The sequence below is a fragment of the Zootoca vivipara genome, chromosome 8, assembly GCF_965207765.1.
Source record: "Zootoca vivipara chromosome 8, rZooViv2.hap1.1, whole genome shotgun sequence".
NCBI lineage: Eukaryota > Metazoa > Chordata > Lepidosauria > Squamata > Lacertidae > Zootoca > Zootoca vivipara.
The window spans coordinates 62,333,527-62,477,705 of NC_142591.1; the positions used below are offsets into that span (position 1 = coordinate 62,333,527).

At 42.5% G+C, this 144,179-nt stretch overlaps 3 protein-coding genes across 5 annotated transcripts; all 3 read left to right on the top strand.

The window, feature by feature from the left end:
- The first annotated feature begins 5,540 nt into the window (after positions 1–5,540).
- Positions 5,541–14,005, top strand: OTUD6B (OTU deubiquitinase 6B). Its single transcript, XM_035125386.3, has 7 exons — positions 5,541–5,719; positions 9,410–9,564; positions 10,301–10,393; positions 11,118–11,430; positions 12,375–12,436; positions 13,202–13,308; positions 13,687–14,005. Exons 1-7 carry the CDS (start codon positions 5,599–5,601, stop codon positions 13,769–13,771), a joined length of 936 nt encoding a protein of 311 aa, XP_034981277.1. The 5' UTR covers positions 5,541–5,598; the 3' UTR covers positions 13,772–14,005.
- Positions 14,006–14,144: 139 nt separating this feature from the next.
- LRRC69 (leucine rich repeat containing 69) lies at positions 14,145–35,420 on the top strand. 2 transcript variants are annotated; one of them, XM_088675689.1, is made up of 9 exons: positions 14,145–16,979; positions 19,480–19,606; positions 20,733–20,805; positions 22,416–22,611; positions 23,861–23,932; positions 29,446–29,547; positions 31,601–31,780; positions 33,220–33,261; positions 33,930–34,878. In XM_088675689.1, the coding sequence occupies exons 1-9, from the start codon at positions 16,683–16,685 to the stop codon at positions 33,936–33,938; spliced, it is 1,098 nt and encodes a 365-aa protein (XP_088531815.1). In that variant the 5' UTR covers positions 14,145–16,682; the 3' UTR covers positions 33,939–34,878. The 2 variants fall into 2 exon arrangements, with proteins under 2 accessions (XP_088531815.1, XP_060134174.1); XM_060278191.2 differs by having other exon boundaries at positions 33,220–35,420.
- Positions 35,421–41,925: 6,505 nt separating this feature from the next.
- On the top strand, positions 41,926–120,395 carry SLC26A7 (solute carrier family 26 member 7). 2 transcript variants are annotated; one of them, XM_088675693.1, is made up of 19 exons: positions 41,926–42,038; positions 54,410–54,644; positions 66,319–66,429; positions 70,669–70,841; positions 79,709–79,873; positions 89,354–89,506; positions 90,817–90,899; positions 92,484–92,631; positions 94,445–94,558; positions 98,905–98,982; positions 99,737–99,832; positions 103,157–103,263; positions 104,223–104,289; positions 105,246–105,386; positions 108,634–108,682; positions 112,831–112,934; positions 116,119–116,173; positions 116,271–116,374; positions 119,967–120,395. In XM_088675693.1, exons 2-19 carry the CDS (start codon positions 54,452–54,454, stop codon positions 120,000–120,002), a joined length of 1,977 nt encoding a protein of 658 aa, XP_088531819.1. In that variant the 5' UTR covers positions 41,926–42,038; positions 54,410–54,451; the 3' UTR covers positions 120,003–120,395. The 2 variants fall into 2 exon arrangements, with proteins under 2 accessions (XP_088531819.1, XP_034981154.1); XM_035125263.3 differs by lacking the exon at positions 41,926–42,038 and adding an exon at positions 42,309–42,406.
- The last annotated feature ends 23,784 nt before the right edge of the window (positions 120,396–144,179 follow it).

Sequence of the window (144,179 nt, forward strand, 5' to 3'; positions counted from 1 at the left end):
GTGACTTGGAATCCTGCTCTGTTAAATTTGGAAAGTTCTCAACTAAGGCACACGAATGCACAGAGCCATTACACAAACACATATGTTAGAGCTCGATAAGGAACTAATCAAAAGCTGTTAATTTTACTAAGCAACCATGTTAAATTCTGCTTTCTTCTCAATCCTCCGTGTTGTTGCAGTGTACAAATGAGAGAATCAGCAAGGACATGTTCTGCTGTGACAAAGGCAGCCTCTGGGTTGGCTATTTGGGGTAGGCAACATGGTGCCCTCTACTTGTTGTTGAAGTACAGATCCCATAATTCCCGGCCATTGACCGGGCTGGCTGGGAGCTGATGGGAACTGGAGTTCAAGAACATCTGGAAGGCATGTTGTTGTCTGTCCTGGATTCAGTCCCATGCCACTTACCACAGTGTTTCCATGTAACTGGCTGTGAAGTTGGTTATATGTAGCATAGGGTAGCATAGGGTCACAGGGTGGAGGTGAGAATGTGTCTGCCTCTCTGCTTGGATTTGAACTCAGATGCAGATGTGCAGGAAACTTTGGTCACAAAGTGACTGGATGTTGCAGATGGCCCTGTCTTCTTATGTCTTCTTATGAAGACATTCACGCCATGATAAATGACTCGTTGTGGCTACAGATACCCTTCAATGAAACTACAACAGGGGGAGTTCTGAAATTGCTCCCCTCTCACCTAGACAATGTTGTCGTTATGTTATAGGCCTCCGCTGGACCTTTCTGTGAGAACAAGGGAAGGGAGCAGGCTAACCTATCAGGGAAAATATTGAGAAAATTGGATGGTATTCAGCTATGTTGTACTCAGAGTAGACCTATTGAAATTAATAGACCAAACTTAGCCATGTTTATTAATTTCAGTGCATCTATTCTGAGTAAAACTGAGGCTCCATCTGCCCTATACATTTAAACAGTATCATATCACTTTAATTTTTAATTTTAATTTTAATGTATTTCATCTTGTTGTTGAGTTGTATTCAGTGTTAGCCGCTCTGAGCCCGGCCTTGGCTGGGGAGGGCAGGGTATAAATAAATTATTATTATTATTATTATTATTATTATTATTATTATTATTATTATTATTAAAACAGCCATGGCTTCCCCCAAAGCATCCTGGGAACTGTCCTTTGTTAGGGGTGCTGAGTATTCCACCCAAGGAGCTACAATTCCCAGAGTTTCCTGGGAAGAGGTACTGATTGTTCAACTACTCTGAGCACTGTAGTTCTGTGAGGGGAATAGTCACCAGTGCATCTAAATATGCTATGGAAACAGGTGGGAACCTCAAAGCTGTAAATGTCGTCCTCACCTCATTGCACCAACAGGTAATTTTAAAAAGTAATCTGGAAGCCCATAATCAAGCTGATGGCGTCTCAGACCCAGCAAACAGCAGGGTCCACAACAGGCAGACAGGAATCCAAAGGTTGCAAAGCGTTCAACATGATCAACTAGTGGGCATGACCTAGAATAGGTTGGCATCTGTTTAGCACCTGCCCTTGCAGACAAGTTGCTGATGTTAAGAAACCAAGCTTGGAGCAACAATTCAATAGAGCCAGCCCAGCCCCTATTGCTTCCTCTGGTCAACTGGGTCAGCTTGGTTGGTTGACAAGTCCGCTCATGCCTCTTGCTGCAGCGGCTTCACTGGGGGCCCCGACGTGGGAACTGGAACTGCTGTGCCCTTCCTGATAGGCGGGGGAGGCGGAGAGGCCTCCCCCTCCCCTGCCTAACAGAAACCGGCTCCTAGCCTGCACCCTGCTTTGGGAAATGGGGATGCAGGCTGGGACTGGCGCTGTGACAGGGGGCGGAGCTGACAGAGCTGAAGGTGGGCTTCCCTCGGATCCGCCCCTTGCCAAGCAGCCTGCACCTGGGGCACTACCTGTTCCTTCCCTAGCCAGCATTGACCCGGTGGTTTTGCCTACCTCATAGCAATTGTCACGATTGGTTGGGCATTGGGGCAATCATTTGTTTTGGATGGAGGGGAGGTTGTAGCCTTTGCCTGCCCCTCCAAACGCTGGGGTATCCCGTTAAAGGGATCCAGGGGGGAGTGGCCATGTCCGCCTTCCCGGGGGGGGGGGGGCAAAAGCACTCCCCCAAGCAGCTGTCCTTGCGGAGGTCACCCTATTGGATGTAAGTCTTAGGAACCCCCGCCTGGATTGACCACGCATCAGAAATATTTAGATTACCCCATGCCCATCTGTATTAAATAAAGTTGTGGCCTATTTTGATCCCAAACCAGTCTTATTGGTCTCTTATTTATATGGGTTGAGCCCGGCGTCTGGTCCCGCAAGCTGTAACGCTATCTCCAGCTATGAAACAGCACAGATCAGGCTGCAAGCTCGCTCCCACTGAAAGCTGCCCTGCTGGTGCAGGAAGTACAGTGCCTGGGTCCCTCTCCCTGAGCCCCCTGGTTCAAGACCCCTGGTGCCCAACACTTGGTTCTGTTCCTCATTGCAATACACTTCAGCATTTTTGCTGTCCTCCTGTTTACATCAGTAGCAGCAACAACAGAGCATTTGACCTATCAGCAGATTGCAAAGATGTGTAGAATTTATGCCTGAGCGTTTCTTCCAAATTAATGCAATATTTAACAATGTAAAAAGCTTTGCATTATATGGAAGATTATGGCGTTACAAAGTCGACATGCTGCTGGAACACAATGCCTTTTACTATGGCATATGAAAGTGACAGCTGTTATTATGGTGACAATGTCTTCCCTTACACAAAAAGGGTTGTTGTTGTTTAGTCGTTTAGTCGTGTCCGACTCTTCGTGACCCCATGGACCATAGCACGCCAGGGAGCCTTCTCCAATTCTTATCTTGAAACTTGAGCTCTTGAAATGCTGTTTCACTCCCATTATCTATTCCATACAGCGCCTCTGTCGTTTCTTTTATAATCCTTCTGCTATTTTTATTCATTTTATTTTTAGAACAAGGCAAGAAGTCTCAATCCCAAGGTTTAAGAGTGTTCTCATTAGAAATGTGAAGTGTGAAAAACTCTTAGCATAACCTTTTTTTTCTTTCCCCTCCAAAAAAACTTCATTAAATTTCTAATCAATACACATAATCTCACAAATTATAAAACTTACAAATTTACAAATAAAATTCGTAACCTAATTTTTTTCTACTGCCTTAGCTTTCCACATGCCAGTGTATCACAGCTACTCCTAAGCACCTCCCACAAAAAACAGGTGTCTTCAAACACAAAAGTTGATCTATTTATCCCCTCATCATGCTCAAATTTATTGCTGTTCCCTATATGATATACTAAGTTCATTTGTTTCTTGCTATTTGTGGATCCCCTCATGCCATATTCGGGTCAGCGAAATCTGGTCCATTGCAAGCAACAAGCTACAAAGCCTCAATGTTCCTCAAACTTCATGTCAGGGGAGTGGTGGAATTATAGTTATGGACAGAATGCACGGAGTTAGGGTTTCTTGTGAATGACACTCCCCCCCCCCCGAGTTCTTAGTATACATTGTTAACTGAGAGGATACATTTGATTTGAAATGTGACTACAAACAATTGCCATTGTTACAGTGTTTTAATTTGTTTTAGTTTGTAAACTCTTAATTTCTCCTAGTCCCTGATTTATGTCAGTGGATGCTGGACCATTAGGGCAAACAGGGCTTAGCACTACCAGGTGAAATCCTAACCAACTTTTTTTTTACGTTTCCCCCAAAATTTCCAAGCCACGCTCTTTGCTGTGCCACACACATCCTTCCATAAGCCATTTGAATTTACAGCAGCTCAGGGAGACATTTCTGCCAATCTCCCATTCTCCACCCAATCAGTTCTCTGCACCATTCAGCCAACCTCAGCCCAAAAGCTCCAATGGCCAGGAGGTCACATGGACTTTGGCCCCAGTGCTCTACCATGCTAGTACTATATTTCCTAATAATAATAATATAATAATAATAATTACTTTAATAATAATATAATAATTTACGCTCAGGCATAAATTCTACACATATTTGCAATCTGATAATATTTACCCTAACATGTTCTGCTTTTATTTCTCCAACTTGCCCTGTCTGCCGAGGGATGTGAGAAGCTGCATTTTTGAAACTCTGCCTTGACAGCTCATTTCCCATTGCTAAAACTTTTTGGGGGGGGCAGGCCAGAGTTTCAGAGTCCACCACAGGGATGTATGGCCCTTCCAGATGTTATTGGACTCCAGCTCGCATCAGCCCCAGCCAGCAACCTCTGGAAGGCCACAAGTGCCCCATCCTTGCCCTACCGCAAGGACCACACCTTTAAGGGCAGGGCCGGCAAACTAGGCAGCTGCCTAGGGCGCCAAAATGGAGGGGGCGCTGGTCAGCCTGCCTGCCGCCCACTGCTCCCCGGTGCTGCCTGGGGCCGCCTTCACTGTGCCTGTCACCTGTTGAGCGGCTTCAGGCCACTATCCTGAGGCGCGCACGTGCCTCTGGAGAGCAGCCTGAAGCCGCTCAACAGCTGACAGCTACAGTGGAGGCGGCCCCAGGCTCGCGCTCCCCTCTCAAAGCTCTGGAGGTGCACGGGGAGCACGAGCCTGGGGCCACCTCGTTGCGCCTCTCAGTTGTTCTTTTATTTTTTTATTTTAATTTTTGCTACTTTTCTACTTTCCCCCCTATTTTTTCTATTTTTATTTATTTATTATTAAATTTTTTTGGGGGGGCGGGGCGCCAGAAGGTGATCTCGCCTAGGGCGCAAAGAACCCTAGCATCGGCCCTGTTTAAGGGTGCTGTATCAGAAGAATGCAGAGACAAGGCCGAAATTGAAAAGAACCATCAGCGAAGGCCAAGCCAATTGGAGGTGCGATATTGCAAAGGGCCACTGGGTGGCGAGCTTCCTCAATGGAATGCATTCGCTCCCTCGGTTCTTTCCCATGTTTCTCCCTCCCTCACCATAGAGATAGGAAAAGTGTAGATACTGTATAGTTTTAGCTTCTGAGTTGACTTTGGACGACGCCTTTATCTCCCTATCTCCCACAAGGCGGAAGTGGCTGGCGCCCATAGAAAATTGCAGAGAAGTCTTGAGCTTTTGAGGTCGTGATTGGGAGCAGTCCTTCCAACCATATGAGGGGAAACTCCGATTAATAATAATAATAATAATAATAATAATAATATTGTTTTTAACCCCGCTCAGCTGACTGGATTTGCCCAGCCACTCCAGCAAAATATAAAAAATAATAAAATATCAGACCCTAAAAACTTCCCCGAACTTTAGATGTTTCCTAAATATTGTGTAATTTTTTTATTCCCCTGACACCTGATGGGAAGTAAATTCTCACTAAGATAAACAAATTAGCAAATTTGTTTCTGCTGCTGCTGCCGCCGCCGCGACCCAGTCACAGCTGTAGGCGGAAGTCCTGAGAAAGTCAGCGCAGCGATCGCTCTTCACTTTTCCTAGCTCCACAGTCACGCGGCTGCGCAGTCCTCCATCGCCAGGAGTCTATGGTCACTCGCCGGCCTCGCGGCGATGGAGCCGGGGGCGCGTGCGCCGAGTCCCTTCCTCTCCTTTCCCAACGCCTGGGGGGCGGGGCCTCGTGGCAAGCGGGGCGGGGCCAGCCGTGGCCGAGAGCCGCCCTGGCGAAGGAGTCAAGGCGGGCCGCCATGGACGGGCCCGGGGAAGGAGAAGAGCCGGCCGCTGCGGAAGGAGCGACGGAGGCGGCGGGGGGCGGCGCCCTGGAGCTGCTTGCTCGGCAGCAGCGCAAGGAGAAGCGCGAGCTACAAGGTGAGGGCGGCACGAGGGGAGGGAGCCGGCTGGGGCAGAGAGACCGAGGGAAGAGCAGGGAAGGCAGGCAGGCGCTGGTGCTGCTGAGGGAGGGAGGGAGGGAGGGAGGGAGGGAGGGAGGGAGGGACCCCAATGAAAGGCTGGGGGGGAGCCGGGTTGCTAGGGAGCCAGGAAACGAGGGTTTGTGGGTGGGCGGATTTCACTCAACGGGCTGGATATGCAGCGCCTACACTTTGGAACTCCCCGCCTATTGATACCGGGCAGGCGCCTTCTCAGTACTCTTTTCGGCGCCTGCTGAAAAATTCCTTGGAGGTTTCTAAGCAGAGGTTGGATGGCCATCTGTAATGCACGATGCAGTTGAGATGCCTGCATTGCAGGAGGTTAGACTAGATCAGGCTTCCTCAAGCTCCGCCCTCCAGCTATTTTGGGATTACAACTCCCATGATCCATAGCTAACAGGACCAGTGGTCAGGGATGATGGGAATTGTAGTCCCAAAACATCTGGAGGGCCGAGTTTGGGGGTGCCTGGACTAGATCAGTGGTTCCCAACCTTTTTTGACTATGCCCCACTGAAGCATCTCTAAAATCCTGATGACGCCCCCCCCCGTGACATATAATTCTTATTATTTTTTAAAAAAATCCTTCCAGTAGCACCTTAGAGACCAACTAAGTTTGTTATAGGTGTGAGCTTTTGTATGCATGCACACTTCTTCAGATACGAAAACTCATACCTATGACAAACTTAGTTGGTCTCTAAGGTGCTACTGGAAGGATTTTTCTACAGTATTTTGTTTTGACTGCGTCAGACCAACACGGTTACCTACCTGTAACTCTTATTATTCAAAAAGTGAACTCCTCTTCACGTGGAGGAAGCCTAAAAGGCCATTCACTGTTAATAACTCATTCTAAAATTGACCCCCTTAAAAATAAAATTGTCCCCTTGTGGGGTGTGTGGGGACTAGATCATCCCTGGGGTGCATCCAACTCTATGATTCTGTTATTTTTGTTGGGACAAGCCCACCTGGAAGTTGCATGAACCTTAATCTGCTTTCTGCTTTAAGTTTTGCACATTGCAATTTCATTGATTTGTCTCCTTGTAAACCGCTTTGTGGGTTTTTAAACATTACAATCAAGCAGTACAGTATATAAATTTTATGAAATGAATGAATAGAAGTAGGAGCCAGGCTCGTGGCACCTTCATGACCTAACAGGGTCAGTGTATCTGGCAAAGTAAATGTATGCAGCTGCCCCATATAACATGGGTTCTCTGGTTCACTCCTAGAACAAATGCACAAGGCTGGTTTTGACCCTGGGAGGGGGGAAGCTTTGGGTAAGATGCCTTCCTTGGAGCTGATGGCTCACCTAGAAGGAAAGGCAGAAGCAAGGGCTAGATCTTGCCCCACCTCCTCACTCTTGCCACTGCTCATGTGGTGAGCGCCGCCAGTCAGGAGTTGCTGAGGGCCAAGTAGGGTTGCTAGCTGACCCCCTGCAAGGATGTGGGCCTCTGCAGGTGCCCAGTGATGCTGGCTTTCTGATAATGGGGCCCTGCAAATATGACACCTTAAATATAAAACGGAAAAAAGACATGAGATGTGTTATAGCACGTGGGCTTTTGTAGGTTAGATTCTGCTTCATAGGATGAAGTGGGCTCTTGTTCATGAACTTTAATGTGCTAGAAGAGAAGTATGTTCCATCTTTTAAGGAGGCACAAGCCTCTTGCAGCACAATCCTATTCGTGTCTCCTAAGAAATAAGTCCAGTTCGGTTCAGTGGGAGTCCTCACACCTGGGGTAAGTGTTCTATAGCTATGTGATTTCTGAACCTGGTGTCGCCCTGTTTTTATTGGACTCCAACTCCCAGCCTGTATGACCAGGGGACAAGAGATTGTTGCCATCCGTCTGTCTCGAGAGACAATGGAGTGCGCCTCCAGGGGTGAAGCCAAACCGCTGTGTTACCAGCACCGAAGTGACCTCTATGGAGCGCAAGCCTGGGCAGTGTGTATGGAAAGCTGGATTTGTTATTGGGGAGTGGGACAAATTCAGCTGCTACTGAAGATGTGATATTTGCAAAATCATATTGCAAATCTTGGCATGGCAGTGGGTATGGAATCTGGAGCAAGTCCAGCTTGCAGCACAGGAGACAGGCTGACGCTGACCCTATTACTGGATCACATGCTGCCTGTTGACATTGCACCACAATCCACAAGATGGGGTGCCAGTTTCCAAAGCCCACAAACAGTTTTTTGCTGTGGAGCCTCGATTAGCATTCATGACGCATTAGCAATTCCACAGATGTGTTCAGAGCACTTTCTGCAGCGGACCTCAAAGGTGGGGGAGCTGCAGCAGTGCTGGTGTTGCTGAGGTTAATGTGAGAAGCCTAAAACCAGGCTGGAAGGAGTCCAGGCTGTGGCTTCTTATCTCATCCTGCATTGTCACAGCTCTCTTACTTAGCTTTGTGGTACCGGAAGGAGCATTGTGCATTGTAGGTTTTGTTATGTTTGCTAGGGCTAGTAGTAATCTTGAACATTCTTTGCTACAGGGATAGAGAAACTGTGGCCATCAAGGTGGAGGTGAACTGCACCTTTCCATCAGCCCCAGCCAGCCAGCATGACCAGTACTGTAGTCCAGACACACCTGGAGGGCGACAGATTCCCCATCACTGTTTTACTTCACTGGGTAGTCTGAGCACATCATCCAGATTAAACACACACACACACACACACACACACACACACACACACAGTCATACCTTGCTTGAGGAACGGAATCCGTTCCAGAAGTCCGTTCGACTTCTGAAAACGTTTGAAAACCATGGCACGGCTTTCCAGTTAGCTGCAGGAGTTTCCTGCACTCAATTGGAAGCCGTGTCGGACGTTTGGGTTCCAAAGAACATTCACAAACTGGAACACTTCCGGGTTTGCGGTGATCGGGGGCCAAAACGTTCGAGTTGCAAGGCGTTTGTCAACCAACCAAGGTACATGTTTCAGTTGTACATGTTTCAGAGCATAGAACTCAACATGTGCATTTGTGAACTTTGAGAAAATTTTTTTTTGTAAAAAAGCAACTAATAAATAATATTAAGCAAGGCCAGATTTTATTTAGTTTGTTTTTTTTTAAAAAAAAATCGGACTGTCTTTGCATAGTTCCGAACAGCTCGTTGGATTCCATTCCAGCATTCCAGAATGGTTTCACCTTTTGAATGTGTTCGAAAGACAGTGGTTTTGTTCCCTATTATGTTTAAGGTTCATGCACAATAAAAATTGTACTTAATAGTAATGTGACTGAGGCAGGTTCCCCCCCCCCCCGAAACAGATACTACTTTCTGCAATATGGGTTTACATTGCGTTCACATTAGGCAGGCATATACATTGAAAGATGTTAAGTGCATCTTTTTCTGTTCAAGTGCAAGGACTTCTAGCTGTGCAGCAGAACTTCTCTTGTGCGCCATTAAATTTGTTCTGCGGGTTCTCCCAGCTCTCTGGAGCAGATTTGGGAGGGTGTCAGGCACACACAGGGAGATAAGAGGGAGTTCTGCTGCACACATGGAACGAGTGCTTTGGATACGGCCTATTATGTCACACCTGCAGTGTAGTAATGTTAAAATTAATGATGGCCAGCTTTCCAATTATGAACAGTGACATGCATAATTGCTAGGCACTCACCAGTTGTCTCACTGATTTGTGCTTCTGCAGCCAAAATCCAAGGAATGAAAAATGCCGTTCCAAAGAATGACAAAAAGAGAAGAAAACAGCTGTCTGATGAGGTTGCCAAACTGGAGGCCGAGCTGGAACAGAAACACAAGGGGGAGCTAAAGAAGCTAGAGGAGACACTAACTGAACAGAATAAAGTACGTATTGAGGGGCACTCCATTTTCAAAGCTCTGTTGGTATAATATCCACTGAAACTGCGTCTGAACGTTGCTTATTTCTAACTTGCTAAGGAATTGGGTTTCAATGCTGTGACACCATTTTTGTTTTTTATTTTGGCCATGATAAATCTTATTTCTCCTTAAATGCACAGTGAGCGAATGATCACTAAAAACATGAGATTCTTGGAAGCTGCACTGTATAAAAGTAGATGAGTTGGGTTACTTCTGTGAATCACAATCATATGCTTGAGCTTACCAAGGGTAGCAGCAACAAACAGACAACACGGTGATGTTTGCGAAACAATGAAAAGGTAAACAACTGTGAGGTGCAAATATTAAATGTATAAACAACCTTCACATATACAAGGAGATTCAAAAATGTATACAAAATCTCATGCTCGAAGTCTTGAAAGTCCAGTATAAAGTGCAACAATCAAGTCCGATAATAAAGTGCTATTATGATCATGCGTTCTTATCTCTTCCCATACGATCTTACCTCATCCGACGGGCGGCCAGCTTCTTCCCCGTTTCACAGGAATGGTTTCCTCAGGGGACGGACTCTTTCAAAGGTTCATGTGTAAAGGCTTAACAAGACTACCGAAGCTCACAATGAGAATAGTAGTCTTGTTAACGGTAGTTACCCTGAAAATTAGAGGGTGGGAAGTTCAAGAAACTAGTCGCTGCACATTTTACATAATTCTCATTTGTCATTTAGGAAGATGCTGCAGTTATAAATATTGCAAGACTGGAGCTTGAGGACATGGAACAGATTCAGCCTCCTAGAATAACAAAAGCACAGAAGAGGCGGGTAAGGTGCTTACCAATGTGAATATTGTCTCGATTAGTCAGTGAGCAACATGCAGACCCAGGTGCAAGACCCAGCTGCTTCCGTGAGAGATCTGGTGTCCCCAGGGGTCTCTGGGACCTGGTTTCAGCCCCGTGGCCCAGACAGAAGCAGTCGCCAGCGCAGATCAGGTAGAGAGGGGTTAGAGACCCCTTCATCTCATTGCATATTATCCTGTTAAGGCTCTTCAGGTCCTTCAAGCCTCTTTCATGTATACCCACAATTGGCTACAGCTAACTGACCCCATCTTTGGAACTGGATTCCAAGAGCTGCTCATGGTGACCTTTCTGAAAGGCAAATGGTGTAACTGAAATTTCTGAATAAGTTTCAGTACTCCCCTTAACTTGTGCAACTTTATTGCTTTGCTTTTTGCACCATTCTGTTAGTAGAACTGAGCTGTGAATCACGAGCCACTGAGACCCATTTTAATAAGCATATATAGATAAATAGGAACCGCTACAGCGGGAAGGTAAACGGTGTTTCCGTGTGCTGCTCTGGTTCGCCAGAAGTGGCTTTGACCTGGAAGCTGTACTACTCCCTCGGCCAATAATGCGAGATGAGCGCTCAACCCCAGAGTCAGTCACGACTAGACCTAATGGTCAGGGGTCCCTTTACCTTTACCTTAATATTAGTTCATTATATGGACAAATGTGATGTCGCAGCGCATTTTTCTGTTTTCAAACCACAGGATAAAAAAGCAGCCATGGAAAAAGAAAGAGAAGAAAGAATCGCAGAAGCAGAGATAGAAAATTTAACAGGAGCTAGGCATCTTGAAAGTCAAAAACTTGCACATAGTTTAGCCACGAGGCAATTAGAAATTAAGCAAATCCCATCTGATGGCCACTGCATGTACAGAGCTATTGAAGATCAACTCAAGGAGCAACAAAACTCCTGGACTGTTGCAACGCTTAGAAGTCAAACGGCAGAGTACATGAAAAGTCATGTGGATGACTTCCTACCATTTCTAACTAACCCAAATACAGGAGATCTGTACAGTCATGGTAAGTAAACTGCTTCTGCCACTGTGCATATTTCTGTTGTGAGTAGTGTTACAGAGAAAATTGGTACCAAGTCTGTTTACCAGGTATCAGTGGCACAGATGTGTTAATTAAACTGTAAGGACCCCAACAGCTGCAACCCAATCTTACTTATGCTGCTCAGAAGTTAGTCTTTCTGTGTTTATTTCATGTTTCCTTTAGGTAAATATGTACTGGACAGCAAATGTGTGTGTGTGTGGAATAGACCAATTGCAATAAGATGTAAAGGCATTACTTATTATTACCTATGGCAGGAGTGGGGAACTTTTCGCCCTCCAGATATTGCTGAACTACAGCTCCCAACAGCCCCAACAAGCATCACCAATGGCCAGGGATGATGGGGGTTGAAGTTCAGCAACATCTGGAGGGCCAAAGGGTCCCACACCTGACTTGTGGCTCTAAGCACATCAGAGGGGCTGAGACTTTAAGAATATGTTAATGACTGTGGCCTAAATCCAATACAGGGTTAAGCTTGATTAAGCCCACTGAAACCAGTCGACTTAAGCATGCTTAAAACTCTGCATTAGATTAAAGCTTTGTTTGTTAAAGCTTTCCCCCACTAAACTGTCTCTCTGTAACCAAGGGAAACATCCCAAAGCAGAACCTCTGTGCAATCTAGGAGAAGCACAAACTATTACAGTAAACATGTTAATGGCAAATCTGACCATACCTTTTATAATATTTATTGACTTTGTCATTTCACAGAACACTGCTTGATCTGTTGCTCGTCTCTTTTCTTTTATCCAACGGCTACATCTTTGCCTTCAGCCCATTTCCTCTTTGCCTTGTGTATTACTATGCAAAGTTCTGTTCTTCTGCATACTTTAATTGCCAATGTAAGCTTTCCTTTTTGGGCTTGCTCTGTTTTCCAACATTCAAATTAAAAATGGTGCACTTTCCCCTTCCAGAGGAATTTGAAAAATACTGCCATGATATAGCAAACACAGCTGCCTGGGGTGGCCAGTTGGAAGTAAGTATCGTGCCCTGCTCTTTCCTAATATCTGAAATGCCAATGTTTGTTCATTTTAAGTCTTTAGAATATTCCCAAATCTTCAAGAGAGGCTGGGAAACCTGTGACCCTTCCATCGTTTCTTTCCACTCCGGTCAGTCCTAGCCAGCATGGCCAGCGGTCAGGAAAGATGGGAGTCCAGTAACAGATTTTCTCACAATAAAGAAATTGCTTCAGGTTTAGGCAATTCTTACTGCAGAGATAATCAAGAGCATTTCTGTTCTGTTTATATCAGGCACCCCCAAACTTCGGCCCTCCAGATGTTTTGGACTACAATTCCCATCAACCCTGATAGCTGGTCCTGATAGCTAGGGATCATGGGAGTTGTAGGCCAAAACATCTGGAGGGCCGCAGTTTGGGGATGCCTGGTTTATATGGTAGAAGAACAGTTCTAGTTTGAAAAAGGTTTACTGGCATCATCTGGGCCCATACATACCACATGCTATGCTGATTGTCTAACATACTGAGACTGCTGTCATGTCAATATGAATTTGTAACCTAATTTTATTAATAAAAAAGGGAAAATCATATTTGCAGTGATGACTTTTTAATAAATGTCTAAAACAATACAGGTTTTGGAGCATAATTATGTTGTTCAAAGAACTGATTAGAACACTTACTTTTAAAAAATGCTTAAATTTTGTTGTAAACCGCTTAATGCTGTGTGCTGCAAAGATAACTACAAATCTCATACATTTTTTTAAAAAATGTAATTGTGCCTTGCAGCTAAGGGCTCTATCGCACATCTTGCAAACGCCGATTGAAGTTGTACAAATGGATTCGCCACCTATAGTTGTCGGTGAGGAATACAGGAGAAAACCACTAATACTTGTGTAAGTAGATACTTTAAACACTGGGGCTCAAAGGAGTTCTGGGTTTGAAGAAGTATACAAGTGACTGAAAACATGGGTTGAATTATGTATTTAAGGGTCCCTTGGAGTAAGACCATTGAATTCAGTGTGACATATTATGGGTAAGCAGTCATAGTAGCATCAGGGGGAAGGGTCTGGAGCAGATTTCAGAGCGGGGAGCAGGGAGGGAGAGACGACAGCTGAAAATGGTTTTCTTCTCTGTTCTACTATTGGAAGGCTTACCATCAGCTGAGCAACACCACTGGAAATAAAACCATTGGATGCATCTGTGTGCATGCGTTCTATTCGTTTGGAAGACATCTTTGTAATTGCTATAACACCTGTTGTTTTTGCTTCTAGGTATATGAGACATGCGTATGGATTAGGAGAACATTATAATTCTGTAAAACCTCTAATGGACACACCTACAGAAAATGAAAGCTAGTACAGGATTCGTCAGAAGATATGATGAGTGCATCTTTGCACTTTACGCTGCTTATCTCTGGATAGGTTTTTAAATTCTGCTCGAGTTTTTTTTACAAGACCGTGAGGGTTTGGGGATATATATCAGATTTGTTGTATGAACGGTTAATTCTAATTTAAATCATGTTTTAAACAAAATATTCCCCAAGGTGTTTGTAATGTAACTAATAAATTGTGTATTACAGATTTTCCCCCACTTGCATTCAATCCTCTCCTTTAGTAGCAAAAACAATGGTTTATGTACCATGGCTATACTTCAACTATTATAAATAGCAGTCATTCAATAATTGCAACTAAAACATGATGGTAATATTTAACAATGTGCAATTGCTAAAAAACTTGGTGATACTAGGAGATGGTTGCATGATGCTTCTTTAGGTCAAATATCTTTTAACCAGGCATCCCCAAACTGTGGCCCTCCAGATGTCTTGGCCTACAACTCCCATGATCCCTAGCTAACAGGACCAGTGGTTGGGGAAGATGGGAATTGTAGTCCAAAACATTTGGAGGGCCGAAGTTTGGGGATGCCTGCTTTTATCCATTGTTGTGACTTTTAAAAAAACCTCTTGCTGAAATCTTCAGAGAACCTCCCTGCCTAGCTTAAATGGGGTTGCACATCCAAATGTAACTGCCTTAGAGACACATTCCTGGTTATAAGAAACAGCCCTATAATATTGAGTCAGGCCATTAGTCTACCTAGTTCATTTGTCTACACTGACTGGCAGTGGCCTTCCAGGTTTCAGACAGGACTCTTCCAGCCCTACCTAGGGACTGAATCTTGCACCTTTTCCCAGTCAAACCATGTGTTCTACCATCAAGCTATACCCCTTCCCTTTTACATAGACTTATTGAAGAACAAGTTTGGTTTGTTCTTTAATAGGATGGCAACTACTTTCTGCAGTCGCAGTAAAGGCAATATGGAATAAGAATGAATTTTGCTGCTGATCCTGGTTTCTGATTAAAACAGAGCCCCTACACAATCGCCTCTGGAGCGCATGGCATTCTTTCCAAACTTGGTTGTGAAGTGACCCTCCATGTTTTATTTAAAACATGCATATGACTGTCCTGATTTGCAGAGCAGCAGCAGGTCAAATGCTGCCATATTTCAAGAATAGGAAGAACCATATGCTTGCCATATAGAGATACTAATTCACACAGGCAGTACCTTCATATGAGCAATGTCAGACAGAAAGCCATCACATGCCTAAATCAGCCCTACACTTGTAAGATATACCGTAAAAGCCCAAATATTTGAAGTAGCAGCTTCAATTAAAACTGCTGCTTACAGGGAGTGCTTCAGATGCAGCTGCCAGTTATAAAACATCCCTGCAAATAATTAAACTTCTATGCAGAACAGATATGTACCGTTCAGAGAACGTTTTTCTTTTGTCTTCAGGGCTGTCACAATAGTAGTTGGAATTACGGTAAATATAGCTGTTTAAAATACTTGCAAATGAGAAGTTGGAATTTACTGTAAAGAAACATGTATCTGCTGTTGTCTTCCATTAAATCAGGCTTCCTCAACCTCGGCCCTCCAGGTGTTTTTGGCCTACAACTCCCATGATTCCTAGCTAGCAGCACCAGTGCCCAGGGATGATGGGAATTGTAGTCTCAAAACATCTGGAATGCCGAGGTTGAGGAAGCCTGGCCTAATGTTTCTCCTGTTTAAGATAAATCAGGCAAAGATCTGGAAGTTTGTGGCAAATCAGCCTCCCACACCCCACCGCTTTGCATTTGTTCCCTTGCAACTGCCTTGGCCTGTATTATTTCTGCACCATTCTTTTGGTCTTTCATAAGTTCTGTGTTATGTTTGGTCAGGAGTACTTTGGAAATAATTTTTTATAGAAAAGCAGAGTAAGAATTGATTTATACTTTCACTCCCAGTAGCAGCATTCTATTGCAAAGTGCCTATTGTTGATTGTGCAGCCAGAAAGGGTCTTCTACCCCACCAGTAACCATGGCTACTGCAGCAACAGCAAATAGAGGCTGGCAAGGGAAGAGCTCCCCCCAGAACCACACACCCCGCAATGTTAATTGCAGCAGGGGAGGGGCTCTGAAAGTTTGCTCACTGCTCTCTATAAATCACAGTAAAAGTTGCTGAGGGTGCTTTTGGAGGGAGACTCTATACATTTGTAAAACGGAATACATGCACTGTTTTTAGGGATGCACCATTTTATCAGAGTTAAAAACTTTTAATTGAAAAAAATGCCCTGATGATTCAGACAGATTAATAATTTTTTTTTAAAAAAAACTCTGTGCTTGAGTTCCTGGGACTAAAGATTTATTTAGTTTTGCTGTAAAAGAAATGCAAAATAAACTTTTGAAAAACATGGAGTTAGGAGAAATAATGATGTACGTGGAACTATTCCTGTAGTTTTGCATTAGCACGCGCAGAAGGTTCAATCCTCTGCATCTCCAGGCAGGTCTGGGAGAAAAACGTGTCTGAAACCAGGGGAAGACCCTGCCAGTCAGTGTAGACAGTACTGAGCTAGATGGATGAAATGGTCCGACTCAGTAGGCACCTGCCAATGTTCCTATGTCCCAGCCTCCCCTTCCTGGCTCCATCCCGTAGAGAAATAATTTCTACACTCCTGCATTTGTGTTTTGTTGTTATCCACCTACAAACAATGCTATTTCTTCTTGTCCAGTTCCTATTGCACCTTTTTATAAAGAGAAGCGGAAGCAGCCAAAATCACGATTAGTCGCCCTCATCTCCCCTCCCCTCGCTGCCCCTGGTTCAACTTCTTATTTGCAGGGACCGGGCAACTGCCTGCGACTTTCCTAAGCTCCCAGCACCCACCCCGGTCTCCATGCCTCTCCCTTGCGCATGCGCGGTCTCCTCGCGGCCCCTCGTAACGTAGACGCCCGTTACCATGGCCGCGAGGCCCCAGGACGACGCGCCGCTTTCGCCGTATCCATGGCGACGACGAGGCCTTGTTTACTCCCGCGGTTTCTACGGCGGAGCTGACCGAGCCGGAGGGAGAGGAAACATGGCGGCGGAGCTGCTCCGGGCTCTGCGTGGTGGGCCAGGGACTCGCTGCCTGTCGCTGAAGGCGCGGGGGCTAAGTCGCCTGCCCCGGGGGTTGGGGAAGATGAAGGGCCTGGAGAGACTGAGCTTGCGGGACAACAGCCTGCACCGGCTGCCCCAGGATATGAAGGCTTTGGGCCGGGTGAGGCGGCCCAGCAGATCCCTTGGTCGATTAAGAGGCGCGCCGAGAGGATTCTGCGCCATGGGGCTCCATCCCTTTGGCCCCTCCTCTTTGTAACCACTAGGGTTGCCACCTTTCAATCCCCCCCAGCCTTTCTCGCTGCGTTACATATTTAGCCTATGAACCTAGCATGAAAATAAAGTGGTAGGACTTTTCTTCCCCCAGCTGCTGGTAAAGAGACAGTGCAAGGTGGGGTGGGGGGCATTTGGCAGGCTGGTCAGGACCCGCTCAAAAGCCATCCCTATAGGTCTAGGTCCACAGTGGTTCCCAACCTTTTTTGGCCATGCTCCACCTAAGTATGTCTAAAATCCTGATCATCGCCCCACCCCACCCCCCACATATAATTCTTACTATTCAAAAAATGAACTCCTGTTCATGTGGAGGAAGCAGGAAAGGCTATTAACTGTTAATAACTCGTTCTTGAATTGCCCCCCTTAAAAATCAAATTGACCTCCTGTAGACGCTGTTGGGAACCACGGGTCTAGGATAAGCTGTCCAGGGCAATCACTACCTCTGTACTCAAGTGGCTTGGGATCCCCATTCTGCATTGCGCAGCAAAGTTGGGGGGGGGACACCCTCATCTGCGGCTCTTTGTAATGTCAGGACAGCTGGAATGGACGGCTGCTCAAAATCTTCATTGGGGAAAACATCATCCTAGGGTTTCCAGTTGTGTTGTGGGCTTTTAAAATAAGAGGAATGTGTGCTTCTTCTGTAAATGAGATTGGGCTTCTTCCTTCTGAAAAAATCATTTTTTTAAAAGAGCATTTGGGAACTGTAGTGCAGCTTTTTTTGAACAATTCTGCAATTTGTCTTTGCGACAAAATTTTATGCCACTATCAAGTTTTAGATTGCTAATGGAAAGATAAAGATGCTATCATCTTCATGGTCATAAATAGAGGACGCAAGCGTTCAAATATAACACTTTCAAGCTCCATTGGTTTCAGTGACAGAGATTTAAGAGCTTTTTAAAAGCTCTACTTTACCATTAGAATCAATGGGGGTTAAGGGTGCACAACGTTTAACTGGACAGTGCCCTTAGTTTCATGGTTATTTATCATATTAAATTAGAGAACTGGATCAAGTAGAAGGCTTTGACTGAACAGCTGGATTGGGGGTGGAGGGAAGGGAATAGTTCTTTACATCTCTCAATCTAAGCCTTTATTTTTTATGGGTCATAAAAGTGGTTATGGAACTTTTTATGACGGACTGAAACTTGGCAGTAGTATAATTCAACCTGGGACTAATATGCACTTTTTAAAACAACATTTTAAAAATGTTCTGGGAAAACTCAAATTACTTCAAAATACTTTCACAAAGCCCCATGACTGTGGCACGAAAATGTGTATTTTTCCACAATTGTAAAATATTTATACTTCATGCTGAAAGCAGTGTTGCTGAAAGTGCTGGCTATACCACAATACATAATTATTTTGAGTAGCACTGTGCCAGCCTCTCTTCTCGGAATGGGTGCAGTCCTATCATGCTTTCTCCTTTGGCATGATGGCATATGGTAGATTTATATGGAGAAGTATTTGGTTCTCTTTGCTTCTCCTTCCTAACTCATGTTTTGTAAGAGCAAGAGATACGTGTCTCATCATTTCAGGATGCAGTTTCTGATAGGATTCCAGGCCTACTGTTTTAAGAAGGAAAAGTTAAAATTCCTAGTGAGTGTATTCAAACCCTTGGGCACAACTAAAGCAAGTAACTTGGATGGATCAGACCTTCTAGTTCAACCAGCTCTGTATAGCCTAACTAATTAAAATCACAGCATATTACAGACAGAAAGGAGGCTTAGTGCAGAAAAATGCTTACAGAGAAAATGGCAAAACCACACTGTAGCATAAGGTACAGTACACTGCAAAAGCACAGTGTGATCTTGTGAAAAATGCCATTTTTAAAACAATATTGGATTTGGGGTATTTATTTTCCTAGTTTTCAAATAAGAAACTGATTATAATGGACTGATACTGACTGGATTCCCTCATGTACAAACATGAGCTGTGACTGTTGTCATAAAAAGAATGGAGATTTAGGATTCTAGAAGCCCAGCAATACTACAACAGGATGCTGTGTAGCATAGTAGTGTCTTAATAATGTGTGTGTTTGTGTGTGTGTGTGTGTGTGTGTGTGTGTGTGTGTGTGTGTTTTAAGGGGGTTTACATGGTGCTGAACATACCAGTATTTGGAATTAGGTAATTTTTTGTTGCATTCCAGTATTACTGGGTATGTTTTCAGCTTTAAGTTAGTATTTAATAGCATGAATTTAAGTAAATGAATGTCAGCTAGGCTCAGGTCATGCTTATGCTTAAGCATATGCTTATGCTTAAGCATATGGTTGGCTGCTGTGAGAACAGGATGCTGGACCAATTGAGCCATTGGTCTGATCCAACAGACTCTTCATATGTGCCTGATGCTTTGGTGAAAGAAATGCAAGGCTGTTTAATTAAATATTTTATTATAGTTGAAGGTACTAAATTTGGGAAATAATAATTTTGAGGAGGTTCCAGAGCTGCTGAAATACCTCAAGTCTTTGCAGACTCTTCATTTGTTTAGAAACAAGATCACCAGAATATCACCCTTAATATTTGGTAAGCTCATATCATATCCTGCTCAAAATCATTTTATTGTGCAGTGTATATAATGTGACATATAATATATTCTATTGTAGAAATTCTGCTCCATAAAAACTTACAGTTGATAAATCATGTTTCTGAATCTATGCTTGTTATCTCATAAACAAGCATCATTGTATTTAATGGGACTTACTTCCGGTTTTTACTTAAAGTGCTTTTACCCAACCCTTCAGCCAATGGAGGCTCCCAGAATGACCTACAGATATTCATAATATGACAGCCCCTCCCCTTCTCTCTCCTCTTTTCATGTTGACAATCTGAAAGACGGCACAGCAGGAAAAATCATTCAGAGGGGAAATGATTGTAGCATCAGTGAATCAAATTGAATCAATTTGCATATGAGCAAACCCTAATAGTTTTGAAGAAAATACTCTCTTTTTAGATGATGTATACACATGTTGAAGAAGATACCATCTTAGAGAAAAACATTTATTCTTTTGAGATAAGGCAAATTTCTAAGATGGTGCCAGTTTAACATGACACTTTTCAAGGAGACTACGTTGAAATGTTTTTAATAATCTTTCTTACTAAACATTGTAGCCCTAAATAGTCTCAGTTGCCCAAATGTACGATGTTTGTAATTAATATATATGTAACTGCATGGGCAATCAGTGAGATTTAGACTGCTTATGACACTGTAGCCAAGTCTACAAACCTGCTTTCTGTCCTCATTTTGTTCCCTTGCTGTCATTCTGTCCACACTGCCCTAGGAGTAACTTAATTCAGGAGAACTTTCTTGCAAGTAACTATGTATAGAACTGGACTGTTATTGTTCCTGTTCCATACTGTGGATTATCCTATCATTGATTCCCATTTTGGTTTCCCATGACTCTGCCCTGTCACCTCTCTGAGCATATACTTCCTTGATCTCCTTTGGCAGCACTTCATATTCCCCTTGAAACCGTGTACTTACTGTATCTAGTAACCAAATGGAACGATCACCCATGTTACATTGTTGATCATTAAAACAAAACAAAACACTGTACTGTAATGACAAACATGGAATGCAATGGGATTAAAATGCATATTCAGGTCTATATAGATAATATGTACTTTATCTTAAAACTGTCTTTTTTTACAGATGGATTGCAAAATTTAGTACTCCTTAATCTGAACAACAACCAGCTTAGTGATCTTCCTCCAGAGATAGAAAGGTAACTTTGATTACTAGAATTTTGAATCTGATGAAGTATCTGATGAAGTGTGCATGCACACGAAAGCTCATACCAAAATAAAAACTTAGTTGGTCTTTAAGGTGCTACTGAAGGAATTTTTTAATTTTGTTTCGACTCAGACCAACACGGCTACCTACCTGTAACTAGAATTTTGAAGTTTTACCAAAGCTGCCTATACCATTGTTTGTTAGTATGAGACATAGCATTTGCCCATGTTTATCTGGGAAGAAGGTGTGATATATTCCTTAATACTGAATGGCAAAAACAATAAAATATAGCAAGTTATACGCCTTATTTTGGTTCTACACTTCACATGTTTTGGACAATAGCAGCAGAAAAAATAAAATAACACCAGTGCTCTCCCCCAGTCATCCATTATACTTTTCTTTTGTTTGAGACTCACTAGCTGTACTAAAAATTGCTTCTATTCTGTCCATGTTAGTGTTACATCAGATAGACCCAAGTTCTCATATAGTCACATTAGGATTGCAAAAGGGCTCCTATAGAAATCTTAAGCTAGATATTTAAACATAATGTTTTGTGGTATTGTACCCTTTGTAGGGTTCAGGTTCCATTCCTGTCAGCAGCCATTCCTTTATTATTATATATTTATTTATACCCCACTTGTTTCCTTGATGGGAATCAAGGCAGCTTACAAATAAAATCAAGAATCACTAAAAATATAGAGAAAAACAACAATAATTAAAAGCAATTGAACATTTAAATAGAAATAAAACTATATACATTCCATATATAAAATTTGTTTTAAACATACAAATAATTGCAATAAAAACAGCACAGCACCAGCCCTTTCATTCAAAGCAGTCAATTCCCAAAAGTCTGTTCACCTGCTGGCAGAAGGACAACAAAGAGGGAGCCAGTTGAGCCTCTACAGCAGGGGTCAGCAACCTTTTTCAGCCGTGGGCCGTGTGGTGGGCTGGGCCATATTTTGAAAAAAATTAATGAACGAATTCCTATGCCCCACAAATAACCCAGAGATGCATTTTAAATAAAAGCACACATTCTACTCATGTAAAAACACTAGGCAGGCCCCACAAATAACCCAGATATTCATATTAAATAAAAGGACACATTCTACTCATATAAAAACATGCTGATTCCCGGACCGTCTGTGGGCCGGATTGAGAAGGCGATTGGGCCGCATCCGGCCCACGGCCTTAGGTTGCCTACAGGAAGGGAGTTCCACATTGAGAAGGCCCTTTCCCATGTCCCCATTCCTTGAGACAAAGCCAGGCCTACTTGTTCCTTTGATGATAAACAGTTACTTATTGGACTGCTACATCTTCAGTTGACTGTGCTTAGTTACAGGGTTAACTCTGACCTACGAGAAACATAACTCTGACCTATGAATTAAAAACTACCACATTAATTTTGAGTTTTAGTGTTTTTTCTATACCTTTATTGGCAGTAAGGTGATTGAGGTACATTCACTTGATAGACTAATTAACAACTTTAAATCCTCTTTTGTATTAAAATCTATCGATGCAGATGTGTAGACCAACATTCAGTAGTAAACATACAAAAGAAAAATAGAGTTGGAGGCTTGGAATTCTTTGTTCCTTTCATAGGCTTGAACATCTTGAATGCTTGAGTTTAGACAATAACCAACTGCAAAAATTACCCAAAGAATTCTGTTATCTCCGAAAGTTGTGTGAACTCCATTTGTTCAACAATTCCATCACTGCACTCCCTGAAGAGATTAAATACCTGGGAAAACTCAAGATCTTGATTTTGTCAAGAAATCAAATAGAAGAACTTCCTGATGTGAGTAGTGGTGTGCTTTGAAAACTGTGTCTTCTTGAGACCAATACAAAAGTCATATGCAGTTTGTACAGGGATTAACATTTTTTAAAATCACCTTGTGTTGTGCAGACTGCTTGATATAGGCATAGCCAGTTAGCACATCATGGTAAGCCATAGTTGATGGTTTACTGTGTGTGCACCTTAGTTGATTTGCTCTTCCCTGCTCACACTGGGAAGAAGCAAGCCACAATCCCTGATTTAGCATTACATCTGAACCAGTGATCATGCTTTATTTCTCTCTCAGCAAACAACAGTCAGTAAACCAAGAACAACCCGTGGCTATAACTACTACTGCTGCTGCTACTACTATGAGTAGAATTTACGGTAGTTAGCTACAACCTAGAATCTGTTATGCTTTGCTAAACTAAGAAGGTGGAGGGAATTCATATAAGCACATTATTGATATTCACCATATGGGAAATGCTCAGCCCTGAAAATACCCTAACATTACAATTAATCAAGAATTACCATGGGTGGAATAAAGGAAAATACCTTTTGCTTCGGATGGAACGTCGCCTTGCCTTTCTGCTTTGCTGCCCGCTATGCCCATAATTGCTTCCCAAAATACCACTGTGATACTGTGTTCCTCTTCCTTTAAATCCCTCCTTTTCTTTGAAGCCTTTAGCAAAACCACCTAGTTACCATTCACTACTGAAACTAAGGGCTTGTCCACACTTCCTCTTGTCCCGCTGATTTCCCCTGGGGAAAACTGCTCTTTAGCGCTCAGTCAGAGCAAATAGCGATTTGTGTTTTCTCTGGTTTGCTATTTTTTCCCCAATCTATTGCTAAAAAGCGGGTTTTCTCTTGGAAAGGAGCGGGTGAAAACTGCTTGGACCCATGCTTTCCAGGCATGCCATAAGCGGAAGTCTGAATAAGCTCTCTGCCTAAGTGCAAATAACCTAAATACAAATTCTTTCCCTATCTGTCTCACCTCTATCATCTATGTCGTCTTTTGTTACCTTCTGTATCAATTTTCAATTTGTAAATATACCCCCAGAGAGGTAAATATTCTAAATAATTTGTTTTAATATCAACTAAAATCTAGTCCCTCTTAGAATACATTTTCAGCTTTCCCTGTATGATTTTATTCTCCCACTTCTGACAACTGTTTTATTTTTGTCCTTTCACCTCTGATGTCCGAGTTAATATAATTTACTTTAATGTTGCTAAGGCTCCTTTGGCTTTTACTAAATTTATCGTTTTTCACTAGGGACTTTGCAAATTGAAGAGGCTTAGAGTTCTAGATGTAGCAGGAAACAATATCCAGATCTTCCCAACAGCAGTAAGTAGGACTACTAATAGATCTCTTCAGTGGAATAATCTGTACATTATGAAAATTAGTAAAATGGATTTCAGAAACATGAAGCAGGAATGCGTATTTAGTAATACGCTTGTATTAGTTATAAAAATATACCCGATTTGGATTCTTGTTTATGTGGATTCTTCCTGAACAATGCAGGGTAGTGGAGGTTCACCTCAAATTAGCAGGGCCCCCACTCAGTTTAGGGGAATTCTTCCTTCTGCCACCAACCTTTTGTGTCCTATTCCACATTGTTCAGAAGGGCCCCCAACCTACTGAAGAGGCTTTGTGGGTGACACAGATGGAGTACAGGAGGGGGCAGGGAGGAAGGGAAAAAGAAGGGACAGAAAACTTTCATGCCATGAACTTCTTTAACTTACCTTAAGATCCATACCAGCAAGAACAGTCAGAAAATACTGGGATGCAGTTGGTTAACAACCATATAATAAGGATGCTCCATAAAAAGTGAGTGAGCAAAGGATGGTAATTCTAGTAACCGGAGCAGCAGGCAGGAAAGTTTCACAATGTGAAGGGCAGTATGCCTACAGCTCTCTGGACCCCAACTCCACCCCAATACAGTCATACCTCGGTTTAAGTATGCTTCGGTTTGAGTATTTTCAGTTTAAGTACTCTGCGGACCTGTCTGGAACGGATTAATCCACTTTCCATTACTTTCAATGGGAAAGTTCGCTTCAGGTTAAGTACGCTTCAGGTTAAGTATGGACTTCCAGAACCAATTACACTCATACCTCGGGTTAAGTACGCTTCAGGTTGAGTACTCCGCGGACCCGTCTTGAACAGATTAATCCACTTTCCATTACTTTCAATGGGAAAGTTCGCTTCAGGTTAAGTACGCTTCAGTTTAAGTACTCCATGGACCGTCTGGAACGGATGAATCCACTTTCCATTACTTTCAATGGGAAAGTTCGCTTCAGGTTAAGTATGCTTCAGGTTAAGTACAGACTTCCGGAACCAATTGTGTTTGTAAACCGAGGTACCACTGCATATAGAAGTGCTTACAGAGGATGTTTGAATGCATGCTGCAATAATATCAGTGAACACCTGAGGGCAGCACTACATAATGTCACACTGCTCAACTCAAGTTTCTTACTAATACATACAGAAAAGCCAACGGGAAAAGTTCACCCGTAGAAAATAATTTGAATGTTTAGTCTTTGCATATGGTTTCACAATATTCCAGTTTATCTGACCAACAGCCTTTAACCACAAAGTGATTTCCTACTGCAGGTACATTACCTGGCAACCTTTTTTTTCTTTTTCTTTTTCGCAACTACAACTGTGATTGCTGCTGAAGTGTGGACAGCATCCCCTTGTGCTCATGTGTGTTTCATATATTTGTGTACCTGAATATATCATGGCATTGTTGCAGAAAGCACTTGTTTGATACCAGCATTAAATGTATTTGATGTGTAATGCAAAGAGCTGCCATTAGACATTAATGACTCAGCTTCCCTACCAAAAATGACCTTAATATGAGGTAGTGTGTGGTAGTTGCCTAAGGCAAGAGATAATAGGTTCCATTAATTTTTAGTAGAGTGGAAGGCATAGGTCTGGCCTATAGGGCACAATCCAGGAAAGGGCTTTCTAAGCAACATCAAGATGAGCAGGAATCTGAAATAGTACTCTGCAACATCCATTCTTTTCAGCTAGGCGTGTACAGGAGAACCTTCTGTTATTTAGTGTGAAGATGCGGGTACCATTTGTGTTTCCTGTTTCAGTCCAGGCCTGTTTCTTTACGTTAGCAATCTCTACCCTGTTGTGTGAAGCAGTGAATTTAACATAACCTGCTGTACTATACATACTATTCCCGGTGGTGCAAGTCATGTGCAATTTCAGGGGTGTTGAGGCAAAATGAGTCATTCATAATGGAACTATTAAAAACGATACTGCTAGCAAAATAGAAAATACATCTTTAACTAGCAACAAACAACACACAACTACTGAAGATGGCCAGAAGCCATCTGTATTGTAAGCATAAGAAAGCCTTATGAGTTCAGTTTCTGAAACTTGTTTGAAGAGATACCCTTCTATGAATTCAAGTAATCAACTTCAAATTCAAGGTTTAGCATTCAAATATAAAGTTTGATTAGGTATGTTTTGTTAGCAGTACTTTTCTAAAGGGTTCTTTTTGTGGTATTTGCTTTATCTATTTCTTTTGATGAGTTTATCATTCATAATGGAAGCCACTATGCTTCCACTATGCTTCCACTTCTAGTCTTCCACCTGACATCTGTGATGGACACAATAAATTCATCTCTTCCATTTGAGAGCACAGTAGAAAATACTTTACTGAGGAACTAGTGTTCTCATATGCATACATTATACTTTTACATGTGCAAAGGCCCTTTTCTAGATTATTTTGGCTGTACTTTAATTTTTTTCAGAAGGAAAATATTCAAAAAATTATGAAACTCCAAACAAGCATGTTATCAAACCAAATAGATTTTGGAACTAGAATGCCTTCTTGCACCTATCATTTTACATGTACTAGAATTATGTAAATTAAATGGAACGAAAGGTTGCAAGGATTCTGTAATGTAAACAGTGTGTATATTGGCATGAAAATATAGCTCTTTTGAACTATAAAACTCACATAATGGTGGTGGTGGGAGAATGTAAAGTTTGTCTGTGAGCCAATTTGTATTTGGGCAGATATAAAGGATTCATTTTTTAAAAAGGATATTTGCAGCCAAACAGACCTAGATTTAGAAAAGAATTGAGCATTTCTCCCAATGGAAAAAGAATTGGCACTATCCACGCACAGCTGAGCACATCTAACTTTTGAAAGGTGGTCTTGAGACTCTAATTTTACATGTGTCCATTAAGATGCAGTTAGCCCCTAAGTCAGTTTAAGAGGCAGAGTTAAGCACTTCAATACTCTACCATTTAAATAAGGGATTTGAAAGTGTTGAACATGTCAGTTTTATGGATATTTGCTCTGAAGTAACATTTTTTGAGTTCAATGCAACTTCCTTCTCCCAAGTAAGTATGCATAGAAAAATTCCTTAGAACCATCTCAATACTGTTTAATTTTGTTACTTTAAAAAATATTTAGATAGAGTTCTTATCCCACAACTGCCCAGATTATAATTATTGAAGAATTGTGCTTGTTGCAACAGTTAACTGCCATTTATGCTTTGTAAGCCTATGTGCTGAAAATGCAAACAAATACCTGGCCTTCTATATCCTGTTGAACCCTTTAAAGTATTGTTGGTATAATCGACCTAAATTTAAGCACTTTTAAATCCCACTGTTTTCAGTGTTAGCACATTAAAAAACTTTTCCATTGAAATCAATGAGCTTTAAGAGTTTTAACTTTGGCTGGATTAATAAATATCTGCTAAATTCATTGTCATGAACAGCTAGTAGTCATTTTTTATGTGGAACCTGTGCTAGCTATAGAACTCAAGAGTTCCAAACTTACTGATCTGTTCTTCACTATATTTTATGAGAATGAAATCATCTTTTGACGTTTCTTGTAAAGGAGATTTTGGATTACACCTCAGAGATTCTGTCATAGTTATAATTTGAAAAAAAAAGCTGTAAGAAAGTGATATATTTTTATGGTGATTGCTACAAACTATGTGACCCAGAATGTAATTGCCTTTTCACTCATCTTGCCCTGGAGGTATGAACTTTTTAATGTCACAAAATTTCAAGCTTTAATTGGTGGAAAGACAATAAAAGGTTTTACAGATATACCAGCTGCACAGAATCCTCTCTCTGTGTTTATACGTTTAATACAGGTGTTCTCAGTAAGTCAAGGTCTTCTAGCTTTGCTTACATTGAGTAGTTGCTTATATAATATCAGCAGAATTGTTATCTATTGATTTACCTATCTTTGTATGCTCTATCTAATAAAACATTATAGTTAGATAAGCTTAGGTTGTTTCATAAAACCACATAGTATCAAATTAAGCTAAATGCATTATTATTATTAAGCAAATTTCTATTGTGCACTTCCTCTCAAAGGAGCCCACTTAATATTTGCTTATGTAGCACATGAACTTGTGATTTAAAATATTTTTTTTTTTACTGATTTGTCAGTGGAAAGTATTCATAAACCAGAATGTATATAAGAGGAATAGTAATCATTACAGAAGGAACAAAGAATCAGTACCATTTATTTCAAGATAGTTTGTAAATTACTTAGAGAAATTTCATGAAACCATAAAGAAAAAATACATTCTTGGATGGTTTTCCAGCAAACAGCGCAGTGTGTTGGGTCCCTTTGGTAGCTCTAGAAATCAAGGGTATAATAACTCAACTTGTTACACAGTTGACAGTAGTGGGGGTGTCCTAACTATTTCTTCCTGATCCATTTGAGATGTTTTTTGTCCCTTGTCAGCTACTAGTTTTATGGCAAGCCCATTGGACATAATGGACTCCTGGAAAGTCCTGTTGCCAAAGTCACCATGCCCTGTACAGTCTCTCCTGCCTAAGGGCTGGAAAATGGGTGGTGGCGTTGTCTTGCCTGTGGTAAGGTGAGGGTCAGGCTAGGTGCAGAACAACACAATGCAAAGTAGGCTCAGGTGGGATGCAAGGTGAGGTGAGGGAAGGCTCAGTCTGAAAGCAGAGGAAGGCAAGGTGAAGTTCAGGCTGGAGGTGAATCTCAGACTGTGTTATAGGATACTGATTCAGCAACAAATCAAATGTGGTAGCAGCTACATCCCAGTTGTTAGCCCTGTCTCTGCAGCAAAGCTTTCTAAACTTTTCCTGTTGGTGACACACTTTTTAGACGTGCACCATTTCACGACACAGTAGGTCAGGTTTACTAGCAAACCAGAGGTTAAACTAACCCCTTTCCAGCCCCGGGAGGTGTGTGGGGAGCAGTCACGTGACACACCTACACACTGCAGCCAGCAGGTATCATGACACACAGTTTGGAAAGCTCTGCTGTACAGGAAGGTACTTCTTCAGTTGAAGGGTGCCACCTGCTGTAGTAATGTCCTGCTGCAATGAGCAAAGGAGCCTCTGGTCTCTCTGGGACTTCAACAATGGAGTCCTTTGAGGACAGCAGTGCTTAATTTTCAGGCTGGAGGGGCACCCGCTGCAGCCTTTGATTAGACCCCTCTGGTGCTTATTATTATTATTTTTTATAAAAAAGATGCAAGTTTAAACAATGAATTGAACATGAAATAGTTTGGCCCTAAGTCTGACTTTGTTCACAGGGACTTTCTTCGAAGTCAATATGCCTATTTTTGCAACTGCAATCAGGGCTTAATACTAAAGCAGCCAGCAGTATCAACATGCCAAGCTGGAGATCTCATGGGGTAGATGCTCCTGCCTGACCTCTCTTTAGAATAAGGGTGGCTAACCTGTGATCTGAATTTCATCTGCCAAGCTACAGGACGTTGCCTGCAACTTTTATCTGATCAGGAGATAAAACACTGCCTTCTCATTGGAAATGACATTTGGTAAACATTTCGCTGAAAGTATTGATGTTTCCTATATTTCTTCTGTTATTTAAACAGATGGAAGATCTTGAACTGGAGGAACTTTATTGTGAAAGTAATCCATTGCTTCAGAAACATCCAGTTAGTGCCATACAAGAGGAGGACATTTTGACTCTTAAGGTTACTGGAGAAAACTTTTCAAAATTATAGATAACAATGTACTAACTTAAGTCTATAGATTTCAGTGGGTCATCTCTGGGTATGACTTAGTTGAATACCACCCTATAGTTTAAAAATAACTTTTTTTCAGATTGAAGAGTAATCCAAATCCTTGTCATCCGAACCATTCTGAATAACCATTCTGTATTCCAAGAGATAGTTTTACTTACTAAAAATGATCTGGTGGAGCTGCCTGACTGGACTCCAGCACTGCCTCCTGTTGGTGATGCACTTTCTGCCTCCAGGGACTAGACTGGACAGTGAGTCCACACCCTCCAACATTTCTCCAATGAAAATAGGGACATCTTATACCTTAATAATAATTTTACTATTTATTCCCCACCCATCTGACTGGGTTGCCCCAGCCACTCTGGGCGGCTTCCAACATATATGAAAAACATAATAAAGTATTAAAACATTCAAAAACTTCCCTTTACAGAGCTGCCTTCAGATGGCTCAGGGGTCGGATAACTCCATACCTTCCAATATTCATATGGTAAAAATAGGGGCATCCTACCATACCCTACCATAACATTTATCCAATGGAAATCAGGATATTCTAAGGAAAAGTGGAACATTTCAGGATCGAATCAGAAACTGGGCTGGCTTCTGTAAATCCGGGATTGTCCATGGAAAATAGGGACACTTGGATGGTCTGTGAGCTGACTGTGCCAACTGGATCTCAAAGGATGACCAGTCTATTTGTAGGAGTGCCTGCTTACTTGCCCAATCCCATATTTTGAGATTACCACTGCACACATGACAGCCTGACCGGCTCTTCATAAAGGGGAGCTCCAGGAGTGTGGCAAGTATTGAGGCAATGTCTTAGCTTAATGCCTACTGATGTATCTTGGAGCTCTGCTGTGAACTTCTGAACTAACCTGTAGTCTGATATGTGTTTGGGCATTGTAGTGAATTTTGGAACAAAGCCTTTAACAATAACCGAGCCGAGAATTTGAGCACCACATCCACAAGTGGTCTGTGTCTGTGAAGGACTGCAAATGTACTTTATGGCTATGTATATTGTATGCCTTCAGCAAACTGTATCTCAATTGCTATACAGTAAATAAATTTGCTTTTCTCCTACAGTGAGCCATTTTATATTCCTATAGGATTCTATGGCTATTCTTTTTGGTTCTGTTTGAGTTAATGATTTTGCAATGAGTAATGGTTTTTTAAAGACCCTAACACAAATATCTAATTTTTAAAGAAAAAACAGAAATTATTTCCAAATTCTACAAAATTAACCTTCTTGGGGTAGGGCCTGCATATATCTTTTTGCAAAGAGCTCAGCGAAACATTTGTAATTACAAAATAAGCATTTATGCTGGAAAAAGCAGAATGGAGCAATCTGAGCATTTTTGGGACATCTTTCACAAAAAGGATTAGCTATTTCAGTACGTATTAATTTGAGGTTAAAATTGAATTCTCGCTCAAATTGTAAAATAACAGATTAATTTGGAAGCTTTAAAATTGATTTCATCTTGTAAATAGTTATACAAATAGCACCGAATTCTTTAACTGGCTGTCTGTGGGTGGAAAAGTCTAGCATCCTTCATGAAATGAATAAGCACTCTGTAAGGAAAAAGGAACATGTTCAGATAGGAACACAGGGAGCTACCATCTAGCTCAGTATTGTCCACACTGGCTGGCAGCAGCTCCCTCCCTCCAAGTTCCATCAACAGACACTGATTGAAAAACATCCTTCCTGGAGCTAGATTTGAGTATGGCACCTGATCTATCCTTTACAATAAATTAACAGTGCATCATGGTTACCACACATCTGGAGACAGAGAGAACAACTCTTTTACTCCTATCAGGCAGAGCCTTTTGCAAGCAGAGCTATGCAACTTGGGGTAAAAGGCTACAAGGCCCATCTGGATAAGAGATTATTAAAATATGGAGCCATATGCTCACAGAGTCTCCTGCTGTCCAGGGTTAAAAGAATTCACTTTGAGGTTCTCTTGCAAGTCTTATGAATAATATAAGCTAGTCAGTCTTTTTAATCATACAGGAACTAACAGCAAGATTTATTCTTGATCAACTGGAAAAGAAAAACTTTAATTTACACAGAGCGCTAAAGCAGAACTTAAATGCACAGAAGATGCTTGCCCATAAACAAGAATGTGCTCAGTGCAGACGTGGCTTTCTGGGTATGTGGCTAGAATGTGTACAGTTCGTGGATATAAAACAGGTAATTTTTCCTGAATCATGTATTATTTAAGGCTGGATTCATTGTATATCCAGACTTTTGCTAGGTTCTGCTGCAGCATGTTTTCCATGAGCCTTCAAAATCTATTGTTTCCTTTCTGCACATGTGCATGTCCCAGTTATAAGGAGAATACTGGTTCAGCATTTGGTTTCCATCAGTGGTCAGCCATCTCCTATCTAAACTACAGTATTTCAGCTTTCTCTGTTGTTTAATACCACTTCTGCTGTTATTTATTAATTTGCTTATCTCATCTGTAATCTCCTGTTTTCTTTTATTGCCTTCCATTTGTTTATGTAATTTGTATCCCACCCTTCCTTCAGAGACACATTTCAGCCTCACAAGCTCATGACAGTGGCCCCTGAACCTGATCTGGCAATTAGGTGAGGCCTAGGAGGTCACCTAGGCAGGGTCAGTGGCCAATTAAAATGTGCCACGCAGAACTTGAGGGTTACTTTTCTCATACAGCATCCCTCTGCTGCATCTCAAACCAAGGTTTGTCAGTCTAGGTGTTATAGCAAAGCAGCTGCAAATAATCAGTTCTTGGTTGGGTGGCTATCCAGAAACCCTGGTTTGTCGGGTACTGTTGTTTTAGATATCATAAAAACCACAGGTCTGAACCATCAGTGACTGTTAGCATGGGGTATACAACTCAGTACCTCCTCTTGTGCACATACAAGTGTCAGTAGAAAGATGTCGCCTTATATGGGAACCATAACTTGATGGTGCCCGCTGGCAGTTCTATTACCATAGTGAAAGGGTCACTAGGGAGAGGACACACAGATTATGCCCCCCCCCCAAGACTGCTAGGATTAATCTCTGGACTAAGGGAGGACATAAGTTCATGGAAGCTCAAACAGAATCTCTACATAAAATTTCTATTATATTTCATAATAGAATCAATATTTCTCCTGGGCAAGGTCTCTGAAAGGACATTGCATGATGCCCTTTCTTGAGGCTTGTGCTGAAGTGGCAAGTCTGACACTGTTTCCTAACACCTCATCAACAGGGTATAACATCTTGATTTTCAGTTTCACCGTCCTGCTCCTCCAATTACTAATTTTGAATGCCATCCAGTAAATTAGCTTTCCCTTGACTCCTGCTGGCCCATTTCCCCACCAGATTACATAGCGTTGGATTGTTCTTCGCAGATGTAAAATTCCTGCTGCCTTTCTATTTAGAGATAAATGTGCGAGAGCAACTATAGCTCTGACACAAATGTTATTAATTTTAAGCATCATTTCAGCCAGCTCTTTGTTGTTCATTTTGTCTGAGCAAATTTGAATGTAAGGGTTGACTGTGTTGTGTCAGAGAGGTTCATGGGGACCCCTCAATTTATACATTGCTACAATTTATAAAAATGAATATGCTCTGTAAAATACACTAACAGTTATGCTGTTATATTTCCCCCTTTTTTAAAAAAGCGAATGAAGACTAGCAGAAACTTGGAGCTCTTACCTGTCAAGGTACTTCTGTGCTCATACAAATGCTTTAATCACAGCGGCCACAACCTCTTTGGGATTGCTGTACCCTAGAGCAAGCAATAAACTCAGGATCTCACCCAGCTGGCAAGTTGCAACTATTGTGACACTCTTAAGAATGGAAACAGAACATAGCATCTTGTGCTATATCCATATTCAATGTGAAATACACAGTTGTGTTGGAACAATGGTGGCAGAGAAGTGATTTAGTGGTGGGCAGGAATTATTTCCTACAGCTGTACAGTTGGTGTGTTTTGGCAGCCTTGACTCTCCTTCTGAAAATGGACTCCGTTAATGGCATTGTTTAACAGTGAGGTAAAAGTTTTATAATGTAAACTCTAACTAGCCTAGGTTACTGTGGTTTCTTTTGGCTTCTCTGTTATGATCCATGCACCTTAATCTGAAATTCTGATAAGTGTTTCTCCCCCCCTGAAGATTTAGGGTCAGACCTTAAAACTGCAAAAGAACACTTTTAACGTGTGTCCAGTGATTACGTAGTGCTTGATTTCCATTATAAATCCTGTTTTCTAGAAGTTTATAACTTGGCTTTAAAATTTGGCATGCATAATTTTCAACACAGAAGAAAATGTGTTGGAGCGTTTTTAAAAAGAAAGGGAATTGGTACATATTAAGAAGGATTTCTTTGCTCATAGGAACTTTGATTATAAGAAAGCTGTGTATCCTGGCAACCTTTGGAAAAAAAGAACATTCCATGGAGAAGCAAATAGTTTGATAGGACGTTTGCATGCTTGCTTGCTTGCTTTTCCACTTTTATTTCTTTGCATGTTTTATCTTCAGTGTTTCCATTGCTATTTTACTACGGTAGAAAACTCGCCTTGTTCTCTTATAATGGCAAAGGCCCCACCTGAGAGGTGCCGGAACTGGAAAAAAGTATTTCTATGCTGCAATTCCTCCTGGTTTGCAATTTGCATTCTCATCTCATGTAATTAATTGCAGTGCTACAGAAAACAGGGCTGTTTCTTAAATTTGATACTAAATTTAAGCATGTGGATTGACTTTACTGTTTACATATAGAGATCATTCATGTTCTGATCTAAACAAAGAAAGATGTATTTAAATTTGAAATAGTAAATAGAACCATGTACTTCCCTAAATTGCAGATATTTTGTATGTGACTGCCCTCCCCCTTTTTTTTAAGAGAAAGAATTCTATGTAACACAGTGACTTGGAAATCAAGTGAAACATTGAGTTCCTAGAATGAAACCAGTGTCCACATTCAAGACAGCATTCAGCATTTCAAGTGTAAACCCCAGCACACTGCTCATTTTCAAGAAAGCTGTAAAAATGTGTTTTCTGTCTTGAAGATTGAGACATCAGAATGAAAGCTGATGTCAGCATCTAGAATACCATTCAGTTAGAGATTCATTCCCAGTGTCTGCAGTCATGGGATTGTTGTCTATCACGTGATGGTGTATGTTTTCATTTCACAGAGTGGGAAGTGACGCGACAGGGTGTTTGTGTTACTGTGTTCTGTGAAATGGGATTATTGTCCTTTGTTCTCTCTCTTGCTAGAGAGAGAGAGAGGGAGCCATGTTGCAATGCTCCGTGTGTGTTTATATGTAAATAAAGTAATTAGCCAAATGCTGAGTTGCTGAGGTCTGTTACGCGAACTGCCAACAATCTGTGGAACCCTGAGTGTGCTGATGTCTGTTGCCATCAGTCGCTGTGATGTTCAGGCAGAAGAAAGCTTTTGAAGCTCCCGAACGATCGAGCAGGAAGGAGAGAACATGCCAGTCAGGCATGTGTCTCTGCCAGGGTCCTACACGAGAGTAGAACGATCCTAACAGGCCCCAGCTTGTAAACCCCCCCCCCAAAGGTCAAGGGTGTGCAAAATAGATTAGAATCAGCAGGGCTTTTTTCAGCTGGAACTTGCCAGTTCTGGCACCTCTCAGGTGGGCAACATTGGCATTATAAGAGAACAAGGGAGATGTTCTCTTTTTCTAGAAAAATAGCACTGAAACAGATGTCTGAAGTGGAGACTCTCAAACACTGTTCTTCACTAGTGCATAATGATTTCAAAATGTAGTTGCATTTGTCAAGTGATAGTTACATAGAAACAGCACTTCTTAGGCAGTATATTTCAGCTTACAATATGGGGAAGAATAAAGACCCTGTTTAAAATATTTGTTGGTGCATGGTATTATCTGAAAACGCATCTGATACTTGCTTTTTCTGAACACAGTTGTAGTGGGCAAAAGGATTCAAAAAGGTCTATTGATTCAACTATCAAATAAATAGTACTCTTTAGTAAAAGCAATGGGACCAAAAAGGCATTTGACATTTTATTCAAGTGGAAAAACTCTTCAGATTTATCCTAAGGATGAATGAATGGTTGAAATCAGTAGCGCTTTACTTGCAATACAGTTATCTCATTGATTGCCGCAGCACTTGAGTTCAGGTATCTGATTCAGAGTTAATTAGCTTGAAAAGGTACCTGAAGGAACCCCAGCCCTAGAAGCAAGTGTCTACATTTTGCAACTTACCACAATATTTTGTTCCACCAAGAAGATGCAAATACTTTTCGGGCTTATGCTTGCTGAGATACCATGAAGGCTCATGACATCCCTTTCAGTGCTTGTGTTTTTTTAATCCACCCTTTTGCAACAGACCAGAAACAACTTGAGAAGAACTTTCACATTTGTTTACATTTACTTGAGTTTTCAGTGGCTCTCTTACTTAATCATTCTTATCGGAAACTAAATCAGTGTAGCATAAAATGCAACAAATATATTATTCAAGCATTTATAAAGAAAATACTATTATGAGATATCACTAGAAAATGACTCCTTTCTTGTCCAGGCTTAATTCTTTCGTGGGTCAATTTTATTTTTATGAAAAATTAAATATTTGGCAGCTTGACTCTGTGTATTCAAAGTTACAGAACATACTAAATTGCTTTCATTCCTAATGCAATGCTGGAAACTACAACTGCAGTGGCAGTGAGAGTGCTGTTTTCAAAGCACTGAACAAGTGTTGTTGAAGTTAAGCTGCCTTCCCCCTAAAGGACTGGAAGACTTGGAAGAAATAATTCACAAGCAGCTGTCATTGGTATGGCCTAGTATAATTATCTGAGATATAACACAATAATTTTGTATTTGCTTAAGATATGGTAGAATCCTCTATGCAAAAGTTGTGTTTGGCCATAGTATAAAGATTATAAGATACACACGAACTGCTTTCAATGGTTTGCCATAAAGAACTTCCTCAGATAACTGTGTTAATAGGAAAGATCTGCAGACATTATTTGGACTACATAAACTATTTTGCAGCACAATCCTAAATTTCCCTACTCAGAACTAAGTTTCCGTGAATTCAGTGGCACTTACAGATAAGTAAGAATAGGACTGCAGCTCTACTGACATAAATGTTCATCTTTTGGACCTCCCAGCGTGGGCTTCTCTCTGACCTTTTACTTGTTGAGCATGAAGGATGAAGACAGTTTCTGAGCATATCTGAATCCATTTAGAAGCTTCTGTACAAGCAGACTTGTGACAAGCAAACTTCCTGATTACACAGAGGCTTCTTATGTGTGTTCAGTCAAATGCATGAGAATCTGAGGGTCCTGCACATGCATCCATTAAACAAAATAGGCACATGTTTAAGGCATAAAGAGAAGGGGGACACCACAGAAATTTTCAGTTGTTGGATTCACCATGGGCCATATGGTGCAGCTGAACAAAAATAACCATTATTTATACAAATATACAAAAATAAACATTATTTTCCATCTTAATGCAGGTTTTGTTTCATTTCGAAAAATAAAGTTTCATTTTATGGTTTATTATTGTTTATATTCCAAATTAGATATATATGGGGGTGCCAAAATCTTCTAGGTGTTTAGGGCCTCTAAAGGTCTTAATCCAGCCCTGATGCCCCCTACAAATATTTAACTTTTGCATGTTCAGGCAAATGCCTGAGGGGGGGCTCTTGTAGTAAAATATCAACATAAATGAGATCCCCAAAGGCTGTGGTTGTAAGTTCCACATTGACCATTCCACGTTGTGGCTGCTGCATAAAGAGTAAGGTGTTTTCTTTAGACATTTGCAATACTAATTGTAGAACTATTCTCTGATTAGCCACCAGTTCACCCTTCAAGAGATTTGTCTGTCTCGGTCAGTATCACTGAGGTCTCATCCACTTCCATTTGCCCCATCACTTTCTCCTGGGTAAACCTGTGGTTTAGTGCTGAATTGGAAGAAACGGCAATTGGATTTTCAGCGGATTGCAGTGGGTTCTGATTTAGTGCTAAATAGTGGGTTTTCCAGGGTGAAGTCAAAGGCAAAACCTCTTGGACAAGCGCAAGACAAACACAACAAATCCACACAAATCCACAAGACAAATCCACACAACGGGGTGAGCTCCCCCCCCCCATTGCCCTGTCCCAGCTCCTGCCTACCTAGCAGTTTGAAAGCACGCCAGTGCAAGTAGATAAAGTAAATATGCATTTGACTGTGTATTTATGCGTGTTGTGGCCAGGATCCAAAGAGCCACTTAAGACACACTCATGAGCTTAGGTGTACTTAGAAGGAATTCCTCCCTCTCCCTCACTGTTTTCCTTTGAAAACACATTCAGATGTGGCTTGTCATGGATACATAGCAGGATGGTGTCCGAGAAAATGACTCCTCCACCAGGTATTGAACAGGTCTTGCATACCAGCTTTATATTTGGAGCTTTAGTAATCAAAACATGCTTTGTAATACTGTTACCTTCGGTTCTTGCCTTTTTTGACTTGCTATTCCCACATATAGCCGGGCTTTTGCAACTTTCTAACTCCAGAGATCATTTCCCACATTGTTGTGCTTGCCAAAGCAATGTGCCCTGAGCATATGGCATAGAAATCCAATGTGCTGCAAAGAATTCTGGGATATGGCTTCAGATGCAATCTCAGTTCCCACAGATTGTTTGCCAAGTCTTATGAACTGGACATGCAAGCTTGGTTGGACCATACTTGTGCTATCTACTTCATTTTTTACTACAAGCCCACTGCCCACCAACCAAGCCAGGTGGCTTGGGAGCAGAGCCAAATTCAAAATGGTGCCAGACTATCTTCATCTGCATGTACAAATGTGTATCTACAATGTAATGGATCAGTAATTCTGATAGCTTTGTTGCGGGAGGGGCATTTTGTTGTTGCTGTTAAACGGAGCCAGAAAGCCTTGCCAATACACTGTAAACCACCAAGGGATCTTCTATCTATAGGTATGCATGCATTTTTATCTGTAGTTAGATTAAATTGTGTTTATTGCTGTATAGGGGGCTGGACATTTAACTGGATTTATTTATTTAATGATAATTGATTCATGTATGGTGGCTGGATAGAATGTTGATTTTTTATTTTGGTCAATTGTGTTACTTAAAATCTTAGAATATATGTTTTTGAGTTGATAGGCATTTGTAATATTTTACTTCCTGTTGTTTGGCTGTTTTCTGTTAATTGTCCTTGGTATTTTTGTAGCCGATTTTAAGTGTAATGTTTGTTTGGATGCTAAAGAGGATCTTCCAGTTGTTAATTTTGTTTATTGAAGGTAGAAATTCTCTGGCATTTTTTTGTAGTTATTTCAGACAGTTCTAACATACTTTGTAAACCACTTAGAGTTTTGTTTAAATATAAGTGGCATATAAATTGTCCAAAGAAAGAAAGAAACTAAATAAATAGATCTCCATGTATGTTCTGCCCAACCCTGGCCTAGAATACCGCACAGTTTTTCAACTGATTATCAATGGTTGTTAAGCTGGTATTGCCTAAATTGTAAAATTTGTATTGCTTTGGCTGTTTTATGTTGAATTGCTGTTTGATATGGGCCAATGGCCGAAATAAATTTACTTACTTACACAGTTATTCTGTCATACTACTATTAAACTGGACTGTCTTCTATAGAGAATTGTTGCCTATGGAGGGACCACTGATTAATTGCAAGCACACATTTTGCAAGCACATGATGCCCTGACATCTAATAGTTAAAAGGGCAGAGAACAGATCTTCCTGATACCCCAAAGAGCTTCCTCCAGTCAAAGTTAATGGCCTAAACAGCCTTGGTCCAGTATACCTGAAGGAGCGTGTCCACCCCCATCGTTCTGCCTGGACACTGAGGTCCAGTACCGAGGGCCTTCTGGCGGTTCCCTCGTTGCGAGAAGCCAAGTTGCAGGGAACCAGACAGAGGGCCTTCTCGGTGGCGGCGCCCACCCTGTGGAACGCCATCCCATCAGATGTCAAAGAAAAAAACAGCTACCAGATTTTTAGAAGACATCTGAAGGCAGCCCTGTTTAGGGAGGCTTTTAATGTTTAATAGATTATTTTATTTCATTTTTCTGTTGTAAGCCGCCCAGAGTGGCTGGGGAAACCCAGCCAGATGGGCGGGGTATAAATAATAAATTATTATTATAATTATAATTAAGTTGGCAATAATTTGCTAGGCAAACAAATGGTGTTACACAGCTTCTCATGTACAACAAAAAAAATAGGTTGTTACTAAGATGTTATATCTCTTATCTCCCTACTGATTGATATGACTAATCTTCTAGAACTTGTTAGAAAGATTGTCTAACCAGAATTTTAAGAAAATGGATTGCCTTGTATTTTTATTTTGATAGGATAATTCGCCATCAAAACTGTCACATAACAGAGAGCAACACATGCCTATGTCTGCAGTAAATGGTGTCAAAGCTAGATTTGCTGCTCAGAGATGGGCTGTGACTTGTTGGAAGAAGAAGCTCCACTCACACCTGTTTTTAGGTACAGTATTGATAAATGAACTGTCAGCAAATTATTCCTGTTAATCAATTCCAGTAGTCAGCAAACTTTTTCAGCAGGGGGCCGGTCCACTGTCTGTCAGACCTTGTGGAGGGCCGGACTATATTTTGGAGAAAAAAAATGAACGAATTCCTATGCCCCACAAATAACCCAGAGATGCATTTTAAATAAAAGCACACATTCTACTCACGTAAAAACACACTGATTCCCAGACCGTCAGCGGGCCGGATTTAGAAGGTGATTGGGCCGTATCCAGCCACCAGGTCTGGTGTTTGCCTGCCCATGATCTATTCTGTAGGATGGCTGTTTGGTGCCTCTCACGCAGGATGTGTGGAGTGTGGACGTGGAAGCAGAGACAAGAGACTAAGTAGCTCAGGAGGCTTTACACAGGGAGATCCAGACCAAAGCATGAATGATTAAATGTTTGACTGTTTTCAAAAAGTAGTGTTAGTAAAGAAATTATTTTGTTGTAGTAAAGCAAGTAACAATGTTTTGCTATGTTTACTAAGTAGTGGCTACTTTATAGTACTGTGTTAAGAGACTAAAAAGCTTTCTTAGTTCATGGCTCCTTTATGATAGTATGCCAGCAGGGTTGATGTAAAGGGTAAAACTAATTTATCAGTAGTATATTACATATTGCTGGATTTTACAATAGTTAAACACACATATACACACACCATAAAAACACTGATAAAGCAAGTTAGTACCTAACATTATTGCCTTAAAAAGTATGAACTAGAATTTATTTAAGTAAACCCAAATTTATTTATTCAAAGCAGATTTTGATCATGTCTGGAATTCAAAAAGTTGACTTTGGATCCTGGAAATGTGTGGAATTTTGGATTTATATGACCTTTTAAGTTTTGTCCCCTGGTTCTTACCGGTATGTGCTTCTTCTGATCAGCAAAAGTGGAGGCAAGTGAAGTAAGGAGGCCCTGGTATAAAAGAAAAATAAAGTGAAATCAACAGGTAGAGGTAGAAGACAGAGAAGCTGATCTGTGGGTCTGGGCACAGTACCTTCCTATTACCGTGTTTCTCTGAAAATAAGACACCGTCTTATGTTTATTTTTCCTCAAAAAACACTCTATTCCTTATTTTCAGGGGATGTCTCATTTTTTTTCCTCCTGCCACAGCCAGGATTGCTGCTGCGCCTATCACTATGTCTTATTTTCGGGGTATGGCTTATATTCCTTGAATGCTTAAAAATCCTCCTATGGCTTATTTTATGACTACGTCTTAAAATAGGAGAAACAGGGTAGCATTGCAAACCAGAGTTTCTGAGAGGTACAGGTTGACGGATCCAGGGACATTTGTTAAAAACAATCATGACTGTGAGAACCAAGTGGCAATGAAGAAAATGTGTAAGATGCAGTGGTAATGGGGCCATAAATTTCCTCGTCTCCTAGAGACATGAAACTCACAATCTTAGAGTTATCTGCACATGTATTTATTTATTTAGGCAATTTATATACCGCTTCATAGATCAAGGGAATCTCTTAAGTGGTTTACAAAATTTGTAAAAATGACCACAAGTAAATGAAAAATACAATACAAAACTCACATTTTAAAGATGCACAGAAGAGTTAGATAAGATCCTTTAAGCGTCAGTATAAACTAAAACAATTAACATATGCGGACCATCGTGATCCTGACAGCCCAAAATACAGCAAAGACAATGAAATTTTGTCACTTGATTTGCATTAATCTGAAAAGGTTGATCTAGCCACATTTTTTGTTCTGCCTTTCTTTCAAATAGTTCACGGTGACGTAAGCAGTACTTTCCTCTTTAGAACAATCCTGGAAGGTTGGTTAGGCAGAGAGAAAGTGACTGGCTGAAATATATCCAAGTGACTCAGGCCTCTGGCCTACAGAAAGCACAGGAGAACTTGATGTGATACGCTGGGAATAAGGAACAGTGTCTAAAACGAATGTGTCATTTATGTCTAATTAATATATGCATGCAGGCCCTGCTGCCATGCATTTCCGCCGGTAAGCGCAAATCAGACAGCCAAAAGCATAAGGCACTCATAAAGAAGGAAACAACCCCAGAGTATGGCCTGGAGGCAAATGAGGCCGGCAGCTTGCGGAAGCTAATAATGGTCTGGGTGTGCCTGGATGTGCGATTGCCTGGAAGCCACATGTATGCTATCTTGGGTCCCATGACCAAAGAACGGAGGGATACGAGTGCAAAAAAAGAAGATAAAATAAGTTTTCTTAGGGAAACAATTGTCGGGCTTTAGTTAAGCTCAGGCAAAGGTCACAGTTCTGGTGGCCCAGTTCTGATGCAGGGAGACTGAGGCCCGAATAGCAAGAAGCAGGCTGCAAAGTTTAAAATGGGCCCATGTCTGCGATCAAGGGTAAGTAGACAAGCACCTGGGAAGGTTGGAGCGAGCTGGTTGCCAAGGTGAGCAACTAGCATCATCCCCTGTTGTCCTGTTACTCCTACTGAGGCAACAATTTAGATTTTATAGGGCCTGGTGGGTTCTGATTGGCTTCTGTGGGTCAGCTGAGAGTATCCTGCCAACTAGAGGAGCCTGGAAGGCAGCCTTGGTCCACAGAGTTTAGTTGTCTGGCTTGCTGAAGATTCAGGATGCTGTTCGTGGAGGAAGGTAAGATGGCGGAAGACTGTCTGCTACAGGCCTTGGTGCGAGAGAGACAGACACTCGCATGCCTTGCATCATCAACCAAGCATCCTATTTTTAAAAATGAACAAGGCCTTTGTTTTCAGTTTTTCAAAACAAGGGAATGAGAGAGAGGGGAGGCCTTTGCTACCAATTTATACTGGGCCTAGCGTAATGATGTTTGGACTCTGCTTCTTCCACAGCCGCCACCTTGAGGTGCTACTTTTCTCCTTGTAGGGAGTTTGCACTCAAGGAGGGCCGTTCAAAAATGCAGGCCCCTACTTGCGGCCTGAATTAGCAGTACCATGTTGTCCTGTCCCCCCCACCCCTGTGTGATTATTTTGAATATAGAGATTGGGACTTAGCGGGGTGGGGGTGGGGGAGAAACAGGTACCAAGGACTCAGCTATACAGCTGCAGATAAAATGTTTTGAATGTGTTGTAAAAAGTGCAGTATACAGTTGTGACACTGGACGGCAACTGTGAGCAAATTCAATGCATTTTTCAAAACGTTTTTTTAATAAAAAAGCATTTTTGCAACGCTTTTAACGTGCGTAGGTGTTCCACCCAAGTAAGCTGATATTTCAAACGTCATCAACGGGTAGCCCCAGAATCCGCAGTAAAGAGCCCTGGGAGCTTTGTATATTCCCCCAGCTGTACCGATTGAACAGAGTCAGTGCCTGACTTGTTTTCTCACACTTGTTTTCTCATATTATTCTGTGTGTGTCTGAAAAGCATAGGTCATGGAAACAGGACCTTGGCAGGGACACACACACACACCCGTGTTAATGGCCTATCACCGATGTGACCGCTTCACCAGGAAAGTAGCTTGGCCGATATTTTAACACTTGCTGGATCCAGGGATTAGAGAGGTCTCAGCATATGGCCTAGTGCCCCCCAACTCACAAGATGATACTCACTTGCACATCCGCACCTGCCTACATGGATACAAGCTGTTGGGGGGGGGATGAACTTCTCACACCTGCACCACCCTTGGCTTGGCCAAACATTCTGATGTGCAGCCTTATTCACGTACTTTGGGCAAGCAGATGCACTTGTGTGCTCACAACTCGTGTTAAATCAAGATAACTTATCTAGGTCAATATTTTTCATTTATAGCTTATTTATCTAATACAGTAAGCCTGCAACTTATGCACATTCATGCACATTTAACATTTAAGTGCATGGCAAAAAATAAAATAAAAAAATGAATAAAATAAAAAGGTGAAAAGGGGGCAGGATTCTGACTTTGGCAATCCCCCCTCGCCCCAGTTGTTGAACGCAATGAGTTTTGACTATACGCGATTTTGGCTTTAGGTTCGACCCCCAGAATGTAACCCCCACATAGGTTGTGGGCTTATTGTAATACTAAAGGGTGTCAGAACTTCAGATTTCTTGCTTACGCCCTCCAAGGACCTCTTGCATAATCTCCCATTTTCTTGGAGTCACTTAAAGTTTCTCTTGACTGGCTGTGTAACAAAAGCATGAGTAATCAACCTCTCCGTTTTATCCATGAAACTCCAGTATCAATCTGTGATGGTACATTGTGTAGTTGGAGGATGATGTCAAGGTCGGAGAATCTTGCTGATTGAGAAAGCAGGATGCTACCCTTTGTGATCCAAGGACAAATGACTACAGTAGCAGTTTACCTATAGAAGCCACTGGGTGTCACTGTTGCTTTGTATGCCTCTTGTGAAATGAAGTTAGTTTAGTACCGGAATGGAGAAAACATTTCTTTTAGCTAGAAGTTCAAGTCAAAGGTAAACCACGCACTCATGTCCTTGCATATTATGTGGGAGTATGCTCCATTTCGAATCCCTGTGACGGGGTGAGCTCCCATTGCTTGGTCCCAGCTCCTGCCAACCTAGCAGTTCGAAAGCACGTCAAAATGCAAGTAGATAAATAGGAACCGCTATAGCGGGAAGGTAAACGGTGTTTCCATGTGCTGCTCTGGTTTGCCAGAAGCGGCTTTGTCATGCTGGCCACATGACCTGGAAGCTATACGCCGGCTCCCTCGGCCAATAATGCGAGATGAGCGCGCAACCCCAGAGTCGGTCACGACTGGACCTAATGGTCAGGGGTCCCTTTACCCTTTACCTTTTATGCTCCATTTAGTTTCCACTGCTTTCAGCTTTGGTTACAAGCAATGCAGTCTTGTTAGATTCAGAATTCTGGAGAGAGTTTTATTAGAACTATTAGGCTTCCTCAGAGCTATATACAAAATATTGCTTTGTTATCAGAAACAAGTTTCCCTGATTAGTTGAACAAATAATTTTGAGAGATTGCTATGCACAGATTGTGTGTCCTTGTGATAAAATTGAATGTATTCACCGAACACGCAAGGTACGCTTTCATGCCATATGCAGATAGCCAGTGCTTGAAAAGAGCACATGACAACAGTGTGTGCATTTAGTGGAAGTGTTTGGTAAGGTTTTTGTGATTAAGGGTGGGATGTGGAAGTTTGCATAGTTTTGTTTTCAGTCTTGAAGTCTTTTGTTGGGATTTTGGTAAGGTCATCTGTGAGATATAACACAAAGTAATGGCACAGAAGTGCAAGTTGCTTGGCCTGTGTTGCAGAGAACTGTCTTTGCAAAGATGCAGAGAGGCATCCTGTTTATTAAATTCCATTGTGTCACCTCTGTTGTTTGGAACCCATAAAAATGAAACCTTTTCCTGTTCGTATGGCACAGAGTACTTTCTTCTTTCTATGGATAATTATGTGCCAGCAAGGGATGTGCCATATGGGATAGGTTAAAAGGTAAAGGGACCCCTGACCATTAGGTCCAGTCGTGACCGACTCTGGGGTTGCGCGCTCATCTCGCATTATTGGCCGAGGGAGCCGGCGTATAGCTTCCAGGTCATGTGGCCAGCATGACAAAGCCGCTTCTGGCAAACCAGAGCAGCACATGGAAACGCCGTTTACCTTTCCGCTGTAGCGGTTCCTATTTATCTACTTGCATTTTGACGAACTGCTTTCGAACTGCTAGGTTGGCAGGAGCTGGGACCAAGCAACGGGAGCTCACCCTGCCACAGGGATTCGAACCGCCGACCTTCTGATCAGCAAGCCCTAGGCTCAGCGGTTTAACCACAGCGCCACCTGGGATAGGTTATGCAGTGTCAATAACTATAGAAGAGTGGTCCTTATTCCTGGTAAATGGCATGCCCTGAATATACAGTATGCAATAAAGGCCATAAAAACAGTCCCGAGTGACAACAGTATGTAATTTGTAGACCGACAGAGCAAACTCACCAAGAGCTTGGCCATCTTCAACCTTAGATGAACCAGGATCTATAACTTGTACAAAGGTGGCATTTTTCCAGGTTCTTTTGTGGGTGAGTGGAGAAGGAAGGGAGGTATACAGTATTGCTATGGATTGTTAAACCAGAATGGTCCAGGACTTGAGCTGCCATTAATCAGTTAACTCCACTCATCTCTTGTTCCAATAAGAAAAAAAAATTGCTAGAACTTTTAATATATTTTAAAACATATTTGCATTTCCTCCCAGTGTTTTCCATGATAACTCCCGTGAAACAGACATTAGACAAGCCTATGATAGGAACAATAGTTTTGTCATGATTTGCAGTAATACAGTAGGCTGATCGTAGCAGCTACGGTAGGTTCTAGGAAGTGACTTGGTACACCAAATTAACACATGCTAATTTGGAAGCACTGCCCAGTTCTAAGGAATGCAGATAGAAGTGATGTCGTCATTTCATACTGTGCTGAGTGAGCATCTTAAAACAGCCCACAGCCCTCAGAATGTTGAGGAAACCAAGGTGGGGCTTGAATTCTACGAACGCTGAATTGTCTCCCAGTTTCGGCCGAGAGGAAGGGTGAAGCTGGATCCATGATAAACTGTTGAAGAGGCCAAGCTGAGGAAGGAAACGAACTCATCTTCTGAGTCCCTCAGTGACTGTTGTTGGGACCTGTGCTTTTTTCCTTGTTCACACTAAGTTGTTCAATGTGGTTAAAGAGATTGTGATGACCTACAAAGTGATATTTCCCAACTGGGTGAATTGGCAGTAAAATGGCAAATGCAATTCAAATTAAGCAAGTGTGAAATGAGATGCATTAGGGCAATTATCGTAATTTAACAAATACACTAATGAGATCTGAACTGGCAGTGACTGACCAGGAATGAGACTTTGGGGTCATAGTGGATACCCAGATGGCCCCAGAGGCAGCAGTGAAAAAGTCAAATTAAATGTTAGTGATCATATGGGAAAGGGATTGAAAATAAAACTGCAAATATAATGCCAGTATACAAATGGTGAGATCAGATCTAGAATATTATGTAAAGTTCTGGTAGCCTCATCTAAAAAAAAGGGCATTTGCAGAGCTGGAAAAGGTTCAGAAAAGGACAACCAAAATTGATGGGGATGGAGTAATTCTATGAGGAAAGGAATGGTCACAACATTTGGGGCTTTTTAGTTTAGCAAAAAGAGCACGGAAGGGGGAACATGTTAGAGGTTTATAAAGTAATTAGCTGGCCCGGCCACGCGTTGCTGTGGGTTTTTGTGTTAAATGGACCCTTTTCTGTTAAATTGACCTTCAGAGTCTTCCTTCAGAGTCCCCTCACCTGCTCTGTCCCAACCCTGACTCCCCTACTGTAAGTTTCAAAAATAAGACTCCCCCACCCACACGTGTTCCTGAAAATGTCCCCACCCCCACTGCTTTGGCTGACTCAGGGGCCTCCCCCCCATGGCTATGTGTTTCCCCCCTCCCTTTGTTGTGCCTTATCCCTGTGCCCCCCCCCCATTGTGAAAGGCCCTATTCTGTTTGTTTTTGACTGTGGCCTACTGAATGGTGCGGCTACTCAGTTTCCCCTGCTTGGCAATGCTGTGGCCTATTGAAAAAGCTGGGCCTTGTTGCTGCAAAAGGACTGTTTTTAGTTGGTTGCTGTGGAATTTTGTGATGTCATCTGGCGGCCCAGCTTTGGAGGCGGCAGGGTGCGATTTGCCTTTCTATTGGATGCTGCTGGAGTTTTCAGAGCTTCTGGTGGTGACGTCTAATTTGGGCGCCACTTTTTTGTGTTTTGGAAATTTTTTAATGCCAGATCCCTCCTGGATGGGCATGGAACATTGTGGCCAAATTTGTTACATTACGGTTCAGCAGTTACGGAGAAAGGCTGTGACCTCCGTGCGTGCAATATCTCTCTCTCTCTCTCTCTCTCTCTCTCTCTCTCTCTCTCTCTCTCTCTCTCTCTCTCTCTCTATATATATATATATATATATATATAGATTCATGTTGTGGAGAAAGTGGATAGGGGGGTGCTTTTCTTCCTCTCTCTAATACTAGAAGTTGGGGCCATCCGAAGAACCTGAATGTTCTAAGATTCAAGATGGGGAATGTGGGGAGTACTTCTTCAGACAGCGAATAGATCAACAATGGGATTTGTTCCTCAGGATGTAGTAATGGCTGCTAACTTGGATGGTTTTAAATGAGGATTAGACAAATTCATGGAGGATAGAACTGTACAAACTATGCTGTCTATGTTGGCTATGCTTTCCTTCACTGTCAGAGACAGTATGCCATTGTATATTAGTTTCTGGGAATTGCAAATGAGGAGAGCACTGTTGAGCTCAGGCCCTGCATCCACATACAGTGAAATTTTGAATTCTTACATGCCAAAGTTAATTCTATGGATCATTTGGTTGATTCCTATCAAAATCGCTAATGGTTGAAAAAAGATTGGAAACCGTGACAAACTATAAGGTGTCGAAGGCACGCTGTAGCCTTAGTGGCGTTGACAGGCGATTGTTAACAAAAACGTTTGTCATTGGGTCCTTATATAAGAGGGCAATCTCTTCTTTAAATCTGCCACCAAGATTCATTTTTTTTTAAAATGGATCTTGCTCAAAAGGGCCAGTCAATCATATCAAAGGCTTTCCCCACATCCAACCCTTAGTGATTTTTCTGACTGTTGTAGCAATGGTAATGGTAATGTACTGTGCTACATGCTTTATAATTTTTAATTGTATTTTATAGCTGCTTTTATTTCTTACGTTATGCATTAGCATTCCATGTGAACTGAACCTGCATGTTACTAGGAGCAGAATCAAGCCAATTCTCTCCATCTTCCCTTTCCTTCCCTCGCCAACTGACACTTAATATTCCTTGGCTCCTGGAGGCCACATTGGGCTCTGTTTGTGCATTATTATTATTATTATTATTATTATTATTATTATTATTATTATTATTTTCTTCTAATGCATAAATTGCTGCTGGGGCGTTTTCCAGAAAGGGAGCTGCATCCAAGTGGCTAACGAGGGTCTACATCAAGATCCTACATCAAGAGAAAGATCAATAGACTTTGCAAAGGTGACGACTTTAATGACCCATTACTGGTACACAACTGTCTTTCTAGTTATAATAGATTTTAGAGAAACCTCCAGTCCTGAAAAGATGCTCAATGAAGCCTTTTAACTCCAGTGACAAGCACATAAGCTCCTGTGCATCTGGGATTCTGATTGGTCATCATTCCAAAGTTCTTTTGAAAAGCCAGCAGAATTCATGTAAACTTAGCAGTCATGAAAAATTGCCACCTTCCTGTTTGCTTTTTGGCTAGGAGATGTAGAATTTTTTGTTCTTGACTCCATTGGGCCTTTTCTTTCAGCATCTCTTTCTGCTCTTGTAGCACTTATGTAATCAGTGGTGGATCCTGCAGAATCTTTAGTGCTTTGGTGCCCCCTGTTGCTAGCTCTTCTGTAGAGACATCCAATAAAATTACCCTTAAATGACTGCAGGGACTTTTAAAGATCCAACAACTAAAACATAGCCACAAAACATTTCCTACTGCAGCACATTGTAAAGCTTGCTTCATATGGGAATTAATTGCCATTGATATTAACCATCTTTTTGTGATCAGTCTGGATTGCAAAAGTTAACTAGCGTGGGTTGCAGTGCTTAATTTCTTCAGAGAGCTTTTTTTTTTATTAACTTAAGCTTAGAAGCATCCCCATCTAACTTGCTAACTCTGCCTCCCTCACTAGACTGGCTTAGGAGGGAAATAAATTCACCCTGCACCAGGTCAGAGACACTCTTTATTATAAAGTTCTGGGACTGACATAGAATCATAGAGTTGGAAGAGACCACAAGGGCCATCCAGTCCAATCCCCTGCCAAGCAGGAAGCACCATCAAAGCATTCCTGACAGATGGCTGTCAAGCCTCCGCTTAAAGACCTCCAAAGAAGGAGACTCCACCACACTCCTTGGCAGCAAATTCCACTGCCGAACAGCTCTTACTGTCTGGAAGTTCTTCCTAATGTTTAGGTGATTCCCTTCTCTAGAAACCTGCTGATGTGTATGTTCGAGGAGCCCATAGTTTAGTGGTGGAGCCCCCAGCATCTCCAGTTAAAAAGGATCATCTCCTGGCTAAAAAGGAAAGACCTCTGTCAGAGATCCTGGAGAATCACTGCCACTCAGTGTAGACAACCAATGGTAGTGCCATTCAACAGAAGGAAACATAATGTAGATTCAGAATATGAGTTTGACCAAACTGCGGGAGGCAGTGGAAGACAGGAGTGCCTGGCGTGCTCTGGTCCAAGGGGTCATGAAGAGTTCGACACAACTAAACGACTAAACAACAACAACATGCAGATGTGGGAGGGAAGGAACTGAAGCAGAAAGCTTGAGCCTTCACCACATGTAGGTTCTCTTTTGAGTTCAAACAAGCATGCATGCATTTGGGACAGCGCCTGCCTATGCCTATGCCTAGCTGTCCCCGCACTCCCAACACACATCCACCCTACACAGATTGGACTTTTGTAGAGGGTTTGGATGACTTGCATGCATGAACAGACACCACTGGAAAGCAGTGTGGTTGAGATGATGTGAAGAAATAGGAAAGCTGAGTTCTGTCTGTTGAGTTTGATCTGTGGTTAGCTGTTCCACCCATGCAAATAGTCCCTCAATACTGCACTGATCAACAGCAGCATCAACAAACCCTTACCGATGGGAACTTGCAATAAGAAAACACAATAAACATCTGAACATAAAAACACAAGAGCCCTGTTGGATTATGCCAATGGCCCATCTAGTCCAGCATCCTGTTCTCACAGTGGTTAGCCAAATGGCCTGTGGGAAACATGCAAGCAGGATTCAAGCACAATGCCACTATTCCCTCTTGTGGTTTCCAGCAGCTGGTATTCAAAAGCATCATTGTCTCCAACTGTGGAGGCAGAACAATACCATCCTGGCTAGGAGCCATCGATAGCTCTCTCCTCCATGAATTTGTCCAGTCCTCTTTCAAAACCACCCAAGTTGATGGCCATCACTGCCTCCTGTGGAAAAAAATTCCATAGTTTATGTGCTGTGTAGAAATACTTCTTTTAAAAAACCTGTACTGAATCTTCCAGTGTTCAGCTTCATTAGATCAGTCCATCAGTCCTAGTGTTACGAGAGAGAGGGGGGGAAAACCTTTATCTACTTTCTCCCTGCCATTCATAATATATCAAGTTCTCTCTTACCTGCTTTTTTTCTAGAATAAAAAGCCCCATATGCTGCAACCTCATCCAGTTCTACAATATCCCTTTTAAGGTGACTTGGCCAGAACTGTACACAGCATTCAAATGCGGTCACACCATAATTTTTATAACAGCATTATGATATCTGAGACCTATAAAGACCTATTTGAGGCCTCAAACAACCACTAGAAGATAGGCTTTTAAAAAATGTTTTTTTTAAAAAAAAGCGCTATAAAGAATACACACCACCATTCTGCCACCTCTTAATTATCTTAAACTAAGAAAGTGATACCCCTTAATAAGAGATAATGGAGGAAAGCTAATTCCCTTTACCTCCACTACAAAAAGCCCCTGGACCTATTTATCTGCAATTTGGCAGGCTCAATCCACTCTGGAGTGTTTCCTGTGCCTGTAAATTTTACCAACTTTGGCCAAAAGGGAATCATAGAATCATAGAGTTGGAAGAGACCACAAGGGCCATCCAGTCCAACCCCCCGCCAAGCAGGAAACACCATCAAAGCATTCTTGACATATGCCTGTCAAGCCTCTGCTTAAAGACCTCCAAAGAAGGAGACTCCACCACACTCCTTGGTAGCAAATTCCACTGCCGAACAGCTATAGAAAAAACATTATAGCCATTTTTAGATTTTGCATTATATTTAGTGGGGAAACACAGTGCTTTGCTTTATACAGAGTGGCTCAGAACTCGAAACACAGTTCAAAGTGGAGAAAAAGCGCAAAGTTACTCAGACACAGATTGTAATTTTTTTTATGCATAGGGTCTGTGTATACCACTGGTAAAGGGACCCCTGACCATTAGGTCCAGTCGTGACCGACTCTGGGGTTGCGGCGCTCATCTCGCGTTACTGGCCAAGGGAGCCGGCGTACAGCTTCCAGGTCATGTGGCCAGCATGACAAAGCCACTTCTGGTGAACCAGAGCAGCACACAGAAATGCCGTTTACCTTCCTGCCGTAGTGGGTATATATCCTTAATTATGAATAGCCAATAAAAATTGTATATGGCGGATGAAACTGTGGGAACCATCTCTCTAGTGGGCATCTCTCTTCCTTCAGTGAAGCCTTTTTCTTGTTGCAGTGCATAAGCTGATGTTCAGGTTTCAAAATTAGAAACCCCATGTTACAAAGAGATGAATGGCTCTGTTATGCAGCGGAGATTAGCTTGACTGTTACTCATTACCCTCTGGGGCTGAGGCAGGGGGGAATTCATAATGCTTTATATGCACTGCGGATTACTTGACTAGCACCTTGTTGCCTAATGGTTTCCATGACTCATAAATGCAGAATATATACTTATAACAGAAAAAATGCATTATTTACCCGTTTCTTTGATGCCATTATAAAATGTGTGATATTTAAATACCTAGGCATTTATAACAGAGTCATATATTCAGTAGGGTAGCATCTGAGCACCTGGAAAAAGAAATATGAGTACAGGAACAATAAGAAATCACTAGGCATTACAAATATTTAGAGACTAGTCTCCATAGAGAGCATATTAGCTGTATAAACTGCCAACAGCAGCAATACCGGTAGGAGAGAGCAGATTACACGGCTGTAAAATATGGATGGTGAGCACGTACTTCATATTAGGAATTGAATAGATACCTAGCTGTACTTATCAGAACTAGATAAACCACCATACCATCTACTGCAGCGCTGCAATTAGCTACATTATGGTGGCATGTAAATCTCAATTTTTCCATTGTGATGAGAACAGTCTCGTTGGGTTTCTTTCATTCTCCCTGTAACTCATACCAGGCTTATGAACTTACTAGAAAATTGGGGTGTGAGTGTGCACTGCCCATGTTTCCAGTTGGAGGGCAAGCACCTGGTCAGCACCTTGGTTCTTTGAGGATGCTCTGCAACTTTTGTTTTACACACCACACTGGGAGCTTACAATACACAGCAGCAACCTGGATTTGCTGCCTGTGGTACATCGAAGAGGGAGAAGGAGGCAGGCAGCATGGTGCTCTGAAGACTGCATTTGTGTGATGCTTGTGTGCTCGCATACCACTTTGCCACATTCACACATTATGTTTCTAGGCATCTATTGTAAAAAATCCTATGTGTCACACCTCAGAAATGCAATGTGTGTAGAAGCCCTTGGGGTGCATAGCTGAGTGGCAGAGCACATGCTTTGACTGCAGAAGGTCCCAGGTTCAGTCCTTGGCATCTGCATTAAAGAGGTTCATTGCAGGTATTTTGTCTGAGACCTGGAGAGCCACTGCCAGTCATAGGCAATACTGGGGCCAAATAGACGGCAGCTCCCAATGTTCCCATGGTGGCCAGTTTCTGAAGCAGCCTCCCTAGCTGTTCCTTTAACTGTGATTTAATCTGCAGCAATTGCAGGTGGGGATCACATTTAGCTCCTAGTCACAATATGTAGACCATATTGGCTATCAAAGGCTTCACCTGATCCTTTCTGCATATCAAAACCCTTCTTAAAGGGGAAGGAACAGGCTAAATCAGGGGGGTTGTGCATAGCCAATTGGTAAGCTTGCCAGCTTACCTGAAAAGGTCTCCCTGTTTGTTTTCAGCTGGTATCAACTGTGCCAAGACGTGTGGGCAGTCTAATCCACAAGCTGCTGTTCCAAAGAGAATGTTTTAATTAAAGTGTCATGTTGCAAGAGGTCTAGCTAAATTCACTGAGCATGTTTGCCAGCACCAGGGATTCGGAGCAACTTTTTAATGCACTGATGAGTTTTTCCTCTGGCTAGAAAGGGAGGGAGAGAAGTCCTGTGTAGTGTTTCCCTCGCACAAAAAAGACAAATTGCTGCTTCTCTCTCTCTCTCTCTCTTAAATGGTTGGCAAGGAGACTCCTGTCTGCCTGGGCACTTCCTGCTTTCATTAGCATAGCCCAACCCACATCGAACAAACGCCCAGCACTACCTCATTTTAATGCTGGACCCAGGCCAAACGTACAAGCGCTACACTGAATATAAGGAGGAGAATGACTGCAATGAGAACCATAAACTGTCATAAGGCTAGACCACATCTCTGGCTAGGGCAGAAAAATATTGTGCTGAACATGAACAGCCTTTTAGATAGTTTGCATGGTTGAAAGCAAAACATACTTAGCAAGGTTCTGACACTGGAAGAAAGGTGGGGAGGGAGATAAAAGAACGGGTGTTTCTTTCACAGATCTGAAAGTATAACCTGACAGAAGAATAAGCGAATTTCATACCAACTGGGTGCAGTTCAACAGAGGCAGTGTTTTCCCCCCTTCCTTTTCTATTATTTTCTTCTGCTACAGAAGAAGGAACATTGTAAAAGAAAGGGGTAGTGGGAACACAGCATGGCAGGGGCCAAGCGGAAAAAGAAAAATGCCATCTGGAGAAAGATCCATGCACTTCGCTACGAAGACTTCAAACTGTGGTGTGTAAGGAGGCTCCCTGTTCTGGAGTGGGCGCCAAACTACAACTGGAAAGCCGACCTGCTTCCTGACACAATTTCTGGGATGATGCTGGCTGTTCAGCAGGTGACTCAAGGTACTGTGCTGGAAACGGGCTCCGATAGCTGTTTAGCGTACAGGTTGAACTGCTCAAGCCTGTGCTTGTCTCCTACCAGAACTGATGGGGATTGGCATTTCCCCCATCCCCTTTCCTTATCCTTACAGCGGAAGCCTGCGCGTGTTTACGTGGAAGTAAATTCCGTTGTGTTCGAGGGGGGCTTGCTCGCAGATTAAATGTGCCTTAACTTTGATGCAATAAATGGCAATTTCTCTCCTTGAACATGCAAGCACACAACAATACTGATACATATTTGGCAGTATTTGTGTGTGCATGCACATACATAAATTGGGTGCCATCCGACAGCATATATAAGAGCAATTCTTGCTTGTTGTTCCACTCTCCTTTAAAAAATAATTTATACCTGTGCAGAGAGGTTTACTGCTACTCACAGCAGAACCCTTTAATTATGAAGTGAAATTCACAGTAAGTTCTATGTATGCTGATGCAGAAGTTCATCCCACTCTGTTCAGTGGGATGTGTAGTAGGATTGTAGCCTTAACCCTTTACTAATCTATCCGCTTTTACCCTCCTTTGTTGGTTGTTGCAGTGCTTTATTGTACAGTGTTTGCAGTGAGAACAGCACATACTGACCTACCTTACAGGGTTCTTGTGAGGATTACTGCTTACCAGGATAATGGTTGTGAAGTATTTTGAATGCCATAAACTGATACGCAAATGCTAAGCATTATTATAATTATTCTATGCAAATCTAGCAATTCACCTTGAAAGTAGCATCTTTCTCTTACCCTGCTCATATGAGAGAAACAGCGAAGAGACGGACAAACATTAGCATTACCCCCTAGTGTTACCTGCCACTTCCTTGACAGCAACAGCCAACAAGCCACAAAGAGTTTAGCACATAAAATAGTTCCTTACAGGTAGGTAGCCGTGTTGGTCTGAGTCGAAACAAAATAAAAAAATTCATTCAGTAGCACCTTAAAGACCAACTAAGTTTTTATTTTGGTATGAGCTTTCGTGTATCTGATGGAGTGTGCATGCACACGAAAGCTCATACCAAAATAAAAACTTAGTTGGTCGTTAAAGTGCTACTGAAGGATTTTTTTTAAATAGTTCCTTGTTACATTTTTATGATGGTAGCCAAAATTGTGACCTTTTGCAGGCATGTTTGTCTTCTGAGATGTACAGTAAATTTCCATTGAAAACTAATAAAAATCAGGGTGGAGCTCCAATCTGATTTGGTTGCCATAGGTACAAAGAAATCTCCCCCTGGCTGATACCTGGAGACCAAAAACAAAAACAGATGTGAAAAGTACAAAACTGCTTAAATAGTTTTTGGAGAAATTAAGGTTTCTGTCATGTTATGTATGACATTTCAGAGAAATCCCCCATTCAGTGTATTGTGAAAACAGCTGAAAGATCATTCAGAGGCAAACATTTTGTGATTCCCTAACAGCTAGCCTTAGTCCTCATTCATGCATTGAAAATTATAAGTGCTCCTTTAATTGAATTATTCTGCAGCTGGAACCAACCGGTTTGTGTAAGTATTTATGCTTTTGGAGTAATTAGGAACATCTGCACTGGCATGATTTAACTTTAAAGACCTTAATACTGTAGTACTGTAAAGGATCTTGTTTCACTGGTACACTCATAGACAACAATTGCAATTAAAACACAGCTAACAATGGTATGTTTGAAGCCAACCAAAATATTGAATTAAGAGGCAGGCAAGAGTAAGTACTACTTTTCTCCAGCCTTCTTTTTTGGATTTCCACAAAAGAGTTATTGGACTTTATTGGCTACAGCTTAGAATACACAGGTGATGCTAAAGAAAACTACCATTTTCATCACATATGAAGCTGCCTTTACATCAGGTGAGACCATTGATCCAATGAGCTCAATATTTTACCATCAGCAGTGGCTCCCCAAGGACTCAGGCAGAGGACTTTCCTGCATCACCTGCTATCCTGTCCATCTATAATAGCTAAGATAGTGGAGATGCCAGAGCTCTTCTGCGTGTAAAATAGGTGCTCTGCCATGAAGCTATGGGCTTGATTATTTTAATAAAACAAATATAAGAACATAAGAAAAACCCACTAGATTATACTGGAGGTCTGTCCTGTGCATTATTCTCTTTCCACCAGAGGCCATCAGATGCTCAGAGTTTACAAGCAGGGGATGAAGGTAACGGCCCCTTCTCTAGTCTTTGAATCTCAGCACCTGTGAATGCAAAGGTGTTCTATTTCAGAGCATAGTGATTCTACCTGGCTGTTATTGCTAATGGTACTGATAGATCTCATTGAATTTGGCTAACTTCTTATAAAGCTGCCTCAGCTAATGGTTGTCAGCGTAGTATTTCATTTAGTCTTCTATAAACTTAGTACAGCAGCATTCTCTAGCTAAGGACGCTGTTGGACTCCAACTGTCATCAGCCTCAACCAGCATGGCCAGTGGTCAAGGAGGATGTGTGTGTGTGTGTGTGTGTGTGTGTGTGTGTGTGTATATCTATATATTTATATATATTCATTCTCACCCAGTCTATTCTTGGCCCCACTTCTGCTTGTGGCTTGGGGGCCATTGCAGTGTGGCTGCTTCCTGTGCCAATCAGAGAATGTCAGGAGCCCTGGATCATGTAGCAAAATCCCATGTTGTCGTAGTTTACAGGATAACATAGCATTGGGGTACCCAGATTTAGCTTTTCCTATGTGGCTAGGAGCTTCCAATGATATCATCATGATGTAGAAAGGAACCACAGGAAATCATGAGGATCATATACAAGAGGGCGAGGCTTTAATATAAAGCAGATTCCAATTAAGCTTCCATTTAAAGAAGATTCTACAATTCCCTAGGCAACTTATTCCATTGGTAACTGTTCTCTGAGAAGGAAGCTCTCTCTTGGTATTTGCAGCCTACATCTGCTTTGATATTTGCTTGAATCCACAGGATAAATGGCTGTCGTGGAATTATTCTGTGAACCGAACAGGTTCTGCCCAAGTGTTTCCTTCCACCTTTTGACTTCGGATCATTACCTTTAAGGAATGTTCAGGTGCCATTCTGTCAAGCTGTACTGTTCATTCTGCCCTGGCCCAGGATGATTTTTTTTTTAAAAAAATTTGTACAATATCTAAATGCTAATGAGAGATTTGATACAAAAACTTGAAAAGGGGGACAGAATCAGATAGCATGGATGTTAATCCCATAGCAGACACACGCAAAGAAGGGGTGTCAAACTGGAGTCTAAACTCTTCATTCAGAAGATGTCCAAGGGCTGCACTCAGTTTTCAGTATTTGATTTGGGGTGTGGGAGGCAATAAAAGGACCAGTAGTTAATTACTTAGTACACTCGTTACCATCCAGTCCCAGTGTGCAAAAAAACTTTCATCAACTGCCGCTGCTCCTAATCACGAGTTTCCAACCAGACCTTAAGACCTCCTTGCAGTTCTAAGTCCCCTATCATTTAGAGTGCTTCCATCCTGCAGTTTATTATGGACTCTTCACTGTTTTGCATGCAAGTTTTGCTCAGCACCCATAGAATGTTGTCTTCATCAAAATGCTGCCCTATGTTATTTTCCTATTTAACCACGATTTATGCGGAAAATCTGATAAGAGAGCCGAACCTATGAAAATGGTCTGGATTAAATGAGGAGATGTTGTAGGATATCATTTTGGTGAGGATGGCGTTGTGTGAACACGGCAAAAAATTTGAATGTTTGAGCAGCACCAAAACTGGCCCATGTGGAAGTGCCATTAAGATGAATCCCAAGCCGGAATTAAGATTGCTGGAAGAAATATCAACAACCTCAGATATGCAGATGACACAACCTTGATGGCAGAAAGCGAGGAGGAATTAAAGAACCTTTTAATGAGGGTGAAAGAGGAGAGCGCAAAATATGGTCTGAAGCTCAACATCAAAAAAACCAAGATCATGGCCACTGGTCCCATCACCTCCTGGCAAATAGAAGGGGAAGAAATGGAGGCAGTGAGAGATTTTACTTTCTTGGGCTCCTTGATCACTGCAGATGGTGACAGCAGTCACGAAATTAAAAGACGCCTGCTTCTTGGGAGAAAAGCAATGACAAACCTAGACAGCATCTTAAAAAGCAGAGACATCACCTTGCCGACAAAGGTCCGTATAGTTAAAGCTATGGTTTTCCCAGTAGTGATGTATGGAAGTGAGAGTTGGACCATAAAGAAGGCTGATCGCCGAAGAATTGATGCTTTTGAATTATGGTGCTGGAGGAGACTCTTGAGAGTCCCATGGACTGCAAGAAGATCAAACCTATCCATTCTTAAGGAAATCAGCCCTGAGTGCTCCCTGGAAGGACAGATCGTGAAGCTGAGGCTCCAATACTTTGGCCACCTCATGAGAAGAGAAGAATCCTTGGAAAAGACCCTGATGTTGGGAAAGATTGAGGGCACTAGGAGAAGGGGACGACAGAGGACAAGATGGTTGGACAGTGTTCTCGAAGCTACGAACATGAGTTTGACCAAACTGCGGGAGGCAGTGCGAGACAGGAGTGCCTGGCGTGCTATGGTCCATGGGGTCACGAAGAGTCGGACACGACTAAACGACTAAACAACAACAACAACAACCACTGCTTGCCCGCCAAAATCCTCTTATACTCCAGAGCAGCAATCTTCACCAATCATGCCACCTAAACATCTCTTCCATTGGCTAAAGACAACCGCTTCCTATATTTTTTGGCTTCGTGTCAGCATATAGCCAATAGTGCACTCTCTATCCTTTTTGATGCTTGTGCTGCTAATATAAAAGGATGGCAGTGAGTTAGATGTTTAAGATATTGTAGTAATGGGCACTATTGGTAGGCTAATCCTTTTGCTTCCTAGCTATTCAGATGGGTCAGTAATTTATGTGGAGTGAGCTAAGAGTGCCATAGTCTGCCATAGAAACTTTGAAGGCAGGAGGTTTACAGTCCAGCTCAGAAGCGTGAAACCTCATGCCAGGGGTCAAATGCAGTCAGTCCTCCAGGCTCTCTCTCTGGAAATTTCTCCAGCTCACACCCTTCACAGGCTCTGTTTCACACCCTAGATATTTTTGCGTGGCTAGAATATGTTCTTGAGCCCTGCTAATGGCTCTTGCTTGTCTGAATGGAGAATAGAGAGGAGTGTGAGAATGTAGAAATGTTAGAGGTGAGCCAGCAGTACATCGCAATGTTCAAGTTGGAAAAAACTCTTTATTAGCAAAAACCTGATCCACACAGGAGTGTCAAGCCTAATGAACAGAGCAACTCATCAAATAAATAAAATAAATAAAAAATAATAAAAAAGGTATCCGCTTCCTCACAGCTGCCTAAGTCCCCTCCTTTCTGGGGTTCCCCCCCCCAAGCAATCAGAGACTGTGTCTGCACGTCACCAATCCCTCCTCCACCCCTTTCAAGCATTTCCTGGTCCTGGGAGACCAGAGGGGAGGGGAACCTGTCACAGCAGGAGGGGGAGACACCTGTGGCTCTTCACCAACCTGACTCATCTCTGCCTCTTGGCCTCTCTCCTCCTCTGCGTCAGCTTCTGCCTCTGATTCCAGACTTCTCTCTGCCACAGACTCTCACAGCTCACTGAGCCCTGTTACCCCTTCAGCTTCTGACACCTCCTCTTCCCATTCTCCTCCCTATTCTCCCTCTCACCACTCATTGTCATCCCACCACCACTCCCTGGGCTCTGAGCCTTCTTCTCTTGGGGGTTCCCAAGCCAGTTCCTTCCAGCATTCCTCGGCGTCCAACAAGTCCATGTCAAGAAACAAAGGCAAAATTTACATTTGTTGCTCTGGCCCCTTGCTCTAGCCCAGTCCATGACTGGCACATGGCCCTTGGAAGATGGACCAGAAAGAAATGTGGTCCTTGGACTGAAAAGGTTCCCCACCCCTACACTTTCTGATGCTCATATGGCTCATGCCTCTCAACCCACTTGTACGCCTTGCCTGTACAAAAGCATTAATTGAATTTAGAACCAATTCAGAGAGCCACATTGTTAAAGTGATCACATGGTAGTGCATTTATGGGTCCAGCTGTGGTAGAACCACTTGAGGATTGGTCAGAATGTGGGGGGATTCAATCACTGATGTGGATGAATAAGTGATACCTTACCTGTATTGAATTTAAATTTATTAGCCATTACCCATTCTCATTCCTGCTTCATTGGGGTCGTACGTGAACATCTGAAATGGTGCAATTCTCAAAGGAATGTCATATTTGTTTAGTGCATGCTTAGATTGGATCTGGAGAGACTTTTTCCTAACACAATTTCTCATCCATTTCAACCCCCCTACTCCAGTGCCCTAAACTTAATTTTAAGAAACATAGAAATCCATCCCTCAATTGGTTTCATAAGCACTGTAGGAGGAATAATAATTGTAAGACTAATCTGTTGTTTGTATTTGAACTGATGGATGATGCAACACTGATGAATGTTTTCTTTTTGTATTCCCTGAAGAGAGAACAGAGCTCTGTTACCTGACACTATAAATAGACAGACGTATATATTAGCTTAGATAGTTTTTTTAAAAAACCGATTAGACAAATTCATGGAAGATAAATCCATCAAAGGCTATGTGGACCTTCCATTTGGATGAAATGGATCATGTAGACCCATGTTAATCTGGTTTCAGGCCTGGTTATATTATGGAAACCGCTTTTGTAGTTCAGTGGGGCAGATGGGAAATTTAATCCTATTGCTTTCCTTGGACCTTTTAGCAGCATTTGAGACCTTCTATCCTTTTGCATGGCCTGGCCTTTGTAGCACCAGTTTGTTTCTGGATTAGGGTTTATTGGAATAGAGTTGGGGATTTTACCACTGCTGTGGTTGAATAGTTGGATAAATTTGCTCAGGGGGTAGGGGAATAAGATAAAAGGAAGATGGAAGGTCAAATAAAAGTAGAGAGGGAAAGTAGCAAGCAAAGATTCCTAGCAGTGGAAGGAAACATATGAGAAATCTAGTGAGTCCATTGCTGGATTAGAGTGCCTGGAAATATGATAAGTCTCTATTAGGTTCTAATGGCTGGTCCTTAGAGTCAGAGAAGGAAAACCAAGGAGCTCAGATAGTATGGCTAGTTCTTAATAGCCTGGATGGTGTTGAGAAGGTCTCACCACTGGCCATGGAGCTACGAGAGAATGGATGAGGAAGAACTGCTAGGCTCAGCAGCTCAGTGTTCTGAAATAGCTTTGTATATCCATTGGAAGGACTCATTTCATGATTTTCATCCTATTTGGCAAAGGGAGACATCTCTTTTGCTTATATGGTTGTACATCCTTCAAATGATTCACATCCTTTGCCTCTGCATCACTGATCAATCTGTGATTATAGGCTTAATTAATTGCAAATTAATAGCTCAGTTTTCTCCAAGGATCTAGCCAGATGTTCTGGCTTGAGGACAGAGATTTTATGGTGTCCCATGCTTCCCAAGTTTTATTCTACTTATATCACTACCACCTTCTCCAAGACTTTGGCCACAAGTGCCAGGTAGAGAAGTTGCTTTTAATCCTTGGTTTCCCATGAGGCTGATGATTTATGTAGTTTTTACTAACTCATTTGCCTCACATAAAAACGACCCTTTAACATGAACTGTGCAGTTATAATTAAACAGAAGAACGAGAGGAATCATTGCTCTTAAAGCAAAGCTAGCTAGCAAAGGATTAGAGCCATGGGCTGTGGGACAAAGCCCATGTATTACCTAAGGTAGTTCTAAATTTTGTACTTGGCTTGTGGGTTTCTCAGAAAGCCAAGGAACTTAAGACTTCATGAGCTGGCAAAAAACCTAAAAATTGGCAGTCTTTCTTAGGCTGCTGGTGTACATGCTTGAAACTTGTACTTAAAAACCAGAAAGACGGATCATGTGTCTCAATGAGTCTTCCATCCAGCAACTTCTGAAACTCCAGAAGGCTAAGGGCATCAGTTAAACTCAAAAGATTCTTGGTAGATGCAAGCACTCCTGTTAAATATGCTGGCTTCTTTGTCCCATGGTACGTCACCCAGAATGCTTACATTCCTCTGAAACTGGTTATATTCATATGCTTAACAGCACAGTCCTATGCATGCCTACCAAGAAGGAATCACCCCTAGGTTAGTTCAGTTGGACTTTCTCGTAGGTGTGTATAGGATTGCAGCCTAAGTGCATTCTTCAACCCAGTTTGAACCACTGAAAAGGTTCGTTCTCATGTTGCCACTCTCTGGACCTCCATGGAGGGGGCTCAAGAAGATGGGTGTCAGATGATGATTGCCGGCTCCACATTGGTTTATGTGGGAAGAAGTGGTCCCTGAAGTATTGGGATCCTTATAGATCAAAACCAGTACTTTGAACTGAGCCTAGAAACTAATTTGTAGCTAGTACCTTCATGCCAGAATTGGTTTTGTACGTTCAGACCATCCTGCATTGGTCACCAATCTGGCTGCTGAATTCTGCACCAGTTACAAAACGGATGTTTGGGTCAGTGATTTTGTGGCCAGATACCAAAACTGCTAAAGTTACCTTCCCTTTTCTTTGTGCATGCCTATTTATTATAAGCACTCCCATTTCAATCATTCATTTCATTTATAACCTGCCTTTCCTTCAAGGATTTCTAAGTGCTATATATGATCTCTCCCCTCTACATTTGACCTTCACAGCAACAGCCCTGTGAGGTAGATTAGGCTGACACATAGTGACTAATCTGGCTCAATGGTCATTCATTGAGTTCTTTGTGGCTGAGAGGAGATTCAAACCTGGGTCTCCTCAGCTCTCATACAGCACTTGAACTGCCATGCCTCACTGGCCCTCATCTACACAAGGGGTGGACTCTTATTTAAAGCAGCCCTTCCACTCCTGTCAGCGTTCATCTTTAAGAACAACAGTGTTCTTATTGTTAAAATGTTTATTTAAAAAGGTAAAAAAAAAGTCAGCTTGGCTTTGAGTAGGATTTCCTGCTTTAAGTACGAATTCTCACACACAGAGTAAAAACACATGCAGGTAAGGCGGCTAACTATGTAGTCCTTCATGCTTAGCAACGATTGTGCCTGGTGTTATGGGATGGTTGGACGGAGCCAAGAATAAAAATTCTTCCTGTGACTGGACACAATGCTCTCTAACTACATTCTTGCCTAGGCTTTGCAGGTGCTTTACATAAGGCTTCATTCACCTGAAACATCCTGAGGCTGCCAACTATGATGCTATCATATAACTCTGATAGGTCCACATTTGGAATATTATATGCCATTTGGTCACCCATTTCTGGTTCCACTGAAAAAAGGTGGAAGACGTGTAATAAATATAAATCAAATCTCAACAAGGGCTCTTAGACAAAACTACTTGAGAGAATGGCTTGATGGACAGTGGTGCTAATGAGACAAAGAGGCAAGAACTGAGGATTAACCTTTTCATACTTCATTCAGTGCTCAAATGCTTTGACTTTTGTAGTGAGTTTGGAGGGCTATAATTCATTTAAAAATACATTTAAAAGTAACCACTTTGATCATGCACCTTTATCTCTCAGTTTAGACTAGGTTTTGTGGCTAGACACCAAAGAACACTGAAACTTAGTTTTAGGTACAGAAAGTTTACAAAAACTGCCTATTCTAATCTATTTTCCATCACCACCTCCCCCCCCCCAAGTCGGATATGTTTGCCATATTATGTAATTTGTCCACTTGTGCATTCTAACTCTGGCAAAATGATTAACTTGACTTTGGTCTTCACAGTGAAGAATAGTTAGCACCTTAGTAGAGCTCAGAGCTCATGTTACAGCTCAGGGTTCATTATTACTCTGTAAAGCACTATGAACATTAATGGTAGAATGCATGATCCAGCCAAAGTAATGCATTTCAAGTCCCATTTATTTCAAGACAAGCATACACTTGGATCTCACCGATCAAAACCAATGGGATTTCAAAGTTCTTAGCTTTGACTGGATTGTGACCTTAATGTGTAGGCTGCTACTTCTTGTTAATGATTTACTTGTTTTCCCTCATGTTGTATTGACTTTAGGAAAGATTGTGGCAAGAAAATTATCTGATGTTCCTCTTGATCCTATTTAAAAGTTAGGTGTGAATAAGCCCTGTGTTTGTGAGATTTGTAGATCTGTCCAGCAGGAACAATCTGAAAACTCTCTATGGGAGAAACAGCAGCTAAGTGATTGCACACCTGCAGTGTATGCAGAAGGTCCCAGGCTCCTGCTTTGCCACCTCTAGATTTGTTTGTTTGTTTAAAAAAGAACCAGGTAGCTGGTGATGTGAAATACATGAGACTTCCAGATTCTGCAGCTGGAATAGACTTGAGTAGTTAACTAAATTTTAAATACAGTATACCCATTAAAAGGACTGTATCTCCCTATTTGAACCTGCCTAGGTTTTGAGATCTTCAGGGAAGGACCTTGTCTCAGTCTCACCACTCTTAAGGAAATGTTTGGCAAGGAGGACCTGTGAGATTACTTCCTTGGTGGCTACCCCCAAGTTCTGGAACCTACTCCTAGGGGAGACTAGGCGAGCCGCCCCTCTGCTTTCCTTTCACCGGCAGGCAAAAGCTTTTTTGTTTGGACAGGTCTTTGGCCACTAACTGGCAGTTGTGATGATGCAGGATTCAAACCAGAGACTTCCTCATAGTACAGTGGCTAAGATGGAATTCCCATAGGGAAGGGACTGTGGCTCAGCGGTAGAGAGTCTGCCTTGTGTGCCGAAGGTTGGTGGTCCAATCTCTGGCATCTCCATCTATAAAAGGATGAGGTTGAAGAAGATGGGAAAGTCCTCCGTTGCAGAGCAGATTCTTGTTAGATTAGAAAGCACACACAGCTTTATTGTGACCCATAGACCAAAAGTACACAGTACAATAGTATATATCAACAATTATTCAGGTGTAAGATTGGCCTTGCTAACCATCAGAGGAGCTTTAGCTTGTATATACTGAATTTTGCTACAGCCAGTGTAATAGTATCAAACTTATCCTCAAGGAGACCCTTGACATGAGAAGAGCCAGCCATTCCAGGGTGCTCTGCTAATATTGAATTGATTAGGTGCTTCTAACCTGTTTATCGACGTTTCCGTGCGCTGCTGTGGTTCGCCAGAAAGTGGCTTAGTCATGATGGCCACATGACGCGGAAGCAGTCTGCGGACAAACGCCGGCTCCCTCGGCCTATAGAGTGAGATGAGCACCACAACCCCAGAGTCGTTCGCGACTGGACCTAATGGTCAGGGGTACCTTTACCTTTACTTTTAACTTGTTTATACAGACCACAGTGTAACAAAATGTGCTTCATAGATTTGGCATCCTGGGAACATGGGCATAGCCTATCTTGGTATGATTAGAAATCAGTGGGCCAGGTGGGCAAGTAGCCTGACTCTGCATAGGCCAGCTTCCTGTGCTCTTATGTATCATGCTACCCCACCTCTAAAAATGGTTAAAGAATGAGATTCTGATTACAGATTGATATTAATTAAGAACATCATAAGAGTCTGCCGGATCAGGCTAATAGCCCACCTACTCCAGCATTCTGTTGTCTCAGTGGCCAGCCAGATACCTGTGAGAAGCCCACAAGCAGGACCTGAGCACAACAACTTTCTTCCTGCTCAGAAACTGGTATTCAGAGGCATAGGTAGAATGTTGTCATCATGGCTAATAGCCACTGATAGCTCCATGAACCTTTCTAATCCCTTTTTAAACTCCTTCAGAATGTAACCTGATTTATTTCATAATTCCCATCTACCTTCTCTACAGGGCTTGCCTTTGCTGTTCTCTCTTCAGTGCATCCTGTGTTTGGCTTATACGGATCACTCTTCCCTGCTATTATTTATGCCATATTTGGAATGGGACGCCACGTTGCCACAGGTAAGTGCTACTGGATCCTTGAGGACCAGTTCTGAAAGCTTAACAGGTCTGTTGGCTGACTCTCTTAATGTTGCCTTCGAGGTTAGTGTTTTGTATAGCTTGCAGTGTACGATGAATAAAAATTAAACAAGCTGTTCTTCCATGGAAGGGCAGAATGCAGAATTAGTTTCCATTCGGCTTCTCTGAAAATCAAAGAGTCTCCAAGGATCAATGCACAAAGCTTTGCAACTTTTCAGACTCCATTCATTTGTAGGAACCCCATGTAAGTTCCGTGGAAGTAAATGGAATTTGGGTAACAGCATCGTTTGATGCTCTCTGTGACACTCAAATTTGGCAATAGTTTTATGATCTTCAGTAGTTGGACTATTCTGAACTCTTGCAGCTTGGAAGAGATAGAAATCACCCTCCAGAAATGGATTTGGTATTTTTTTGGTGCATTTCTTTTACAACTAATTCCCCCCCCCCTGTGTAATAAAACTATTTGGGGGTGGGGGAAGCATGATGAAGATCAATCTGGAACTGTATCTGCATCATTAATATTGCACCAACACTATCTCCACAAGGACTCTCTACTTTGAGATCTGGCTGGTGCCTGCTAAAGGTCTGTCTCTTTCAGAAGGCCTTTGGATGCTAAGCTTTGGCCTTTGGATGGATGGGTGTAGTTTTAGTTAAATGTGCTTGTATGGTTTTGTTTGTATCCTCTTGTGTGTTTTATTGTTTCAATGCTATAATCTGCCCTGGGGTCTTTTGATGAAGTGCAGGATCTTAAGTTTCAAAAATAAAAACAAAATAAACACATTATACCAGGGATATATATATATATATATATATATATATATATATATATATATATAATGCTCTATAAAATTTGCTCTAAGATGAAACTTTCACCTGGGAGAGCTCAGCCAAAGACAGTTTATTTGCTTATTTCCAGAAACAAAAAACAAGAGCTGCACAATGTTCTCCTGCTTTGAAACCAGAAGAGATTTATTATTGTTTGGCTGACTCATATTCAGATAATCTCTCTCTCTCTCTCTCTCTCTCTCTCTCTCTCTCTCTCTCTCTCTCTCTCTCTCTCTCTCACACACACACACACACACACACACGTCTTTTTCTGATCCTTAGTTCCTTCTCTATGTATGGATGTAAATATATAAATCCATATTATGTACAACAGAAGATTGGTTAAGCAAGAAAGGGCAATTCTGCATCAGACATTTTGCCATTCTTCTAGGCAGCTGCACTGTATCATCTAAATCATTCATCCCTTGCAAAGGACGCTGGAGCCCAACTCTCATACTAAGCAATTCCTGGCCGGGTTGTAGTCAGGATGGCGTCAGTGTGCCATGCTACTGCTTCACCTCAAGCACTTGATTCACTCCATCTACCTTGCTCTGCAAATCACGGAGGCAAAGTGCGGAGCCAACTGTGGCACAACTCCAGTAGCCGGCCCCTCCTCCTCCTCCTCCTCCTCCTCCTGTTGCAGAGGAGCAGTGATTGGATCTAGAAAGTCTAGCTCCCATCATCCCTGACTATTGGCCATTCTGGCTAGGGCTGATGGGAATCTGGGAACCCACCAGTTGCCCAGCCCAGTCTTAGGTAATTTTCAAGCTCATATGAGCATCCTAGTGATGCTTTGTTGTTGTTGTTGTTTAGTCATTTAGTTGTGTCCAGCTCTTCGTGAACCCATGGACCAGAGCACGCCAGGCACTCCTGTCTTCCACTGCCTCCCGCAGCTTGGTCAGACTCATGTTTCGAGAACACTGTCCAACCATCTCATCCTCTGTCGTCCCCTTCTCCTTGTGCCCTCCATCTTTCCCAGCATCAGGGTCTTTTCCAGGGAGTCTTCTCTTCTCATGAGGTGGCCAAAGCATTGGAGCCTCAGCTTCAGGATCTGTCCTTCCAGTGAGCACTCAGAACCAAAGAAGGGGTCTGTCTAAGATATTAATTTGAGAACTGATCTCTCAGAATGAGAAGCAGGGTTTTTACAGAGAACATCTGGTCCCGGTTGCAGAAAACAATGGAGCTGGGTACGGGGGTCATGGCCTCCCTTTAGTTAATACGGGTTGGAAAGGATGGAGGAAGGGAAAGAGCTATGGGAGCCTTTCAGATATTGGGGAGGGGAAATTCAGAATTGCGTGGAACCACACACAAAGCTATCCCCTCGGGGTTTGAAAAGCCCAAGTATATGCACATTCCCTTTGGTTGTTATTATGCTTTCTAAGGAGCAATCATTGTCTTTTGAGTAATTGCGTGGTTTTTTGAAAATGGTCTGCCTGCCAAAATGTGCATTCAGTGCTACATTTAACAGCTCTGTAGCAGCCATGTGGTCTGCTGGGAAAGCAGCATTCCGTCCAAAGTACATAGAATTTGCATCAGGACGTATGCAAAGCCTATTGTCAAAGGCCCCTTGCAACTTACTGGCAATTTGGATTTGCATCTTGTGGCAAGGTCCTTGGACGCGATCATAACTCTTGAGTCAGCAAAGTAGACATTACGTAGTTACTTCATTTAAAGTGTAGTAATTGCCCAACAGGGACAAGCTGGACTATTGGTTTCTTCAAGCAAAGCATTTAGGACATCTGGTACTTTGAATAAATGTTGGATGCAGCTTGATATATTTAAAGGGTTTGGGATATCTGAGCAGCGTAATTGATGCTGGTTCTGTGCTATTCATGTTGCTTTTAGATGAAATAAGATTCCCAGAATGAAGGCGTAGAGTGTTTGGTTAGAAAATTTTGATCAGTGGAGAAATTTGGTGTTCATTTTTTTAAAAAATGCTTTGTGGTTATTGTAAAGTATCTTCTTTCTGTGATCAGTATTTGCAATCTTTTATAGATCTAGGTGAACTTATAGTTCTATAATGCCTCCAATAATGCTATTAATGCCCCCACGAATATTTCTTATAACATTTACCTTAAAGAGAAGTATAAATGTTAAAGTACACCTTAGGATTCAAGACATACAATTTATATTTCCCCTAACTGTACAAGTTACTCCTTTGCTGCAGATCTCTCTATTGGGTTGGTGACTATCATAACATCCATTAACAACATTTCATATATATTTCACTCAAGCATTTATGTAAGGATCCCATGTACATGTAGCAGGATGACTCACATATATACACACAAAACAGGAGTTGAATAAACAGCCTTTGTTCATCATTTCAATAACACACAAATGTAACTTTGATTGCTGCGGCAGGCGCATGATGTTTGCAGTTGGTGCGGGAAGGGCTGAAGGAATGGACACAGGAGACTGGTATTGGGTTAAATTAGGCCACAACTTTATTGATTACAGGAAAGAGCAGGTTTGGCTAAGGCACTGGGCATGTATCCAGCATCAGGCAGCTCTCATGCTGCCTGATAGGAACTCAGTGGGGTCGCCCTGTGCTGGGAAGTCATCCCCAACATGGATCGAGTGCCACAACCCTTCACAGCCCGCCATTGGGTGAGGTGTATTGGACCATTGGTCCCCATGTGGACTCCTGGACAGAGTCACCCCTCCTGGACCCCTTTAACGGGGTACCCCCACTACTCAGGATCCAGGCCAATGCCTTATCCACCAAAGTTATGACAGTTGCTATGAAGTAGGTGAAAACTGGCAAGCCAGCCAGTTTGCTTGCAGGAGAAAATTCCTTCCTGGCCCTGAATATAGCAAGGTCCATACTCTAACTTGCCTGCTCCCCCACTAGGCGGACCCCCAACAGACTGGAGGGGTGGAAAATCCCACAGCGGTCAGCAAATAGGATGGCCTGTGCTTGGCAGCCCTCTTAAATACATCAGGAGCAGGCAGGGCACAACCCCCCTGTCCCTGCCCCAGTTGGCCTTGCAGGCAAGGCTCACCCTAACTGGATGGTCCAGCATGACCAGCGGTGGGTGGCACCAGGTAGCCATCCCCCTCTCCTGACTACACAGGAAGATGGTGGCCTCCCAGGACCAGCCGCTCTGCGCAGCAAATGCTTCCCCCTGGCGCCCCAGGTGAGCGGATAATAGCGAAATACATTTTCCTGGTAAGAGGTTTTACTTGATTTAGGGTGGGCTGCTGCCCCCCCGCCCCCCTTGGCTACATCCATAGTTCGTCATGACTAACTTGACTCATTGGTTTCTGCTTGAAATGTGACTTAGTCTGCACCCAGCCAATAGATTTCAATTGCATTTTCTTCGTTTTAAGCACAATGCAAAACAAACTGGAACTGTACCGAACAGAAACTAAGCTGTCTCTCTTCTTTTGCAGGAACCTTTGCTTTGACCTCCTTGATATCAGCAAATGCTGTCGAGCGTCTTGTTCCTCCCATGAGCAGCAACTTCACAGCAAACAATAACTCCACGGTCTTGGGATTATCTGAGTTTGAGATGCAGAGGATTGGAGTTGCTGCAGCGGTTTCATTATTAGGAGGACTCATTCAAGTAAGTATCCCTTAATAGCTGATACATATAGAAAATCAGAATAGCAGTAAATCATAATGCATCCAGAGCCCCTGCTCTTGCCCTAGAAGAAGCAAAACTGGATTGTGATGGAGCCATAGCATGGAGTCCTCCCATGTGCTCTGGAGTTTGATGTGGCCTACGTAGCATGGAAGACACCTCACTGCTGTAGTGTTGATGCCACAAAAGCAAGATCAGAGGGAGCTGCCAGTTGTACATGATCTTTAAAAATGAAATATACATTTCATTACATGCTGACGTTTATGTAAAACATGATCCAGTATTTCAGCTAAGCTGCTGCTTACTGAATATAAGGGGAAATGTTCCGTTTTATCCACCAGGGTTTCTGTCTGCTCCAAGATATAAAAACTGGGAGCTAATTCTGCCAAATCAAGATGGGAGTCTGTTGCAAAATTGAGTGGCCTGCTTTCATGGGCCTGTGGATGGGCCAAATCACATGGGAAATTGATATGCAAATGTTATAGTCACTTACTTCCATCAGGGGTGGCTAACGTGGCCCTCCAGATGTTCTTGGACTACAGTTCCCACCATCTTGGATCATTGGCCATGCTGGCTGGAGCTGATGGGAGTTGGAGTCCAGAAACTTCTGGAGGACCACGGGCTCCCCATCCTACATGATGAATCCTTGCAAAGAAGCCATTTGGGGGACAATGGCGCACATGGCATAATAACATTGGAACTAGTCCTCAAGCGACCATTTCCCAGCATCCCTTCTCTTGCATCTCCCAGCATCTAGTCATACAGCAAGAAGTTCCACTGTGACTGTTTTCAGCTTGCAAATGAAGTTGATCTGGGCCAGAGAGGAAGCTGGAGTTTCATGTAGCACAGGCAATTGTTTCCTTATCCTTAAGAAAGCTGCCGGCAGGTTTGGTGCAAAGATATGTGACATCGCTTGCTCTGGCTTCAACATACCCTTCTAAGTTTACACGCTGCTTTTCAGGTTTAACCAAGAAAGCTGGTTCCACCACTCTTTTAAATCCGATTATTAATGCACTTTAAGTGGAGTCCCAGGTATGTTCATGTTGGCCTCTCATTTTACATAGCACAGCTGATATGCCCAACAGGCTGCATGCAAACTGAGAGCATGCCCTGGAACATCAGTGGCAACTAATTTTTAAAAGGGCCAAACTGAAGGTCTAGTGGCAATGGATCGGTGGAACCACCCTGTTCTGCTTTGCAGAATTTTGGCAGAACGCAGACTGTATTTTATTAATTTATCTATTGGAAACATTTATCTCCTGCTTTTTCAGCTTGTAAGATCTTCAAAAGGACTTACAGTCTATAATAGCCTAGGGGACTTGTGGCACTTTAAAGTGTAAGGTGTAAGCTTTTGTGGACTTCATAAGATGCAAGGCATTACTCTCACTTGGCAGCCATACATCTATGTGTAATAAGGGATAATAAAGAAAGGCCAAATGATTGGAGGCTGGTAGTGCAATACAGAAGAAAAGAACTTGAGGTAACTGAGATTGGAGCAAACTTCATGCAAATGTAATACAAATGAAAAGTAATAATAAGGAAAGATAAAATGTGATATCTTTATTTTTTCCCTATTATGTATGTACTCTTTATAATGTATTTGTTTATGAGACGTACCTTTAACTGTTCAAAATTTATAAGGAGCCCATAGATGGAATGAATGTATATGGTATTTTGTGCATAGGAATTATGTAAAACGATTTTTAAAAAAAGAAGAGGAGGGAGCTGTAAACAATTTTTTTTACTACGATCACATTTCAGTTAATGACTGCTTCTGTATTAGTAGATAGATATCTAAGTGTTGCATGCAATTCCATATAATAATAATAATAATAATAATCATAATAATTTGGTTTTTTGGTCTGTGGAAACACCCAAATTGAAGTGTTTGGTTTTATTAATCAGCATTTCTTTTGTTGCTTCAGTGCCCAGTGGATACACTTATTTTGATTTATATTTTTAAATGACACCGGGCAAAACTCCCAAAGTTTTCCTTCTTGCCGTTTGGAATATGGCTGCTACTCGTAAAATAACCTCTCTAGCTTTTGCTTTGGCCAAAGCTCACACATGCTTTGTCAAGTGCTATCTTTTGGAGCATGTGCCAGACCAGTGTTCATTTTCATTGTAGACTGTTGTTGTTATGGCTAATAGCTGAATCCACAAAACTGAAATTGAACTGAAATATGACCTCCACTGAGAATCAGCTACAGTGGTGCCTCGCTAGACGAATTTAATTCGTTCCACGGGTCTTTTCTTATAACGAAAAATTCGTTTAGCGAATCCCATAGGAATGCATTGAATTTATTTTGATTTTTTTTTGCCCTTAGGAACGCATTAATTGAATTTCAATGCATTCCTATGGGAAACCGCGATTCGCTAGACGAATTTTTCATAAAACGAATTTATCTAGCGAGGCAACCTCCGCTGGAAAAAACCTTTCGTTAAGCGGAAATTTCGTTAAGCAGGGCATTCGTTAAGCGAGGCACCACTGTATTAACTAGAGTATTCACAATTCCTTACCATCAGTCAGTTATTGCACTCAGGTATATTGCTGTAAATGTACCCTTATTATATGATGCTTATGTTACTGCATGCTTTGGGGCATTTCTGTGGTGAGGTGCATGCCCTAGTTTTCTTGTCATTGTGAAAAGTGGATATTGGTGTACCCCAGACATTTAATTAAGACCATAGTGTAGCCTCCTCCAACTCGGTGCCCCCCCTCCCGAAATGTTGGCCTACCATTAAAAACTATTAAAAACATATTAAAACAAATTACAGTCACTAGAAATATATATATTTTAGGTGTCCCTGACCATGGTGAAGATGCGCATATGACAAAAGCTGTATAAAGAAGGTGCCAGGAGTGTACCTTCTTTCACAATTTAAGGGCTGCCACAGAGATTGCCCTTTCCTGGGCCACTACCCTCTGAATTTCTGAGGACAGTGGAACTACCGATATGGCTCCAGCTGCTGCCCTTAACACGCAAAGAGCATCTGTAGGGAAGAATGCGGGTTTTCAGTTATTTGAGACCTAAGTCCCAATTGCACATGTGTCTGTTTTGTTACATGTACACAGGAGAGAATTCATGATTCCTGGCATTTTCATGCGTGCCAAAATAGAGTCATGGGCATACATCCCATGCTTGATGAACTGCATGTTGGATTCTTGCAATTGATGTCCATATGTTGTATTATGTGGTTGCCAGGATCCATGGCATATACATTTGCCCCTGAGTTATGTTACAATCATGTAACTTTTTTTTTAAAAAAAAATTACTTTTCTATGCTGACTTTTGTAAACAGTCATATGCTTGACAGCTCTTGTTATTAGTTGCCAATGGACACTATCAGAAAGAAAACATCTTTTGTTCTCATTTAGCATGGCAACAAAAGCTAATCAGGCTATTCTATTGTAATCACTATTTATCTAAAGGAGAGGTAAGGAATGCTTTTGAACCAACACACAATAGCTACTGAACTGTGGAAAATCTTGTGTCTTTCCTCTTCAAAGTTTTGTTCAGTTTTTCAGCAGAGGCAGGATTTTCACTTTTTAATATTTTTTATCATATTTTCTCCCCCTCCCCCCCCACCTCTCTTTTTTCTCCACCAGCTCCAGGCAAGCCACATTAAATCACAGCAAATCAAATGAAGGTGACAACCTGACCATAACCTTCCCCTACCCAGCAGAATATTCCATTATGAATTGGCTATATCAGGCATAGGCAAACTCGGCCCTCCAGATGTTTTGGGACAGTGGTCAGGGATGATGGGAGTTCTAGTCCCCAAACATCTGGAGGGCCGAGTTTGCCTATGCCTGGGCTATATCTTTAGCATGTTTAATTTTGTGTGATTTGTACCTTAAGTTGCTAGTGCACTCCATGCTTCAATTCCTTGTGTTGTCTTCACTAGTTAGTGCTCCACTTTAGACTTCTTTGCACAAAAGACAGTAAATCGGTAAATAACCTTTTCTATGTTTAATTGCAAGTCTCCAACTCTGGACATTGTTCTGCCTTTCCTGCCTTTCCACTACTTTGCTTTTCCTTTAAGACCCCCACCCCCAACAAAATAATGAATTTGCCTACCAATTCTTGTTAGTTAGTTAGTTTGTTTTTCATCTGACATGGGAAAACTTCCTCTCCAAGGGCCAAACTATTTGGAATGCAGGAGATCAATGGAACCCTTGCAAAGTTCCCGTCTGACTTGTTTGGCAAAACATAAAGGTATCATAAATGTCCCTAGTTTGGGCAAATGGCACAAGAAAACACCCACCCACCCACTAGTACCACATTCCTAATTTATTTCCAGAGGGATGGCCATGCTAGCCTGATGCAGCAAAATCAGACGAGTGTCTTGTGACTCCTTAAAGACTAAGAAACATTATTATGGTATAAACATTTGATTCCTTCCGACTGATCCAGTTGCATTCCTTTAAATATATTTAAAGGAACTTGCTGCTGGAAAGAGAGCTGATAGAATGATGCAATTCTGTGCATCCTTTAACACAGCCCAAATTGTCTCCACCCAGATAACAGTAGTGTCCAAGATGTGACTTCTATCTTATCTCCTGACCCTCATTAAGTAGTGTCAATTTAAGAGCATATCTTAGGTAGGTCCATTCAAAGACCAATGTTATTGAACAGGCTTGTCAACGCCCTAGTAGAATATAGCATATTTTCAAATAATTAGCCCTGCCCTTTCCTTTTCAAGATGGCTCTTGGCCAGATATTCATCTTAACAAATCATTTCTATTTCACACTGCTGATGTTGGAAGGACATTGTGCGTTTCCCATGTCCATTTGTCCTTGGACTTGTTCCTTTTTATTTCACAATCTTTCCCTTTCTGTGGCTGTAGCCGTGCTAAAGTGGTTTCACCTTTGGCTACATATTGCTGTGAGATGCCTGCAGTTCAACAGAGTTAACCATGCTTAATTTCAAGGGGCTTTGGCAACTATTGTGTTGGACTGTGGCCAGTGGCTCCACTCTAGAGGGCTGATGAATATAATTATACTTTTGTGCGCACCCATTTATCATGTTATGGGCTGTATCCCTCATTGCACTCTCCTTCGACACGTTTGCCTCTATACTATCCTGGCTAGGCTGTGGTCTTGCTGATTGCCCCACATATTCAGGGAAGCCATTGTGTGGAAGGCTGCTGCCTACCATTGCTACAATGATATGTTAAATCAACTGCAATAAAGACCATATACATCTCCTCGATACATGTCCATATACATCTCCTTGATAAACATAGCTGCCAAGTCTCCCGTTTTTCGTGGGAAACCCCTGGATTTTAATCTGTTTCCCGCTGTTATCCTGAATAGAAAAAAATCCCGGAAATTCCCCGGATTTCCTACCTGCCAGGGAGGTTCCATTTCGGGTGCCGCTCTGCCCATGTCTGGGCACTGGAAATCGGGCAGAGCGGCAGCGGAAGCCACTTCTACGCATGTCTGGACAAGCGTAGAAGCGACTTCCGGTGCCACGCCGCTGCTGATCCCGCATTTTTCAGTGGGAGACTTGGCAGCTATGTTGATAAATATGGCATGCTTGTAAAAACAGAGGACTGTCACCTTCCGATCTCAAAATGCAGGATGAAATGTGCATGTCTTTATGTCCCTCGGTCTTCTTGGTCAAAGAGGGTTTGTTTGTATACACATTTCATCCTGCATTTTGAGATCTATCTGCACTGTTTTCCCATTTGGAATATTCATTCCGCTATTAGTTGCAGTATAGCAGGGGTGGTGGTGGTGGTGGTTTCCAGTGTAGAAACTGTTTCTTGTGTAAACCGCTTCCATAGCTCCCTCATAGAGAATTACATGAGCTCACATGTCAGTCTCCGGAAGAGATTTATGGATTGCCTTTTTGCATGTTACACACACAAAAATGAAAGCATAAGTGCATTAATCCATGTATCTGAAGCATTCAAATCAGCCCCAATTTTAACATTCAAACTTTGATTGTTTTTACAGTGATGAAAGTTATGAGCTGCGACTTCTAGTCACTACAGGACGCTGAAAATAGACACAAGTTTTGTTCCAATCACTAGACTAGTGAAACTGTAATTGAAATAAGTACGTAAAAGTAGGTCAGGAGCAAGACTTCATTGACGGTGCTGAATGACTTGGGGTACAAAAAAGTTGTCTAGATTGCAATGCAACAAGTAATTAACTGCAGAACAAATTTAAGAACACAGATAGAAAAGTTTTTTTAAAAAAGTCTTTGCCACAGTTAAAGAAAAGCAAAACAAGGCATGTTCAGCACAGTCAATGTAAGGCAAAAAGACTGGGCCAGTAAAAGCAAGTTTGTCTTTATTCAGCATACATTCTCTGAAGCTATTTGCAGCAGGATATGTTGTTCAGGCTAATAGTTCAATAAAATTGAAAATCCAATTAGCCGTTATACTCTAAATAATAGACGTTGGAAGTGTTTATTCTTCAGGATATCCTGGCTGTGATCAGAAAACAGCATCAATGTACCTACCATAAATTGCACAAATTTTATCATCCTGGTGATGGTTTCAGTTAGGAATGCCTTTGAGAGTTAGTTTCTTGGCCATTGAAGTAAACCAGTGACTGTGGCAAAGATTTTTTATGATTCAATGTCACAGTGTTCTTCAACTTTGTTGTATTTTTGGGGAGTGGCAGCGGATTCGTGCTTGCTCTCTGGTACTGTCAGTATGTGAAGGGGGCACAGGTGCACCTACTAAGGAAAGAGAAAACTGGAGAGGCCAGTGGGTCAAGTTGAATCAGGGCCGGCCCTACGACCAGGCTGGGTGGTGCAGGGCGCTGCGCCCGCCGGGCCACCAGGGGGGCGTCGCGCTGTGCCCGCCTGCCTGCCCGCCGCGCTGGGAAATGGGGAGGGGGGGCGCTGGAGGGATCCGTCGTGCCAGGGCGCCAGATATGCTTAAGACGGCCCTGAGTTGAATCATACAAACCAGATGGTGGCTAGAAAACAGGTTCATGGTTTCCATAACAACACTCCACATCTCCTAGGAGGGCTTCTCCAGTTGGAGTTGCCATTCCCTTAGGAAAAGCAATGGCCGTTTCTTGTTTCTTTGTAGACATGTTCAAAAAACAAAGGAAAGGGTGGTTTTCATCTGTTTAGCCATTTTTCTTTTCTCAAGCGACACACTTTTATATGAATAGATGTCTTTCGCCCAAAGTTCCACTCAAAAACCTTGAGCCATTGACTGCATACTGCTGAGCCCTACTGAAAAACCTGAGTTTTGCCCTCTGGCTCCATTATGGATCTGCTCTGAGCTCAACCCCTGTCAAGGTAGCAACTTAATTTTATTTCACAAGGCCATTTTGGGAACATGGGTGTCAATATCCTGCTTAGTTTCACACCACATGAGGTTGTTCCTTAGCAGTGCCCACAGCCTAGTTATGACAAAACAGTAGATGAGACAGTAACCATGTTTCATTGCACCTGACTGATTGTGAGGGCTTTCATTATGAAACAATCCCTGTGGGAACTGGCATAGTTACATACAGAAAACAGGCATGTCAGGAATGAGGCTTGGCTAGAACCCTTATCCCTGATTTAGTTTCCTTTGTGCAGGGAGTTTTTTTTTTAAAAAAATACATACATACATACATACATACATATATCTGAAGGAGTATCCAGGACTCTGGAAGTTATTTGAAAGTGTCAACAAACAGATAGCTAGAGGTGATCCAGTTGACATTGTATGCATTGATTTTCTGAAAAGTTTTACAAAGTTTCTTACCAAAGACACCTGAGAAACCTTAGCAGCTATGGAATAAGAGGAGAGTCACAGATTAAGAAGTGAGCAGGAGACAGTTTGCAATGCACACTTCTTAAACCAACACAAACCAAAACACAGCTAGTCTTTGAATTTTGTGATACAGTTCTCAAACCAAGTAATGGGTACAAAACTGCGTGTACCAGGAGGAAACAGAAAACTGTTCTCAGATAGCCCTCAAAGATTTTGGTGTCGGTACAAAGCTGAGGACATAACAACTTCATTTTGCCTGTTTAGTTCTGTCTTAGACCAGGCAGTGTACATCTCAAAGGAATAGAAACGCGGTTGAGAGGCATATCTCTTCCCATTTAAACCTGTGGGGCCTGAAATCCTGCCCATTTGTGACTTTAAATCTGTCAGACACTGTACAGAGAATGGTATGAATGGAATGGCTTTTTTAAAGTAGCTTCAGCCTGACTTTTGTGGCTTAATTCCCCCCCAAGCCCTGCAGAGAGCCAGTGTGGTGTAGTGGTTAAGAGCGGTAGATTCGTAATCTGGGGAACCGGGTTCGTGTCTCCGCTCCTCCACATGCAGCTGCTGGGTGACCTTGGGCCAGTCACACTTCTCTGAAGTCTCTCAGCCCCACTCACCTCACAGAGTGTTTGTTATGGGGGAGGAAGGGAAAGGAGATTGTTAGCCGCTTTGAGACTCCTTAGGGTAGTGATAAAGCGGGATATCAAATCCAAACTCTTCTCTTCTTCTTCTTCTGCACAGCTTATTGTGCCTATATATTGGAGTAACTGAAAAAACAACAACATTCAAGCCAATGCTTCAGAAAAGTCACCGTACTAAATACACATTGGCAGAACCAGCTGTTATTATAGCTAATCTCAACCCAGAGCCTGGTAAACCAGTGATAGGAGAGAGATAACATATAATGAATGCATGAAAGTTTATTCATGGTATGCAATGCATAATTAAAAAAACAACTTCACTGTTTGATTAGTTTGTGGTGCTATCTTGTCCCTTTTATGTTTAAAGGGTGGGCGTATCTTTTCCTTGCATTAGCCTTAGTACCCCTATTCACATGTAATCGCATTAGCCTTGGTACCCCTATTCACATGTTAGTATATCTTTGGTTTCTCAGGTAGCAATGTTTGTACTGCATTTGGGCAGTGCCACCTTCTTGCTCACGGAGCCGGTGATAAGCGCAATGACGACGGGAGCAGCTACGCACGTCGTGACTTCACAAGTCAAGTACCTCTTGGGAATGAAAATGCCGTATATATCGGGACCCCTGGGATTCTTTTATGTAAGTTCATTCTTGAAAATTTGCTCTGCCATATTGCTCACAGTTTGCATTTTTGCTCAAGATGCAGGCTCAGGCCTAGGCACTGTGGTGTCCAGGTGGGGTTTGGGTCTATGTATATCTAAATTCAACTTGTCCTGGATGCAGGTCATTCCCGTCAAAGGAGCAGCAGGTACACAGCTTGGGGATCCTCAGCAAATCTGCTTTGCTATCATAGGCCCAAATGTCGCCTGTGGCACAAAGTGCCTTTCACCCTCTGAGACCCTTCCTGGATACAGAGAGCCTTTCCATGGTTATCCTTGTTCTGCTAACCTCCAGGCTAGATTATTGCAATGCATTGTATGTGGGGCTGCCTTTGAAGACCACACGTAATGTACCTGCAAAGCTGCCAGAGACATCTTGCCAGTGCTTAAGGAGCTCCACTGGTCCCCAGTCCATTTCCAAGCACAATTCAAAGCGCTGGTGCTTAGCTTACCTTTGAAACCTCAATGTGACGTGGGAGTTGAGTACCTAAGGCTACATCTACTCTCCATCAATCCATCCATGCACAGCTACCATCTTTGTATGGCCTCCTGGCATCTGAGGTGTAGCCAGCAGTGATGAGAAAGAGGGCTTTTGTTGTTGTTGTGGTGGTGCCTTGTTTGTGGTATACACCCTCCTCAGGGACGCATGTCTGGTCAATATACTGATGTATTTTAGTGCTAAGCAAAGATCTTTTTTACTTTCCCAAGCTTATAGCATCTTCTGACATAGGCTGTGTACACAATCCCATTGCATCCAGTGCGTTCCCACCACTGGTTTGGGAAGTGGTGTACACACGACGTTAGCCACAATTCATACCTATTCTGAATTTATCCCATTCTTCCTTAGCAAATACCTCATTTTGACGTGTTTTGGTTCCAACCAGCTTCAATCTAAACTGAGAAAACGAAGGACTTGACTGCATTAATGATACCGAATGCTAGAATTGTTTAATGCTGTTTTTGTAAACCGTCCTTTAAAGTTAGTTTTTTATTGCTGTGTCTCAATCTATAAATAAATACATGCAATTACCCCATTTTAATCTCTAAACAATATTGTGGGGCATGTTAGACTGAAATGCAGTTACTTTCCCACAATCTCCCATAGTCCAACTGCAACTCTGGCTCTGGAAACGCCATTGTCCTTCACTTTTCAGAACCAATCCTTTAGTATCTCCCTCTCTTTCTTGTACTTTCTCATCTTTACTACCTGTGACTGACTGGGGTGGTGCGGCAAGTACCGTATATTGTGGTTATTCAGCAATTAATTCCCAACCTCCTTACACAACCTGTAATATGACTAGTGTGAAGTGCTGTTGTGGTGCACTTGATATACTTTGACTGGTCCAGGGACAGAGAATCTGGAGAACAAGCTGTTCCCATATTAAACTACCCTCTAGTTATGATTTTCATCTACGGTCCTTCTCCTGGTGCTTCAACTTTTGGAAGTTAGGTGGGTAGCTGCTTGAAACAGAGCCTTTCTTGTGGTGGCTATCTTATTGTCGAATTTTTCAGGCATCAGCATTGATAGCTTGGCTTCTAAAAGATAAAAGCCTTGTTTATCTAAAAGATAAGTTTTTCCAGTTTGCCTGGGCTTCTGACAGTAAGTTAAATTCTATGGCCTATGATGGGGTAAAACTATCTTAGCATAAAAATGTCGAGTTCAATGGCACTTGTACCTAAGTAAGAATATATAGAAATGCATCCTTAAAATGGTCTTCATTAGTACTCCAAAACAGATAGATAGAAAACATGATCTGAAGACCCAGTAATGTTTTACTAATACATTGTTCTCTTTTAATATTATTAATTGTGTATTAACTTTCTTCAATGTACTGTAAAGTATAACCTTTATCATTTGTAAACCATTCCTTCCATATAAATTACAAGGAAATAAGCAATGCCATCTGGTGGTTGATACTGATATTTAAATGCAGCAGCCAATGGACCCTAAATTGCATGATATGCTAAAAATGGTATGTATTGCCCCACTTTCCTTCATCTCTCTAACCCAGACTTTCCTGTATTCTAACATTTCTTGTGAGTGCAATTGGCTCCTAATACTTTCAGCCTTTTTGTTTTATGTCATCTGCTAATTTTCTATATATATTATAGAAAATTGAGAATCTATAGTAATCGACCCAGACTCTCTATTTGACAGCAGCCCCTCTCTTCTTTTCCATCTTCTTCAAACTTACGCTATTTGCTAGAACGGTTGCAGATAGATAGTGATTTTTCCACATTCATCCAATGGTTTTCATATACTTTACATTCGGGGAGTCATTTCCGCATTAACGTATCCACCAAGCAACACGGGAATATTCTGTGTTGCACACACGGTTTGCATGGAACACCATCTTAAGCCTCACTTGAACCAAGAATGTGACCAATAGCACACTCAACATTGCAGGAGAAAATGAGTAGTGATGGACAAGCTATAATTTGGAGAAGCATGGCACCATTACTGATGTTCTCACTGTGGAACCCCAGCAAGCATCAAACCACTGCATCCTAGCTGATTTTTTTTTAAAGTTTGCAAAAGGATTCAAAAACAGGCAATGCACCTTGCACTTTCCCTCCAAACATAACATTTAAAAACCACACTGACATATTACGGAGCATAATATTTGACATCTTTGTTTAAAATGGTTGTTTAGTTTTTATTAGAGAAGATAGGTAAAGGGACCCCTGACCATTATTAGGTCCAGTCGGTGCTCATCTCGCGTTATTGGCCGAGGGAGCCGGCGTACAGCTTCCAGGTCATGTGGCCAGCATGACAAATCCGCTTCTGGTGAACCAGAGCAGCACACGGAAATGCCATTTACCTTCCCGCTTGGAGCGGTACCTATTTATCTACTTGCACGTTGACGTGCTTTCGAACTGCTAGGTTGGCATGAGCTGGGACCGAGCAATGGGAGCTCACCCCGTCGCGGGGATTCGAACCGCTGACCTTCTGATCAGCAAGCCTTAGGTTCTGTGGTTTAACCCACAGCGCCACCTGCGTCCTTTAGAGAAGATGCCTCCTTCTTAAAGGGGCTGTTTAAAAATTAGCCTAAAATTCCATGTGCATTACACATGGGTTGCTTTGGAGAGGGGCCAGTGTCACCATGCAATAACTTTGATAATTTGTGTTGCCATGGTAGTAGTTTTATATGAAAAAATCGAATTAAGTAATTGTGCGCTGCTCAGCAGGCACAACTGCACCTCAAAAGGCAGATTTGGCAGCCACTTAGTTGGTCTGTTTTGTTTTTTCTTTTAAAACATTTACCTTTGTAAGTTTAGCCTGTTGCCTAATTCTTCCTGGTTTTATATTCTTTTTCACAACCTCAACTTACTTAATTCTCTTTTTGGCTTGGACACCCAGGGCAGGGGTGAGCGCAGCAATGCAGGAGTCCAGTCTGCTAATAAAGTGGAGTAGGAGAGTCATAAGGAAACAAGCCAATGAAACATTTTCTTTTATAGAATGAGATCATAATTCGGTATGAGCAAATGAGAGAACCAACCTACTTTGAGGATCCCATGAGATACATAATTATCACAAAAGCGTTACAGCTCGCAATTTATATGAAGCCAGAGTTTTGTCCAATCAAGGTTTCCCTAAATATAAGACTTGTTATTAATGCTCAGTGTGGTTGCCACCTCTTCTGTGGTTGCTCCCACATGAGTAGAGAGCCACACAAAAAGTTCTGCCCCTGTGGCTCCTCTAACCACACATTTAGCCTGCTGCACAAGTGATGCCTCTCCCAGGGCATCGTACGCTACATTCACAGTTGGATGAAACTGGGAGAACATAAGAAGCTGCCACATGGCAAGTTAGTATTATCTGTGCTGATTGACAGCATCTCTCCAGGAATTTCAGACAGATATATTTCCTGGTCTTCCCTGCAGTTGCCGGGAACTGAAACAAAGACCTTCCTCAAGCAAAGACCTTCCTCAAGCATACCGTGTTTCTCATATTATAAGACATGTCTTATATTTATTTTTTCCTCAAAAAAACACACTATGGCTTATTTTCAAGGGATGTCTTATTTTTTTCCTCCTCCTCCTGCCGCGTCCGGCATTGCTGCTGCGCCTATCACTATGTCTTATTTTCGGGGTATGGCTTATATTCCTTGAATGCTTAAAAATCCTGCTATGGCTTATTTTATGGGTATGTCTTAAAATATGAGAAACAGGGTACTTCCACTGAAGTATGACTCTCTCACTAGTTAAGGTACTTCATAAGTTAGCAAAAAGGAGCAGTATGTAGGCTGGGAGAACCCACACACCACCACCAGACCAAGACAATTTTCTGTCTGAGGACAAGACCAGCTGCACTTCATGCACAGGGGCCAACTTGACTAGCAGTTGACACTTACTTCGACATTGAGAATAGAACAGTTTCCTTCCGAGCATCTGAGGGCAATAAGGAGTTCTTCAACAGAGGGGAACAGGTGGGTGCCTTCAGAAGAGCAGGTGGGGGCTGCCACTATTGTCCTGTCTCCCCCCCCCCCCCCAAATCTGCCACCTAAGACTGCAACCTCACTCTGCCTGATGGTATGGTTATCTCCTCTCCACTAACTCTGCCTTCAGTATTGGTGTTTTAAAAAATTAATTTTATTGGCATTATTAACAATGTCAATTATTACTCGGAATTTTGTAGTAGATATATGATCTCATATAGGGAATTCCTGCTGGGCTACTGGTTGGCTCCCCATTACAAGATGGGCCTGAAGTGATAACCATGTGAGGATGGAAGGAAAGGGAGGAGTTCTGTATCTTTCGCAGTGGTGTAGAATTGGAATTTGGGCAGCTATAGCTATATACTTGCTCTTTTGTACAACTATTACATTTCAGGGACTCCCCCCCCCCCCGGCAACTCCCTTGTACAACTTGCAGTAAGGAAACAAACAGCCTGAAGATCCCAAATTCAGTAGTTGGTATATGACAGCCTCTTAGATTGCTTCCTCTACCATCCATGTACACGGAGAGGGATCTTGGTGCTGCAGAGTTACAAGATGGCTAGTTTCTTCTCCCATCTCCCATCCCCATTCCTCCCTGCCCCTGTGCATGCCCCCCCATCTCATTTAGCTCACTTCCTGCACTCCATTAAAGTCTGGAGCTTGTATTCCTTGATGAAGTGCAGCATATTCCCACAATGGCCTGGTGTGCTGAGTGCCCATGTAATATAGGGCTCTGTTATTCCTTCTGGCGATCCCTTCATGTGTTGGTGTTTCACCCACACATGGAAGGATCATGCCGCATGTATTTTTCAAACTGGCTACCTCAAACTGTATTCAGCTCCCTGCATATACTTGAAGAATGCAGCAAATAGAGTATTAAAAATAAACCCTCTGGCTTCCAAACCTACTTTTCAGAACAAGGGGTGGCAAGATGCCACCTGAGGGTTGGAATGCCCTGTGGTAAGTTTTCTGAAAGAGAGAGAAAATAAGAAAGCAAAACTAAATGTTCTTGTTTAGAATCTGGATCTCTTAATTTTTATGAACAAGTTTCCTAACTAAATGGTCCAGGTATTAGATTTGAATTGTTTTTGTAAAGCAACTTTATTCCCAATTCATGTTGCATTTGGCAGCCAATTGTTGGAGAGAAGCACTTTTCAGCAGTTTAATAGAGACTTCTTGCCTGTAAAATTGGATTGATCCTAGAGCAAACTCTAGTATTTTGACTAATTTGTGTATTTTAATAGCTGTGCCTGTTTGGAACTCTAGCCTTAATGGTTTACCTTTACAGTTATACTTGCTGACATATTAACTTACTGATGTATCAGCATGCCTGTCCTTTGTTTAGCATCCACCATTGCATTATATGGCTGAAATATGGCAATCCAATGTACTTTCTCACGTTTATATGTCAGTAGTGGATGGGAGTCCCATTTTCTGCCCAAGAGTGTTCTTTCTGTGCCATCCCTGTCTTATCACCAAAGAGGATGCAGCTTGCACCACTTGTTTGTGAAGAGTTCCATGGCATCAGAAAACCTCATGGGTGCCATGGAGTCACTGGATGAAGGTGCATATCTTTTGGGAAAACTTTAATCAGAAAATTGTATTCACGTTTTCCAAGAATCTTGGTAAATTGAGGTTCTTCAAATTTATGTCCTATCTCAAAAGTGTATCAGAGGTTTTTGGCAGCCTTTCACTTAGATGTGCATATAACGATCAGGCGATGAACTTGTGTCACCCATTTTTTTAAATACTCCTGTAAATGAAAGTTGATTAAGGGCTCATGAGAATTGGCCATTTGGCTACTGTCATACTCTTGAAACCTTGAAATAAAATGATTCAAACACACTCTTATGTGAGAACTGTTTGGAAACTGAAATTGGTTTAAGAATGTGAGACTTGACCTCTCCCTTGACCTACTTTGCTCTTATAATCTCTTCATCCAACCCCAGTAAACCCTGATGGAGAGGTCCCATGGGGAGAGGTTGATGGGGGCTCACTCCAAGGGCAGATTCCACTCCTCATCTAAATCCCCAAATTTCCCCCTGTAGCCACTTTACATCCCTCCACAGGGACTGAGTGCAGCAGCTTTGATCCACTAGATCCCAGAGCAGGGTAGTGTGCTTGAAGAGAGGCTGGGGATGGAGGAGAGTGGTTGGGAGGTGAGCAGTCCACTCCAGCTTGGATCAAAATTCGAATTAGGGAAGAGTTTTTGAGGTTGGTTTTATTGAGCCCCTGAAATTTCTTTCAGAGCCTGCACCTTTAATACATGGTATGCTAGATTAAGTGATTGAGTTGGTAATTCCTAGTGTTCGTTGTCTGATAAACATCTGCTAAAATGCAAGACTAGCAGTGCATATTATATCCATTCTTTCCTATCTATCTAATCCCATTGGTCCTTCTAGAGATGTGGAATGTAACATTTATCAGTTCCATAGAGTTCTGAGTACAGTTCAGGAGAACTTCTTGGACTGTGCCTTGGTAGTAGATTTGCCACAGCCAGTTAAGCCAGTAATAAACTGGCAGTGAAGTGAAAAGTATATCTCAGAAAAAGTACTATGTAGCATGAATATTTGGTGGTACAAATACTGTTCCACCATGCTGACCCAAAGGTGATGGGAGCTGTTGTTCAACAACATCTGGAGGACACAAGGTTGTACTAGGCCCAGAGATGTACCTAAGCTCCCTTGTGCCCCCTTTCCCTCCCTTGCACCCTTGGCAAAGAGATGTGGCTGGCCAGAGCAGCAGGGGAGCGGCCCAGGGAGCCTGCCGATGGGCAGGCGAACTCCTAGCCACCTGGAGCCAGAGTGGAGAGGCACAATTTTTGTGTCTTCCTGGGCCTTTGCCCTTGGCAGGGGCCAACCTAGCCAACCCCTGGGTATGCCCCTGACTAGGTCCTTCAGACAAGTAGTTTGGTCTCCATGTGTGTTGCTATGGGAAAACAAGTAGCACACCACAGCAAAATGGGTCATGGTAATCCATGGCTAACAAAAGCAATGGCAGACTGGGTAGTGATGATCCACAAAAATGACTGTCTGTGAGTTCCCAAATCAATTCCTGTTATTTCAGAATGCCTTCATAAAGCCTTAACAGCATAGTGTATCAGAATGGGTTGGCAAACGCAGCCTATATTCAACAAAAGACAGATGTTTGAAATAAAACTTGCAAGTCTTTGTGTATGTCATATTTAAATAGTTGATGGTGGGATTTAGTCCAGCTCTTCATTTTGCTTGCTGGCTGCTCTTTGGATCTGGCTTTGGGTAGCTTCTGAGCCTGGGCTGATGACTGTGCTGACATTCTGACATGTCATTCCAAGTTTCTGTCTTTTGTCCTAGTCAGTCTCGGCTCCTGGTGGGGCACTGAGCCAAAGCCACATGCTGTCTTCAACACACATTTCTGGATAGGCATGGCTTTCTAGTTGCCAAATCCCAAGCCCTCTAGCATAACATATTCATTGTTTGATTATATAAGGAGAACATGTGGGTCAAGGTTGTGGTTTCATTGCCCATCCTTCCAAATGTCTGACTCATGTACAAAATGTGTCCCCAACAAGCATGAAAAAGCTGCATCCCTGTTTTTGTGACAAATACCCGCCAGTGAAATAATCTAGACTAGGTCATGATGACATTAGTTGTGGCATTGGTGGCTTTCCAGGAAAGTGGCATCATAGCTGGCTCTGTAACTTTTTGCATGTACATAGTTGTGCGTTCACACAGAGCCCCCGGGTCGTTCCACGGACTATTGACCCTGTGCCACCACGTCTATTCTCTTCCACTGCCACCAACCAGGTTTCCCCGGTAATATATTCAGACTCAGTCAGGTTGTAACGTATTAACAAAGATTCCAGTTTATTGTGAACACAAACAAGTTTTAAATACTTTGAAACACTCTCTCTGTCTCCCCTCTGTCTCTAACTCACTCTGACTCCTATGCCTCCCACCCACAAGGAACCAACTGAACTAACTCTCTCTCTACAGTGGTACCTCAGGTTAAGTACTTAATTGGTTCTGGAAGTCCGTTCTTAACCTGAAGCGTATTTAACCTGAAGCGAACTTTCCCATTGAAAGTAATGGAAAGCGGATTAATCCGTTCCAGACAATGGAAAACACCCCCTAAAACAGCAATTTAACACAAATTTTACTGTCTAACGAGACCATTGATCCATAAAATGAAGGCAATAATCAATGTACTGTACTATAAAATAAAAAAGACAGTACAGTGGTACCTCGGGTTAAGTACTAAGCCTTTTAAAAGCAGGTAGGCTCCACCTCTGGGCTTTTCTATTGGTCTCCTATTAACCCTTTCTATTTGTCTCCTATTAACCCTTTCTTATGGTGCTGGAGGAGACTCTTGAGAGTCCCATGGACTGCAAGAAGATCAAACCTATCCATTCTTAAGGAAATCAGCCCTGAGTGCTCCCTGGAAGCTGAGGCTCCAATACTTTGGCCACCTCATGAGAAGAGAAGAATCCTTGGAAAAGATCCTGATTTTGGGAAAGATTGAGGGCACTAGGAGAAGGGGACGTCAGAGGACAAGATGGTTGGACAGTGTTCTGGAAGCTACGAACATGAGTTTGCCCAAACTGCGGGAGGCAGTGCAAGACAGGAGTGCCTGGCGTGCTATGGTCCATGGGGTCACGAAGAGTCGGACACGACTAAACGACTAAACAACAACAACAAACCCTTTCTATTGGTCTCCTATTAACCCTTTCTCTACCCCTGTACAGACATTTCCAAAAGAACGGCCAAACACCACAATAGTCAACATTTTTTGTTACCATTCTGTGTAAGAAAACAGCAGATATAAATGTTCTGATGGTGACTTTTGAGTTCAGAAAAGAACTAGTTTATATTCTCCTGGAATATAAATGGAATATATATAATGGAAGCAGCCCTTGCGTTTGCTGAAAGGCATGTCTAGATACAATCCACTGTATTCAGTAATAAGTTCCAAAATTATGGACCTGCTTCTTTGAGCACTTACATCCTTGATATTCAACTGACCTGATTTTCTTTCCACTATAGATTTATGCCTACATCTTTGAAAACATCAAATCCATTCAGTTGGAAGCTTTGCTGCTCTCTGTGCTGAGCATCGTGATTCTCGTTCTTGTTAAAGAACTGAACGAAAAGTTTAAAGGGAAAATCAAGGTGGTTCTTCCTATTGATTTGGTTTTGGTAAGTATAAACAGAAGCACTGTTTTGCACTTCTTAATCTGCTGCAGCCGGTGGTGCTCATTGTTAATGCAATGCAGGGCAAATATTTATGGTTTTGCCATTTAGTTAATGGTGTGACCAGTTTAGATAAATTCAGGTGTACTGTTTCTCGGAAAAGTTTGATACAAGAATAATATTAAACAAATACCGCACAAAGGAAATTGGCAATGGACTGGCTTCAGTTGTGAGGTTTAAAAAGCATTGTTTGGGCTCATTAATTGTAGCCATGCAAACTTCTGGTGTCTCAGCTATGATGTTTAATTTTTGTAATGCCCAGCTGTTTTTCAAAATGGTATAGTAATGAGGTATATTGGCCTACTATCTTTATAGTAAAGAATTATGGGATTGTGCTTTGTAAATGCATACTGTGGCTCTGATACAAAGAAGCCTTACAGGTGGGAGCTTGATTCAAGATCTCCCCCCCCCCAAACACACACACACACACACACACACACACACATACACACACACACATTTCAATGAATGGGGCCTCATTATCACACCTTAATGTGAGCTGATTGGGTATTTCTGTATTAATAGGGCCTGCTCATAGACACATAAATGCCTTGTGTGCATAGGAGCACACACTTAGTACTCTGAATCTGGATGTGTACATGTGCCAGACGAAAACATATAGGGCAGGGGTGAGGAACCCCCAACCTGGGGGCCAAGTTGGGCACTCCAAGCCTCTCTGTCTGCCCTTGGAGCTCTCCCCAGGCCTCACCCCTTACTGACCCTGCTTTGTACCCCAAATGTTGTTGCCTGGCTGAAATGTGTCCTTGGATGCTGATAATCTTACTTATCTGGATGGAGGGTACAGAGGTATGTTTGAAGGGTGGTCCTCGCCTTCATTTCAATACACCTGAGATGTGTGGGAACACATGCTCTCTTAATGTAGGGAAATTGCACCCCCTTCCTTTTCAATAAACTCCATGCTTCTCAACTGTTAATTCAATGTAATGATCATAGACAAATTGAGGGTGTGTAGAAGAGCCAATATTCACATAGCTTCTGTATAGCTGCTATCATGTAAACCCAGCTATACGTGAACATAGGCAATCCCCATCTGAGAAGAAGCTGACCCAATATGGTATATAACCAATGGTCTCATCTCTGTAACTTAACAAGATTGCTTCTATTCCATTAGTTCCACTCAGATTGTTCTCTGAAGTAGTGAGCCCAATGCCAAAAGAAACATGAAGATTTCTTTAAAAAGTGTGAAGTGTTTATTGCCTTCTTCCTCTAAATCTTTGTTGTTGCTTGACCAATAGATAGTTGCTACCTCTGCTGCCTGCTACTATGCTGATATGGAGCAGAGCTACGGCATGAAAGTTGTGGGACATATTCCAGAAGGGTAACGTGTTCTTTATATGCTTGTATGTATTGATACATAAATATGTATATTCAGTATGTTTTGCATTTTTGCATTTTAAAATCATTGTTTGCATACCCTCATCCTGTGCAATAAAATGGCCAACAGCTGAAAAATGAAAATGAAACCATGAATTCTGCCTTAATGAGGATGATGAGAACAAAGTTGATTTTCAGAAGGCTGAATAGGGAACCTATATAGAACCAGACATCAGATACTGGGGATCTGTGGGTTGTATCCAACCCAAGTTAAAATTCCTTTAGCACTATACTCTTGTTCTGCTGGTGAAATGTTTTGCACCAGCGGAACGTAGCTGCATAAGAGAATGCACAAGCAGGTTGCTGGTAACTTTTTTGCACAACAGGTTATGGAATCTGATGTGCAACAAGCTTCTGCTAGCACAACTGTTACATTGGAGTCCTGTGTTGCACAACATTAAACTCATCCACTTCCTAGCAGACTGAGAACACTGTGTAGGTAATGTAGGTCCAGTTCTTCTGATGAATATGAATGCTGCTTTATTTTGTAGAAGAAGAACAACAAGTTCTTTGCTGTCTGAATTTGTCCCCTGCAGTATTTCTTTCTAAAGCTGCTACTGAAGACTAAATTGACACATCCATTTTTACGTTGACTGGTTTTTACAAACTGAATGTCCAGCCTCTTTTTATGCCTGGGCTTGTGGGACTACATGTAGTCATTTTTCAGATGATCGAAATTTGGAAATACTAAGCGTGTGGATTTAAAGAGGGGAAGTGTGTCTGTGGTCCTAGCATCAACCTCCGTAAGCAGCTGCTCCTTTGAAATCAGAGGTTACGTATTCAAGTTGTATGAACTTAAGCTCTCACCATGTGATTTGGGGATCCTACCAAGGAGGCAACCTATACACATACAATTGGCATATGCATATCTGTTCACAAACAAATTGGCCATGTGTGGAGGTCCAGCATAGTGGCCATGGTGCCTCCTTCTGCTCACATGTTTGAGATTTTGCTAACTCTCTGAATAAGGGCTACAGCTGGTTGGCATCAGTGCTTGTTTTCCAGGGGTACTCAAGGGTACACAGCACCGGCACAATTTTTTCCTAGAATAAAAGCACTGGTTAAAAGTGTGGCACTTACTATAACAACTTCTTGGTGAGTACAGGCACCTCCCCCCCCCCCGGAAGAAATGCACTCGTTGGATTTATGTGCAATGTAGAGATATTGAGAAGAAGCTTTGATAATCTATCTGAGGCAAAGAGCTCCAATATGTATCATTTCAGTACATCAGTGCAGCTTTATTAAATAAGAGCAAGCCAGACAGCGCAGTTTGGTAGGCTTTGTAGCACTGAAGAATGCAAATGCTGCCTATAAATGACCCTTCTCAAACTAAACTTAAAATTGAAAAGCTGGAATAGACTGTGATTTTTGTGGCTATAAAATGAGGAAATTCTGTCAGAATTTACATTTCTGTGCCTACCCTGAATGAATGGAAATCTTTCAGTTCACAGTTTTTATTTGATACTGGCACATTTGCCTTCTAATGCATAACATCCTCCACCACATAGGATTGTCCTTACTTTTACAGCATACCACTGCCAAGGTCTCCACCCATGAATATCCTCCCTGAAGTCATCACAGAGGCATTTGGAGTGGCATTGGTTGGTTATGTAGCTTCACTAGCCCTTGCCCAGGCCTCTGCTAAGAAGTTCAACTACTCTGTGGATGATAACCAGGTGAACGCTTGTACACTCTTTTCTGCTGATGAAACTTTGGTGAACATGCTCCAAGTAGAAAGCTACCAGGATCTTGACATGCTTACTGTTGGTCTTACAATTAGTCTTAAGGGTGCAATTTTACTGCCATGATGCTCCTAGGGTTGGTTGAAATTCTCCAAAAGCAAGTGAGAGTTGTTTGATTAATTTGCAAAAAAAGACTTCAGTATAATTGAGAAAGTTGATTCAAATTATGGCATTTTTTTCCAAACTAGGTTCTTGGGATATGCTAGGCATGCCAGGAAGCCTATAAACCCTGCTGCAGTGATGACCTCATTTCCACGCAGCTAGTGACTTTACACCTTACCATGCCCCCCCTGGGTCATTCCACATCAGTTCAACGTGGTCATGCCACCCACCATCTCAGATTTTGATGAAACCTGGTGTACACCCTTCCCTTATGGTTGAAAGAAACCCCCTTAATTTTTTCCCCTCTATCTCAAACGGTTTTAATTTTATAGCACTTCAAAGTTTCATGAAATCTGTGTTTCTGTCCCTCTTGAGATCCTCGGCCTTGTGTGCATTTTATTTTTTTCTCCATAACCAATGATCAGATCTCTTTGAAATTTCACACAACCCATAAGGGAAGGGTTTACACCAAGTTTCATCAAAATCCGAGACGGTGGGTGGCATGACCGCGTTGAACTGACGTGGAATGACCCAGCGGAGAAACCATAAGGGTATTCAGGCAATGGGAGGGAGGGGAACGATTTGTAAAATTATTGCATGGCATTGTTTATTGATTTAGAATGTTTTACAGCTTTTGGCAAAATGTTCTCAAAGCCATTTGCATAGCGAAAATTAGCTTGCCAACAGGTTTAAGCAAATTTGCTTACAATCTGAGCATGTGTGGGCTTTTCCCTGTAGATCTTCCACCGCTGAACAAGAGAACAGACTTCCTCACTTTACACAGGTTCTGGTTTTGGAAAGCAACCCCCACCTCGAATTTGTCGGATGCTCCTATGACCCTAAGAGTCTCATGCTCTACCCACTGAGCCCACAAGACCAAATTTGGAAATGGGTCAGATAATATCCAGGCCAAGGGGATAGGACTGCTCCTGCAGTTCCTTTGTCTTCGTAGTAGTGGATAGAAGACAGTGGATAGAGAACATTTCTTTTTTTCTCCTTCTTCTGTAACACTTGAGCTTGGGTGGGTCACCCAGTGAGACTGATGGACAGTGAGCTTAGAACAGACAAAACAATGTATTCACACAATGCATAATTAACTTGTGTAAATCACAGTAGCAGCTGGCAGGGTGTCAAGGCTCATCTGACCTCCCATCACCACTGTTGCTGCAGCTTGCCAGGAGAGAGACAGAGAAAGGTGAAGTGGCCATGAGGGTGGTGGAGTGCAAGCTAACTGGTGAGGCCAATCTGGCTTTCCCACTGGTATGTTTGCACGACTACACCAACCTAGCAGCTGCGGTCCCTTCCTGGTAGCCCACAGTAATTGTAGGAATGAGATGCCAGTTAAGCATGGCCCCAGTGATGGCCACTGGTTTACACAGCTTTAAAAGGGGATTAGACAATTAAATCCATGAAGGGCAGGCCTATCATTGGCTATTAGCCAACACAGCTATATGGAACCTCCAAGTGCAGAGGGAATGTGCCAAGGAATACCAGTTGCCAAGGGCTGTTGCCTTTAATCCCTGCTGGTGGGCTTCACAGAAGCATATGGTGGGCCACTGTTGGGATACAGGATGCTTGTTGAGATGATCCAATCTAGCAGGACTCTACTTTGGTTCTTATGCTCTTTCCCCCCAAAACTTTCCAGGAGTTCTTGGCTCACGGCCTCAGCAACGTGATCCCATCCTTTTTCTTCTGCATACCCAGTGCAGCAGCTATGGGCCGTACTGCTCTCCTGTTCAGCACTGGAGCGAAAACACAGGTAACCCTATTTGTGTTGTTAGGGCAGAATAGAAATATTGGCCGTTGTACTCGCATAGGCACCCCCAAACTGCGGCCCTCCAGATGTTTTGGCCTACAATTCCCATGATCCCTAGCTAACAGGACCAGTGGTCGTGGAAGATGGGAATTGTAGTCCATAACATTTGGAGGGCCGAAGTTTGGGGATGCCTGTACTCGCATCTCCTGCACTGTAATTAATGCTGAACATGAGGTGTGAGATCCTTCGTAATCATTCCAGGGAATGTTGTAGGCACAGCTGCCTGCTACGTTGGCAGAAGAAAAGGTAAAGGAAGCGAGCTTAACTCTACTAAGATGCTTTATAAAAGTAATACCGACCAATCAAATACAGGGGCAATGATCCCAGAATGAAAATATATTAAGAGCTGCCTACACTGAACTGATCCAATGGACTGTCTAGATCAATAGGGCTTTCCAGCCTTCCCTTACCTGATGGCCTCCAGATATTTTGTACTGCAACTCCTATAATCTCTTACAATTGGCTGTGCTGGTGTGGGCTGAAGGGAGTTTATGGGATACGAATAATAATAATAATAATAATAATAATAATAATAATAATAAATTTATACCCCACCCATCTGGCTGGGTTTCCCCAGCCACTCTGGGCGGCTTCCAACAAAAGATTAAAAATGCATTAAAACATCAGTCATTAAAAACTTCCCTACACAGGGTTGCCAGGCTGGGAAAGGCTGCCCTATCCTAACCAGAAGCAGCTCTCCTGGCAAAAAGTTTCTCCCAGCTCTTCTGCCTTTGACCCTCTTACTGAAGATGCCAGCGGATGAACCTGGGATCTTCACCTTACCTTTAGCACATGTTCTTTTTTTCTTTTTTTATTAAAAAGATCTTTATTTCCAATCTTTAAAACATTACAAAATTATAACAAAAACCAAAGATAAAGAAAAATTACAAATCATAACAGAAATTATGGAAATATCAAAAACAAAACAAAACAGAAAATCATTTCCTCCCTCCCTTCCCACCCTTTCCCCCTCCCCCCCCGCTGTTTCCCCCCACACTTTCTCGACCTCCATTTCCACTCTGATATTCACTCGTGCATTTATTTTCTATAAGACTCTACAGTGATACTAATAAAACTAACTCAAACTCTGTTTATTTTATATTTCTCTTCATATCTCCTACTCAACGCATGCTAGCATGTCCTCTTTCGAACAATGCTTTTTCATGTAATCATCATAGCTTTTCCACTCACTTAATTTTTGCTTGGACTGGTTCCTTACTGCTGCTGTCAATCTTGCCATCAAGAGGTATTCACTCAATTTATTAATCCATTCTTCTTTAGATGGTACTTTACCCGTTTTCCAATTAGCTGCTATTAACATTCTCGCTGCTGTGCTTGCATACATAAATACTTTTTCATTTTCTTTTGGAATTTCCTCATTTAATAGACCTAATAAATACATATCTGGGTTTTTTTGGATTGATTTTTTCATCATTTTTTTCATTATCTCATGTATGGTATTCCAAAATTTAACAATCTCCTCGCATTTCCACCATATATGTATGAAAGTTCCCGGTTCTTTGTTGCATCTCCAGCACAGATTTGATTTGATTTTATAAATCTTGGCCAATTTCAGTGGCGTTAAGTGCCATCTATAGAATTTTTTTTAAAAAAATTCTTTTATGTTATTGGCGGCTGTAAATTTTATATCGTGTCCCCACAATTTATCCCATTGTTCGATGTATATTGTATGGCCGAGGTCTTTTGACCATTGTATCACCACTTCTTTTGTGCTTTCCTCTATTAAATCCCAATTTAATAATAAGCTATATGTTCTAGATAATGTTTTCTTTTTGTTTTGGATCACTTCTATTTCGAATTTCGAATTTTCTTTAGTGAACCCTTTCTTTTTATCTGCTTGGAAAATACTGACCAGCTGTCTATATTGCCATTTGTCAATTCCTATCTTTTTTAATTCTTCAAATTTCTTCAGCTTATAATTCCCCTGGTCTTCTTCTATTAACTCTCTATATGTGGGCCATTTCTTTTTGGTATTTAATTTCTTTATGGCATGTGCCTCAATTGGTGAGACCCACCACGGGGTCAGTGGCTCTACATATCTTCTATATCTGTTCCGCACATGTTCTTTTCTATAGGTCTACATTTCCCAATGGAAAAAAGAGTAATGTTTAAACTATCTTACAATACCTAGCAAAGATATAAATATAATCTTAAGGTTAACAGTCAAAGTGTTGGTTTCACCTTAAGAAAATCAGACTAATAACTGTCGGGCAGTAAGAGCCTGCCTCCAATTGTATTGATTGTCTCTGCCTACACTCCACAAGAAGTCTTGTGGTGCTTTGAAAACCTAACCGTTTTTATTATGGCATAAGCTTTTGTGGACTTGAGTCTGTTTCATCAGATGCATGGTATAATCTTCAGTTGCAGGTGTATAATACATAGGGGAGAATGGGATTTGTAAGCAGTGACATCAGGCAAAAGTGAAATGCAAAAAGTAGCCATTCAGTTAGAACTCTAACATGTGTGGAATAAGTGCTGCAATCCCTTAAAAGAAGCAGCAATGAAAGGTGATAAAACAGCCTGCCCACACTACCAAACTGGAAGTTTCTGAAGTGAGGTCATGTTCTGTGGGGGAAGGGAAATAGTAGTTGCCCTTTCCTGAGACCCTGTCTGTGCTCATTTGGAAAGTATCTCTAGACCCAAGCAGCTGATGTCTTCCTTCTCTTGATGAAGGCCAAAGAAAACCAAACCAAAACTGTACTGACCAGCAAATGCTTTGATACGTAAGGGCGTATGATCAATCACTGGAGCTATCCATAGAAAATATCAACAGAGACAAAAGCGAATGACAATAGTGATTTTAGAGGCTAGACACAGACACTAAACACACACACATAAAAGTCCCTGACAAACCAAACAGTCCTTTGTTTTGGAAACAAAACTGATCTATTACTTGCCTATCTCAAGCCAAGTCTAGTCACCAGACTGTCATTAAAATAAGCAAAGCAACAAATACAGGCAAAAAAGTTCCCATCCAAGAAGAATCACAGATCCAATCAGGAAAGTAATATGTATGAAACAGAGAATATTTTAAAATCATGCAGGTCATGGTACAGCTAAGAAACAGATCCAATCACTCCCCACAAATTGGTCTCTACTCAAACAAATCCTGCGGCAATTCACCATTAGACTGGAACATCTTATGAGAGATGTGTGGCTATTACTGAAAGCAGCATCTTTGCACCTCTTCTCCTTCCTCCTGTTGTGCAGTAAAACAGAATGAATGACGCAATGGTACCATGTTCCTAGTTTTTCTGCACTTGTGCCGCTTTATTAGTGCAGAAACTAGAGGTGTGGTGTCACACACACTCATTTATATGCAAGAAAAGGAAGAGATGGAGGTGGAGAGTTGGGAGCACTGCTGTTTTTAGTGTCAGTCCTGCATCTTTCATAATGTATAATTGCAGTATTAGATCCCTGAGGACAAAATAAAGGCTTCTTAGAGATGCCTCCATGTAGAATGGGAAAAAAACTGCACGGGCAACTTTCTTAATGAAATGCAAAAGATTCAGAAAGAGACAGCAATCCATGCAGACTTGCTTGTTCTCCACTGCTAGATGCTGGAGCCCTGTGTTCAAATTCCCAGTGACTGTTGCTCTCATAGGAGCAATCCTGGTTTCATAGGATTGTTGTGAAGAGGAGCCAGCCATGTCTGAGATCCTTAGGGGAAAGCTGGGATAAATAAAACAATCAGGTTTGAGAGGAACTTGGGAGGAGACAAGTAATGGAACAGAGTGCCTAACATTTCCCCAGCTACCATTCCTTGCCGCAATCCCCCCCCCTCCCCCAGGAGAAGCTGCCAACCAACAGGTATGTGGATGACACGTAGTCCCACCCTAAATCTCATTGATTTCAGTGAAACTTGGGTGTGGATGAATTTCTTCGGATTGCAACCATTGTGTAATAAACACAGGCACAAAAGTATATTTTCCAGAAGCTCAGTGGTTTGTGCCTGCATATTTGAGATCAAACACTAACCCACTTTTTTGTATATTGTGTATATTGGTATTTGATCCATGTATTTGTTCTTTAGGTGGGCTAAGGGTAACCACAACAGGTCAAATCTTAAATTATACTCAGATGCTTCCAATCTGCAGACCATGTGAGAGCCAAAATCTCCTTTCCTGGCTCCTAGAATTTTTATGTGTCTGCAGTGTTTTGTTATGCTCAGCAACTTTGGCAAACCAAGCACTTTCATTTCATTTTAGGCATGCTTTAGAATTTGAATAATGTGATTATTTATGCTTCTCCTTTCCAATTGTTTTTAGGTGGCTTGCCTAATATCTTGCGTATTGGTGCTTGTGGTCATCTATGCAGTAGGACCAATGCTATACTGGCTGCCCATGGTACAGTTCTTTTTTTAATTACTATTATTTGCAATCATATGATTTTCATAGACTAAACTAATCTTTCTGAAAATGACTGCACCACCTTTCATTATGATTCCATGATTATTAATGCTCTCATAGAAGGGAGAGAACACACCAGTTTCATGTGCCAAGAACAAATAGGGAGTGGGGAGTCTTTCTTTCTGTTTTGCTTGGATATGAACTGGGTTGCCTGTTTTCAATGGAACTTATTGCAGAAGTTTTGAATCTTTGCACTTAGTGTATAATTTTGCACTAGGTCATAGGACTGGAGCCAGGGCTTCTAGCACCAGCACCAGGGGATAATTTACCCCCTTCTTCCCATGAGTAAGGGGGGAAACCCTTATTCTCCACGCAAGGGAAGAGGCCTTTTGACTGTCTGAAGAAATGAAAGTGGCGTATTCACTCACAGCCTGTTCTTGTCCCTGGTTATTATTATTTTTTATTTTAAAAATGCCTGGTATTTCAAAGGCTCTTTGAATTCTAGTTGAGATCTAGTTGCTACCCAAATGTATTGTGCATTGCAATTCCAGAATCCACAAAAGGGACGTGTAAGATATTCTCTCTTTGGCATTAATTATATTTGGAGGTGTTGATAACTGTAGTGAAGAGGTGTCTTCAGGCTTCCTGGGAATTTGCTAATTAACTTGCCGAAATCTATTTCCCTGCATGTTTGGGGAAGGGGGAGGGGAATGCTGAATTCACCTTTTGACAAAGGATTCTTTCATTGCAGTGTGTTCTAGCAAGTATCATTGTGGTGGGGCTGAAGGGGATGCTGGTGCAGTTCCGTGACTTAAAAAAGTATTGGAATGTGGATAAAATAGACTGGGTAAGTGAAACTGAATCTAAGGATTCCCCTCCTCTAGGCCTTTTAATGCATGGGATAATGCCCTAAATTCCCCCTTACCAAGTCTTCCCTTTTGTTGCTTTCCCTCAGCCAACTGTGTAGGAATTTACTGAGGAAGGTCCATTCTTTTACATATGAATTAAAGTTTTGCCACTGTTTCTTTCCATTACCCCTTTTCCCCCTGCTAACAAAGCACCTTTCTCCTCTGGCATGTGCTCCCAGGAATCTACCTTCTCATTTGATGTTGGTCCTAGAACAAATAATTAAGTTGGGTGATGGTTAAACGTGTATTTGACGAGCTGAAGATGTGTTGATTTCTATTAGTTGCCTTACTTGTCTTTATAAAAATACTTTGCCAAAATACTCTTTGTATATTATGAAATGTCTTTACTGAACTTTGTTCCTGTCTATGATTTTCCTTTAAAAGCTGGAAGATAAAAAGAAAACCTGCTTTACTCTGTGTCAGGGTGGCATATTGACGAACTTATTAATAAGAGTTCTGACAGAGAGCCATAACAAACCTCTGAAAGGGTAACTGACAGGTGGAGATATGGTTGTCTTGGCCAGCCCTTCCCAGGCATTTGTGCGTTGTATTATGATTGAAGTGAAGATGTCCCATTGCCAAAGGAGGAGCCTTCTTGAAACAAATATTGGTTTTATACTTACAATTGCATTCTAGGTTGGATGTTTAAAACTCCATAGGAACATCAATAGAACAAGAATGAATTCAGGAAATAGAAACAGTTACATACGCTTCTTTGTCACATGCCAAATATTATTATGTAGAACCAAATACGTCAGTTCTAAGGAGCTTGAGGTTTAGCCCTTGTGAGTTGAGAAACCTCTAATTGCCTGTAGCAGATATTGGGCCTAATAGTTGCTATGGTGTCTGGAGAGCCTTATTACAGTCACAGCTATTGCCACTTCTACTTGCTTACTTTTCTTCTACAGCAACTTAGAGACACTGCTGTGAGGGATAGCAGGTCTTGTTGCCCATTGGGACTGCTTCCCCCTGGGAAAACCCATTCTTTACCGCTGAATCAGAGCAGACCTCAGTTGGGTTTCCCATGGATTAACGTTCGCTCCGATTCTGGGGTAAAGAGTGGGTTTTCCAAGAGAAAGTGGCAGGGCAAATGGAAAATGCTTAGACCCATGCCTAGAGAACACGGGACAAGCAGAAAACTGCTCAGATCCTTGCTTTCTCAGCATGGGATAAGAGGAAGTGTGGACCCTAAGAAGGCAGGCAGGTGGGAAGCTCTTTGGCTGGCTGTAGCTGCTATCAAGCCCGTAGTTGCTACAACCAGGTGGGCACTTTGACGCAAGTGAGATCATTGGCCTCTTAGGATTAGGGGTTTGAGAACAGTGCTCTCCCCAAAAATGTTTTGTCAACTCATTGTTGAGAGAAGATCTTCTTTGTCTGGGTGGAAAAATTCTCCTTGGATCCAAAGTATTCCTCTCACCTCCTACCTTTGTTTCTTGCTCTTCAAGATTTGTATAAAGCATTATCCTGCCCTTTTCTTTCTCTTCTCCTTGCCTTCTCCTTGGAATTCAGAGTCATCATTTTCAAAAGCAAGTGCTGAGCTAGCAGTTTTCCCAGGCCGTGTGCTTCAATGCTATTACAAAGAAACCATTTCATTTCAGACGAGATTGTAATTTCAGTTTGGCTAATTTGTTCTAAGGGATGTGAATTGTGGTATGATTTATCTAGCAACACAACCACTATGGAAGGAACTTGAAATAATCAAATTGCTTCATCCAGGTACCAATTAGTCATTGGGGGATAATTTTCCATCATTTTGGCTTTCTTTACAACCAACATGATAGATATGAAAAAGGCCTTTTCATCAGCCTTCTTACAAAGCAACTCCCCGGTCCTGAGTCCCACCCACCCCTAGCTTCTGTTTTCTTCCCTGTACATACATATGCATTTTGCTGGTTTGGGTTTAATGTTTTACTCGTTGTTCTCATCTCAATTTGCACTATAAATCTTACTTTTTTGGAGGAGCAAAACTTTGACATTGGATCATGCTTAGAAATAATAAGCAAGAGAACGACATTCAGTAAAATTAAGAAGCAGCCAGATCTTTTTACACAAATGCAAAGATGAACAGATTTTAATTTCAAATTTTGTAAAAGGAAACCTTTTGCAATCATTCTCCCCTTGCCCCCTCCACACTTCAGTATTCTGGTTCAAACCAGTAGAAGTCAATGAGATATCAGAATGTTATGAGATTTCGGTGCTAGCACTGAAGCTGAATATAAAATTACTATTTTTTGGATTAGGTTTTTAAGTTTCTATATGTGTATAGACTTGAGAGTGATTGCTCTGCTACAGATTGTTAGATATTTGCAGAAATCCTTTGTGAGGTAGTAGTTACAGCATGGGATAGAGCAGCAACTGAGTTTCAACCATGAAACTTTCTTGGTGATCTCAGATCAGTCACTGTCACTTAGCATAACCGACATCAAAGGCTTGCTTTTTTTTTGGTAAGAATAAAATGGGGAACCTCTTATATACTTCTCTGTGATCCTTGTAGGCATGTTAAGAAAGAAACGTGATCAATAAATTATAACACTTCTCTTTAAAAGTGTGTGTTATGTAGATGCCCAACCTTGGAATCCTACCATCTAGTGTCACCATCTTGATAAGTGTATCTTTTAAAAGTCACTCCCACTGATCTTTATACACCACACCAGTGCACTTAAATACATAGATCTCTCACAATGCTATAACAGCCTCTGTAAACAGCAACATGTAAAATAGCTCACTAGGCTCGTTGTCAGGGCTTGAGATCTTTTAGACTATATTGCGTACCAAATCCAACCATTTATTAGTCATGGCTTCTTGGGTTATCAAAGTGTAATCACAGGTGTGCATTGCTTGACTTCTGTTGTATCATACAAAAAGCATGACTTTTGTTATATCATACAGGAAGCACGATACCACTGCATGTGGTAGGATAAATCTGTAACTGTCCATGGTACTGATTTTCTTTCTTTCTTTTCTTTCCCCCCTTGTCCTGCCACTGCTGTGGTCATATTGGTTCTGAATGTTTCTTTAGTCCTTTGACCAGGGCCTAGGAAAAGCCCATGTTGGCTCCCAGTAGTGTGACCAGTGCTGCTACAATAAATGTGTACTTATTTATCCCAAAGAAGAAAAATATTATAGGGTGATCCCTATGGGGAAGGGATATTTTGGACAAAAATCAGCTTGCAGGGAAAGGGTTAATAACCTTTCTTCCCACACACATTTTTGCTAAGTTTGTATAACTAATTTCTTTTTGTCTTCTGTTCTTTTCCTTACAGAGTATATGGGTTAGCACTTACATATTTACAATTTGTTTTGCTGCTAATGTGGGGTTGCTGTACGGCGTAGTCTGCACAATACTTATAGTGGTTTTCCGTTTCCCAAGGTGAGACATTCCTACAGTGTTCTCATAGGCAAACAATTTTGTATCCACAACAGTGAAATACATCATTAGGGCAAAAATACGTTACAAACTTACATAGGTTATATGCCAGTTCAGCTGTCATTCCTACCTCCAAGGAATCATTGGAATTGTAGTCTGTTGAAGGTTCGAATTCCTAGCCCATGTCACAGAATGCTCAGAGTATAGGCTATGACTATGCAACCAATTTAAGGATTAAAATAAGCATGATGTAAGGGGATACAAAGATATCCATTGTAAAATGAATATGGGGTCTGAGGATGTCGTTAGCAGGAGCCAGTTGGTAGTTGGGGATGGATTAATTCTTGTCTTCTGCTCTTGATTCTGCCTTGCAAATGCATCTGGAAAAACTGTCCAATATCTTTTTTGTTTGTCTACATATAGGTAGAACGGATCCTCTTAATTTAACAATTGAGCCCAGTGGCGTAGCATGGGTTGCCAGCACTCAGGGCAGGGCAAATATTGCACCCCCCCACCCCAGTGAACTGGGCAGCTGGGGTGGGGGCTCACACCGGGAGGGGTGTGTGGAGTTCATGTGGAGGGTGAGCGGAGCCCTCCTCCAACAGGCTGCTTGCCTGCTGCCTCCATCCACCTGACCACTATACCAACCTGCTTTCTGCCACGCCTCAGCGGCCAGGGCTCAAAGATGTGCACCGGGGGCCATGCCCCCCCCGACCCCCTCACACTATGCCTCTGATTGAGCCTGAGGTTGTTTTTTTTAAAAAAAATAGAGCAAGTAACTATAGAACCCTTTCTATTTTAGCACTCATTAACAAACACAGGTTGTCCTTTGTATGAAGTAAGTAATTTGCAGAATCTGGAACATGTGAATAGCCAGATACCACCTGGAAAATAAGTTTGTTTTGGCATTTACAGTCGCAGTGTGCAGTCTTATATATGCTGCTTTCACACATCTGTTATAGAGCAACGACTCTGAGCCTGAAACATATGAAAGAAGTGGAATGCAGATTCAAAACAGAAGCAGATTCTGTAAGCCTACTCTTCTTATTCTCCCTTTATAGTTAAATTTCGGCATGGGGAAATTCCTGTCCTCTTCCTCCTGCTCTGTGCTTTGTCCTTGCTGGACATGTGTCCATTTCAACTTCCTTTTTCAGAGTGTATGTGGAGACTGCTTGTACCTATAGCAGCAGGGGAGGGTGTAGCGGGAGGGAGCTGGTTTTATTCCTGTTGCACACAACCTAACGAGAACCTGGCATCATCTTGGCATTCAGGAGGCTAGGGTACAGAATGCTTTAAGCAGCAGTAAAAAAATGTTGGGAGACATTTCTGATTTCTCAGTTTCCATGCATTTATTTCCTGTCCGCTGTGGGTCCTACTGGGAGGCTCAGCCTGAGGGACAACAGCTGGTGCCACTCGGTTTTGCAGAGGAGCCTGGGAAGCAAGTCTTTTGAGGAGTGGTTGAAAGAGCTGAGTATGTTTCACCTGAAGGAAAGGTTAAGGGGAGGCATGGCTGTCTTCAGATATCTGAAGGACTGCCATGAGGAAGATATTGCTCCAGCGGGCAGAACGAGAACCAAAAAGGTGGAAAATTGCAGGAAAGCAGAGATCAGTGAAACATGAGGAGAAACTTCTGCACACTGCCTCTGGGGCGGTATGTGGTAGGCTTTCTCTTGGCCGAGGTATTTTACTAGAGGCTGGGTGGCTGCATTGTAGATCTTGCATTGCATTGAGCAGGAAGTTCTTAGAACTCAAATGGCCTTTATAGAGTTTGCAACTCTCAAGTCCATTGTTGTTGTTTAGTCGTTTAGTCGTTACCGACTCTTTGTGACCTCATGGACCAGAGCATGCCAGGCACTCCTGTCTTCCACTGCCTCCCGCAGTTTGGTCAGACTCATGTGCGTAGCTTCGAGAACATTAGAATGCTATGTCTGCTGGTTAACAAGCACTACTATATTTGCAAATCTGTTTTTAATTTTAATTCAAAGGAGTCCTTACAACCGGTAAAAATCGTCTCGGTGAATAACCCACTAGTCTTTCTCAATGCTAAGAAGTTTCACATGGACATATTAAAAATAATCCAGAAGGAAAGCACGTGTGCACAGCAGCTACCTGAAGATATGAACAAGGTAAGGCATGCTTCATCATGGAGAGAGGGTTGCTTGCGTTTCTTTCTGTACTTTCGGTTCACGTTTTCATTCCACCCACTCATATTGCAAAGAAGAAATTCAAACTGTACTGCAGATTCAAAGCATGGTGATTGCACTTTGTGAATTGTTGCCAAGAGGAAATGACTCGGGGGTAGAGAACACACTTTAGAACAGAGATAGCTGCAGTAAAACCATTGGCACATCTAACTCAGCAGTCTACACTGACTGCCAGTGGCTCTTCGTAGGCTTTATACAAGGATTGGGTCCTGGATCATTCTCCAGGCAGAGCATGTGGTCTCTCTATTACTGAGCTGTCAGGTTTGGTCTCTGGCATGTCTAGTCAACCTTTTGTTGCTTGAGACATAAATTTCTTAACTCGGAAACAGGATCTGGATCTTACTCGGTGCTTTTTTTCTAGAAAAATTGGTTCCAGAACTCACCACAAAGTTGTTACAGTAAGTCACTGGGTGACTAAGGGCAGCCCTGAACAGATGCCGCTTTTGACAACAGCTGCATTCACCACCCACAGGGGTCTAAAAACTACGGCAAGCTGTCTCCCTAACTGGTGTGGGGGTCTCCCCTGATTCTGGTACAGGTCAAATAAATGTGCCCCCACCTCCCTCGTTCTCTTAGTTTCAGGTGGATGGCTAGGGCAGGTCGGAAGGGCCCTCACACAAACATGTATGTGTGCACTAGTAGAGGCCTGGCTGGAAAGCATAAAGCCTGAGTTGAGGAAAAGGAAGGAGGAATTGGCAGCTAGGAGCCAGGTGGAGTCATACAGTAGATTTAAATAAAAGTGTAGACTCGCACACGCTGGCCAGCTTTGACTTGAAATGTTTTGACTTGAAATGTTTGTTTTGTGGAGGGAGCAACAGTCCACAATGACATCCACCTGAGAGGGGCCAGAACTACACCTCGGTGTGCTCTGACTGGGGGGGGGGGAGAAGCACCTTGCTACTGACCATCCAAGTTGACAATACAGTATTGGCTGGATGGAGGAACCTTACCCCAAATATGCAGCAGCAAATTTCAGGATTATTAATAGTGGCCCCTTTGTCTTGATCTTCAGAGCATCCCTTTAGTGGCATGGCTGCTTACCATGAATGCTGACCATGCATGGATGATCAAGGCAGCAGGTCAACTCAGCTATTTCGATAATTACTGTGGCTGACACCCACCTGCAAAGTGAGAAGAAGCAGTAAAACGGGCTTAACTTGTCAGAATGTGGGGTCTGGGCAGCAATGGGGGAGGAAGGCAGTTTTGAATTTGCTAAAGATATTGATACTAAATTGCAGGGGGTGGGAGGGCAATGATAATTTGGATATCTCATTGCCTTTTGTGCTCGTAACCTGCTCAATCAATAAATTTGCTAATAAGAAGATATTGTCTGTATAGTACAGGTCAGCATTGTGGTTCGCTTTCAAGTACCATTGGTGGTGGCTGCAGGAAAACTATCACATTACCTGAGACATTTGCGAGGCAGCCGTGAAGGCAGGAGGTGTCTCAGTCACCTGTATGCAAGTGCATGGTTGCTGGCTGACTAGCAGCCCCCACCAATGTCAGCATTCTGCACCTGGGGTTCCTAGCCAATATGCCACTATGGTGCTGAATGAGATAGCCTCTGCCTCTCTCGCAAGCTCCTGGTGTTTCTGGTAATGACTGATTTCCCTCCTCGGATTGCTCTGGTGAGTCTTGCAAGCCAATGCTAGATATTACAGAACCACCAGACATCTCCAGGACTCCCACTTCTCTCAAGCAAACTGACTGTGCAAAGCTACACTGGGACCTCCCATAGTTGAAGGAATTGAAAGCACAACATTATTTATTCCCCCCTCCCGCTTAGTAAGATTGTGTGATATGGCAACACAGAAGCCAATTTCCATCGCTACAGTGGTGGAGTCCTTCTGTTGATTTTGGTTAGATATGATTGAGAAAGCAAAAGCTTAATTTTTCAGAACAGTGGTCCATCCATCACTCTTAACAAAGACTTTGTTTATATGAATACTCCATGCCTGGCCATTTCCCCTGCCCCTCCACCAAATCAGCATTTGAAGCTATGGAGTTGATCCAGATTAGAAACCTAGGAGCATGACTCAAAGCACGCCTAAGAAAACAGTGACCTAGTCAGAGCCAGCAATCCAAAAGCCAGTGCTTGGATCCAGGGTAGACCGTGTGCCAACTAGTTAAGCCGGGTAGCTCTGATGCTCGGCACGCACACACAGACACACTGCTTGCTACTGAAGCCAAACTCAAATAGAAAATGAGTTGTGCACAGTAAATGAAGCATTCTACAAGTGTGATGTAGGCTTGCGTGTGTGTGCATGTGGTGTCAGTTCAGTGAGCATAGAAGAGGATTAGCCAAATTCATGGAGGAGAGATCTATCAACGGCTATTAGCAATCATGGATAAATAGAGCTTCCATGTTCAGAAGCAGTATTCAGAGAAAAAGAAATTGCCTTTATGCCTGGGTTCTGGGCTTCCTGACAGCATCTAACTGGCCATTATGGGAAATAGTATTCTTGACCAGAATCTTTAGTCTATCCCAGCAGCATTCTTAGGTTCTTAAGTTACAGAGGCAAATATATGCATAAATGAAACTGACCAGAGGCATTTTATGGCCCATATAACATGGTGTTAGCATCTATGCTGCTGCTGCTGCTGCAGCCACACTTTCCCCCATCTTGCTATTCTGTTGAGCCATTGCTAGCCAAACCATGCTACAATAGACGTGTTCCCAGCTCAAACACATTTTGGGCTCATGTACCCTCTTCTCTCCCTACGCCTTCCCCTCATGTGCTTGAGCCTCTCCTTCGGTAGTTTGAGGCAAATTTAGGGTCACCCCTAGGTTTATTGTAATACTGTGTATGGGGGTTTTTTATTGAAAAAAATTAGGGTTTGACGATTTTCTGTTGTGAGTGTTACTGTTAGCCACCTTGGGCATTTTTAATGGAGAGTTTGAGTACAAATGTACCATAATAAACAGTATTTATTTCTTGTTTAATCTTTGCATCACACCCCTTTTAAAGTGAGGATGTTGGTGCTACTGAGGCTGGGTTGTAGTTGCCTCACGAAGAAGCACTGAGTCTCCAGGCCCAGTAAAGAAACACAGAGCTTAATACAATGGAACTTCAGTTACCTTTGCGTATGGTGGATTTGCAAAATTTTTAAGGCAGCAAAACAAGGGACAGTTCTTTCTCTCATTGCTTCCTTTTTCTTTTTCTTACAGTATGAACAGAACACATTGCTCAGCCCATTATCCAATGGAAATTGCCATGGTGAGTTTATCATTTAAGACATAAACATTCGACGGGCCTTCAAATTACCCCCATCATATTCTAGGACCCATGTCAGCTGTTAAAATTTGATCAGGAATCGAACTTATCTCACTGGCCCACATACCTTCCCTTTGACATGGCAGGAGGTGAAGGGTCTGAAGGCTGCGAATGTATTGGAATGAGTGTGTTGATTTAACTAGGAGTTCAAAATGTGTTGTAAAATAAACATGTGGGACAGTTACCAAACATAGGTGATATAGATTTCCAGGTTTGCACCACTTTGGAGATCAGTGGAATACCATAAAATTATATGATTGGGTCATATTTCTTCCCCCCTGGTTCTTTATTGCTTTAGAATCTAAAGTTCAAATGCACTACACAAGCTCCAAATTGTGGTGTTGTGCCTTCATTGAGAACTTTGCTCTCAATCTTCCACAGCATGATGTGATGTCACTTAGAATCACCTAGAGGCAGGCAGGCATGACATGAGTTCTGTAGGATGTACACAAATGGCTGCCAGCGAGGAGGTGAAAGGGAAGAGCTTTCCTGATGCCTGACTGGCCAAAAGGTTGTTAACGGGGTCGAAGATGACTTTCCTGAAGCTCAAGAACCAGCTCATTTAGATCCCTTCTATGCCATATATTCAAAGTATCTAGCCACTTTTAACAATCATGGTCCCCCTGCCCCGCCCCCTGAATCCTGGGAAGCAAAGTTTGTTAAAGGCACTGAGAGTTCTTAGGAGACCCCCCCCCCTTTCTCCTAACAGAGCCCCTGTTCCCAAAGTTCCTTGGGAGGAGGAACAGATTGTTAAACCACTCTGGGAACTGCAGCTCTGTGAGGGGAATCACAGAACTGTAGAGTTGAAGGGATCCTAGGGTCAACTAGTCCAACCCTCTGCAATGCAGGAATCAGAGTCCTGGTCTTCCAACTGCCACCCCTCTTCACCTCAGGACAAGAGACTCAGGAGAGCATGCTATGTTGCCCCCCCCCATCTTCTAACAACCCTCAGGACCCTATAGCAAACTATAGTTCCCAGAATTCTTTGGGGGAAACCAGGACTGTTTAAATTGGTATACTGCTTTAAATGTATAGTGCAAATGGAACCTTAGCTTGGCAGAGCAGGCTGTCTCTTACTAGGCCTGGAAGAATCTGTCTGTTTCAGTTTCTCATTTTTATAGTCTTATGTTCTCATCTCCACTAGGCTTCACTTAAATTAATCAGTATTTTGTTTATTTTATAAAATGTGTGTATACCACTTGATTGTAAAAACAAAGCAAAACTTAAAGTGGTTTCCAAAAAACTCTCATTTTACTGCTCATTCCTCCCAATTTACATTTTATATGCATTTTTACCTGACAAACACATTTTTTCAACCACTTTCTCCTACAGTACAGTGATACCTTGGTTTATAACCATAATCCATTCCGGAGGTCCGGTTGTAAACCAAAACAGGTTGTAACCCAAAGTGCGCTTTGCCTCCAAAAAAAAGGGGGGGGGGGTTGTAATCCAAAATGCTTGTAATCCAAAACGGTTGCAAACCAAGGTACCACTGTACTGCATTTTGAATGTTATTTTCTCTAATATATGCATTTTATATACACATTTCTGAACACACTTTTTTGGTTGGAGAACTGAATTTTAAAAGTTGAAGAAGTAGCCGCATTTGAGCTTGCGTATTGTTTGGGGAAAGTGCAAATTAAGTAGGTTTCATTAAAATGCAAACTCAACAAATTCTTCCCCATCTCTTGTTCCATGTCCTGACTTTCTCATTTAATTGGGATGCTAAGGCGGGGGACAGGAGGCTTTTTAAATACAAAAGAATCCTTTAACTCACTCCCCATTGAATTCCATGTCCAAAGATTGTGTTTTGGGACAAAGTAAGATAAAAACATTGTGAACTTTATATGTTATAAAAACCTATAAATATGATATTTTTCTGTCTATAAGAAAATGGGGGGGGGGGGAGATACTATCCATGTACAAGATGAGCCCAGATTTTGAACATTATTTTAGAGTAAAAAAACATAGTCTTATACATGGAAAAGTACCGTATATTATGGGGCAATGTGACCACCTGGCGGCGTTGAAATGCCAGCAATGTTCCCCCCCCCCCTATTCAGGTAAATCAGTAACTACAAGGTAAAACAAATACTGGAGAATTTTCCAAGCTTTTGATGTATTCTCCCATAATTCCTGATCTTTCATTATCTCTCTGGGGCAAAGATTTTCTTTTACTCTTTGACATTTTTGTATGGGCTGTGGAGAGGATTGCATTAAAGGCCTAGCAGCTCTCTTGAGTCTATTTTTAGTTACTGGCTGGCTGGAGTTTACTTTCTTTGAAAATAATTTCTCTTTTGCTCTATTTGGAAAACATTATGCATATACAATTAAATAATCCAATAAACCTCAAGGACTGCAAACAACAAAAAAGCACCGAATCTTTGGCTATTCATTGAGAGGATTTAGTGCCAATGTAAATCCATACATTGTCAGCACCTAAGTCCCTTGAAGAATTTCTGAGCCCTTTATATTCTTTGTCAAAACTATTTAGTTTAAACCGTTTCATTTTGTATCTCCATCCTTTGTAGTTTATAACTTAGAAGGTTAGTTCCCTTCCAATATTTAACAAAAGAAAGCAAATGATACTTGCGTCCCGTAGGTCAGATCCTCGTAATGGGTTGGAAAGCAAATACTGTGGTTTGTATTTCGGGCAGTGCAAAGTAACTATCCTATCAGGGTAAGGATTTCGACCCACCACCATGCACCCCCTAAATCTTTTCTGGGGTTTTCCCCAACCATCTGGAGTAGAATTGAGGAGGGGGCAGACTTTGTGCTGCAGGAAGAGAGAGGGGAGAAGTTCTGCCTTGCAAGTGGAAATCCTTGCGCTCATGGGATGGTTATTTAGCACTGCCTGTGAATCTGCTTCTTTGAGGTTGCTATGGAACATTTCTTAGAAGTGGTAACTTCAGCATATGTTTTTAGAAAGCTCACATTATTATGAGAAGCATCAAGTGTTTAAAGATACTTAGTGGCTAACCACCTGCTACCTGAACCGAGCAGCTACCTAGTGAAGTGGATGCTTTATGGATGCTTTAGCCGAGATTCCTGCATTGCAGGGGGTTGGACTAGATGACCCTTGGATCCCTTCCAGCTCTAAGATTCTATGGTTTTAAGTTTGCCTATTGGAAAGCATCTATGAAGCTGTTCCCTTTACAGTCCTAGAAGAGGCAGTTTCCCTCAAACTTGCCATTAGTTCCCCTAATAGAAAATTTGGGTGGTAAGTGCCAACAGAAATTGAATCAAAATCCAGGAGGTCCTCCTGAGCAAAACATGTGAGGAATTTTGAAGGAAGCTAAAGAACTTCACTAAAAGTGGAATTGTTTTTTATTTTGAGGAACTAGCAAGGCTTTTCCGTAAAGCTCTTTGGGAAATCTGATAAAGAATGGAAACCATAAAATAAACTGTTAAACCACCACAGGGCTTCATTTCTGGTCATCTCAGCTTCTCTCCAGTCATGCCTAGGAACATAGGAATCTGTCACATCCCAAATCAGACCAATAGTGCATCTAGCTCATTCATGTCAACATGGACTGGCAGTAGCTCCCCAGAACTTCAGGCAGGAGCCTCTTCAAGTCTTACCTGGAGATGCTAGGGATTGAATCTGGGGCCTTCAGCATACAGAGCATGTGAGGGAGTTGGGTATGGTTAGCCTGGAGAAGAGAAGGCTGAAAAGTGATATGATAACCGTCTTCAGCTGTCCAAAGGGTTGTCATGTGGAAGATGGAGCAAGCTTGTTTTCTGGTACTACTCCAGAGGTTAGGACCCAAACCAATGGGTTCCATTGACAAGAAAGGAGATTCTGACCTGACAAACATTCGGAAGAACATTCTGACAGTAAGAGCTCTTCAATAGTGGAATGGACTATCTTGGAAGTTGGTGGAGATTTTTAAGCAGAGCTTGGATAGCCATCTACCAGGGGTTCTTTAGTTGTGATTCCTGCATTGCAGGGGGTTGGACGAGATAACCTCTGGGCTTCTGAACTCTACGATTCCATATAGAAATCCCCACTTATTTCCGATTGATACCGCATCTGTCTATAGCCCACAGATAAAATAAATAAATAACAGACCTTTTAACTAACCATATAGGTGAATCATCATTACAGCAATGGCCCAGCGAAAGGCATTCCCTAATACTTGACTGCAGTGGCCTGACTTTCTTTGACTACACTGGCATCTCTGTGCTTACTCAGGTATTTATGATTCACCACATTCATTTTATTGTATCCACACTATTCCATACTGTCACTGTATTTTGCCTTGGTCAGACCCCACCTAGAGTACTGTGCCCAATCCTTAAGAAGGATATTGACAAGATGGATTATGTGCAGAGGAGGGAGACCAAGCAGCTTTATGAGGAACGATTGAGGAAGTTGGGTGTGTTTAGCCTGAAAAAGATGAGACAAAGGTGATATGATAGCCATCTTTAAATATTTGAAGGGCTGTCACATGGAAGATGGAGCAAGGCATTTTTCTGCTGCTCCAGAGGGTAGGACCCAAACCAATGCATTCAAATTATAAGAAAGGGATTCCAAGAAAACATTAGGAAGAGCTGTGTGACTCAGGAACAGACTACCTTGGAAGGTGGTGAACTCTCCTTCATCAGAATTTTTTGAACAGAGGTTGGGTGGCCATCTGTCAGCTGTGATTCCTGCATTGTAGGAGGCTGGGCTGGATGACCCTTGGGGATCCCTCCAACTATATAGTTATATGATTCTATAGACCTACCTGTGTGTGTGTGCTCTGTGGGTGAATCTCCCACTCATTCTACTCCCAGTTACGTGTTCCAACAAGTATACTGCTGGCATAATCTAGGATAGCAGAAGGCCGCCTAAACATTTATATCACAACCGTCCAATGGTTGCAGAATGGGCACGAATCTTTGTGCTGATCCTTAAAAAAAAAATTCTTGAGACCAAATTTATACATCCATGCTTGTTGCTTGATGGCTGCAACATCAAGTGATGACTTGCCTGTGGGTTATAAGCCCTCAGAGGTCAATCACCATCTAATTCCCCTCCTTTGTCGCTTCAAACACAATACTTCCCAATGGAGTGGTGTAATCTTCATACTGTAAGTCATCTTGTGAAATCAACTGACCTACACATACGTGGGAATCAGATCCCGGCTTGGAAACTATTTGCCTCCTGTATCTTTTTCTATAGGGTCCTATGTTCACTTTCTAGCTGTCCCTTTTTTCTAGGAAGTTTCCTCTCAGACATTCTCCCCCCCCCCTCTTTTGACCAAGTGCAGATTGCTTCTTTTTTTCACCTTTTCCCGGAAACTGCCCCTCCTTCCCCATAGAGATGACCTATCCAAAGCCTTTGGCTGTCCTTCTCTGTTAATTCTAGTTACAGGTAGGTAGCCGTGTTGGTCTGAGTCGAAGCAAAATAAAATTTTTTTTCTTCAGTAGCACCTTAAAGACCAAGTTTATATTTTGGTATGAGCTTTCGTGTGCATGCATGGTATCTGAAGAAGTGTGCATGCACACGAAAGCTCATACCAAAATATAAACTTAGTTGGTCTTTAAGGTGCTACTGAAGGAAATTTTTTTATTTTGCTTCTCTGTTAACAATCGGATACTTTACGGAGTAGCAAAACAAGTGTTCAGAAGTCACGAGTCAAACATGCAAGTTTTATCACAAGAGAGAAAAGGGTCAGAGAACCAGAGCAGTCACAACATATGTGACTGGACATTGCTTTTGTGGACATTGCACTCATCAAACTTAATAGAAATCATTGACCAGGTAGGAATGGCAGGATTTGCCCTTGAGCTGGGGTGGGGAACCTTTTTGGCCCATTGGGAGAGATCTTTATCTCCCCCCACCCCAGCGGGCCAACTTGGACAGATGGGTGGCATCACCCACTTGCCAATCTCCTTTGAAGTATTATCCTACTGGAACTGTTCCATTTTTCTTTCACAATAGCCAGTGAGTGGGTGGAGGCAAGCTGGATTGGGAGGGGAGAGGGACTTTAGACATTTGCTCCTGTGTTCCCAATCCAGATATCCCCCTGTGCCTGCTATGTGCATGGAAAAAAGCTCCCTGTGCAAATAAGATGCAGGGTTTGACCTATCCAGATGGGAATCAAATGGGGCAAAATATTTAAGCATCCCCTGACACCCCCAGTCCTGCTTAGGGGTGTGTGTTGGCTATTTGTGAAAGAAAAATACTGCATTCAAACCACACAAATAACATCACATGCCTTTAGTCCTAGATCAAATAGATCATTTCACATTGCTTTTTAAGATTAGTTAGAAGAAAGCAGATGCCATGTGCTTCTTTTGTATTACATGTGGGAGAGCTTCACAGAGGGGCAAAGACCAAAAGCTGCTACCTTGAGATCCAGTGGCACTAAAGGGTTTTGGAAACCTTAATCCCTAGCTGCTACACGCCAGTTGGAAAACATGCATTTGCTTTAGGAAAGAATGCAAACTTGGGCCACTGTACATTCAACGCTTAAAAGCCGTACTGATGATGTGACCAACATAGGTTTAATATTTGCATTATGTTTTAAGGAAGAACCGATGAAGCCACAGTGTTACTGATGGGACCCTTTATCCACGTGACATAGCAAAGTGCATGTGAGCTTGCCATGTGCTGCATGTGCCATGGACTAAGGGAAGAGGGCAGGGGGTGCATCAAATATATGCTCTGGTCTGTGCTCTCTTTGCATTTGCATCATTGGTCAAAATAAGCTCAGACCAGTTGCAGGGACGGCAGCAGGGACAGGCTCTTGCCATGCTTGTGGCCTTCCTGGAGGCAACTGGCCAGTCTTTGAGGGGATCATAATACTGGACTAGATGGAACTTAAGCAGAACCCTCCTGGATCACAGCAGTGTTTGTCCTTACAATGTGACATTGAGGCTTAACCATTCCATACCACAAAACCTTAATGGATTTTTAGCTTTTGGGGGGATGTTTATATTATGGAACAGTTCCCTCTGGTGGACACTTGCAATTCAGCATGTATATTTTTTGCTAAATATTATTTAGGCTGGGCACACATAATTCATTTAAAGCAACCCCCACCCCCCAAGAATCCTGGGAACTGAAGCTTGTTATGGGTACTGAGAACCATAGCTCTGTGAGGGATAAATCACAACCCCCAACTTTATTTGGAGGGGAATGTGCTTTAAACATGTTTTAAAGATATGGGGTGTATGCACCCTACCTGTTTCTTACTGAATGACATCTTTCCTGAGCTGAAAGTGGGCCTTGCTAATTTGTGTTAAATTCATTTATATGAAATAATGAAAGCAACAACAACCAGGTGTGAAAATCTAAAACAGAGAAGAGGGAGGGGGAGCATCGTTTCATCTGAATGTGATACTTCAGCATCTTGAGTAAGGTAGTTTAAATTTTTGGATTCTTTTAGATCTACACGGAATCTAAAAAAAGAAACATCGATGTTTTACTGGCAAATTGCAAAGGCAAGTATCAGTTTTTGGTGAGCATAAATTTTAAAAATTAACTTTCCCGGGTGTCGTTCCTCTCTTTTAAAGTGCACACATCCCTGTCTTACTACAGCTTCTTTGATAAAGGCACTGAAGCTCAGCGGAAAGCTGGAATCCGAGAATGCAGTCTTCTTTGAATCGGTGTCATCAGCTGTTGGTGCCATTCAGTTGAACAAGGTGAGTCTCACTGCATGAGAACAGAAGAAGATAAGAGAGCTATCATGATTTTCTACCTCACTCAAGTTCCCTCTGCAAAGTGGCCAATCAAATGTCTGTGGGAAATTCACAAACGGGGTGAGATGGTTATCCCTGTACCTTGTTCTTCATCTTCAGCATCCAGCAGTCAGGAGGTGTACTTTTTCTGCATTTCTGGCACTTGCTGTTCACTACCCCAGTGGATATTATTTCTCTATGCATCTTTATATCTTTTTTAAGCCAGTCACAGTAACCAGCAGCAATGACGTTCATAGGTGAATGATGGGCTATGTCATAAAGTATTTCCTTTTGTTTTTCTTACCTGCTAATTTCACTGGCTGACCTGAGATCTTATGCCTTGAAAGAGGTGAGTCATGCTTTTCCTATTTACTCTGTCCATGGCACTCTTAGTCTGATATAGGGTTATAAATGTGGTGCCCTCTATATGATTCTGGACAACAATTCCCATGATCTCTGACCATTGGCAATACTGACTGCGGCTGATGGGAGATATAGTTCACAAGCACCTGGAGGGTGCCACGTTGACTACTCCAACCCTCAGCCCTAATGACCTATGAGAAGGGACTTAGCTCAGTGGTAGAGCATCTGCTTTGAATGGGATCCCTGGTATCTCCAGATGGGTCTTGAAATGTCCCCTGCCTGAAATCCTGGAAAGCTGTTGTCACTCAGAGTGGACAATACTGAGCTACATGGGTCAGTGGTTTGATTTAGTATAAGGCAGCTTCCTATGTTCCGTTCTTCTTTTCTAAGCTAAACAGCCCCTTGACCTCCCCGTTTAACATATAGTAGCCATTTCATTTTAAAAATCAGCGCATGCACATGTGTGTGTGCAACAACAGGAACAGCAGGTAGTTGGAAGCAACAATATCCAGCAGCTATGAGGGTCGTCTACTGCAGTGTGATTGTCCATTCCTGTTTGCATTCATTCATGGCTGCCTACAGCTGCCTAAGTCCAGCCCCACCCTTGCAGCCTCTGTTAAGGCGATATTATACAACACAGCTCAGGGGTATTATTTGGATTGGAACCAAAGTGTTTCCACATTTCTGGTTTCAAAGGGTGCAGACTTGCTTATAGCGTAAACTCCTGCAAGACTCTCCACTGTAACTGTTATTAAACCAAATGTTCAGGCAGCCAGTGGAGTTTTGGCTTTCATTGTTTTATGCATGACTACAGCATTGGCCGGGGTCCAAGACAGAGTCCCCTCCAAGATGGATTAAAGTTAAAACTAGTCAATGAGTTGTTGTTTTCTGTTTCTTTGCCCTCCCCTCCCCTGTTACCATGAATAGGCACATTCTGCTAATTTAATTAGAAAAGTCTTCATCCTCCTTTTCCGCCAATATCGCTTTAGGCTGATTGACTTAAAACTAAGGAAAACTGGCCGTGTTTGTCGAGCAAAAGGCCGAACAGGAGAAAGGCAGTATTTTAGCTATTTGAAACTTACACTCTCTTTGATTTAGTTTTTACATATTTATGGGACAAGCAGGTTGTGTTGGGGTGTGTGTTATTTTTTTATTTTACAGCTATTGGAGTTAAAGTGTGCAAGTAGGTTCAACACACAGAGAGTTCCTCCTTCACCTAGGCTTCAGTAAACAAACAACTCGCAGCTTGGCCCAAAGTGTGGTGGGCAGGTTTGAAGGTGCCTTGGGCAAGATGCTCCCCTCAGTACCACCCTGATGGGCTCCCCCCATTCACAAACTTTCCAGGTTGCACCAAAGAGCAGGAATTATTGGATGGTCTCACACAGCCCTGGGCTGGGAACAAATGCTGGGGGAAATGGCTGTAGCTATCACCACCATCTTAATTTCTCTAGGTGGCCTTTGGACTTCTTTTCAGAGTGCTGTAAAAAAAAAAGCATTTTAAGCAAAAACAAATTAAGTCTAAGGAAGCCAGTGTCAGCAGTGGTGGACTCTCCGAGCCCATTGGCTCCTCCATGCAAGTGCTGACACTGGGCTTGGTTTCAGACCCACCTGTTTGCAGTGGCTTCCTCTCACTTGGCGGCCCCAGAGATCATGACTCATTGGGTGAAAAATGAATTTCCTGAAGCTTCCCTTAGGATCAAAGGAAAGATAAAACAGTGGAGCAGCAGGTTCTTTCTATCCTAGTGCTGGAACTACCCAACACGCCCTCAAGTCCTTGGGTTCAGCACTCCATCCAGATTAGCCCCCACAATCCAACTGCTGCATTATTGTCAGGGATTCCAGATCTCAAGCTAAGGTTTGAGACCTAGCCTAGTGAGCAGACATAGTGCTAGTACACAGAATCCTTGGGCAAATATAAACTCTGGCAAATGACAGCGTTAGTGCTCAGGTGGCCAGCCCAGGTACCCACCAGAAGTTGTTGGACTACAATTCCCATAATTCCTCACAACTGGCTGTGCTGGCAGGGGGCTGATGGGAGGTGCAAATCCAACAGCATCTGGACTATGCCAGCCTACGTTTAATGTGTGCTAGTGTGTTTAACGTGGATTCCGTGAGACAAATGAGTTCTTCTCCACGAAGCTAAGAAGTCAGTAGCTCTCAACATAACACTCCCATGAAACGCCAGGTATGCATTACTAGCAGTGCTGGTCTCGTGAATTTTGGTGCCTGTGTTATACTATGATAACCTTCTTAGAACAGCAGGATATGTGCTGCTCACATGTGCCAAAGTGGATGCTTTATCTATATAGCTGACTCGTACATGTGTTGAATGCCACATATGTATTAACTTAAAATTATTTTCTCTGATGTGGGTTGATGTTGATTTTAGAGGGTTAATTGTGCAGAGATTGTTCCAATATGCTGCTTCAATTGCTATGGCTAGGTCTATTTCCCAATTTTGTTTAATAACCAAGTTAACAGTCCAATGGCTAGATCAGTGAGTATTTTATATAAAATTAATAGCATTTTTTTTGGATGTTCAGTATCAATCGTTCAAATGGTGTCATTGTTTTAATTTGCCTGAGATTTAGCTGTTGAATTTGAGACACAATGCATCACCTGATAGCCAATTCACCCAGCATCCCTCCATTCTTTCCATGATCTGCCCTGCTGTGAGAGAAGTGTCATTTTCATAAAAGTGAATCAAGCAGTACAAGCCTTTTCCTTTCCTTTCATACCAATCAGTTTTCTATCAGGTTTGTAAAAGGATGGGTGCAACGTGAAGGGAATTGGTAGTGATACAGGTGGTGTTAATTTATGCATCTAGGATTAATTCTGCTTTTGCAAATGGGTTTGTTATCATTTCTAAGATAGTTCGGTTATGAATCAAGAACGGGATGCCTGGTATTCTGTATTGCACAGGTTTCTCAAATTCCAGTTCTATCCAGATCTTCTCTTTTACATTACATATCATACTAATGACATTTTTTATATGGACCACATCATGGTATCTTTGCAAATGTGGTAGACTCATGTACCACTTCTGGGAATGTTGATACAATACAGTTACTCAGAACCTAGGCCCTGGGTCTATTTTCATTGTTAAATGCCTGGATTGTTAATGACTTACATGCTAATGTATTCTAGAAAACTGTAGCTGTAGGGTGAAATCTCCTTCTTCTTTCAATTTTAGAATTTCTGCAAGCTTAATGAACACACTGAGGTCTGAAGCTGGCCTGATATAGATATATTGAACCATTTACCTACAGAAGGAACTTTGCCAGTGTTTCGTCAGGTCTTCATACATGGGATTTTGATGGTGATAATTGTATGCCAAGACTATTTAACAAATCCAACATCAACAGTGTTTACTGTCAAAATGTTCCTGGAGGTATCTCTTTGAGTTACCAGCAATGACAGTTTTTTTAAAAAAAAAAATTAAATAAAAATAAAATTGTTATTTGATTCCTACATATTTTTGTATGCATTTAGATAAATAATAATAATTAGAATGCAATTTAGGACATTTCAGTAGTGTATATTGTTTTTAACTGTCCTATTGTAACTTAGTTGTATCATTTTGTGCACAAGAGAATACAACCTTACTGAATTTTGTACTGCATTCGGTGGTATCTAATCCCAAGGATGTACAGCTTGTTACATGGAAACACAAACTGTGATTCTTCTTAGATATGCAGGGCACCCATTAGAGCAATCCCACCGTGCCCCTTTCATATTCTATCAAAACCACCAAGGTCACTGGCTGTTTTGAGTGTTACTTATGTTCTGCGCTGCCTTATGTATCTTCTCATGAATTTTTTAAAAAATGTTTCCAGTTACGAACATAGCCCTTGCTTCCCCTTCTGTTGTGAAAAGGTTTAGCATTTGTTGTAAAATTCTCAGGTTTGACCTATGCTGACAGCTCCATTGAATTAAGTAGAATGGTGCTAATTTACAGTGATCAGGGGGATGGTCTTGTAACAGAGGCTTATTCTGTGTCACATTTTGCAGGGAAGGACATGTGCTCACATAGGTCTGTATCTGCATACAGAGAGGGCCAGTTTGCAGCTCTAGATCTAAGTGCTCAGACAAATTCTGCAAGCACAAGGGGGGGGCAGGTTTAGAATGTAACACACTAAACCATAGTGTAGTGCTACATGCATGAGCCTGGGGCTCATCCTCTCCCCCCTGCACATTCTCCTTCAATGTAGCTATAGCATCCACATGTATTTTAAGTTAACAGCAGTTTGTCACTTTGGGACAAGTTGTTTTTCATCCTGGCTTGTTTGGATAAAACGAAGCACAGTTCTGAGTTTAGACCAAGCAACAAACTCTTCTTAGCTTTAAACGGCTGCTCTCCTTCTCATGGCCATACTGAAGAAAGAGAAGGATGCAGGTTCGTGCATAGGATGCTAAATTATGTTTTCATATTACAACTAAACAATGATCGGGAAATTCTGCATAGATAAGTGGAAAGCAAAAGTGCCATTGTTTCAAATAGCTTTTGACTAGCAGTATTCTGCACAGTTTGTTGAAAGTGCTTCTAATCCAGTGCACAAAAGTCAGACAAATGTCATAGATATTTAAGTGGGGTTGCAATCTTTTTGCTTGCTAATTACAGATAATTCAAGCCACAACCAAGTTTGGGCAAAAAATGGAGGACATTAAGAATTGTTTCTCTCCCCCCCATAAAATTATAAATATCTAGTCACATAGTTTAATTGCTCCGGTTAATAAATGAGACAAATTTCTCCATCTGGCACATTGGATTCTAGTGATATGAGGACAATGTAGATGTAAATAACACTATATAGGAGACATATTGAAAGTGCAGGGTGTGCAAAATCTGACACCTTTCTCTTGGTGAATATTGCAGACTTTCAACATGTTGGCACTGCAAGTTTGGGATCCTTATCCTCAAAAGTGGGTGTGCAGTGTTTGCAGAGCTGATTTAAATCATTGCATTGTGTTGCATGCTTCTCATTATATGTAGTTGTACAACTGTGTTCTCTAAGTAGTGCAGATTGGAATAATTCTTGCATGTCACATTTCATAATTTCCTTAATTGTGCATCATCTGCATTCAAAAGCCATATAAATTAAGGCAGATCTGAACCGTTATTACACATTGCATGCACAATTGGCTTTTCATAAAACAGATGTGCAATGGACACTTGTCTGAAACAGCGAGTACACAATTTTTGCTTCAGGGGTTGATATTCATGGCATCTCTATCAAAGTGGTGAATTCATAATTCATGCAAAATTTATTGTTATTCTCTCTCCCCACCTCCCCAAAAGAAATGAGCAAGCTTTCTACACATTATGGACTTGGCTCTTAAAAAAATAAATAGAAGCAATCCATAACGATTATGAATGGCTGGCAATCCTTTATTAAAAGCACACGTTTCACAAACTTTTGTGGACTAGAAGGACATGTTAGGTTGATAATTTTGCAATGTGCAGTGTTACCATTTTCTGCTGCTAGCACTTATTGTGGTTATGATTTGCTTATTTGCAAAGAATGCAGGAGATCTGCGCTGTGACACGAGGGCTCCAAGCAATCACACTTAAATAATTGCCTCATGTTATGTTGGATTATGCTGGTTGTTTATGATGATGTCTGCAGAACATTGGGTTCACTTTCCAAATTGGCAGGTCTTTGAAGCAATAAGTTTGAAGGGGTCAATTATACATTTGTGCATTTAAAAAAAAGAAATATGGAGGAAAACTGTTGGGTCTCAATCTGCTACAAGCTTTCGTTGACTGTGGGGAAGAGGGTTTTAACTGGAGTAAAAGTGTGGTTAGGATAACTTGCTAAGGGGGGGGTAAGGCGGCAAGGGTGGCTAACTTGTGGCTGTGCAGATGTATCTGAATTACAACTCCCACCATCCCTTGCAACTGGCCATGCTGCAAGGGATGTCGGGGTGGGTGGACAAAGGTAGCCTCTCCAGGGCTTAGGCAAGAATCAAGCTATCTTCTCAGGCAATCTAGCAGCAGTCCTAAAAAATGGCTGACTTTAAAAGATGGGTGTGTGCACCCATGTTTGAGTGTGCTAAAAATTGGGTTTGCAGAATCTCTTCATTGTATGCCATCAGGGTTTGGGAGAAAAAAGTCAGCTGTTATGGAGCAAACTAATAATGCGATGAATGTTTCATAAAAAATTGGACACACACACACATACACAGCTTGTAAGAATCCACTTGGCCCAAAACTGCTTTTTTAATGCAGAGGTTGCCAACCCTGATGCCCTAAAGGACACCCTGGTGCCTTTTATAATAATAAAAAAGTCAGTCCCTAGTCCATCTAGAAAGAAAGTTATAAGGCAAAATGTGCAGGTAACTTCTAAGTGACTTCTGTGAAATTAAACTGAGTGTTGTGAGGAATGCTCCCTGTTGCTATTAGAAGGTGTGTGTGTGTGTGTGTGTGTGTGTGTGTGTGTGTGTAGAATCAATATTGAATGATCCCCATAGTTGGGACCAATAGGACATAGCTGAATTCCCATGATAAGCATACAGTTGTCAGGGGTGGTTGTCTTGTCTAATTTTGCTATGCCATGCTGCCCTATAGCAGTCATTTTGTGGCTGGCACTCCCAGCATACTCTCAAAATTCAAAATGTCTCCACTGGTCCAAAAAAGGTTGGCAACCCTTCTTTTAATGCACCTTTGAAGCCAAAAGAACGCTGCAGCTGGCATGATTCTCTTTACCTTAAGCAGAATTTCCCAGAGGGTTCCCCGTTTTCTTTTAAGCGCAGTGTGCCAAAAGTTGGTGAACTCAGTGAAGCAATAGCTCAGGATTTTGGAGGTGTTTGGTGCTTCAGGCATTTTGTGGCTGGCTCTGCATAACACCCAAGGTGGTTGTATCCGATGTCAAAGAGGAAAACAACTACCAGACTTTTAGAAGACATCTGAAGGCAGCCCTGTTCAGGGAGGCTTTTAATGTTTAATAGATTACTGTGTTTTATTTTTCTGTTGGAAGTCGCCCAGAGTGGCTGGGGAAACCCAGCCAGATGGGCGGGGTATAAATATTATTATTATTATTATTATTACTATTATTATCCCACTAAGCTTAACTTAGGGCAGAGCTACTGGAATGAATGGACCTATATTAGCCATGTTCATTCATTTCAACAGGCCTGCTCTGAGTAGGACTAGCACGAGATACACCCCAGAGCAAGGCCAGCAAAGTTTGGTTTTTTTTGGGCATAGGAACATAAGGAGTTGCCTTATTCAGAGTCAGACCATTTGATCCCTCCTAGATCAGTATTATCAACATCAACCTTCCATGGCACCCCAAATCAGCTTCCCAAGTATAGACCTGGCCCTCCAGGCTTCTGTGTCAATTGACTGGGATTACTGTGAACACCTCGTGCATTTGGATGTGCCAAAATAAGGACCTGGTGGTGCCCTGAGTTCCAAAACCTCTTGAAATGCGACAAAAACAAGCTGGGAACCCCACAAGTTTACCAAATCAGCTCTGGGAGAGAAAAGCAGACTGACATACATTAATGGGGACTTCATTCATTAATGCCCAGGGTCCCATAAATTTTCTGAACAGCCCTGAAAATCAAGCCACACAGACTGTACAAACCTGCAGTGCTACAACCTCTGTTTTTATGAGCTCTTGTACGTGTGTGTGCGCGTGCGCACACACAGAGAGAACATCAATAAAGTATTTAAAAAGAAACTTAGTGAAAATGATAACTTAGACATAAATGCATAATAAGGGAGACTTGTTAGGATCATTGCTATGCAAATTAAATGTCCCTAATGTTCATCCTGTGCTTTCCCTTTTAAAGGTTATTTCCCCCTAAATCCCTATATTAAGTGCCACAAAGTCTGGCTTTAGCTACCTTGTTATAATTTATTGAACGCTGGGACAGAGCTGGATGGCATAAATCTACCGTGTAAGATACCTTCCTTGTCTAATGAAAACCTTAATGTGCCAAAAAGCATTTGTTAAGATTGTTTGACATTTGCTGGCTAGCAAAATAATACTAACGAGTTGTTTAGAAAAGAATGCACTTCCTGGGAGGGGTACTTCCTTCTGTCTGCCAAAAGAATAATAATAATAAAATGTTTCTCATAAATAAGTGTGTTTCCAGACTGGATGTGAAATGGTGCTTTCATCCTTCTGATGGATTTTAGCAAGGATAGTACAATCTGCTCATTTCTGTATGTTTAACAATGCATTTCTCTTTTGTTTGTTTTCCCCTGTTTGTTATTCGCATATGTAACAATAAATTTATATGGAAATAAACTGGCATGTAGATAATTTCAATGTTGGAGGAGGAATGGGTTGTTCTCTCTTTCACTGCACTGTGCTAAAAATTTTAATGTCCTGTGCTAAACAGTCCCCACTTTTTCAATCTTAGTTTTCAACCATTTAGTGATGATACAATATAAAAGCACTGGATTGCATCCAGAGACTAGGATGTCATATCTTGTATAAACATTTTTTTCTACTACTTTGTCACCCACTCCACAAAAAGGAATGTTGACTCTCAGCATGATTTTTAAGTATATACTTCACATGGGTTGATGTAGGCCTGGTTTGCGTATACTGTAATACTAGACCATGGTTTACTGAACTATGACTTAGTAAACCGTGGCTTGCCATTGTGTCCAGCAGCTTAGGTTTGGTTTGTTTACTGCCAACAAAGCTTGATCTGAAGTCACAGCACACACAGCCTTCACTGTCCTGAGAAAACCCCTTTATCCCTCTTCCTATTCCATTCCATTCTTTGGTAGATTTACGAAAAGAAAAACACGCACCAATAAATGAATTTTAGAAAGGGGCAAGATCAGACACAAAGCATGTTTTAATTAAGACTCCTTGTACTCCACCTTTCTTTCTGCACAGGGGGCAGCCTTGCCCTCTGCCTGCCTGCCCTGCAGAGCCGGCGCATCATGTGAGGTTGGCTTTCAGTGGTGACAGCCTCTCCCCCCCCCACCTCTCCAGCAGCCAGTATGAGCTCCCCAATGGAGAATGTCAGCAGCGGCAGCCATGGAGAGGCAATGGGATGCTTTCTCATAGTCACAGCCACTCAGGACAAAGAGCCAGCTCATCCTTCTCTCTGAGCTCGGTGGCGGCAGAGGGAATAGGTACATTCTGGGATCAGATCAGAAGTCCAGATGGCGTTCATAATTCCAGGACTGTCTCTGGAAAATAAGGACATTTGGCGGGGGGTATGTGGAACGCAGGATTGTGCATAACTGCGCCAATACCATTGTGTGCACCGATCAGGAATGCACAATAAAAAAGGACACCCTAGTCATTACATTTGCGTGGACTGAAGCTTTAAACACTGCTTTAAGCTTCATGGGTTAAAAATGACTTGCAATTCACTGCTGCACAGCTCGCTCGCTTATCTTGCCATTACAGGTGAAGATGCATTCTGTACTGTAATACCCCCGAAAATCACCCCCCCCCATATATGAGGTGTTTGGCCTACCTTCAGAAAGAAAGAGCCCTGCAGAGACAGGTGAAGAAGCCATCCACCCTGAACCGCCTGGCTTTTGTAGGTTTAAGAGACAGTCCCTTAGCATTACTTTAACATAGATTTTTATGTGCGAATTAGCAGCTAAATTCATTATGAAAACCCATTTACCAAAGGGCTGACACCAGACAAAGCCCGGGGCTGCTCTGGGACATAACATCTGTTCCATAAAATTTAACTCAGCCATTCCAACCATTTGTCTGTTCATTGCTGCTTTATAGTTTCTCAAAACAGCTACTTTTTCTCCTCAGGACATACAAGTTCTGACACAGGCCCACAAAAGGCCAAATGCCTCTCTCAGTTCTCCAAGGCAAAGCCAGCAAGAGCGAGACAGACAACAAACATGCTGATTTGACATTTAAAGAGAGGACCACAGGGACATTTTCTTATGTATATATATTTAAAACCCTTACTATTTTGCCTTTTCGTCATTCCCCTTCCACATGCTGAATTGCGCTGCTTTCTTTATAGGTCTTCTGTCTACACGATGAGCTCTGATGCTTTATGCGTGCCAGTTAGCAGTTTAGCTGATGTGTTAAATGGCCTCGGTTACTAACTGGGGATGCTTCTCGTGGCATTTCGGAAACTGGAGCCTGAAAGCAGCATATGCTGCTATCGCCCATGATCGATCAGCCACATCGCAAAGATCCATAGGCTGAGATTGCCATTAGTTGAAAGCTTCACATTATACCGTCTGCCTCAATTAAATTTAAACAAAAAAACAGAAGAAGTAGCACCCATTCCACATCTCCTGAAGCCCTTCCTTCACCATCGCTTCGAGGGGGTCTTCCAGTTGGCATTTGCAAGGCTAAGGATTCCTGAGGGAAGTTTAATGATCATCACTTCCCTGCAAAATGCAATATGGTGGAATGCAACACTCCCATTGCTCCAAGTGGGTTGGCTTTTCATGTCAGAAATCCAGGCCCGCTCTCCCCTCAGTTGTCAAGTGGCCTTGGGCAGGTCATGATGTGCATAATAAAATGGTAACTAAATCCACAAAACTATTTAAAATTACATAAAGTAATTGTCACTAAACCACAGATTAAAATCTATACACTTTTCGAAATGAACATAGGTGACAAAATTATGTATTCGGCTAGGCTAAGTGGGGGGGAGGATAAATAAGCAGGCATATAAAATAATATAGCATGGGTATCAGCCTAATATCAATAGACAAGAGCACAGGTTATGCAGAGACTGTTTACAGGCAGTAAGTCTCAGGCTTGATTGCCTGCATCTTCAGGGAGAGCTGGGAAAGAGCCCTGCCTGAAACCCTGGAGAGCTGCCGCCTCTCCTTGTAGAATCATAAGAATAGACGCAGGGGTCAGCAAACTTTTTCAGCAGGGGCTAGTCCACTGTCCCTCAGAGCATGTGGTAGGCCGGACTGTATTTTGAAAAAAAAAATTGAACAAATTCCTATGCTCCACAAATAACCCAGAGATGCATTTTAAATAAAAGGACACATTCTACTCATGTAGAAACACCAGCAGGCCCCACAAATAACCCGGAGATGCATTTTAAATAAAAGGACACATTCTACTCATGTAGAAACACCAGGCAGGCCCCACAAATAACCCGGAGATGCATTTTAAATAAAAGGACACATTCTACTCATGTAAAAACACGCTGATTCCTGGACCGTCTGCGGGCCGGATTGAGAAGGCGATTGGGCCAGATCCGATCCCCGGGCCTTAGTTTGCCTACCCATAGAATAGAGTAATAGAATCCTAGTATTGGAAGGGACACTGAGGATCATCTAGTCCAACCCCCTACAAGGCAAGAATATGCAGCTGTACCATACGGGGATCAAACGTGCAACCTTGGCATTATCAGCACCACGCTGTAACCAACTGAGTCAATACTGAGCTGCACAGAGGAATGACCTACGACCCTACGATTAAGAGTCTTATGCTCTACCGACTGAGCTATCTCAGCTGACCTGACTCAGTATATATTATTATTATTATTATTATTATTATTATTATTATTATTATTATTAATGACGATGAGTAGATCTCAGGATGCTTCACAGCATAAAAATACAAGATAGAACACAAAATACATAACAAAAACAAGAAGAGAACCAAAACAAACCAATGGCCCCTGTATTTACAGGCAGCCCTTTATGTTGCAGTAGTCTAACCTAGCAGTTACCAGAGCATAGACAACAGTAGTGAGGCTTTGTCCAGATAGGGGCGCAGCTGGGTCACCAGCCAAAGCTGAGGGAAGGCACTCCATGCCACTGAGGCAACCTGAGAGGGCTACCAGATGCCGGTGAGAAGCCTGCAAGCAGGCTTCACTCAACAGCACTCTTCCCTCCTGTTGTTTCCAGCAGCTGGTATTCAGAAGCATATGTATGGCCTCTCACCATAGAGGTAGAACATACCCACCAGGGTTGGTAGCCCCTGAGAACCTTCTCCTCCCTTTCAACAAACATCAGTGCATTGGCTGAGGAAGCTTCTGCCAAGAATTCTGGGAAATATGGTGGGCCCCACACACAGTCTGGGTTGGGTGCTATTGTGCAGGTCTGCCAGGCTGCACCACAGTTCTCACCAAACTGAGAATAGACCTTAGGGCAACATTTCCCAACTTTTGACCCCTAGATGGTGTTGGACTGCAACTCCCATCAGCCCCAACCAGCATGGCCAATGGTCAGGGATGATGGAAACCGTAGTCCAACAATGTATGGGGGTGGAAGAACACTTAGCACGACCCTGTAGCTGTGCCATTTTAATGTTTTGAGTAGTAAGGGCCCGAGGGCACAGTCTGAGGACACATGATACACTTGCGGTGGCTAAGCAGATCTGAAGCGGGTAAGGAGGAGCTGGATAGGAAACAGTGGGAGAACCCCATATGTTTCCTTCAGTTCTATGACAAAAGAAGAGTGATAGAGGAACTCAATGAATAAAATGGTAGAAAACTTGCCTTTTAGGAAAGATTGTCTAGCATGACTAGTACTTTGTACAGTCGAACCTCGGTTTATGAACACCTCGGTTTACGAATTTTCAGTTTACAAACGCCGTGGACCCATCTGGAACGGATTAATTCACTTTCCATTACTTTCAATGGGAAAGTTTGCTTCAGTTTATGAACGCTTCAGTTTATGAGCAGACTTCCGGAACCAATTACACCCATGCTTTGGGTTAAGTACGCTTCAGGCTGAGTACTCCACGGACCCGTCTGGAACGGATTAATCCACTTTCCATTACTTTCAATGGGAAAGTTCGCTTCAGTTTGTGAACGCTTCAGTTTATGAACAGACTTCCGGAACCAATTGTGTTCATAAACCACTGTAAAAGGAACCCCTAATAAACCTCTGAAGAACCCCACAGTTCCCTGGAATACAGTTTGAAAAACTAGTGATCTAGGAGATTTTTCTCCCTTCCCAGTGTTTGTCCATTTTCCATTTGTCAAACTTGTTTGGTGTGTTTTTTTTTTTTAAAAAGAATCTGTGTCCAGCCTTTCCCCCCAGCCCATATTTCCAGTGATGCTGAAGCTAATGATTTCTATTTGTCCTGATTTGCCAACTTCCGTCTTCGGTCCACCTGCATCATCAGTGATGTCAATAAATCCCCAGGGACAGGGTTTGTTAGCTAATTTGTGTTTTCTCAGCTGGCTGATTGGCTCTGGGGAGTATAAAACACACAAGATCATAGATAAATAGTGGCCGTTGTTTTGTGTTCTTAGTTGGCAGTGCAATGGGCTTTTCAATTGTGATCTGTCCTCCTGCAAGATATTTAGATTGCAGGTTTTCATCACCCTACAAGTATGACTTCAGCATCCACGTTTGAGTTTGCTTAACAGCTCTTTTAATGTGAGTGAGTTTCAGCTGCATTTCATAGCACAGAGAAAAGGTGAGCCTAAGGATAGGTCCTGCATTTTGTTCCAATGACCAGAAGGAAGTTCCAGGCCAAAATGGGATAGTTCTACCTGCAAGCAGATGGTGTATCAAACAGGGAGGAAGTGCGGTCATCAGACGCATGGAGACACACAGTCTTAATCTTGCTACCCACATCAGAAAGGGCATGCACTCAATAAACATATTTGGATTCTGTGTTTTCTTCCATCCAAGTCCTAAACCCCATCTTATCCATACTGGGCTGCATACCAATTAGCAACCCCCATTATTTAAAAAAATACTTTCAGGTATTTCTCACACAAGGGTATGCCGCTGGAGGAGTGTAAGATGATGCATGCTGAGAAAAAATGGATAGAGAAACGTTCCCCTCCCCCCATCTTGTATTGTTAGAACCCAGGGTCACCAAGGGTTATTTATTTTTATGCATTTAAAGCCCACCCTTCGCCATGCAATCCTAAGTGCACTAATACTGCTAAACACAATTAAATCATGTGTGATTTTTCATCATCAAACTCCTGTGCATAAAAGTGTATATCCTGAGATTGAAAGAGTTATGGGCCACTAGGGCTTGCCGATCAGAGGGCTGGCGGTTCGAATCCCTGTGACGGGGTGAGCTCCCGTTGCACGGTCCCTGCTCCTGCCAACCTAGCAGTTCAAAAGCACGTCAAAAGTGCAAGTAGATACCTTCTGGCGGGAAGGTAAACGGCATTTCCGTGTGCTGCTCTGGTTCACCAGAAGCGGCTTTGTCATGCTGGCCACATGACCCGGAAGCTGAACGCCGGCTCCCTCGGCCAGTAAAGAGAGATGAGTGCCGCAACCCCAGAGTCGTCTGCGACTGGACCTAACTGGCCCTTTACCTCCCAGCTGAGGCTTCCATAACTTGTGACCTTTTGCATGAAACCCTGACCAACAGTCACATACAGGCAATGATCAATATATATGCACATTCAATTGATGTGCAACCAGGTACAGTGCCACAACCCAGAAGTTGCCAGAAAAGGGGCTGGAGCGGGGCTCTGCTGACATGTGCGGGGGTCAGGAACGCAACCCCACCACAACCGTTGTTGCTTGTATTGCGAGGGAGGTGACTTGAATTTTAACGAGAAACTACCTAATTTGCTCTCCTTAAACTAATGTGCAAGTCAGACCACCACTATCATTCAAAATACGCATATTTCCAACCAAAGAAAGATACAATTATTAGGGAGAAATGCACAATTTTGTGAAAATGACATACACAAATGCATTATATTAGTGGAAAATGCTTGCAAAAATGTGTATATTAAAACTGCATTAAACATATGTTAGGAGAAATAGCGATGAATGTTTATGAGGATTTTTTTTTTAAGTCGCAATTTGCTGCAAAAGGTACACAATTTAAGTTTGGAAAAATGAGAAACAAAGAGAATTGAAATTGACAGATTTGACCATCCCTAATTGTGACCTATTCAGTACCCCCACACCATGCTATTTTTCTAGAAAAAGATGTGCCAGAACTCACAATGAATGCCTCCCTTATTCTCTTATAAAGGCAATAGTGCCCACCAGAGAGGAACCAGAATTCAGTTCCGGTGAGATCTGGCTGTTCCCTGTTTTGGTCATCTTATGCAGGCATCAAAAGCAGGCAATTTAATTGAGCCCTTTCTGACTGGTGCACAGTGTAACTGCCCATATCAAGGAGGCTTGCTCAACTCAACATAGGTTTTTATGGTTTCCAGACTCTGGAAAACTGAGATCTTACCATGCAGCAAGTCCAGTTTTTGTCTTTACCTGTCCTTGTAAACACCACAGCTATGAATCCATGCTAAGGATTCCATACTGGGGATTGTTAGGAAATAGTGTGATAAGGAAACTCTTGACCTGATTCTTCTTTGGTTCGTTTTGATGGCTCAAGGCATCCATCTTGCTTACGTTGCATTATGGTGTTAGCTCCTCCGTGACCCTCACTCTTGTTTGTGACATAAAATGTGAGAGCAGACTTCCTGACTCCAGAGATTGCAAGCCATCGCTGATATTGGGAAAGTATTCCAAACTAATAATTAGCAGTCCCCTCAGGGAATAAGTTTCCCCCAACAGGCACTGTTAGTCCAGACATAATTTATGAAACATTTTGCTTAGTAAAACAAAGCTTGTTTACCCTAAATTGGGTTGGGGACCTCCTGCCTGTGGCCCAAATATGGCCTGCCAGTCCTCCCCATTTAGTTCATGAAGCTGTTCTGGGGAGCCCCACCTACCCTTCCCACACTTGGCATCATACACATATGGGGCAGTTAAGGGTGGGGTATCCACAGAACAAATGTGAGCTCAAAATGGACTCCTGATTTCTCCTTTGTGCTCTCTCCAAGCCACCCATCAGCTGATGGCATACCCTTCAAAATTCCTTGGATGAAAACAGTGAAATTTCTCACTCCTTTCCGACTAAGCCTCCTTGACACCCACCATTTTTGTCCTTCACCCCACAAAGCATTTCATATCAGAAGAAGGACACCACCACTATACCAGTGGGGCATAGCACACCTATACTATCTACTTGAGCTGTTTGCCACACACACACACACGTCATCGGGAAATCTGTGGCGTGAAATTAAACTCCTTAATCTTGATTTTATTTTATTCTTTGTTGGATATACAAAAAGAAAAAGCACCAATAATAAAATTTTAGAAAGGGGCAAGACTAGACAAGAGCTGCCCAAGGGAGAAGGCCGGCATCAGTGGCCATGGAGAGACAACGGGATGCTTTCTCATAGCTGCCATTGTCATCGCTCGGAAAACAAGCGTCACTTCATCCTCCTCCCCAAGCTTTACCCTGGCAGCATTAGTGGGGAAAATAGGGACGTTCTGGGATCAAATCAGAAGCCAGGATGACTTTCACAGTTCTGGATTGTCCCTGGAAAAGCAGGACACTTGGAGGGCATGTGATGGACAGTAGGAGAACACCTTGCTCAAGGAGGGGGAAGTCGTCTGAGGGACCCACTTCTCCCTCTCAGCATGTTTACCAGTGGCAGAAATAATTATTCCCCCCCCCTTCGCCCTCCTCCCAGTGCTGCTGTAATGGAAGAAAGCCTGCACTGGTGCTTTCATACTGGATCAGTGCATGGCAGGCTCCCTGCAAAACTTGAAAAGAGGGGTGTTTGAGGCTTGGGAAACCTGTCCGCAACGACCCTTTCAATCTTCAGTTTAGAGGTTGAAAGGATTAGTGGCAGGTGGGCTTTGCAAGTGGAAGGGATTTTGACAGGTGGGCAGAGCAACCCACCCGTCAAACCTCAGTATCAGAGGCAGTACAGTGGTGCCTCGCTTAACGAATGCCCTGCTTAACGAAATTTCCGCTTAACGAAAGGATTTTTCGAGCGGAGGTTGCCTCGCTAGACAAATTCGTTTTACGAAAAATTCGTCTAGCGAATCGTGGTTTCCCATAGGAATGCATTGAAATTCAATTAATGCGTTCCTATGGGCAAAAAAAATTCAAAAAAAATTCAATGCATTCCTATGGGATTCGCTAGACGAATTTTTCATTATAAGAAAAGACCCGTGGAACGAATTAAACTAGTCATGCGAGGCACCACTGTACCAGTTTCTGGAGTTCACAAGAAGGAGAGTGTTCTTGTGCTCATGCCGGGCTTGCAGGCTTCCTGTGGGCATCTGGGTTGCCACTGTAAAAACAGACCCAACAGAAGCCTTGTTTTTGATCTAGCGGAGCTCCTCTTATTTTCTTCTGTGACCTTTCATTGCAAGTAAATATAGAATCAAACACTGTTAGAGTTCAGCGGAGGGGTTTTGAGGTGGCCAGCTGTTTATAACACAACATGGAGGTGATTCTGATAAGATTTCCTTCCATGACGAGATTTCCTTAGCCGTAACAGACGTGTAGAATCGCTCTACAGTTGAAAGAGGGGGAAACGATCAATGAAGCCTTCAGGCTGCTGTGCCTACCTCCAGCCTCAGCATCATAGCGTCACAAATATTTATCAGGCTATTTATCTATTCAAACCATACAATTCATTATTTGAAATAAAAGCCAGCACACAAGGTATTATTGAAGCCAAATAACAGAAAGGGATTTCGGGGTGGAGGGGGAGAGTGGAGGAATGAAAAGGAAGAGAAGAATTTGAAGAAACATCCCAAGGCATAACATACAAAAATCATTTTGTCTAATCAAAGAAGCATTGTGAACTTGGCTCAACCGTTGATTCCATGAAAGGGCTTCATTGTTGTCCAGCTCCTAAACAAGAGTTCAAAAACTATGTGCTGTGTTCATCAATTCCAAGGTATCTTCTCTTCAGCGCTGAAAGACAAAGACTGTTTTTTGTTGCCAGTACAGAACCCAAAAGGATACTACATACCAGCCTTTCCTCAACTTTCTGCCCTCTAGATGTTTTGGACTACAACTCCCATCAGTTCCAGCCAGCATGCTGGAATGAGGGTAGGGGTTTGGTATATATGAACCAGTTATTTTCCATACCTGGGAAACTGGCCAGCTCAGCTATCTGACCTCTTTCTGTTTACATCTGTTAAACTGTCAACTTATGTGATCGATCAAAGTGAAAAAATAATTGGTTTTGTCCTGTGAATAGTAACTACAAAATTTCTTTGCTTGCACAAATGCAAGGTTCTGGCTCTGTCTCATTGCACATCTTTTGCTTCTAATTGCCCAGAATGTTTTAAATGTGGAGGAATTTAAGATCTTCTGGCCCACCCCCTGTTGAATACAGGAATCTTGCAACTAAAGGATCCCTGGCAGATGCCCCCCCCCCCGCAGCAAAGACGGGTGCCTGAGGCAGTCTGTTCTGCTATTGAACCATTGTTAGGGGTTTTCCTCTAATGCTTAGTGAAAATTTGCATCCTTACAACTGACACCCATTTATTTGCAACCATTGTCAAGATCCAGCCCTAGAGCAATGATAGACTTCGGGCCCCCAAATTTGGTGTTGAAATGCCTTCCAGCCTTTGAACAGCCAACCCACCCTTGCCATGTAACAAACTACTTCTGAAACACCTTCACGTTTCAAAACGGGCATGTGAGCATGTGCTGATCTTGCTGTTCCAGAAACGCAAATCCCGACTTTCTGGGACAGATGGAGCTAGTTGGATGGTGGCCATTGAAAGTAAAGATATTAACCAGTGCCCAGTCTATAAGGTCCCCTCCTTCCATTATACTCACATGTGTTATCTTAGTTAACGCAATATTTTCATTCAAAGCTTTAGCAAAAGTGATTTCGTGTAACGTGGGCTGGGGGAAAGGAACAAAAGAACAACCCAAACCATTCATTCACTGATTCTGATTGCAATGGTGCCTGGTCGCATGCTCTCACATTCTCTTGTTTCTTTTGTGGCTGAAGAATATTCCGAAATAGAGATCTATGACCATCTGTTTTTAATCTGATATGCAGGTTGAGAGTCTTTCAGTCAATGATTACCTGTTGGGGAGATGAAAAATCCTTTGGGGATACGTTTCTGAATACGAATAGCGGTTTACCAAAGAATGAGATGGTTTCTTTCCCTCCCCTACTCTTGGCACTTATCGGGAACTCTAAATTTTCATAAGATGAGCTGCCTCATAGCTACAAACCACTAACAACTGGTCCTGCCAAAATGCATTAGTGCCATCTAGTTAAACAACTGAATTCATATATTTGAGGTCTTACCTACATGCTCCTATTGCCCAAAGGTGATTCTGTGACAATCCATCCGATGAGTATAGTCAGAGTACAAATGGAACACTCTCGATCCCATTCCACAAAAGATGCTTGAGCATTTTCATCAAGTGATTCCTCAGCAGAGTTTATTTTTTTTAAGTTAAAATAAAACGAGGGCTTTTGTGACAGGTTTGTGGGGGGGAAACGGAGCTGTGAGTCATTTGATTCAGTTAACGTACAACAGACATGCCAAAACCACAAGGAGAAGCAACAGACAGTTGTATGGGCCAAACTCACAGCTGGCATTAGCGAGCTTGAAATTTACTGCCTGCGAGGGATGCTAAAAAGCAGCATGTAAACAGGAAGTAAACAGGACTTCTTGTTGCATTTGGTACCTATTGACTCAGCATCTGATACCAATCAAAGAAAATAAACATAACCACATATAGCGTATTGCCTAACCTTTGAAAGTAAAACAAATTCCCACCATCAGGACCCAATAATCACTCACATCCTTATGGGCCATGTTGCTTGCAGCTGAGGAAATGCCTAGTTATGTGTCCTACACATTATGAAAGATGATCAAGGAAGGTTCTGAAGAATATATTTTGAAACCGCCCCCCCCCTCCTACACAGTGAACAACTCAGGAGCCTGTACAATCTCTCCACTGATTACTAGCAGCATATGGCTACCTGGTCCCAAACCTGGAGTAAGGCTAGACCATTTTGTCAATTTAAGTTTCTCTCCTTTTTTCAGTTTTCTAATCTTAGATTGTGCACATTCAACAGCATTTCAGTGTGTTGTCCTCCTAATATAAACATTCTGGTATGCAATTTTGCCGAAATACACACATTTTTGCCAAGCAAGTCCACCTAGTAGTAATGGCATATTATGTTCCCTAATATAGAATCCTTCACTAGAAGGACAGATCGTGAAGCTGAGGCTCCAATACTTTGGCCACCTCATGAGAAGAGAAGAATCCTTGGAAAAGACCTTGATGTTGGGAAAGATGGAGGGCACTAGGAGAAGGGGACGACAGAGGACGAGATGGTTGGACAGTGTTCTCGAGGCTACGAACATGTGTTTGACCAAACTGCGGGAGGCATTGGAAGACAGGAGTGCCTGGCGTGCTCTGGTCCATGGGGTCATGAAGAGTCGGACACGACTAAACGACTAAACAACAACAATATAGAATCACACATTGATTGGATGGAGAACCACTTTGCAAAAATTCAGAAAAGTGCAAATTTCAACAGCTGCATTTCAGTTTGCGTATGGTTTCAGAAAGTGAAAATTAGGTGGATTCGCCTTTAAATGTGAACCCAGTCAAATGTGTTCCCCATCACTAGCCTGGAGATAAGTGGCTGGAGCTCACTGTGTCCTTGCCGCCTAATTGGTGCAGGCCATTTGTTCCCTGTACTTGCATCCTTCAGGGCTTATTGGAGTGAAATCTATTTATCAACCTCCAGTGCTTTCTGTTCTCTGTTTCCAATATATATTTAAGATATTTTTCCCTAGTTCAGAAATGGCAAACATTATGTAACCCACCATCTCTATCAAGCTAGCTCTTGACAAAAATATCCTGAAGCAATAGGCACTTTTGTACCTGAATCCTATAGTAATCATATTCTTTTTCTTTTTTCTTTCTTTCTTTTTAAAAAACTCCACTACATTGCATTGAGCATTGCATTTTAACCACACAGAATGCTAAATTCTGCCCTTGGATATATGAATGCAACTCCCACTGAAATCAATTAGAGTTGTTCTGATGTCAGGCAGCACTCCATGTCCGAGGGCAGGTTTTGGGTTTTTAATTCAAAGCTTCTTGGTAACTCTAAGCTCCCCAGAGACCCAACGCTTCACTACAATACCATCCAGCTACATGTTATGTTCATCTCTTGCTTGCTTCTTCCGGACGTGAAATGGGTTGTTACTCAGAAAAAGGGGGATCGTCGGAGTGGTACTGTTGTTATTTTCTTTTAAAAACTTTTAACTCTTTTTCATCTCAATAATCTCGGTGCAATGTGATGCCTTTGAAAGTGGTTTTCAAAGACATTTGTACAAAGGGAAAAAATACTGTGTAAGGCTGTTAATGGACTTCAGAATGCAGGGCTGCAGATTCATTCCCAGGCATGACGGCCTCATCCTAACACCAGCGCTGAGTCTGGCAACAACTACCAGCTGATGACTGAAGTGGTGAAGATTCTACAAGGTGATTATTTTTTTGAGGAAGCACCTTACTGAATTTGACTTGTGTCCTGTCACACTGTTGTACAACACTATCTGCTGATTGAATCCATGTTTTCAGGACAGGGGGAGTTTCAGTCGTAATGTTTCATTATCTGATTTCATAGGGAGCTGCTTCATTCCTGGTCCATCTAGCTCGGTAATGTCTGCAGTGGCTGGCACTGCCTCTCCAAGGTTTCCTGCAAGGGTATTTCTCAGCCTTATCTGCAGATGCTGGGGATCGAACCGGCAACGCGCGGCAGGCACTCCAGCACAACCTCTCTATCACACAACACTTTGCTTCCCCTGTTGGGTTAAGACGAACAACCTGTCTCATCATGGTCAGAATAGGCAACAGATAGATGTGAAGCCCATGCTGACAACCTGCATAAAACCCCTTATGTCCGATGGCCAGTACAAGACACGCTTCCAGGCAGCAGCCATGCTGGGGCCATTTGCTGCACAGCGATAAATGAATGCATCCACACCCACACCCAGTTTCCACCCTGTAATTACCTGGTGGGCTGCCTTTCCCCACCTCCGGACCCCTGACTTAATGCCTGCAGCAGCCCTCTGCCTTGGGATTACAGGTGTTACACATGCCCTTAACGCTGTACGGCGTTTTTTAAACACACTTTCCTCGCAGTGGGATTTATCAGCACACTTCCTTCCAAGTGCTCCTGCTCCATATGTGGAGCAGAATGCAGGAGAATAGATGGGTCAAAGTCAGCTGGAGGCAGCATACGCTTCCCTGCATTAACGGCGGGACTGTCAGCAAGCGCCGCAAGAGGCTGATTGACTTCCAGGGCTTGCAAGCGGGCAAGCGGCGGCAACTCTCCTCCCGGCCTCTCCCCTCATTGGCCCGCCGCTTTTGCTTTCCATCTTCATAACAAAGCTCTGGTGAAAAATCCTAGCGATGCTTTCAAATCTGCTGCACGGCTGCTCGAGACCAGAAATCCCCCCAACACCATTCCATCCAGCCACATGCTTCCCCCCCCCCATGTAGACTTTCATTGCTTCCAGGATTGACTATTTTAATTTGTTCCTGGTGACATTCCAGATTGTTTGCTAAACTGGCTGCAGATGGTTTCGAACGCTGCCGCTGCCAGAATTGTTACCATGATTTGAGCTGCAAGATCATATTTCTCCAGTCTCATGTTCCCTTGATGCGGCTTTCCTGTTAAGCAACATATGGCTCAAAAATCCCTTTTACTGACCTATAAAATTTGCAAAGGGTCCTGGTTCTCTTTGCCTTCCTGACCTTATCACCTTTTTTTTTATTAAAAAAAACCAACAGTTGAGACTCCTCAGCCATCCGACGTGTTCGGAATAAGTCACCTAGGTTGGCACCAGAACTGAGTAATAAGATTAGTCTCATAAGCTTCGTATGCACGAGCTGATCATCATGGGCCAATGCTGATAGGAGATGCCTGTAATTCACTTGTGATCCATGTCATCATCTGGATAGAAACACATCTGGGGATTGGTGCTGGCAAAACATTACTGAGCTTAAAAAAATAAATAAAAATGCTCCACTGTAATGAAGTGAAATCTTCCCATTTCATTTCTTCTGGCAGCAAAAACCCACAATCCAGTGCCAGGAACCTTTTACTCCAACACGAAGGGCAGAAAACAAAGACAAGGGAAAAAGTAGATCAGTCTGTTCCCAGTCTGTAGTCAATGTCATGCATATTCATTCATAGGTGTGTTTTGTTCTCTTTCTGCATCAATCTGCAATTTTTTTTAAAAAAAAAAACTGCACAAGATTAGCATTGATTTGGTGTGCATTTTCTCCTAGAAGTGGCATTGCATGGAGAAAGTGGGCAGGGAAAAGGTTTTTTTCTCCATCTCCCATAATGCTAGAATTCAGGGGCAGCCAATGAAGCTGAATGTTGGAAAATTCACCAGAGAAAAAGGAAAGCTCTTCTGCAAGCGGCACATTGCTGAACTACGGAACTCGCAATGGTGCAATGATGGCCACCAACTTAGATGGCTTTAAAAGAGGATTACACAAATTCATGGAAGTGGAGGCTGCCAATGACTGCTAGCCTTTTTTTTTTTTAAAAAAAAACATCTTTATTGAAAATTCAAAAAGGACATAATTATATGTGCACTAAACATGGTGAGAGAGAAAAAGCAGAAGAGAAACAAAACCCATTCAGAAGGGAAAATAAATGGGGGGACGGACCCAAAACTGTATATTTTACAAAGCTGTTAATGTACTTCACCAGATCTTAACCTATTACAGTATTTGTAAGAATGGAGTCCAAATATCATTGAATTTGTCAATGGCAAGTCTGCGTTTATATGCAAGTTGTTCACACGCTGCGAGTTTGTGTAAGTCTGCATTCCAATCATAGAAGGAAGCCGCATTTCCAATTCATCAGTATCAGTTTTTTTGCTGTGGTAAGGACACGGAGAGTCCACTCATATTGTCCTTTTGTAAGGTTCCAGGCAGTGAGAGATTTTACTTTCTTGGGCTCCTTGATCACTGCAGATGGTGACAGCAGTCACGAAATTAAAAGACGCCTTCTTCTTGGGAGAAAAGCAATGACAAACCTAGACAGCATCTTAAAAAGCAGAGACATCACCTTGCCGACAAAGGTCCGTATAGTTAAAGCTATGGTTTTCCCAGTAGTGATGTATGGAAGTGAGAGCTGGACCATAAAGAAGGCTGATCGCCGAAGAATTGATGCTTTTGAATTATGGTGCTGGAGGAGACTCTTGAGAGTCCCATGGACTGCAAGAAGATCAAACCTATCCATTCTGAAGGAAATCAGCCCTGAGTGCTCACTGGAAGGACAGATCGTGAAGCTGAGGCTCCAATACTTTGGCCACCTCATGAGAAGAGGAGAATCCCTGGAAAAGACCCTGATGTTGGGAAAGATTGAGGGCACTAGGTGAAGGGGACGACAGAGGACAAGATGGTTGGACAGTGTTCTCGAAGCTACGAACATGAGTTTGACCAAACTGTGGGAGGCAGTGGAAGACAGGAGTGCCTGGCATGCTATGGTCCATGGGGTCACGAAGAGTCGGACACGACTAAACAACAACAAGGTTCCAGGTGCTGCATATATAATTCAAGAGGATATTTTGCTCCGTAAAAGTAAGGTTGTTTCATACAGTTCTGTTGATGGTTTCAGTTACATTCTGCCAAAAGTCTTTCAATATAGGACAATGAAAAAACATATGTTTTAGGGAAGCATTATCCCCATTACATCTCCAACAGTTAGATACCTTAGATAGCCCTAAGGCAGGCATGTCAAACCTGCGGCCCTCCAGATGTTTTGGCCTACAACTCCCATGATCCCTAGCTAGCAGGACCAGTGGTTGGGGAAGATGGGAATTGTAGTCCAAAATAATCTGGAGGGCCGCAGGTTTGACATGCCTGCCCTAAGGTATCTATGGCTGCTTCCATGATGGCTGTGCTCTTCCTCCATGGTTGCAGGCAGTAATGGTTCTGAATAACAGTTGCGGGGAAACTGCAGGCTCCCATAGACATCTGGTTAGCCACTGTGAAAACAGGATTCTGGATCAGATGGACCGTTGTCCTGACCAAGCACGCTTTTCTTATGTTCTTAAAATATTGGTTTTGTATGTATTTTGTCCCCCAAATACACATTTTTGAGCTATGCTTTTTGAGCTAAGAACTGTATCACAAAGTTGGGGGGGGGGAAGTACTGTAACCAAAGATCACTGTGTTCTGATCTGTGCATTGGTCCACGGACAAATCAGGTTGGCTTACTTTAAAAGGTGGGCCAAATGAAATATTTGAGCACCCTAAGAAACAGGCTCAACACCAGTCCAGCTGCGATGCAAGAGCGAGAGAGGCTTCCACACATCTCTGTTCTTTTACTTCTCTGTGGCTTTGCTTTGCCCGAGTTCCGTTCCTCCTGAATTCTAATTTAATCAAGAAAAATTAATTCCAGAATTGGCACAGATGTTGCTTGCTGAAGCTTTTAGTTCCTTTGGGGTTTTCTTGTTGTGTTTTGCATCTTTCCCACTCTCTTGCATGTTACTGGTAAAGACATACCCATTTTTAAGAACACTAGAAAAAAGAAGCAAATCTCAATTTGATTGCTTTCCAGTAGGATTGTTTTTGGTCTGTGTACCAATGCACCCCATGAACTTTCACACATTGGTAATATCCCATTCACAAAATGTGTGGTGTAAACGAAAGGATAAAATTGTATCTTCTGGATAGCAAGAGGGTGCCAGGTTGAGGCAGAGCGAGGCGATTGCCTGAGGCAGCAGATGCTGTGGGATGTGGTTGTTCTGAGCTTTGTGTGTGATTCATGGCCTCTCAGGCATCCTCTACAGCCACCCAATGTCCTAAGGTGTGTTGGAGGCCGCCTTAAGCATACCCGACGCCCTGGTGCGAAGATCTCTCCGACGCCCCCCCCCATTTCCCAGAGTTGACCCCCCCCAGTCCTTCCAGCTTTCTTTGGGCGAGGCCAAGAAAGGCAGGCTGCAAACAAGCCCCTCTCCTCAATTGCAGCAAGTCATAAAAATAGCCCCGGCCCAGGAGGACAATCCACACGCTACCAGGCAGGCTGGAAGAGGCAGGATTCCAGCAGCTCCTGTCCCCTCAGCTCCTGTGGCCACGTACGTGAATGCTGCCTGGCCCTGCTCCCCAGGGCGCTTGTACTTTCCACACATGCTGCGCTCTTACCTCTCCAGTCCTGGCCTTGCACTGAGCGCACGGGTCGAGCGCCACTGCTGCCGCCTCCACCGCCGCACCTGGACCCAGCCAGGTTTCGGCGCTGCACTGGCTGCTGGGTTAGCGGAATCCAGCAGCCTCAATCAGTCACCGCCGCGAACCGGGTGGAAGGACGGAGGCAGGGAAACAAGCCCGGCAGCAACCCTCCTCCCAGTTGCTTGGGCACAGCCGATGCCGCTCGCTATCCCCCGGCTGCCTCAGCATGGAGGGAAGGACGGAGGGAAGGAGGCCAGATGGGTGCCACAGAGCCAGCGGGGAGAGCCCCAGACTGCGGGAAGGCATCCGAGCCTTCCCGCCAACAGGGATGACCCTGGCGCTGCGTTTCATTGGTAGAGCTGCTGCCATGTGGCGTCGCCTCTACCAATGAAACACAGCGCTGGGGTGAGGGATGACCCTGGCGCTGCAGAGTGGAACAGGGTCCTAGTGCCCCTGCTCCACCCACTTACATCCCTGCTCTCCCGAGCGGCGCGGGTGGTGGGCGTGCAGGAGGAGGAAAAAGGGAGGCCGCCGCGCAGCTTCCCCACTTGCTGGGGCGCCCCTCATCGCCCTGGCGCCCCACGCCACTAGACCCAATGGGTGAGCCGGCCCTGGTTGGAGGACGCTGTCTAGTCAGCTTCTATACGTGGAATGGAGGGAGGTCTTGTTCTTTGCTTCAGGAAGAAAAAATGTCATAATAATAATAATAATAATAATAATAATAATAATAATAATTTATTTATACCCCGCCCATCTGGCCGGGTTCCCCCAGCCACTCTGGGCGGCTTCCAAAAAAACAGAAATTCTAAAATACAGAAATCCATCAAACATTAAAAGCTACCCTAAACAGGGCTGCCTTGAGATGCCTTCTAAAGGTCTGGTAATTGTTCTCTTTGACCTCTAGTGGGAGGGCATTCCACAGGGTGGGTGCCACTACCGAGAAGGCCCTCTGCCTGGTTCCCTGTAACTTGGCTTCTAGTAATGAGGGAACCGCCAGAAGGCCCTCGGAGCTGGACCTCAGTGTCCGGGCAGAACGATGGGGGTGGAGACGCTCCTTCAGGTATACCGGACCGAGGCCGTTTAGGGCTTTAAAGGTCAACACCAACACTTTGAATTGTGCTCGGAAACGTACTGGGAGCCAATGTAGGTCTTTTAGGACCGGTGTTATGTGATCTCGGCGGCCGCTCCCAGTCACCAGTCTAGCTGCCGCATTCTGGATTAGTTGTAGTTTCCGGGTCACCTTCAAAGGTAGCCCCACGTAGAGCGCATTGCAGTAGTCCAAGCGAGAGATAACTAGAGCATGCACCACTCTGGAGAGACAGTCAGTGGGCAGGTAGGGACTCAGCCTGCGTACCAGATGGAGCTGATAAACAGCTGCCCTGGACACGGAGTTGACCTGTGCCTCCATGGACAGCTGTGAGTCTAAAATGACTCCCAGGCTGCGCACCTGGTCTTTCAGGGGCACAGTTACCCCATTCAGGACCAGGGAGTCC

Excerpts from the sequence above, each read along its gene's own strand:
- LRRC69 (XM_060278191.2), top strand. The coding sequence starts at position 16,683 with ATGGCCGCGAGGCCCCAGGACGACGCGCCGCTTTCGCCGTATCCATGG. Across the intron at positions 16,980-19,479 it reads ATATGAAGGCTTTGGGCCGG|TTGAAGGTACTAAATTTGGG; the intron begins GTGAGGCGGCCC and ends ATTTTATTATAG. Across the intron at positions 20,806-22,415 it reads CTTCCTCCAGAGATAGAAAG|GCTTGAACATCTTGAATGCT; the intron begins GTAACTTTGATT and ends TTCCTTTCATAG.
- OTUD6B (XM_035125386.3), top strand. The coding sequence starts at position 5,599 with ATGGACGGGCCCGGGGAAGGAGAAGAGCCGGCCGCTGCGGAAGGAGCG. Across the intron at positions 5,720-9,409 it reads GGAGAAGCGCGAGCTACAAG|CCAAAATCCAAGGAATGAAA; the intron begins GTGAGGGCGGCA and ends GTGCTTCTGCAG. Across the intron at positions 10,394-11,117 it reads CAAAAGCACAGAAGAGGCGG|GATAAAAAAGCAGCCATGGA; the intron begins GTAAGGTGCTTA and ends TTCAAACCACAG.
- SLC26A7 (XM_088675693.1), top strand. The coding sequence starts at position 54,452 with ATGGCAGGGGCCAAGCGGAAAAAGAAAAATGCCATCTGGAGAAAGATC. Across the intron at positions 92,632-94,444 it reads ACTCTGTGGATGATAACCAG|GAGTTCTTGGCTCACGGCCT; the intron begins GTGAACGCTTGT and ends AAAACTTTCCAG. Across the intron at positions 116,375-119,966 it reads GTGCCATTCAGTTGAACAAG|AATTTCTGCAAGCTTAATGA; the intron begins GTGAGTCTCACT and ends TTTCAATTTTAG.